The sequence below is a fragment of the Trifolium pratense genome, linkage group LG2 (genome assembly GCF_020283565.1).
Source record: "Trifolium pratense cultivar HEN17-A07 linkage group LG2, ARS_RC_1.1, whole genome shotgun sequence".
Taxonomy (NCBI): domain Eukaryota; kingdom Viridiplantae; phylum Streptophyta; class Magnoliopsida; order Fabales; family Fabaceae; genus Trifolium; species Trifolium pratense.
In genome coordinates, this window is record NC_060060.1 from 26036875 (window position 1) to 26158041 (window position 121167).

General features: G+C 31.9%; 8 protein-coding genes, 1 long non-coding RNA gene, 2 other non-coding genes and 1 pseudogene across 25 annotated transcripts; 8 read left to right on the forward strand and 4 right to left on the reverse strand.

The window, feature by feature from the left end:
• Window positions 1-1201: 1201 nt before the first annotated feature.
• Window positions 1202-5267, reverse strand: LOC123911592 (transcription factor bHLH49-like). 5 transcript variants are annotated; one of them, XM_045963046.1, is made up of 10 exons: window positions 5109-5228; window positions 4819-4921; window positions 3302-4231; window positions 2996-3208; window positions 2850-2915; window positions 2678-2746; window positions 2279-2350; window positions 1981-2181; window positions 1713-1800; window positions 1202-1628 (listed from the first exon to the last, which is right to left on the reverse strand). In XM_045963046.1, the coding sequence occupies exons 3-10, from the start codon at window positions 4223-4225 to the stop codon at window positions 1591-1593; spliced, it is 1671 nt and encodes a 556-aa protein (XP_045819002.1). In that variant the 5' UTR covers window positions 4226-4231; window positions 4819-4921; window positions 5109-5228; the 3' UTR covers window positions 1202-1590. The 5 variants fall into 5 exon arrangements, with proteins under 5 accessions (XP_045819002.1, XP_045819003.1, XP_045818999.1 ...); XM_045963047.1 differs by having other exon boundaries at window positions 3302-4236; XM_045963043.1 differs by lacking the exon at window positions 4819-4921 and having other exon boundaries at window positions 5109-5267.
• An 11936-nt stretch (window positions 5268-17203) lies between these two features.
• On the reverse strand, window positions 17204-18720 carry LOC123904465 (annotated as a pseudogene).
• A 4929-nt stretch (window positions 18721-23649) lies between these two features.
• Window positions 23650-29391, forward strand: LOC123911593 (WPP domain-interacting tail-anchored protein 2). Of its 3 annotated transcripts, XM_045963049.1 has the most exons (6): window positions 23688-24164; window positions 26089-26627; window positions 26745-27883; window positions 28361-28525; window positions 28994-29156; window positions 29218-29391. In XM_045963049.1, exons 2-6 carry the CDS (start codon window positions 26126-26128, stop codon window positions 29226-29228), a joined length of 1980 nt encoding a protein of 659 aa, XP_045819005.1. In that variant the 5' UTR covers window positions 23688-24164; window positions 26089-26125; the 3' UTR covers window positions 29229-29391. The 3 variants fall into 3 exon arrangements, with proteins under 3 accessions (XP_045819006.1, XP_045819005.1, XP_045819004.1); XM_045963050.1 differs by having other exon boundaries at window positions 23650-24164; window positions 28361-28529; window positions 28994-29391; XM_045963048.1 differs by having other exon boundaries at window positions 28994-29391.
• A 3650-nt stretch (window positions 29392-33041) lies between these two features.
• On the forward strand, window positions 33042-33117 carry LOC123912024. The gene has a single exon (XR_006810879.1). It is a non-coding gene; the product is annotated as a small nucleolar RNA R160 (small nucleolar RNA).
• Window positions 33118-33398: 281 nt separating this feature from the next.
• LOC123912023 lies at window positions 33399-33476 on the forward strand. Its single transcript, XR_006810878.1, has one exon. It is a non-coding gene; the product is annotated as a small nucleolar RNA R160 (small nucleolar RNA).
• A 22618-nt stretch (window positions 33477-56094) lies between these two features.
• Window positions 56095-59044, forward strand: LOC123911594 (probable indole-3-acetic acid-amido synthetase GH3.1). Its single transcript, XM_045963051.1, has 3 exons — window positions 56095-56592; window positions 56816-56917; window positions 57433-59044. Exons 1-3 carry the CDS (start codon window positions 56273-56275, stop codon window positions 58793-58795), a joined length of 1785 nt encoding a protein of 594 aa, XP_045819007.1. The 5' UTR covers window positions 56095-56272; the 3' UTR covers window positions 58796-59044.
• Window positions 59045-66089: 7045 nt separating this feature from the next.
• On the reverse strand, window positions 66090-70523 carry LOC123911595 (putative receptor protein kinase ZmPK1). 2 transcript variants are annotated; one of them, XM_045963053.1, is made up of 2 exons: window positions 69881-70297; window positions 66090-68793 (listed from the first exon to the last, which is right to left on the reverse strand). In XM_045963053.1, exons 1-2 carry the CDS (start codon window positions 70044-70046, stop codon window positions 66677-66679), a joined length of 2283 nt encoding a protein of 760 aa, XP_045819009.1. In that variant the 5' UTR covers window positions 70047-70297; the 3' UTR covers window positions 66090-66676. The 2 variants fall into 2 exon arrangements, with proteins under 2 accessions (XP_045819009.1, XP_045819008.1); XM_045963052.1 differs by having other exon boundaries at window positions 66330-68793; window positions 69885-70523.
• A 4808-nt stretch (window positions 70524-75331) lies between these two features.
• LOC123904466 (agamous-like MADS-box protein AGL80) lies at window positions 75332-75820 on the forward strand. The gene has a single exon (XM_045954129.1). It carries the CDS (start codon window positions 75332-75334, stop codon window positions 75818-75820), a length of 489 nt encoding a protein of 162 aa, XP_045810085.1.
• A 15840-nt stretch (window positions 75821-91660) lies between these two features.
• On the forward strand, window positions 91661-92516 carry LOC123911598 (basic leucine zipper 43-like). The gene has a single exon (XM_045963056.1). The coding sequence runs from the start codon at window positions 91767-91769 to the stop codon at window positions 92325-92327; it is 561 nt and encodes a 186-aa protein (XP_045819012.1). The 5' UTR covers window positions 91661-91766; the 3' UTR covers window positions 92328-92516.
• A 4396-nt stretch (window positions 92517-96912) lies between these two features.
• Window positions 96913-104271, reverse strand: LOC123911597 (probably inactive leucine-rich repeat receptor-like protein kinase At5g48380). 2 transcript variants are annotated; one of them, XM_045963055.1, is made up of 4 exons: window positions 104163-104258; window positions 103985-104074; window positions 98067-98135; window positions 96995-97955 (listed from the first exon to the last, which is right to left on the reverse strand). In XM_045963055.1, the coding sequence occupies exons 2-4, from the start codon at window positions 104030-104032 to the stop codon at window positions 97008-97010; spliced, it is 1065 nt and encodes a 354-aa protein (XP_045819011.1). In that variant the 5' UTR covers window positions 104033-104074; window positions 104163-104258; the 3' UTR covers window positions 96995-97007. The 2 variants fall into 2 exon arrangements, with proteins under 2 accessions (XP_045819010.1, XP_045819011.1); XM_045963054.1 differs by having other exon boundaries at window positions 96913-97955; window positions 103985-104271.
• A 3754-nt stretch (window positions 104272-108025) lies between these two features.
• On the forward strand, window positions 108026-113790 carry LOC123911599 (ruBisCO large subunit-binding protein subunit beta, chloroplastic). Of its 2 annotated transcripts, XM_045963058.1 has the most exons (14): window positions 108026-108295; window positions 108391-108516; window positions 109344-109481; window positions 109624-109719; window positions 110189-110431; window positions 110510-110744; window positions 111501-111670; window positions 111740-111817; window positions 111932-112003; window positions 112086-112190; window positions 112509-112601; window positions 112716-112808; window positions 112960-113170; window positions 113414-113790. In XM_045963058.1, exons 1-14 carry the CDS (start codon window positions 108134-108136, stop codon window positions 113434-113436), a joined length of 1845 nt encoding a protein of 614 aa, XP_045819014.1. In that variant the 5' UTR covers window positions 108026-108133; the 3' UTR covers window positions 113437-113790. The 2 variants fall into 2 exon arrangements, 1 of the variants encoding a protein (XP_045819014.1); XR_006810584.1 differs by lacking the exon at window positions 113414-113790 and having other exon boundaries at window positions 108044-108295; window positions 112509-112630; window positions 112960-113101.
• Window positions 113791-115580: 1790 nt separating this feature from the next.
• LOC123911600 lies at window positions 115581-118956 on the forward strand. 6 transcript variants are annotated; one of them, XR_006810587.1, is made up of 5 exons: window positions 115581-115932; window positions 116044-116095; window positions 117100-117281; window positions 117368-118500; window positions 118595-118956. It is a non-coding gene; the product is annotated as an uncharacterized LOC123911600 (long non-coding RNA). The 6 variants fall into 6 exon arrangements; XR_006810586.1 differs by having other exon boundaries at window positions 117207-117281; XR_006810590.1 differs by lacking the exon at window positions 115581-115932 and having other exon boundaries at window positions 115954-116095; window positions 117207-117281; window positions 117368-117871; window positions 118221-118500.
• Window positions 118957-121167: the final 2211 nt, after the last annotated feature.

The window sequence follows — 121167 nt, forward strand, 5'->3', positions numbered from 1 at the left end:
ATTTCCGACAAGCCATGTTTATATGAATTTCTTGTACTTAGAGTAGTTGTTTAAAATACTAACATGTTTCTAAATAATAACATTCGAGATTTGCATGGAAGAGAATGACAAATGATTGGTTATCCAAGTATGAAAAGTTGGGTTGGAACTTATTTTCATACTAACATGTTAAAATGATTTTGAATATCACGTGTTGTTTGGCTATTGATGCTTATAATTGAGCACAAATGGTTAATAAGATTCATTTAGAACGGATTATTCAGTAGAATCCGAATTCAATTCCTTTGAAAAACAATTTTTAACCAAGTTTTGTTTACCTTACAACCGAAACCAGATTACCAAGGACCCTTTTTCTAAATTAATTAAATTATTTTAGGCATCATTTCATATACTGTGGTGTCTCATAATAAACTGATAGACAATAACATTCTTGCACATTCCTCACACTAATTTTATTGAGATTTACTTTTGTCACCCTACCCATTTTTTCGCGCACCCTGCGAATTTACCAATATGCCCTTGTCCGCTACTTAAGTAGAGAGATGGTAAAAGAGAAAGACGTAGGACGCACGAGTAACCGGTAGGGTGGCAAAAGGATATCTGAATCTTATTAGAGATACATAATAATGTATTCATGTGGCAAAACCAATTTCATCTATTAGCTTCAGTTCACAATGTTGTTGAACAAACGAAATATCAGTAATTTGTGCTAATACTTTCTCTTTGAACAAAAGCCATTCTACTATATATCATTTACAAGAAATGCTAACATCACACTCTAATCTATTTTGTTTTCAAACAATTTGCCTATATATAGAGATTAATGAGTCTTACTAAAGTCAAGAGGGGCCCACAAAGTTTGGTAGATCTACATTCAAAAAGTGAAATGCACCTCACTAATTTGGTATCAAGGTGTCTATCTTAAAATCAAGATGGATCGCCGTGATTTTTCAAAAGCTACAATGTAGCTTCTGTGAAATCATGGTGGATCGCCGTGATTCTGGCATATCCACCGTAATACCAAACATAACTTACGGTTTCATGCTCTATTTCACTCCTCGCCAGTAGTTCTTTTCAGCTTTCCCTCAGGATACTACTTCGCTATGAGTCACCCAGGAGTAGGATAAGAGAGTAGTGTTGCTAGCGCTCCTCGTCACATAATATAAACTTTTTCGTAAAATAATGTAATGTAGCTAATTGAATCAAAACCGTAACTGCACACTATAAACTAAAATATAACCATCCCAACAAAAAATGCTATAGAATTTCACCTGATTGATCAAACTTAGTGAGATCCTGTCTTTACATTCTTTAATTATATTTAGTGAGCAAATCTATTTTAGTAAAATAGACTTCCACTTCTAAACATATGATACATAATATATATTCACGCTTCAAAAGAAAGGAACATTCATTAATACTTTCGCTAACCTAACATCTAGTCATCTGTAGGGTGCGACTTACACCCAAGGTCTGACCTTTGAATTTGGCGTGTCATATGTAAAACTCTGACCATAGTTATTTCCATTTGACTAAAACAAAAGCCAAAAACCGCGTTGTTTCGAAGATGAATGAAGTGTAGAGTTAACATCAAAGTTCAACTTTCATCTGATTTGCTGCCGCAGTACCTACAAGAAGAGCACGTATATGGTAAGTTTAGTGAGGAAATGTAGTTTACGAAAAGGGCTTATTTGTTTGGGGAAAATTTATACCATCTACATCTTGGCTAGTCGAGGGAGCAGTTGTTGCAAAGCTCATATGTACAACATTATGAAGCTCGTCCTCCCACACATCAGGCATCTGTAGCAAATTGTATCGAATTATGCACACATAATGTAAATATAGTTAGTGAGCTATATGGAGGATTTTCAACATTCTCATGTCATGGTCACATCACAAAAGTTACGAGTTTTTACTCATATGAACAATGATATGATGTGCAAAAGAATCACAGGGTTTGTAACTGCAATGTATCAATACCTGACTTGGCTCCTTGAATCCTCCAGTCAAGGGTGTTAACTGTGGATGAATAGTTCTTCGAAGGATATCGGACGGGTTTGTCATGTTTGCCATAACTGACTGAATCATCCCTGGTTGAGATGGATGTAAAGGTGGAAAATTCATAGACATCTCCAGAGGAAACCCTAGTGCGGATGAAGGACCAGGCCGTTGGTGAAGAATCTGATACAATTTCAGAATATACGAACGCAACATCAGACACAGTTACAGATCGTATGCTTTTTTTTCTAACCGGAATGCAAATTGGTTGACAACTTACATCTTTAGCAAGAAGGCCTTCAATATTAAAATCCAGCCGTGGATTTACTGTTGCAAGTTTCATAGACAAAAACTAGCGGAAGAAGAAAGAAGGGTGGAGTCAATTTGATATGAATTAAATACAAAAGGTTCATAGAATTAGAAAAACATCAATAGAAATGGCAATTGGAAAAATAGTGCGCTGTCACTATTATTCTTCATCCAAAATGCAACAAAGAAAACGGTGATCGTAAAAGATATCACAAGTAACATTCAAAACGAGTCATTTCAAGCACATAGAAGAGTGTTGGAGTTGTAAAACATGGTAATGAGGAAATCTGACAAGTTATAAATATTGATATTGTGCTGAAGTAGAACTAAAACATACAGGGAAAGACAATTATGTAGAGTTCGACTATACCTCAACCTGCCGTTGAAGTGACTGTACATAATTGATGATTTCATCCAGCATCACTGCCTTGCCGGTGACCTGCAAACATCAACCAATTTCAAAAGTTAAAAACAAAGCGACACCACGAAGGCAATTATAAAATGGCATAGTGAATTCGTCTGGTTTAAAATTTGGAAGCCACCTTGCTGCATCCAGGCACAAGTTCTTGAAGAAACTTCATTCTTTCACTTATCTTTTCTCTCCTCACCTGCAATGTATATATAATACTTCAAAATTCATCTTCGAAATCTTAATTTTAATCACAGATAATTTTTCACAATATCTTACCCTCTCTGCAAGGCTATGACTGTTTGTTGCTTGGCCCCGTCGAGCCCTAACATGTATGTATTCTTCCTTCGGTGGATCAGAAGTTTGAGAGCCCTGTTTGGCATTCTTACCAGAATCCTTGGTTTGGTCTCCTTTCTGTTGATTCTCCGCATTGTCCTTTGCACCTTCACTTTGTAATTCTCGAGCTCCATCGGCTTTATCATTATCAGGATCCTATGACAAAGAACAAATCAATCATATAAGGGAAAATAGTATCACAAACAGTCAAACACATAACAAAATAAGCTCATAAGTCACAAACCATACTTGTCCACTTCTTTTCCTTTTCTTCGAGTTTAGTCCTTTAATAGAAGGTTCTCCACTTGTAGTACCCTCCAACATAGGCGAACCTTCCTGTCCATCACCACGAACATCATCATCACCCGATTCACCTCTGTCAGAATCATTAACATTCCTAACAAGAGCTTTCTTCCCGTCATCTTGAGACACGGCACGACTCTCACTTTTATCATTCTTTAAAGGGCTTCCTCTAGCAGCCAATTGCTCAACAGACAGAGACACGCCTTTCGTACCTTCAACTACCTTAGGATCATCTCTTTCTTGAGACTGTCCTCCAATTCCAACTTTCAATCCAATGCCTGCATGACCATCTCTAGCTCCATGAATTGTGCCGGCATACATAGTCATAGATTGAGGAATCCCATAGGAGTTCACAACATCACCGAAATTCCCTCCACCAAAACACGAGAACCTCGCAGCCCTTTCAATAAATCCAGAATCAGTTGGAAACTGAGATAAACTCTGAGGAAAAACCCCCTGTACATTCTGTAAAAAACCATCCCCTTTCATCATCATAGAATTAGCTTGGTTCCATCCAACTTCAAGTGTTCCATGTTCATGTCCACCTCTTCCGAAACCAAACCCGTCTTTTCTAATTCCAATTGTGTTTGAAGAACTCCCATTAATATCACAAAACCCCAAATTTTGAGAATTTGCTGAATGGTCCCAAAAGTTAGGACTAAATGAGTCCACCATTGAAGCAGAAGAACATGAAGAAGAACCAATTAAATCCTCTCTATCGATATTCATAGAATTCCCAATAGAAACCAACCCAAGAGATGAATTTACAAGATTGCCACCGCCACCAAATCTCCAATCAGGAGGCATACCATCAGAATAACTCATAGGCTCCCCATTTCCATCAACCTCAAACTTTTCTTTGTCACTCATATCAAACTATCCTTAACAAAAAGGTACTTTCAACTTTCAATAAAACTATACCAATTACAAAACCAAATGGTAGAAAAATTTCACTAAAAAATGAAAAGCTTGAACTTCATAAAGTAAAAAAAAATGATACAAATATGAAGCAAAAAAGGAAAAATGGTTCAAACTAAGAAATAGAGAGACAAAGGTTGAAGAGGGAACAAGTTGAAATAAATGATGTTAGATAGTAAAATTGCTAAAGAGCTGAAACAAAATCCAAGTACCAAAAAGATGTACCAAATGTTCACACAAGTTTAGCAGCTACCATTTCCAAAGCTTGTAAGTACCAAATTTTCATAAATAAGGACCCCCCTTAAGAAAGAGAAAAAAAAAGACTAAAAAAGAGTGTCAAAAGAAAGAGATGAAAACAGTTTATACAAAAAACATTGATTTCAGCATAATAAATAACCTCATTCAAACCCTAGTCAGAATTATTGCAGAAACAAACCAAACCCATCAAAAAGTTTCCTTTTTTTCATTTTTTTATTTATTTAGAATTTGAATAAAAATAAGAAAAAGAACCTAACTTTAAATTAAAAGTGGGAATAGAAAGATACCCATTTTCTGATTCTGTGCTACTTTTAGCACCCTGCCTTCTATTCAAGCTTTTTCCCAAAAATCAAAAACACTTCATTTCTTTGATAACAAACTTGTTGTTCACTGTGATAGAAATTAGAAATTAGAAACTAGAAAGTGCTTTTTAGAGAGAGAAAAAATCTAAATTTGGATTTTTTTTTTTTTGGTAAATTTTGAAAGCTAAGAAAAACAAAGTAAAATGTGTAGATTAGAGTATTTGAAGGATAGTGGAAAGAAAAGGGTAATGGCAAAGGACCATTGATTTATATACCTCACGCTTACATAAAAAAGAGAGCTTTTGATGATTAACCACCGCCACTGCAATTGTGAAATTGTTTAAATAAGCTAAAGACCTGCCCTTTAAGCACTTCTTCCTCAACTTTGAGAAATTAATAATCATTGTTAATTGGTTTTCTTAATTGGGTTTATTGATTTGTGCTATGTACATGTAAACTTTTTCTTTTACATGTGTATTTTTTTGTCAGGTAGCATTTTAAAGTGGATAAGTGGGATATTAGAATTTGAATTTCAGACTCTATATATAAAAAGTAATGTTATTATCAACTAAACTAAATTTACGGGAATTTTTTATGTGTATATTTAATTATAATTGTTGAGATTAAAATTATGTTAAGTTGGTTTTTTTTTTTACAAAAGATATTTAAGTTAGTTAGTGACAATTTGATTATTGTCAATATGTAAAGAAACTATGGTTAAGGACTATTGTATGGGACAATCCAATCGGAGAGAGTCCGATTGTTGTATGGTTAAGGATTGTCGTATGGTCAAAATTTTAATGAAGAGAATCTTTTTCCAAAAAATATACACGTGAGAAAATGTTATCATTTTAAATTAGTCTTTATAATTTTTTACTAGTAAAAGGAAGGTTGAATTGTTCCTAGGTCTTCATTGTACATAAAGAGCATGATAATTTGTATGCTTTATTATGGACAATTTTATCTTTTAGGATTTAATAGAAGTTTGTATGTTTTATTGTTCAACACTTCAACGTTCATTTTGTTGGTGTAAGTCTTAGTTTCCATTGTAATTATCTTTTTTTTCTTTTTTATTAATAATATGAACTATAAATGAAGGACGGATTGGAGTGCTAACTACGTGATTATTTTTTGGGTGACGTATACTCTATCTCTTAATAATTTTTGGGTATACTTTTCCAACAATCAATGAGAATACGCTAGATAAGTAGATTTGCAAGAAGTTCTCACAACTAACTTGTAACCAACTTTTATTTTACATGTAATGACTTGTTCTAATTGATTGTTGGTTAAATATCCAATAAATTACAATGGATAGTTTAGAAAAATCCATTTTTTTAGTATTTTTCTTTTGATAAACTATAATACATTTTTATTGACAAGTTTATTAATAATAGTAATCAAATTAGCTAGTTAATTTTCTTCTTAACATCTGGTACTATCTTTTTATATAAAAGGACATGAAGGATGTACTAGTACTATTTTAATATCCTTTTTACTTTCTTTTTAGTTTTGAAGTTATTACCAAATGTTAAACTTTAAAATGATAATCATAACAGTTTGAGCTTGCAACTGACATTGCCAACTCTTACATGGGTTGTTTTTCTCTTTATCTTATTACATTGTCCTTTATTACACCTTGAAATAAGTGCATGAGATCTTTAATATGGGTTTCTGTTGTTTCTGGTCAAGGCCCCCAAATCTAGCTGGGTCATCTTCTACTCATTTCTTTATTTCCCTTGGAGCATATTAAATTAAATATATCATCATAAATTAAATAAACTAGTATAAACAAGCCATATGGGTCTTCCACTGTGGATTATTATTAACGTTAGGTGCATTGTCTAGGTTCTTAGGGTGAGAGATGAAAGAACATCAAAAGAAGATATGTTGTGGCATCTTATTGTGATAATTAAATTGTAGTATCTTATAATGAATCTTACTCTCTTGTTTGTTTGTACTTTCTATTGAAACAGAAAAAAAAGCATCAGTTTGTAGAATTAATGTCTAGCATAAATAATTTGTTTGGGTACAAGTCTAGCATAAATAATTGCACATATATAATATTTCATATTCAAGTAGTACTCTTGTTTTGTTTCAATGAGAAAAATAAAGAAATACCAATGCTAAAAAAGAAAAGTTGTTCATGAATGTAAATACAAGATAGTTACAACATTCGATGAACTAGTTAATGATTATGTTAAAATACATTGTTTGCGGTATAATGGATTTATCGTTTTTTTTTTCCTTCATAATAAATATCTCATTTTATAGTTCATTACTTCTTGACCTAATGGGTCTCTATTAGATTGACGTCCATCTTCAACAAGCTATGCTTTTGAAACATGCACAATTAACGTCAATCGTCTATGCAGGGCTCGTGAAGTTGGAGCATACGTTGCTTCATGTCACTTTGCATGTTTGTACAAGACATGTGGTAGGGCATGAAACATTTCTCAAGAGGACCGTAATTGGAACTAAAGGTGAGTTTATTGTAGTTGATCAAGGAGGAGTTCATTGTGACCGTAACAGTGAAGCCATGCCAGGCATGCTGAACGGTGGAGTTGAGATCTTGTTGAGATATATAGTGTGAAATTGCTCGATTTTAGCCCAAAGTTTCAATTATTCAATTTTGGCCTCTAAAGTTTACCTCATTTTGTATTTGCTAACTCTCTGTTGATTTTTTGACTAAAAGAATTTTATGTGCGTTTTATTTTGAAACATATTAATCGTCAAAGTTATGCATTGGCATGCATGAAACAATCAACTGAGTCAGTTATTGTGGGACGAAGGGAGTATTAAAAAAATGGTCATGTTAACATGTGCACAAAGGGCACATGTTAAGCTTTCTAAATATAGAAAATTGCATTTAATGTTTGAAAAAAATTTAATGTTTAAGAAGTTAAATGCACAAATTTCAATATATTATTTCTACTTTTGCTTCCTTAACATGTACCCTTAATGCACATGTTAACATTTTTCTTAAAAAAAAATCATGCCATTGATACTATCAGTTTTATCTACCAAAGAATTTTCCTTATTAAATATGTGTACATGATGAGACTTTTGCCTCGGAAAACTTTTAGGAGTAGGAAGTAACAAATAGAACCCACTCTAATCTGGTTTATGGGTCAGTTCTGGTATCAAACAGTTCCAGCTCACTCCGGATTACAGTTGTAGGGGTTCGAACCGTGGTTCTCCCTACGAAGTCCAGCGACAATCATCATTGAACTAACTAACGATTAACTCGCTCTAATTTTATATATGAAACAGTTTACTTTTTATTTAAATTCATTGTAAAATTTATGTATCTAGACTATATTGATGTACTTCCTCCGGTCATTTTTATAAGGAACACTTAGTGCAAAAAATTTGGTCCTTTTTATAAGAAACTTTGACCAATTTTCAAATGTTTTAAATGTTCAATTTCACTTATGCCCTTATTTATTATGAGAGAGAATTTAAAAATAAGTAAGTTAGTTGAATAAAGAGTAATTAAATAAGGGTATACATGAAATAAATTTAAATTTATAAGAGTATTAAATGAAAATAACTATGTTAAATGTGTTTCATTGGTCTGTGTGATTTTTTCAAAGTGTTCCTTATAAAAAGGACCGGAGGGAGTATTTAGCAAGATTATAATATAGCTTAGCTATATTAATTCTACAATAAATATAAAATGTAAATTTTTTCTTATATATATATAAGACCGGAAGAAATAGTATATTAAAATATCATGTTAAACGTGCCCTTAAATATTAGTTAAATATATTAAAAAAATAACAAAATTAACGATAAAAAAAAAAAATAACTTTTTATATCTTTATGGCACAAATTACAAAATAAAATTTGCATATCACTTATGCCCTTATTTATTATGAGAGAGAATTTAAAAATAAATAAGTTAGTTGAATAAAGAGTAATTAAATAAGGGTATACATGGAATAAATTAAAATTTATAAGAGTATTAAATGAAAATAACTATGTTAAATGTGCTTCATTGGTCTGTGTGATTTTTTCAAAGTGTTCCTTATAATAAGGACCGGAGGGAGTAATATCTTTAACTAGCAGTATCTCCCTATTTTAAATTTCCGGAAAGAGTCTAATAGTATGAACACATCAATTTTTAATGAACATGTCTATATTAACAAGAACTTTGACTGTCCCTTTTTATTCTCGTGTCATTATTAGTTAGCATTGGGAATTTCATTTTGCGAAGACCTAAATTTTAGAGAGGTGGAATCTCATGTAGCTAAATTCATAGAGGTGGAATTTATATTAATAAAAATTTCTCCCCTCAAATCTCAATAACTAAAATTCTAAGTGTGATTTAAAGATAATTGTTTGATCTCGACCAAGTGGCGATGATCTATTGTACACACTTGGTAAAGTGGGTTCAGGTTCTCTCCATTTATTATTCCTCCATTTATTCTCCATTTGGAGAAAGATAGACACATTAAGAATTAGTGAGACCCATTAAAAGTGGGTCCCACTAATTTGTGGACCCCACTAATTTTTCATGTGTCTATCTCTCTCTAAATGGAGAATAAATTGAGAGATAATAAATGGAGGGAACCTGAACTCTGCTAAAGTGTGTTGGTGGTGCCATATGTGTATATCCGTAAAAATAAGTGTATATAGATGCATATTATCTCAGTATCCATTTCGCTCCATACCCTACCGCCATCTTACATAAAACATTTATAACGATTTTAACATTGAAAATTAACATTGATAATGATAAGTGAATTAACATTGAAAATTGTAAAATGGAAAGATTAGTGGAAACCCTTTTTTTTTTTCTTTAAGAGCATTCACAATGGAGCACTCCAACTTTGAGTACTTAAATGGGTCCCACATGACACATCACTAATTTATTATTTTTTAATAATAGTACCTAATAGGTACTCAACCCCTCCAATTGAGAACTTCTTAAAAAGTTCTAAAATGGGTCCCATTAATAATTTCACATCATTACAATAACTTATTATTTAATTATATATTTTATAATATAAATTGATTGAACGATAAAATTACAAAATTAGTATGTACTATTTTTTTTATAATTCGAAAAATAATTAAAATTCAAAATTTAATTTAAAATAATATTGTCAAATTTTAAGAATTACATAATTAAAAAATAATTTAAAATAATATTACATAATTTTAAAAACAATTAATTTTGTTGATCATCATGCCCAAAACGTTGTCAAATAACTCGACAAGATCATGTTGAAGATGAACTCGTCTATCTTGAATTTGTGCTCTTCTTTGAAGGTATGGTGCGAGATTTGGATGAGGACCATTATGTATGTCACTTGTTGAAACATCATTGTTGGAGGGCTGATCTTAAGAATAGTTTTTTTTTAGAGGCATGTCAATTCAAAAATTATGCTTTTGTGATGTATAAAAAAAAATTGTGTTTTTGTACCATTAATTCAAATTGAATATATAAAATAAAGTGGACCCATGAAAAGAATATTTTAATGAAAAATAAGGTGGGTCCAAGAGGAGAGAGAGGGTTCTTATTTTAGAAGTAGTACCTAATAGGTACTCAAATGGGTGGTACTCCAATGATAGTACCTAATAAGTACCATAAGTACCTAATAGGTACTACACCATTGGAGATGGTCTAATAAAACTCTGAAAATCTTGTTTGTATCATACAAATGACTACGTGGTATGAGAAACTATAGACAAACGTGGTGAGGGATGTAGTCAAAGGGAGAAAAGATTATAAAAGACATCGGCCTTATAGAAAAGGGATAAGATTCCTTTAGTAATATAAATTTATTAATTTAATATATCTTTCATATATTATAAACTTTATATAATACTACCTCCGTCCCTAATTATAAGATTATGTTTGACAAAAATGTACTATTCTTTTACCTTGTTTTGACCGTATTTTTTTAATAATATAGAAATGTAGATATTAGCATATAGAAACTTGTTCAATTTGTTTTGATGAGTATTTTCAAAATACTAAATTTTTATAATTTTTTTAAAGATACAATTAAAGATATTAGTAATCAAAATTGTGTATTAGCGTAGGTGCAGTAGTCAAATAGGATCTTATAATTAAGGACGAAGTTAGTATGAATTAGTGAACAACCAAACATACTACTAACAATTAACTCATTTATAGGAAATGTTTTTTCAATTTTGAAGTTAGATAATGGTCTTATATTTTCTATCTTTATAAAAAAAATATTAAAGAAAAAATCATTGCAACGCGTAACGTAAAAAAGGATTATATATATATATATATATATATAGGGAGGGATCAAATTACACCGGTGTAACATTTGAGTAATGTTACACCGCTCAATAACGCTTTACCGAATACAAATTAAATTTTACAAAAATTTTCACCGTTTGATTGAAAGTTTATATCATATAGATCATCTATGTTAGAGTTTACAAAATTCACTGTTGGATTGAATGTTTATATCATTTAGATCATCCATATTAATTTTTACAAAAATCTAAAATCGTTTGGTATGTTATTGAGACCAATGAAGATTAATGGTTTATGCGTTTTTATTGAATACCGTTCATCTTGATCGATCTCAATAACATATCAAACGATTTTAGATTTTTATAAATTCTAACATAGATGATCTATATGATATAAACTTTCAATCAAACGGTGAAATTTTTTGTAAAATTTGTATTCGTTAAAGCGTTATTGAGCGGTGTAACATTACTCAAATGTTACACCGGTGTAATTTGATCCCTCCCCATATATATATATATATATATATATATATATATATATATATATATATATATTAGGAGAAATTTGTTGACTCCAGGAGTGTGAAAAAAATTTGATATATCCGTTGACATCTATACATTCATGTCATTAAAATTATACAATAAAATAACTAGAATATTTTATAAAAAAAATAAATAAATAAAAATGTTGAACACAGTGTGAAAAATAGAGATTACGCAATCCTTATTGTCCATCTTTATCCACCAACCCCCGACTGTCTCCTGTCCCCCCTGCTAGTGGGAAATCCGCTCTTGGGTCGTCGCTTGCGTCTTATGGCCTGTCCTCTAGGCACCTTTTGAAGGCAGGGAGTGTGACAACGTACACGCTTCCCTACTTCATAAGCCTTCTCATCAGTTGCAGGGTTTGGTGGCCCGAAATTGACTTAGTCGTTTTAATTTAAATTATATAATAAATAATAAAAGGGAAAAGTGGAGTTTAGATAAAACAATAAGAGTAAAAATGAAAGAAATAATGATAAACTATAAACTATAAGTTCATCAACTAATTGAAACAGCGTTTGAAAAATAAGTTACAAGTTCTTTTTAAAAAATTGTTATCAAACAGGTCTTTTAGCTTATGAGCTATAAGACTTAAGTTATAATAAGCTAGTTTATTAGTCTTACCAAACAGAGCCTAAAACTTTAACTAGTATAAAATTTAGTTCTTTAAACAAGTGATCAGAAATTTAACTTTTTGCTACGAAAAAATTCAATTGAGAGGAGAAAATTCGTATTATATGTCCTATAAATTTTGTAACAATTTTTTATTTTTATTTATAATAAGATGGAAATCGAAGCCAGGACCATTAGGGTACTATCCAAATCACACACTACTAGACCAAATTTAGTGGCATACTTTTCTAACTAATATTAGTCACTATTATTAAATGGATGAATGGTAACAATTAACCAAATAAAATTAAATAAAAACTTAAGTTTTTTTTTTGTTGACACTAACTTAAGTTAATTAAGAACTCAGAAATATAATATTAAGTTATAAATTAATACTATATTAGTGAGAGTTGGTTCATGGTTGGCATGGCTCTGCTTTTGAAAAAGTTAAATAGCAAGCAACCAAATCTCGTCCAAATCAACGTGGGATAGGAGTTGGGGATTTGAGATCTCTTAAGCAGAGCTTTTGCATTTTTTTATTTAACCTTAATTAATTAAAGGCAGTTAATTTGGTTATTACTTTCTCTCTATCTCCTCTCTCTCTTTTTTTTTTTCCCATACTAAGTAACAAATTAACATGGTCCAATGCATGATAAAACTATGTCCAAAAGTTATCATTTACTATTGTGCTAATAATCATTTTAAGAACGCATGTTTTGAACTATAAATTAATTATGTGGATTTGTATATATTCTTCATACTTGTACGTCATGCTTTGTTTCAATTATATAAACATTGCTTCAGCTGCAGTGGTTTTGTCTTCAACACTTATTTCAAAACAAAATCATTGATTTGGTGAATGAATATATACAATACAATATGTGATCATTTGATGGAATACAAATGAAGGTGACATTTGGTTTTAAATTAATTCACAATATTTACTCTTAGTGGGTTCTGGAAAGTTTAATTTCTTAATTCAGATAGTAGTAATTTTTTTTACTGAGTTTTGGTGATATCTTTTTTATTTTGGGTGATATCTTTTTAAATAGATAGCCTTAGGCCTACCTAACTATGCATCTTGTTTTGATACTTACAGTTATTCTTTTAAAATTAGAGATTATCAAATAGACCGCCGACTCTGATGAATTCCATGTATTTACTTTGTCTGGACGTCATTGGTCATTCGACCAATTTCTTCATTTTTATGGACTGTCAGATCAAGATCAGACACTGTCTGATCAAGACCATTGATATTGTCATAAATATGGGATAACTAACTATAAGGAATTTGAATCTTTGTCCAAGCGATATTTTGTTTTGTCCATTTTATCTTAGTGGTATGAATTTTACTTTGTAATGTCAAGAGCGAGAGTTCAAATTCTTTCGAAGATACTCGTAAATTAGTCATTAGTATCACTTTAAAAAATGAAAAATGCTGTTTATAGCGAATGGAAAACTCACGAATCCCATCGCGACGTGTATTCTATCCAGCAGCAATTTGTTGACTTCCATATTTTCCAATAACCGTCCATGAATTCTGCCACTCTCTTTGTTTTTCATTGGCTTGTTTTTGCTTCATGATGCTTTCGTGAATTATTTTTCGCAATTCTGTTAAAAAATTTCAGCATTCCCCAATTTTTATTACTTCCTTGTTAATTCTTGATCCTTTAAAGCTTTGGGCGCACATTAGGCACATATATTGAGCAAAAGTAAAAAGTGCATATAGTATTTTGTTTTTGTAAGGACATAAATGATAAAACAACATTAATTAATTTTATTTTGGTATTTTTTGAATTAATATTTTGGTTTTTTAAATGAACCCAGATTTTGACACAAATAAAAAATTTAAAAACCAAAGATTAATAGGAACGAAGAAGTATCAGTCTGAATGAGCGGAACTGCGGAACTAAATAGCCCCTCTGATGGATCTGGTAGCTGGTGATGGTGGTGATGAGCTCAGGCACAATGAGGAAGAGTACATGCAAAAAATGTAGCAGTTTAATGCTCAAGTCAGTTACAGATCAACATGAGTATGAATGAAATGAGTGAAATATGCGAATGGAATGAGGAATGAGGAGTGAATATCTTATGATAGTTGTCATTTATCAGCTATGGACAATGCAACATAAGAATACGGTATGCCTTGACATGAGTCATCTATCCGCTGTGAAGGATGTACCATGAGGACGAAGCACCTTAGCTTTGGATAATGAGAAGCAACGTTGGGATTAGGAGGTAAATAGACTGTCTGCGACTGCTTCATACACCTTGGTCCAGTCCGGAACAGTATCTATTACTACATTATTTGGGTCGAAACTAGGTATCTTCCACAAAGATGGTTAACTCTTGAGACATTGTTTTTATGTATTGCATTCATAAGACTCTACTTGTATTCAAGACAACACATATAAAACTGAAAAATATCCAAATCATCACATGTAAACATTGTTGGTTCATTACTATATATTACTATTTGATTTGGCATTTTTTTGTTGTTGTGTGTGGATGTTGCCAGAGCTAGAATTAACTGCATATTAATTACTACAGTATCATTTTATTTCTATGTGAACAAAACAAACCTTCATAAGTAGATTTGACCTTTTTTCTATTCCCTTCCTATTTTCCTTTCTGGCCTTTTGATGTGACTAGAGTTAAGTGCTAATGATTATTTTCTTTCTTGATGAAAAAATCTGACATCAGGGCCCTTGAATATGGTATATCAAACAAAAATACTTGTTGGTTTTATCTTCCTGCAAAATGGAATGATACATATTCCTTAAAAAGTTCTTATGAATTTCATGCACACATGCATGATTGCACAACATGATATAGAACATTGAAATTATTATTTTTAGACTTTTTCCACACACCCCTTTTTTTTGCTACAATTTATCACAAAAATTAAAATCCAACCTAAATTCATTTTTCAAAATTTTCAAGAAAAATAAAAATACAAGGTCCTTTTTCCTGTACTTTCTCTCTTGAATTTATCTCTCACTTTTCATGTGAAAGTAATGTATGAATGATATTTGGGAGGGGGGGGACCCCTTCACCCTCCTTGACCTGTTTCTTATAGCTTTAGCAATTTTGTGGCAAAAGAGTACCTACAATTCCAAACTCTTTGTCCCTTGGAAGCAAAAATGTGAGACTCAAAAGATATTAAAGAGCAGACAATAAGACATAGGTGAGAGTACCTTTAATACAAAATAGGTATATATGGTTCCTTTAAATTTGACATCTTGTTTGGTAAATGTCAATTTATAACTTACATAAGTCTTTTAGCTTAATTGTACATTCATGATTAATTGATTACTCAAAAAATATCATATATGTATGGTGGGTGGATTGTGTAGACTAAATGTAGCACTTATCTTTCCCCAAAAAATATGTTGCCTACCATGACCAACCCACTTGCATAGAACATCTCAAACAAGTGAAAGTTATGTAAGATATTAGACATATTTTCTACATCTGCTATTCATAATTGGAAACCTAATATTGTCGGTTTGTGTAGAATATGTAGTATTAGTGTCAATGTCATTGATGCTAAATTGGAACCAAATTGTACACATTTAATAAACAACATTAAAACTTATTTGATGACATATTAGTTCGGTCACAATCATGTATCTATTATTAGGGTTGGGAATAGGCAAGGCGGCTTACAGGCGCCTTCAGCCTGGCCTGTTTAAGTCTGGTCTGGCCTTGCCTGTTTATTAAAAATGCTAGGTTCATGCTTTGAAAAAAGCTTATTTTACATAAATAGGTCAGGCTCAAACTTTTAGAAAAGCCTATAAAGCCTGATAGGCATGCCTGTTTATATTTAATAATTATTATTTATGTAATATTATTATTTATATAATAATTTTATTATGGCATACTTAACTTTGTCGTAATCGTATTTGTTATTTTATTAGCTTTTAATTCTTGTGCTAATCATTTTATTAGCTTTTTCTTAATGTTGTAAAAATTATAAAAATTTAAATGTGAAATAGGTTTTAAGGCTTGTTTAACCTATTTAAAAAGACTATATATAGAGTGATTCAAAAAAAAAAAAGGGCTGTATAGAGACATTTATGTAACACAGACTTTTAAACAGGCTACAAGGTCAAACCAAGCTTTAAAAAGGCTCAGGCCAAGCCAAACAAATTGTATTTGATAGACCGTAGGTCATGCTTAGGCATGAAGAAAAATCGTAGGTCAGGCTCAGGCCTGTCAAAGCCTGGCCTGGCCTATTGTCAACCCTATCTATTATATGGTTGTTTATTTTTGGCCACATTACTTATCTATGATCTTTGTGAGCTTATCTCAGAAAGCTTATCGATCGATTCTAGTTTACGAGTTGAATTTACGGACTTTTTTATGAGTCAGAATTCTTGCTTTTGATTTTATTAATTAGAATATGATTAAAATGTTATTGGATCTTCATATATTCAGTATCTGCGGTGAAATTGGATTTCTGGTTACAATTTCTATGAATACATGCATTTTTGTATTAACTACCAAATTTACAATGTGTGTTGTTATCATTGTAAATTTTGTCTACTTGTATGTTACTTCCTACAACTTGCAAGTTGAAAAACCATATTGGGCTGGGTATTGTTTGGTAGATGTAGTTTCTGATGTTTCATTCATTAAGTGGACTCTTTGGAATCCTGTTGATTTTCTCTTATTTCATTAAATTTTCTCTAATAGCATTTAAATTTCACATTTTTTTGTCAAAAGTCACTAAAATTTGGATGCATTTGATTCTTTATATCTTTATTTATTTTTATTTTTATCATAGTGACATTACACCAAGACAACTAAATGGATGTTTTCAACAAATATCCCAGAAGTATACATTAATTTCAGTTATCCCATAAGTATTTCTCGTTGTCCATAAAGAATAATTTTATTTTCGATTATTCGTATTACATTATTTCCTAAATCAAGTAACTAAGCAAAAAAGTTGCCATGTTGAAGCAATAATTAATTATATAAAAAGTTGTATAAATTGTCTTGTTTTCTCAGACTCATCTTTTGAATGAACTTGAATTTTATGGGTGAAAGTATAATTCTTCTTGAGGGGATGACTAATTCCCACATCATAGTCGCCGTGAAAAAGAGAGGTCTCAAGAAAATCATTTTCGTCTGTCATCGTTGATACTGTTGTTTTCCCCCACTCTTTAAGCAGTTTGTCCACAACACATCACCTGTAGGCAGATTCTTGAAGTTGTTATCTGTCAAACACATCCTATAACAACCTCTCAGTTTCCATGTAGTCCACAATACAATGCCTCGAATCCCTGGGTGAGAATTTGCCTCTCTAAGTACCCTGCTCAAAGTACCCTGCTTACACAAATCATAAGTGGAAAATCTAAATTAGTTAATGCATAAATGTGTAAATAGTAAAAATAAAATCGTAGATGTTATTAATTTTACCTGATTAGGTTGGCTTGCGATGTCTAACTCAGTAATCCATATTTGAAAACCAGCAGAATGAAGGATAACAAGGGAAGCTCTCATGTATGGCAAGTTAGGAGACTACTAGGGAAATGAGACTCAAGTCCAATCGCAAGAGGCAATTGTCTATTCGAACTTTGGATTTGTCATATCTTCTGGATATACCTTGATGGGCTTGATAAACCATCTCTACTTTCCTCAATGGTATTATATTCATTCAAGAACAATGTAGTTCCTGGATCAATGTTGTGAACTTGATTATACATCCTTGTTGAAAAATCTTGTCCAAGTTTACTTTCAAAGAATGAGAAATGTAGATTTTCATTAACAACATCCCAACCAATAAGTTGACCCTTGTATCTTTGCACAATGGAATTCATTCTCCTTTGGACCGCAGCGTTAAGCTGGCTCGGTGAAAGTGAAGAAACCCAATTAGGTTGGTAACGAGGATCATCCCAAAATATGTTGTGGCCTCGAACAAAAATGCCGTGTTTCTTTGCATACCGTAGCATTTGGTCGGCTTCGAAGTAGTTCTCTGTAACATCCCAAATTTTCGGGACGTTAATTAACCAAATTTTAACCGAAACGATGAACCATTTTTTTTTTAAAGAATAAAGTAGACTCATAATGCTAAATATTAAGTATTATAATAATAGATCTCTCCAAATTAATAATTTAGAGTAATGTAAATTTCAAGGACTGAAGTTCTCTTTAACTCAAAAATAAATTTCTATACCAAGACTATTGGCCTTTTACTACCCAAACACTCAATCTATAGCTGGTCATAACTCCGGATGCTTGTGAGAATCTCTCTCGACAAGACTAGCACCGATGTCCACGAATTTCGGAGCCTCCTCAACTACATGTCACCATGTTTCCGCTGCGCAACTCTGATCTACTGGTTGAGTAACCTGACCAAATTTATACATGAGGGTCGCTCCAAAACATAGGAAAACATCAATTAAGCATGCATATAGAAATATGGAAAACTCATAAATTACCAACAATAAAATAAGTGGTTATCAACCACTTACCACACGACACCATAGTTACACCCTATGATGTTTCACCAAATCCTAAAGATTAGTCTATAAGATATTTTAATGCACCCTATATGATCCAGATATCACCGCTCCGCAGAGTAAATTGCCCCACCATTGGACAGTGTCCCACCATTGGACACAATACCCCACCGTTGGGTATTAAGGTTCGGTACCCCACCGTTGGGTATTATTCCAAACCACACCAAAAATGTATGAATGCCTTATCACCGCTAAGTTAGTCAACACCAGAAATTACTCACACCGAGTAACTAATCAAAACGATCTTATTCTAACTCCGGTTTAGAGATAAGATTTCCCCAATGATAACCCCAATCATAGACCCAAGACACCATTGCTAACCCCAATCATCGAATCCAACGGCATAATAAATCAACTGTTAACAAGGAAATAAAACTCAACAGTTAACAACAGAGAACTCATGCATCACAAGAATTCATATATCATTTACGCACACCATAAAGATCACAAAAACATATGTATAATTAAAATAAACATACAACGGAGGACCCTCTTACCTTAGCAGCGGCAACTCCTAATCAACACACAAACAAAAGTCTTTGTCCAATGTAAAGCTCACACCTTCACAAAGAAATAATTATTGATCTTTAGATTTCAAATTTTACTTACTCTTAATTCTTACTCCAAGGTTTGAGTTTGACTAAAGTATGACTCACAACCAGATCCTACTTAATCATTTTATTATAAAAATAAGACCTTATAAAACAACTCTACTATTATCGGTTTCAGTTCTTCAAAAGGAATAATTTATTTTACTAAATATGTTAGTTTAACATTTTAAAAGGGCAGATTTAATTAATTGAAGATTATTAAAAAGTAATAGACCAATTTGTCTCATTGTTAACCTTCTATAAAAATCAGACACATTAAGAAAATAGAAGTTCATAAGAAAGCTAGATAGATAAGCAATCCTAATCAAATTTTATTTGAAACTATGAATATACTTTTAGAAATAAACACTAGAACAAGGCGTAACACAACATTTTCCATCGATCAAAAGACCAAGAAAAGAAAGAACTCCAAGAACTAAAATTTCTTTTAAGATGATCAAATATTGATTCTAATTCTAGAATCATATCCTCGTTTTTCCTTAAGTTTCAATATCAATAGTCTAATTCAATTCTAGGCTAATGCTAGTTTCAAAAATTTGTTTACAATCACCCTCATTTTTTTCATTGACCAAAACTGATTTCTAATAACAAAATGGTGATTGGAAAAGAATGAATAGCAAAAAAATGATTTTGTATCAAAAAAATTATAAAGAAACTTTTTATAAAAGTTTCAAATGAAAAATGGTTTTATAAAATCTATTCTTAAAAATACAAAGAAAAAATCTATTTTTTAAAGCTGAAACAAACCGGCTTAAAATCTCGGTAAAAATGTGAGTTTAAGAGGTATGTTTCATTTTATCTATTGATGGGAAAGAGCTCACAAAAAAACAAAAAAACTTATAAAACATTGTCATATTATTTAATTGTGAGTTTAAGAGGTACTTTTCATTTAAATTCTTTGTAAATAAGTGGGATTTAATTGAGAAAATAAATAAAAAGTTCAAATCAATTTTTTTAAAAAGAATATGATTTTTTTAAAAAAATGGGGTTAAAATAATTTGTTAAAAAATTGTATATGTGCTTACTTATTGTGAAATGTATTGATTGTATACGATGAAAATATTTCAGTTGTGCAAGCCTTAGAAGTAGCCAACTTTTTTAGCTAATAGTAACTATTGATTTTACTAAAAAAAAAAAAACGGTTTTATTACTTTAAATTAAACAATTTTTTTTTTTTATAATCACTTTAAATTAAACAATTGAAAATGTTTTGCTCATATAAGAAAACAAGAATGTATGTATATATAATATATATACATAATAGAAATATATCATCTAAAAATACTTTTACATTTTAGGTGTAGATCGATAAATTACAACCCTAATGCTGAGTGGAGGGAGATTAGTGGTGACAACCCTGAGAGTATGACGATACATAGCAAAAAAACAAAATTCAATGTTTTTTATCAAATCTAAACCTGCGAGATTTTGGAGAGGAGTGTGGTGATTTAAAGCAAACATTCGTTTATATAGGGGACTTATATGCTCCAGTTTTATTTTAGCAATTAAAACATTCCTTTAATATTTTTCAATAATAAAATCTAGGAATAAATTAAAATAATACTATGTATTTTTTTTTTCTTTTTTTGACATATTGATTTATTATTATATTTTATGACAAAAATGAATATGCAGTCACAGTGTAAAATAATTATATGATGTCAATGTCACTCCATGATGGCAGAAATTTATATGATATTTTAGATACTTTTTAAGTTAGTTTTTGGTATTTTTAGTAGTCTTTTGTTGGTCAAAGCATGGAAAATATATACCGAAGGAAAGAAAATGAAAAATAGAAAAATAAGGGTAGAAAAAAAAAACATGGTGGAAAAAGAAAAATTCTTACCTAATCCTTTTTTTTTTCACGCATGACAAGGCTGTTTTTTTCTTTAATTTTCATGATTGAAATTTTCTCATCCCATCCCATCCCATCCCAATGTTTCTTTTCTACCTCTTTCCATTTTTGCCCTTGGATAAATATTTCAGAACGTGTTTTTAGAATTTTTTGCCTTGAAGAAACTTTGAAATGTGTTTTCTGAATTTAAACTAGAAAAACATTTGGAAAACGTGTTCCAAAATTTTTAACAAGGGAAAAAATAAAATCGCATGGATAGGGTGGGATGAGAAAATTTCTTCATGATTTTCTTTTCTCCTTTGGGCCAACATGTTGTAGCTTTCTTTTTACTATATTTTCTTCAATTCACCCTCTTTGATCTTATCGAAGTATCATTTGTAGTTCTTTCATCACTAAACAAGATATTAATAACTTCACAACTTGATTATAATATTTCACTCAAACGATCAACCTGGTTAGTAGAACAAATAAAACAAAACAAAAACTACACAATATGTATGGTTAATGAAGAGACTAGTAATAGACCCATGCTATTGCACGGATCGTAACGTTACGATATTTTTTTTTTAAGTTATAGTTTGGTAATTAAAATTGGTTGCAATTCTAAATATTTAAATCGAAAGAAATAATTACATAGAACATATTTATATATCAGTTAGAATTTATCCCGTGTAAAATAGTTTTTTAAAAATTTTTATTAGTAAGAACTTATCTTACATATGATAATTTTTTTGAATTTTTTACCAGTGATAATTTATCTCGTATATGATAGTTAAAATTTATATATCAGTTTGTACAAAAAAAAATTATATATCAGTTAGAATTTACCCCGTGTAAAATAGTTTTTTTTTTTAAAAAATTTTTTATTAGTAAGAACTTGTATCACATGTGATAATTATTTTAAATTTTTTATCGGCGATAATTTGTCCCGTATATGATAGTTAAAATTCATATCAGTTAGAATTTATCCCGTGTAAAATATAGATTTTATTTTTTACTTTTGAAATTTGAATATCATAGTTTGCCTCCAAAAGATAAATCATGACAACTTGCAAAATAAAGAACATTGTCATATGCATTTGTTTTCAAAAGTAACTAAGTGGTTTGTGGCTTGGTTAAACTGCAACTATGTCTTTCAATAAGGTAACATTTGCACTCACAAGATGAAATATGACTTAGATGACTTAGTTACTTGACAAATGGTGTGTACTTTTAGTCCAGTTATCAATTTTTTAGACATCAATTATCCTCATTTGGGACACATGACAACAAATTAAGTAAGGGTGTTTTAGACTTAACCAGAACAATCAACTTTCTTATATATATATTAGATTGAAAGCACAAGCACATAATTGAGTCAATAATTTTAAAATGATAAAACTTATCTAAAAAGACTCTAAAAGCTATATTTGACGAGAAGTCATCAAGAGTCCAAGAATCTGTTTCTCCAGAGTCCATAGTCTGTTTCTTTACCCGACTTTCTACACACTTAATAAAACGATTAGTGTACAAAATTGTTCTCAATGTTTTGTTATCATCAAAACTTTAGGCTATGTTTGGATTGATGGAATGAGATGGAATGAAATTAAAAGAGATGGAATAGAATAATGTTCAATTGTTTGAATTTAAAAAATAATAATTGAACGAAATATGATGGAATGTATTTCATCTCATACCACCACTTACCTTCAATTTTGTTACTCTCCTTTTTAAGATATTCAAACAATGGAATGGAAGATTTATTTCATTCCGCTTTATTTTATTTCACTCCATCCTATTCCGCTCTGCTCCATTCCATCATATTCCAACAATCCAAACAAAATTTTATAGTTGTAGAACCAAACTTGTTCCAACAGTTCTTCTCCATGTGATGTTGTTTTGGTCTGTTGTATCTCAGATCTACTTATTACTACTTATGATGGATGTCGTTGCTTTGAAGCCGCCGCCGCCGCTTCTATTGTCTTTATATTGCTGCTGATAAAAGTTTTAAATAACTACTATATATAAATAACAAGTTGTTGCTAATAAAAAATTTAAATTGTCAATTATAACATTACCTAAAACTTTTAGTCAAAAACAACTTTTACGGTCTTAATATTTACAATTCAAATCAATATGACGAAACACGCATCCCGTACGGAAGCACGGTCCCTAATTAGTTCATTTTGAAACTAAAAGTAATGAAATTTTTATTTTTTTATCAAATAATTCAGTAACCAAAATTACACTGTTCATGCGTCAAAAATTACACTGTTCAAAATTCGATCTTTAACTCGTACCTATAAAATGCTTTAACTCGTGCATATAAAATGCAATGCTATGTCTAACAATAATAAAAACTAACAATTGGTTGTTTGAATCCGGTGAGAGGGACCCACGACAACAAAGACACTTGAGCTTTACAGCCACGTAAACCATACGTTGAACTGATAGATCTATGTCCTATCTCCCAATTTGTTCATACTCTATTCTTTTCTGTTATGTCTTACTTCAACTTAAGCTCAAACTTAATTATTATTCAAAAAATTATTGTCATCATCTAAAACATTTCAAGATCAACGTGCACCCCATTCCAACTCTTAATTTTCTCTTTCATTTTTCTATTGCAATTTGATTCTCTATTTTGACCATTTTGTTGTTTGCATTTTAGTTCTTATCTCTTTCTCTTCCACCTCATTTATCCACAAAAATTAGAGACAGTGTCACCAGAAAAAAAGAAGAAAAAAAATATACCCTTTTGTTTATTTACCTTGGAGAATGTAAAAAGGTGATTTATTTATTTATATAACGGTAATTTGGAAATGAGTGGTAGTTAAAATACTTGGCTAGAACTAAAAGTTCTTACAGATAGATTTTCCGGGAAAATTTTCATGTGGGGTTTCTTGTTTGGAGGTCAACTTGCTACTGAGGAGTTAAGAAGATTCCAGAAGCATTTATAGAAAGGTGAGGCTTAATTTCTTTGTTCCAAATTGATAATTTGTTGTAAATTTTGGAACTTTCTTTTTCTTTAGGTTATAGGTTGAAATTAGAATGTTTATGTCATGGTTGTTGTTTCTAATAGAAGTGATCGTTTCCATGTTTTTTGAATAGTAAGTTTGGTGATTTTGTTAAGCATGTGTCGCTTGGTGAGAATCGCTCTTGGAAATTTTAAATTCTGATATGTTGTATGATGAATGTTCAGTATAATTGTGGTGTTATAATTGATGGTTTTTAGTGGTTATATTTGGAGGATTTCAAAGGGTGTTTTGGTATATTGTGTGTTGAATTTGTTAGAAAATTAGGATCTTATGTGGTTTCTGTTGTTAAGACTGGATTAGATGCTTCATTTCACTTGTGGCATTGGGCATATCGAAGTTCGACTGGGGTACCTGCTATCATGTCACTTGTGGTACGGTCCCAATGTTCAGTCCTAAATTGGATAGAATACGACCTGGAAATGTGTTTATAAGTTGTGGATAATTCTTAGTTGTCTCACCTTACAGGTTGGTTTTGTATGGGTTGAGATAGGTCCAATCCAAATTATAAGATTGTAAATTATTCATGTTTGATTAGAAGAGCGTGAAAAGGAAAGATTATGGCTTATTCAGGTATGAACACAGAAGTTTGATTCTGGTGTTTTATTTGGTGATTAGATGTTGATCAATTAGATTAAAGATGCCAATAGGGAATTACAGAAAAAGAAGCCAGGCATATGCATGAAATGTTCTTTATATTTCTTCTACTTACCGAATGTTTCTTGACTTCTGCGATGTCCAGAAAAGTGTGAAAGGGGAGTGAAGAAATTAATACTAGGATGAAATAAAACTTGTGCGTAGTTTTTAAATTTAATATGAAATGAAAAAATGAACTAGGTTAGTTCATCCTCAGAAAACTTTTCCATTATGCTATCAGAAGAAAACCTGCTACTATCTAGCATTTTTATTTCATTATAGCTTCGTTTCTTCAGTTAGCTACTCAACTTGTTTATGTTAGGTTTTTGTAGTGTTTGGTGTCTGTTAGTGATGGTTATAGAGAGTTAGTTGGTTAGTTAGTTAATAAATTAGATTGGTTAGTTTGACTGGGAATATTAGAACAAATACGGTAGGTTTCGTCTAAAGTGTGTAATTTCTTATAAGTTACCATGTGCCTATCACTCTATCAGTATACAACCACAACTTTTTGTCTTTGAATTGTGGAAATTATTGATGTTAAGTTTATAAAACATCTTATAAATTGTTGATATTATCTTAGAGTAAGTTAGATAATTTTAAGATTAATTTCTTGTGTTAGAATATCTTAGACAATCTCTTAAGATTAGTCTCCATATCTATTTGTTGTTAAAATGATTTTTTTTTCTCTATTTGATTTAATTTGGAATGTTTTATATTAGTACCATATGTATTTGATGTTATAGTGATTTGTTTCTCGCCAATGCGTCAAAACCGCATGCCACCTTGTTCTATTAAGATCTTTTCCAGCTTGAGTCTCTCATTTGAGTTTGGTTTCACTTTCACCGCCATTCTCAAGTTCATCGCACCTCTATCTTTTCATTTCATTATTATAGAGGGTACTCTCCCTCCTCAGCCGTCTATAATTAATTCTAGACGATCCATTTCGAGATAGAGAAATGAATAAAATAATCAATAGTAAGATAAAGCTAACGCCATGGTAATTACCAACTGCTAATTTGTGTTTTTCGTAATCGAGTAGTAACAGCCTAAAACAGAATTTGTTTCATTTAAATTTCATTTTCCTAGAATTTAGGATAAAGATAGAGTTAGTTATGATACTTAACAAATTCTGTTATGGGTTGTTACTACTCTATTAATATACAAAGTGATGTTATTTCTTTTCTTCCATCAAAATAACATTTCTATCTTACTTTCAGAACTAGCTGCAAATTTCTGAACCAAGAAATCCTAACAATGGATGAAGCTTTAGGAAAACTCTACTCACTCAAGGAGTTCTCGACTAAAGAAAACGACATGCAAGATCTTGAGATATCTCTGCAAGCATTAACGGAAATAGATCATCGGTTCACGTATTCTTCGGAGAAGCTAGTAAACTTGCATATTCTGTATATTTATCTGTTGGCACGCGAAAATGATCTTGAAGATATGGACTCAAAGAATATCTGCAACTTAGAAATATTATTTGAGAGTGCAATGATGTTTGATCTATTGTCAGGTATCTTGGATTCTGAGGTAAGAGAGCTCGACAGTTTCATGGAAACTCTACATGAAGAAATTGTTGATGCTCGTCATAAAATATTGTCATGCAGACATTTGACTGAGGTTTTCTTTATAATGGATGAAAAATTGCAAGATTCCGAAGAGTCTGCGAAGCAGTTTCAACAGCAGTTATTGGAGTTAAAGATTCAGTCGTCACAGTTACAGAAAAGTCTTGCAGCTTTTCAACACAAGAATTGTAAGTTGAAATATTTACTCAGATACTTCTTTTTGTTTGAAAAATTTATAATGAAATTGCAGTTGTTTTTCATGTTTTGGGTGACTATTTACCATTCTTAGTCATCTATGTAAATAGGGGAAACCGGGAAGATCCTGAGTTTATCAGAAAATGGTGAACTGTCGGATGTGAAAGTGAAATCCAATGATCAGACAGTAGAGCAACGGCGATATATTCTGCGAATGCTTGAGAAGTCTCTTGCAAGGGAGCTAGATCTAGAAAAGAAGTTAGCGGAGTCGAGAAATAACGAAGAATTAAAGTTGAAACTTCGCTACACTGAACAAGTGGCGTTTTATATGGAAGAAGCAGCAGAAGTAGTTTGGGGAAGATTTCTTGAGGCAGACAATGCTACTGAGGTGTTAATGGGGATTGCTAAAGGTATAATGGGACGTCTCCAAGTAACCGAGTTCAACCTCAACAGTTCAATGAAACGAGAAAATGAGCTAAAATCGAAAGTTCAAAATTTAATCGAACAACTCAAGGATAAAGATGTTGCTTTAGAGAAGCACAAGAAGTATAATGTTAATGTCAGCAATACTGAGGAAAACTCGGAGCTGTTGGCTTTGAGGGAAAAGGTGAAATTTCTTGAACAAGAACGGAAGGATTTTGAGGTTCAGATAAATTCTTTGACTGAAGAGAATGAAGCATGTAATGAACATCTTATTGAAATCGAAAATTTTGCCGAATCTCTGAAAGAAAGCATTGACATATCAGAAAATCGGGCTGAGAGTGCTGAAGCAAAGGTTACACAGTTAACTGAAACAAATATAGAACTTACCGAGGAGCTGAATTTTCTTAAAGGGAGTGCTAGTACAGTCGAGAAAAAAGTCGGTTCTCTTGAAAAGCAATTACGGGAATTTGATATCCAACTACAGAATGCAAAAGCATCTTCTGAAGCAAGTCAAGAACAGCAGAATATGTTATACTCTGCAATTTGGGATATGGAAATCTTAATTGAAGAGCTCAAATCTAAGGTTTCAATAGCTGAAAGTAATAAAGATAGTGCAGAAGAACAATGCATTGTGCTATCTGAAAAGAACGAAAAACTTCATAAAGAGTTGGATCTCTTGAAGTCCAGAATAGATATCCTGAAATCATTTTTGGATCAAGCTAGCAATACAAAATTATCAACTGCAAAAGAAATTGATACCAGAACCAAGTTTATCATGGATTTGGTAATGCAAGTAGCTTCTGAAAGGGAGCGCATCAATAATCTGGTATTTACTTCTACAGTTTTCTAACTAAACTTGAAGTCTATTAAGTTTAACTTTGTCAAATGTCAATAATCTTTGGTCCTTTTGTTCATATTAACTGTGTATGCTAAGTCGTAATTGAACTGAACTAATATATTCAAGGACTCGGTTTATAAATTTATACCTTGATGGACCAAATTGATGTATCATGTATGTTTCGAGGACAAATATGGTAGTTTCTCTTCCCTCTACATGACTTCGGATGTACACATTTGGAATAAAACGCATATTTTATGCCGTCTAGATGATCACAACCCCCAAGTGATCTGAGTTGTTCTGAAGGCTAACTAAAATCCGTTATAGTTATTAGGCTATGAGTTAGTAGAATCATGTCATCTTGAATAAATCTGTGTATTCTTTGCATTCATCGATAAAAACAGCTTGTTTTTATCACACACAAACAGGACGCTAGCATTCTTACGACTATGTTTCTTTCTGCAGCTAGATGCCTTAAAACTGGAAAATAAAAGATTGGTAAGAAAGCTTAAGGAGACTAAAATTGGTGCAGGCATCAATGGACTAAATAACAGAAATGAAGATCAAGCTTCCAACAATATGGACCCATTTGATGAAGAAGGAATTGAACACTTCAATAAAACTTTTCAGGCAGGTATCTTCTGTCAGCTATTCCTTTCTACTGCTTGATATGCATATATGATGTTGGTAGAAATTGCTTAATTCCATGCCAATCAACATGATCCATGTTTTGGCAGCATGAGATATTAGAATGCCAACAGATGAAAGTTTAGCAACACATGTTGAGCACGCCCCTTGAAGACTAGTTGGTCAGGGGTTCGATCTTTAACCGGTGGTAATGAAAAAAAAAACATATGTTGAGAGAGATGTCTACCCTTAAATGGATCTCATGCTCGATCAAAGAGATTAGTCTCTGCAGTTGCGTGAGGGGATACATTAGCTTACCAAAAAAAATTGTCACTATCGAAAATAGAAAAATTAGACATTACATTGATAGAAGAAAAAACTTTGTTTTACATTTTGTCATATTCATTAAACTTTGTTTTACGTTGTCTTAAATACTAATATGTTTTTCCCTTTCTTTGTTTCTGTTATTAGGTGGGTGAACAATCAGAAGTTGCAAACACCGAAACTCAACCAACATCGTCTGTTTCAGCAAATAGGCCGGCAAATTGGAGAAACGTTATATTTCTTTCTTTGACAATTTTTATCCCCCTGATTTCTGTGTTAGTCTTCTTCTTTTTGGATGAAAATACATTTTCTTTTCTGAAAGGTTTTGAGGGCTAAGTTATGACCTAGGAAATTTTGTTTGTGCAGTTGTGCTTCTCTCTAGTCCTTTAGCTTCTTCATTGTATATTCAATATTCATGTAATTTTTGTGATCTTAGAGTGAATGTAAACTAATATTACAATAAATTGTAGATTATTCATTCATGAGTGACAGAACAAGAGTTTGTGTTTAATAAGGCACAAATGATTGAGATTTCTGCTAGAAAAGTGCATTGGTCATAGAAAGATACTCTCTCTTTCTTATTATATTACTAGTCGCATTTATAGAAAGTTTTGTTTTTATTTACTTGTCGTTTTCAAAGTTCAATGCAAAATACAACCCGAAGCGAAGTTGGTGAAACCTGAGCGTAGTTAATGAAAGGGAATACCTATAATAAGAACAGAGCTGACTATAAGCCCTGAGAGCCGCCGGCAAGCAAAACCCCCAAACTCTCTCTCTCTAAAAAAAAGCTTTATTAGTAAACTCTTGTTTGTTTTATTTCTGATAGCTGCCGTTTTTCAGTTTTCAAGTCAAGCGAGAAAGCAAGTGGAATAATACGATAATAAACAATTAAAGATATTATAAGAAAAAGAGAATTTAGGGTCATGGGATGACATCATCCCAAATTCTATCTCCTAGAACAAATAGTCTTTTAGGAAGAAAAAGTGCACTATGTCAACTTTTATTGTTACAAAGGATTCTGATATGGTACTATTCATCACAACAATATAATCTTAATACTGCAAATAGAAAGTATGCATGACCACTAATTCCAAGTGTGCATAATAACCATACGTGGTAGCAGAAAGAAATTCAGGAATAGTACCTCTCATGCTTCAATTTTTTTTTCTTTTCAAATTATGATGTGTGTTGACCGCAAGAACAGTGTGGCAATATATGTTTGTTGATAAAGCGAGAATTGGAATTTAGAAGATCGTGTGTGAGAGGATGTTTGGATCGCAATTTGATTCATACCTAGTGGTATCCACAAAAAATATCCATAATGGGTAAGTAAAAACCTGTATTTTGTGAGTAAAAAGCCACAAAAATGAGCATACGTTATCAATCCAACAAGATCCACCTTTGTTCTTGTTGTATGTTGAAAGAGTCTATTGCTCCGTTTGGATTTGACTTATTTTTTAACTTATGAAAATAATTTATTAAAATAAATAAATTTTTATGTTAATTCATGAGTTTTCATTAATAAAAGTTGAATTTTTATAATTTGTTTTTATAAATTACCTTCAAAAATTTATAATAATATATAAAAATTTATTTATTTGTATAAGTTTCTTCAAATAAGTTTAAAAATAAACAAACCCAAACGGCCCAATGTGCTAATGTTTTAACTTCTATGCTAATAATTATTTTAAATTGAATTTTTTTGCCATATTATTCTATTATTTAAGCAAAAAAAATTATTTTCACACTTTTTTTTTACAAAAGTAAAATATTTTCACACTAATTAAAAAGAGCAAAATATGATAATTTAAAGTATTATTTTTTGTGTTTTTCTTGAAATAAATTTCATAGAAATGTATCAAAATAATTTTTTGTGCTTGTGATGAAATCTATGACCTCCGGGGTGATTGTTATTATAATCCCCAACAAAGTTTAGGAGCGGGGGTGGTATAGGGAGGTGGGGACGAGTGCGGCGGTGGTACAACCCGGGTTTGTCCTACCTCGTTGCCATGCGTACTGCAACATTTATGCATCACTTTCTTTCTTAAACAAATTATATTATCAACAACAAATATCATATGTTTTTGTATTGGGTACATAATACCATATGTTTCTATTTCATGGAATGAAATACATTTCTTTAGTCTCTAGGAGCTTAGCTCAAGTGGTGAAGGACATCACATTTTATATACAGAAGTTGGAGTTTGAATCTCGGACACCACACTTATCCACTTTAAGTGTGGAATTTCTAGGTCAATTAACATACATAAATGTATTATGTTCGATGTTCCGCTTAGGTGTGGGATTTTTTTTTTCTTACAATTGAGTTGATAATGGAAATTAATGACTCTAAGAGCATTTCCAAGAGTAATATCACTTTGGGTATCATATACTATTAATAAATGGTCCCTACAATGTCATGTAACACTTATGTAACTCATACTTCCTCCGTCCCTAATTATAAGAGAAAAAAACTCCATTTTTTTTGTCCCAAATTATAAGGAAAAAAACCATTTTCAAGATTGTTTTTCCTTAATCTCATAAAATTAAATGCAAATTGCATTTAATTTTTTTCTCTCTCTCATTTTCTCAATAAAGAACAACCAATAAAAATTGTTTTTACATCATCTTATACAACTTATTCCGAGAAAAACCCACAAAAACATAATTCAAAATATCATGTTTTATTTTTTCTTAACAAGTGTGATTTTTTTTATTTTCCCTTATAATTTGGGACGGAGAGAGTACATATTTTGCTCCAATGTTGATACCACTTTGGATGTCATACATTATTAACAAGTGGTCCATTTTATATTTATTTTTTTAACTGAAATTAATGATATTAAATTGATAATACAGTACCTTAATAAGTTACCATATCATAAATTTTGATAGCTTTTATGTCACGTCATAGAACTCCAATAATAAAAAATTAAGGTACGGATTATTAACCTATCATACTCTCTTTATACTCTAATTGAAATGCTTTAACATAGGATCATAACTCCTCACCCGTAGATAGTGCGTGGATTTCTAACCTTGAAGCCTCAATACTCCAAAAATGGCGAAGTATAGTGTCCGATACGTACTCGATACTGATACTCGTCCGATACTCTTCGATACACGTATCGGAAAAGTATCGAAAATTAATATTATTTTTTTAAAAAAAAAATATAACTGATACGTGTTGGATACTTCTCCGATACGCGTATACGTGTACCGGAAAAGTACCGGACAATTAATGCTCTTTGATGATGAAAGCGTAGGAAATGAGACTGATACAATTCGTGTTTTCTTTTAAGTATCGAATGTTAGAGTGTGATTTTACCAACTATGTCTTTGGGTAGTACGTATTTTTTTTATAAACAAATTGTTAGTATATTATATTGTTATGTTAGTTTTTCATTCTTGTTAGGACTTGAATCCTGGATCTCCAACTCCTTAACTCTTAGCTCAACTAGCTTAACGAGTTAAGTTATCAATCTCACTCCCCTTTTTGGGTAGTAATTAACTTAAAATAAGTAATTGTTACTTGTTTGTTCAATTTGAGTAATTTGAATGTTAATTTTTTATCATTATCGATTTTAGTTATGTTTGTATATTGTGGAATTTATATATATATAATTTTAAATTTAATTTTTAAATAACGTATGACGGCCGTAAGCCCGTAACGTATCTAGAATTTTGAAAATTTTCCGATATCACCATATTGGTATCGTATCGTATCACGTATCGGGGCTTCATAGATTTCTAACTATTGACATTTTATCGATCTACTAAAATTAATTTCATTTTTTTATCCGGGCTAGGAGGGAAAAAAAAACGTAACCCTAAATCGGAATTCTCTTATTTAAGATGCCGGCGATGCAAATAAAACCAATGAACTAGCATGTAGCCGCCGCTGTCTTCATTTTTCATCCTTTACATTTTTTCTCTCTTCTTTCTTTCACTATTTTTATCATAATGCACCACGTAGCCCCTTGCATCTTCAAGTTTAGTTGCAAGGAAATTACGAGAAGGTTTTAAATGTGCAAAATTTAATCATGGCAATTCAATTTCATGCTTTTTGGGGTGTAGATCTCAGTTTTTCATCACCCATTATGCATTTATTTTTTGAAATTGCCAAATTATCTTAATGAAGTAGTTAATATTACTATAATGTATTGATAAGTGATTATTGCTTTTCAATTAGCAAAGCAAAATGATGAAGTAATTTTGTCTGAAACTGATGTGGATTGTTTCATATATACCTTCAAAGTTCTCTGATTGCTTTGCTCTTTGGTTTTTATAATTTGATTGTTTAATTCAATATACCCTTTTATATGTTTTACCCCTTTTGTTAATTTAGGGTTTTATGTTCTGATTTTTCAATTAAATCTTAAGCTATTTTCATAGTTGTTTACATTTGGTTGATTCTATAAGCACTGGTGTATGTATGCTGCTTAGAAAGTTGGTTGATTCTATAACCTTTAATTTTATTTGTTAGCTTACTTTTTTATCTTATCTTGTTCCAAGATATTTGTTATTTGGGGCTGGTTTTTGTAGAAAGCATAGCAAAATGATGAGGTTTTAATATCTGAATATTATGTGGATTCCTAATTTAAATGGTCTTCAAAGTTCTCTGATTGCTTTGCTTGTTTTGCTATGAGAAGTTGTAATTTGCCCCTTTATAAAATGGCGAATTCTTCGGTACACATATGGATATGTACCGGTACTTTTGCAGTTAAACTGGTGTATGTTTGATGTGTATATCTAGTTTATGTTTAGAATACGTCATGTTAATTTGATATTGATGTGTTTTAAAAATGTATGCAAGCACCAAAATATCTGATCTGATGTGCATTAATCTGTCAGATTATACGAGCATGGTGCAACAAAAAAATTTCCTTAGTTTTTAGCTGATATTTGTCTTTATAAAGTGGCAAATGAAGTAAAACTGGGGCAGGACATTCTTGATTGTAATCCAACTTTTTAAACTGGTGTTGTACATTCTTTTTTGTTTATGTATGTAATGTCATCATTAGGAAGCTATGTTCTTGTTGATTTAACCTGTTAAGTTATTATTATTGCAAACAATTTGATAGCTATAGTTTCATTTCAGTCCTTCCATACAAGTTATACAAGTTTCTGCTGCATTTTTTTCAAGGAAGCAATAGGTTTGATTTGATTTTGACAAAGATATATTACCGAAGCAGTATACAGATTGCAGGTTCAGACAAACAATGGAATGTCCAAACAAGTATTTCCTCCTACCATTAGAGTTCGGTTTGGTAACCGAACTCTTTTGAGAACTATAACTGAACTGTAAAGCAAACTGTGTTTCCAAAAACTGTGTTACTCTTGAGAACTAGAATTAAACTCTACCCCTAACTGTTTTTACTTTGAAACCAAAATAATATCTTTCAAAACCCTCAAATTAGATTACGTAAGACCTAAAATCAATGAACTGAAAAACTGAGATGATCTCTAGCAATGCTTTGTTGCTACAAACCTTATTACAATAGCATTGTTGTCACCATCCGACACTGAGATGAACCACAATGCTGTTCTGACTACTAGAAGCTCTGTCCGGAGCTGTGCTATGCATAGCAGCACTGTTGGGAAAGATTCTTCTGTCATGCCATACTTGTTGCAACATTAACTTTGAATCCCTCTGCACTTTCACAATGCAGTATAATAGTACAATGAAAAAAAATCCTCTACTCTACTGGATTTGTTTGTTATAGGTGTTTCTGTTTTTTTTTTTTTTTTGAACAGCTTAATTTTATTAGAAAGCTCTGCATCTAAATACAAGGAATATTTGAGGAGGCAAGGAAACCAACCACTTGAAAAGTGGAGAACCAAAACAACCCCAACGAGAGGCTTAACAAACTGGCAACAAGGCAGCACAGGGCAGCAAAAACAAGACACAAATAGCGCCTCATCTCATAAAACAGTCCGTTGGACTCCACCTCCATTCGTATAAGAGACACGGAGTATTTGCCATGTTACCAATAAACCAACACCAAGATTGGAATTTAATATGGTCCACCAGCTCTTCAATAACCTAAGACTTTGTTATTAAAAACACACTCATTTCTAAATCTCCGAATAGACCACATGAAAGCATTCCATATGAGTGTCAAGCATTCTCTCATAAGATGATTACCAAACCCAGCCATCTCATAAGATCATACCAAGCTTTGGACACATACATTAACACAGTGGAGAAACAAATGAGCAGATGTTTCCATTGCCAAACCACAAAACACAATTTATTTGCTAATGTTGTAACACCCCTGGCTTTTGAAGATTGTCTGTGGTTGGAAGTCGATCCAACATCATTTGCCAAGAGAAAGCTCACACCTTTGACGGTGCCCCACACTTCCATAAATTATTAAATGCAAATTTATCGGCTGGATCCATAATGCGCTGCTCACTAAGAGCATTTTGCAGCAAAGCATAACAAGCTTTAACCGAAAAGCCTTCTTCCCTATTCTCACGCATACCCAGGTATCACCCTTATCTGATGGACGTTTTTCTGTTTTCCTATATATCTTTTGCCAGACTTTAAGATTGCAACAAATCAGTTTGATTCCCCCAAAAACTTCATAGAACATTTGCAAGTATACAAATTATCGTTAAGTAATACGAGTTACCGAACCTCGTGGATTGTGTTTAACCAACAACAAAGTTATTGAACATATATGTCCTAGGTGCAAAATAGTAACCATCTGGGGAAGTTTCATAGACACAAACAATTATAACAAAGTTATAAAAAATTGATTTCAAAGAACAAGTAACAAAGTGGATTGAACTTCATGGAATCCTCAAAATTCATAGTATTTGGTAGCAAGAATGAATCCTCGTGAATTACTCCTTTGTGCTAAGATAGATTTAACAAAATGATGAATTCCAATCTCTTGGATTTTCATCCTCTCTATTAATCATGACTTTCTGAAATCAAATAATACTTGGTGTAAGGTTTTTCCTTTGTTGTATTCCTATGTCATACATTGTTTTTTTCTTTTTCAAACGAGTATGCATTAATGTGTTTTCATTGTCGGATCTTAATGTTTTAACTTTTAAGATACTATCTTAGTTGTACTCGGTTTGTGATTCTGCTCTATGACTAGTGGCTAATTGCTTTTGGTTTGGTTTGTTTGATACTTGGATTAAAGTATTAAACCCACTTTAGTAGCAGTGGAAGATGTAATTGTGTGATGATATGTTGTCACTAGTGATTACGTCGACTCTCCACAGTGATGATGTAGAACAAGTTCTCAAAATCCAGATGTTACGTTAACTCCTTTTTTTACCGAGTGAAATCCAAACACTGAGTCAATCAGTAACTTAAATTTAATAATTTTATTTGTTTATAAATTTAAGTGTTATGAATATTAATTAATTAATTAAAAAAATCATAAATTAAAAATAAAATTTAAATATTAGATAATTCACATTTAATTGATTTTTTTTTTTCATTCTCATTAGTTAAATTAAATATGACTAGTCATGTATTTTAATGTCAAATAAATACCAATTATATGGCCATTAATATATCTTGTGAAAAAATAATATCTTTAATTTTTTTTATTTTTTTCATGTATTAAATATGACCTTTTTTTTTTGAAACATTAAATATGACATTTTGAATCATTCTTTGTTTAATACAGTAATGTGTCCTTAGACCGACCCTAGTTGATTTGTAATAGAACCACGATCAAGGACACATTTTTTGATAGATTTCCTAATTTGTCTGTGGGCATAAGAGTAAATTGATGATAAGATAGATGATTCAGACTTTTTTACCCTTAATTTATTTAGTAAAAGTAAAATACATTTTTTTAAAATTTTTAAATGGGTTAAAAAAAAATCATTAACAAAGTTTTTGGTAAAAAATTTAAGAATCAAATATTGGAGACAGCAGGGTAGAGAATTTTATCTAAAAATAAATTACTGTAGTGATTTTTGCAAGAAAATAAAACAAAATAGCCTATGATACATTATTTATAAAATACTAGCGTGTCAGGCAGGCGCGTTCCGCGCCTACCCGTGTCTAACTTATGTCAAAAAAAAAGATATGTCTTATGTTATGGTGAGTTTGATAATAAAAAAAATTTTGCTGCTGAAAGATGTATCTTATGTTGAGTTTGTTAATAAAAGATTTTTGTTGCTACTAAAAAAATCAAGGATATTGTTGGTATTATGAAAAGTCCACACAAAAACTCATGTATCCTCTTTATATATAGCATAGACATAGATAATAAACATATACTAATCGTTAGTTGATTCAGTGGTGATTGACGCTGAACTTGGTAGGAGGATCACGGTTCGATCCTCGCAATTGCGATCGAGAGGGGCTGAAATCACTTGATGCCAGAACTGACCCCCGAACCAGATTAAAATGGTGGTGTAAAGGCAAAAATATAATAAATATAAAAAAAAAAATTAAACATAGCCTCATTATACATTAGGTGTATATACTATATATCATGATAGAGGGGAGGGAGGGGCTGCAGCCCTTGGCTGCCCCCTTTAGATCTGTCCCTGCCCATGATTTTCATAACTGCTGTTTGTGTCCATAATGTTGTGCATGAATAGCCAATACTATGCTAGTATTTAAGTTTTGTTTTCTAGTTTCATTTTAAATTTTGCTGCCTAATTTTGCCGTTTGGTAATAGTGACTTTCATGACTTTTAGTGCCACAATTATGCAGATTGTTTGTCAACAGCGGTCGTGTGTTTAAGAATTCCAATTTTGTTATATATCTTAGCCTGTATTATTTTTTATGTTTAACCAAAATTGTTGATGTTGACTTGAAATATCTTTCATTTAGAAAAATGGTATGGTTCGGTTGATACATAAATAGTTCGGTTCTTTTCTGTTCAATACATATTGGAAATTGAAATCGTTTAGTTGGAATAAAACTAATCAATTTGAGGGTGGGATAGGTAGCTCAACTGGTTAAGCTAGTTGAGCTAAGGGTTAAGGAGTAAGAGATCTAGGGTTTAAGTCCTAGTAAAGGAGAAAAAACTAACACAACATTATAATACTAACAACTAACGTTGCTTAAAAAAAAAAAAACTAATCAACTTGGAACCGGTTTTGTTCTATGTATAGAACCCATTTCGCGGGTATAAAGAACTAGTTTATGACTGGTTTGGTTATGGAACCGAAAATTATTTTGGATTGGTTCACATTCATACTTTGAATGTATGATGTGTCAAAGTAGGATTATATTCCCAAATATGTATATGTAAAATGTGTCATTGTACAGACTTGTTGGATTAATTGTTATAATTGAAATGGATTTTAGATGCAAGAAATTAATATCCAATCTTATCGGATTAAGTCTAAAAGACAATCTTAGTAGGCTGTTTGCTGGTTAGGCTACTTTGTCAATTAGGATGCAAACAGAGCAAAACCTTCCAACTTTTAAGGTCATCCTCACTGCATGTTTGATATTACGATGGGTTTGCTGAAATTACAATGAGTTAATGTGATTTTATAAAAGTTACCCTATGTATAGCTTTTGAAAATTTTAGTGATTTGTCATATAATTTTGTCAAACTCACCACAACTCCGTAAAGAATATAGGATCCCTCATGGTCATCCATATTAAAGCTCAGCATCAGGCTAGCTCTCAGCTATAGCAGCAAATTATACAATATTTCTTAGAGTCAAAGTTTTTATTTGTTGGACGCCTCAACCTTTGGGGCGCGTTAAATTGAAAACGAATGGTGCTGAACTTGGTAGAGAAGACCAAGTTTTATTAGAAAAAGATTATGTTTGGTCTCCCTCGTTATATAGTCCTCCGATAACGGCAATACAAATGCTCTTCCCTAATAGAATTTTATAATAGCCTCAACATCTTGAACAATTTCATCTCGTTGGAGCATCCTCGGGCAAATAGTCAAGAGCGGTATCGAACAAGGTAATCCTTAATGGCATGAAGAAGAAACTTGATAGACCAAAGGTTTTTGAAACAATTTTTGGCTAAACTTTACTTATCTCAGGGCCAAACTATGGATTACCATGACCCCTTCCCCTAGGAACCAGAGTGTTAATAAAAAAGGTTGTTTGGCTGAAGTGTTGCACCAAGTGTTGTGGTCCCATACAACACCACATTCATCAATAGGTGAAGCTCCTTTTAGATTAGTATATGGTTCTGATGCAATGATTATGTGGAGATCAAAATTACCGATGAAGGGAATACACACACATATAAGAAGAATGAGCTCACTCTAAAAAACAACATAGACCTAATTGACAAAATTAGAGAAAAGACCCACATACAAGAGCATTATAAGGGTTATCTTTCTTCCCAACGTCTCCCGCACCCCCTAATTTTTCATAAATACCCGTCCAAGTTCTAGATCTTGAAGCTTGTTTATTAGTTGTCCGAGTTCTAGAGTTTGAACTAGGGGAATGATCAATGGTCATAGTCTTGGCCCTTAGCTGGTGGATTATTTTGATTGGTATTTGCAAAGTTGCTGCCTCTTATTCGGCGAATTGATTTCCTCGCTCGAGTCTATAAATATTGCCTTTCATTCTTATTTTTCATCATTCACCCTCCTCTTCTCTTTTCTCTCAACTATCTTCTTGTCAGTTTATTTCAAAAGTTCATGCCTAACCGACGATCATAATCAGTCGTTGACCAATCATAAGATTCTCATAATTAATTAGTCAAAAATTATCTGTTAAGCTGTGATGATTGAGAATGTTATGATTGGTTAAACGGAAACTCTTGAGTTCCTTTAGAATGTCAACGCAAATGAAACTTTTCATGTGTTGAGGGGTTATTCCACCTCTGTGGGCAGTGGCGGAACTAGAAAAAATATCGTGGGTGGGCCGAAAAATAGTCAATCTATTTTCAAATTAAATTTTTTGCTCTTCTATTTTCACATGTTACTATTTTGGTACCAACAAACTATATTTTTACTCTAAAAATTGTGATTTTTGGCTATAAAGGTGATTTATTGTCTCCAACATTGAATCTAAAGATGAAATATCAAATTTGAGACCAAAATTCACAATTTTTTCCCATTAAAATTCGTTAATTTTACAGCAAAAAAGTAATAAAAAAATATTTAGATAGGACTAAAATTGCAACAAATGTGAAAATATGGGACTTTAAAAATTTAATATTAATTAAACATATTTTTTATGTCATTTCATATTTATATACGCTAGTTCAACTGCTAATTTTATCTATTATTATAAATTTAATTAATTATGAACTAACATTTACACTAATACTTGAACTAATATGTGTACCGAATTACTTATAGTCATCAATAATATACTCTAAATTAATATTTATATTAATATTTGTACATATATATACCGGGTGACTTAAAATCATTAATAATATATTTAAATTAATACCCTACATATAAAAAAAATTATTTTTTGGGGGTGGGCCGCGGCCCACCTCAGCCCACCCCTAAGTCCGCTGCTGTCTGTGGGTGTTAACCATTACCTATTTACCAACTATAGAAGTATCGATGAAGGTGTATGGGAGCATTGCACCCTAGGAAAAGGTCACTTGATATTAGAATAAAGCTTCTCTAATTCTTGTTCACGTGTTCTTAAGTCAAGTGTGTTTGGAATTGCGTGGACCTTTGACGGCACAAGCAGTCAAACACATTTCTAGGATAGTATTATGGGGATATTGTTGTCTCCCGTGCATTCCTAAGTTTTCCCTTTCGTTCTCCCTTCCATGTCTCCACGTTTCATCCACTTATATCTATTTTTTTTTTTATCATTTTTTAATTCTTATATTTTAAAGATGATGCTAACAAGTGTTATAAATCTATTAGTTAAAAATAAGTTGTGTCAAACAAAAAAAAATTAGTTAAGAAAATTAAAACTAAATTTTTTGTATTGAACTTGAACTTGTTATTTTCAATGCAAAATTTGTGTATATGTAATCTTAATTAATGCTTTAAGGACATCATTTCTCTTATTTTAAAATTTAAATTTTTTTAATAATCAAATATATATAGAAAAGAATTGTGAAGAAACTGTGTACTAGTAGTATAATATAATGAAGCATGAAAAGATTAAACATGGTACTTGTTGTCTTGCAAGGTGTGTGGTCTGTGCTATTAAAGTCACTAGGTTTCAGGGCCGGCCCAAGCCCAAAGCCAACAAAAGTAGGGCTTTAGGCCCCAAAATTATTGGGCAATTTGGGTCTAGAAATTAGGCCTCATATTTTGTATATATATGTTACTCCGTCTCTAAATAATTGTCGCAATTTGACTTTGTGCACTATTCATGCAAGCTACTTTGACCATATTTTTTTACTAATGTATAAAGATAAATATTAGCATATGAGATCTTGTTAGATTTGTCTCGATGAGTACTATCAAAATATCAATTTTTCATAATTTTTAGTAATACACAACTAAAGATATTAATGATCAAAATTGTGCATCGACAAGTGTGCAGTTGTAAAATATGACAATTATTTTGGGACGGAGGGAGTACGTTATAAAGCATTGTAAACAATTGTAGTGCAGCCGAGCGGCAATATTTTCCCAATTGCATCAACATATCATGCGTTCAGTTCATACTCATGGCAATTTTTTACTACTTTATTATTATGAACTATTTTTGAAGGATTTGCTACTTTATCATTACCATTATAATATGCACCCAAATGTAATAAAATGTATCTCTCCTTAGCTTTTCTTCACGAGATTTATCAAAACAGTTCATAAAAGGTAAATAGGTTGATTTGAAATACCGTAGTTTTTTCCTGATGTTTCAACTTTATCTTCAAAAAATGGCATGAGACACTAGAATTATTGGAGGGCATGCATTTTTTATTTGATTAATTTAATCTCCTCTTTAAAATAACAAAAGAGAGTGCAGAAGCTTGCAGTTCGTCAAAAATGGTGAAAATGTTTTTCGAACTATTTACCAGCTCTCTTTTATAAAATATAATCATTAATTTATTTTTTTATAAAATATTATTATTAATTTAAAAAAAGGCCTCATATAATAATTTGCTTTAGGCATCAGAATATGTTGGGCCGGCCCTGCTAGGTTTGTTTGATATAGTGGTGAGAAATTTTGATAGTACGATATAGGTTCTGGGTTTGATCCCAACTCATTGTAAACAAAAAAAAAAAGTCTTGCAAGGTCATTTTAGAAAATTATGAAAAACTACATGATGTTAATTAATTAATTAAGACTACACATTAAAAGTTTTAATGTTAGATACAGTCATTGCCGGCCCTGTGGGTGTGCAAGGTGAGCCACCGCGCAGGGCCTCAAACATTTAGGGGTCTGTAATTGTTTATCTCGGCTTATTAAAAAATTTATATATGTAAAAAAATTAATGACTTGGTTACTATTAACAATATTTTATTACTCAAAAAAATAAAAATAATAGACACACTCTTAATTTTATAAGTAACCTTCAGTTGATTGTAAAAAAAAAAACAACATTACAAGAATTTTTTTTTTAAATAGAGAATGAATTTTTTTAAAAAAAATTATATTTTTATTAAAGATACATTTTTAATTTTCAAACAGGGCCTCCAAATACTTCGGACCGGCCATAGATACAGTGGTATTATTAATTGTAAAGAATACTTAATCAAGTGGATTTTTTTTTTGACGAATAAGTACTTTCTTTTTTTTATTAACTTTTGACGAAAAACTTAATCAAGTGGTTGTTGAATAAAAAATATACATCAAGTGAGTGGTATAATTGAAAATTATTAGACACTAATTAATAATTATGACTGGATTTTGTACAACTTTTGGTACGGTACGGAAATATCCAAGAGCTAACGTTTTGGAGCTTGCTTCTATTCTTCATAACTTCCAATAAGGAAAGGACATTGCTTGGATTCATATGAATATGATATATGATATGACTAACATTTTATAAAGAAAAAGGTACAAAAGATTGTGATTTAAAAGGTACATATTAAGTACGGTATTACAGATTATTACAGGTTTGTGTGTGTTTCCCACGTTCTTGTAGATACCTTCAAAGAAGCTTCATAATGGAAATAAATATGGACGACTTGTTTCAGAGTTTGTTATTTACTCTTTTGTTGGATTTGGTGAGAAAATTTAATATAGACACAAATACAAATAGGTCTTGTACCACTATGGGGTTATAGCAAGCTCTTGATGTGTGCAATGCAATCCCCTCTTCTGCAATGCTTGCTACAATAGTAAAGGCTGTTTTTTTAATTCAGATGGGCTGAGCATTTTGTTTTGAGCTTGGGAGTTAGACCATCTTTTGGTGGGTATTGATTTTTTTTAAGTAATAGTATCTAATAGATACTTTAATTGGAGCAAAACACAAAGAGTACAATATGTATTGATTCTACAATAAAAAGTGGTACCTATTTTGTTTTTGTGGGTTTCATTTATAATGATGTATAGTTATTGATGAAATGTGTTATTGGTGAAACTCATTTAGAACTTTTTAAGAGATTTGAGTTAGATGAGTTGAATACTTACTATTAATTAAAAAATTATAAAGAGTGATGTGTGCACGTGGGGTCCGGTTAAGTACTAAAAAAATGAGTATCTCCATTGTGAATGCTCTTAAAGTCTAGTGACTTTTTTTGGGTTGGGCTGATGGTCTTCTTTGGTGGTTTGAAGGCTGAGGATTGTTCTTCTAAGAATGAGATTAGAAGGGTTCCTCTATTAGGTGGTGTTTGATTTTGATTTTATTCATTGGTATTCCGCTTATATACGGCGCGTCTTTGTTTTGTATAGTTTCGTTTTTCCCAGCCTCTATTCATTTTGTACAGAGACCGATTATTAATAATAAAACATTTGCCGTTCAAAATAAAAAAAGAGTAAAGTCTAGATTAATGAGAGAACATGACTTTTCATATTTGTTTGACTTAATGAGAGAACTTGAAAGGGAAATTATGCTAAATTTCAATATTTTTTTATAAGGTGAAGAACATTTAGATATCATGGGACAAAGCAGGCTTCGCCCCAATCTGGGAGGACATATACCTAACCCAGTAAGTCTCATAGGACAATGAAACAAACCACTAACTTCTAGTAAGTCCTAAAAGACAAAAGATAAGTCCTTAAAAAGTTAGGGTGAATGAATCGACCGTCAATACGAAAACGATCCATGTACCCACTACTGCCTAGAACAAGAAGCAAGCGATTGATGTTTTTTCAAGCTAAGCGGTCTGAAATCAAAGAATAATACAAATATTGAGCGACACTAGCTAAAAGACCACTCTAACGGCCTCAAACGAAACAAGTACGTCTTGTGGACAATACAACCCAAACCAATCAAAGACCAGATCGAGGGATGGTCAATCAATTGAGCTGAGCACCACGAGCATGAAACCAGCGTTTCATTGACACGATGAGCAACTACTACCGTCAAGATGGAGTATCTACGTGCCTAGCCCTTTCGAGCAATAATAGGCTCAAATTAGGTCTTAATGCATTCAACACGTGGTAAGATTCCAACAAAACAACACTCAGAGATCCAACCATAAAAACATATTTTTCGGAACGAGAAATGGATCTGACCGCCAATATGGCCACAACAGAACCACAAATCAATCTGCACACGGCTACAATGAAACACAAAACCAACACACCACCACTAAATCAGCGGCAGTGATATCCCAGTCAGAACCACCACAACATCAGCGACGCTGATATCCAATCGGAACCATAGACTAGATCTAAGAGAAACAAAGATTTGAGCAGAGAAATAACCCTCTAAATACCGGCATGGATGAGAACGCCACGGTTCAAGCAACGACCTCGTCAGAAAAAGAAAGGGCAACACGTTAGTGCGGAGGTGGTGCGGAGAGTGAAACTCTTCGCACCACCATCCCTGGTGTTACATCTTGGTGGTGGCGATTTGGAAGTTGAACAGCTGGCGGCGAACTTAGGTGTAGAGAGAGGGAGAGCAATATTTTCAATCATTTTGGTGTAAAGACATTGGTAAGGTAATATTGAAGATTGAGTTTCAGAATTTATTTATAAATAAAAAATAGGCAGGAAAAGGTGCTTTGGTGCAACTTTGGCATGATACTTGGGTAGGGAACCACCCTCTAAAAGATTGCAATATCATCGTTCTTAACATATCTTTTTATTCATCAAATGGATTTGTGGATTAGGGATCGATTGTATTTTGTGTTAGGAGTTTTTTTTTCCCCTTCTTCTTGTATTTGTTCATTTTGTGTTTTTGGATGTATCCACCAAGATCCCCTTACTACCTCCGTTTTAAATATAAGATTTCGTTGACTAAATTGCAAGAAGTTGGTGGTAACAAATATTTTGACGGTGAATATTAATTTTATAAATTTATCCTTTTAGGAAATTTTTTTTTTAATAATATTATTTATTGTAAAGTGTAGAAAAGAAGTAAAATAGTTAGGGATATATAGGTAAAAAAGTAAATATGGTTGAAAATTGAAAATTGTCTTCTTCTTTTTCTTTTCCGAAAGAGTCTTATTGTAATCAGTTTTGGGACCCTTGTGCTCTAATCAACAAAACTTTCTACTATATAATAAAAATATATAATCATTAATTTCAATGTATGTAGGCAACAATAAAACCACTCATTCTGTTCAGAAACACTATAATTATTTTCTTCAATCATAATGAACTATTGTCGGTCAGCACTCAAGTTCAAAGGTTCAATATTCTTAAATTTTACTGGTAGAGAACATGTTTATCATCCTAACTGCTTTGAACACATATTGTGCATTGCACATGTTTAGGTTTTGAAGGGTTTGTACCAAAACCAACCAGACATGAACATGTCTCTACCACCTAACAAACTAGTAATTGTCAGTTACTCCTCCAAAGTTCAGTAGCTTTAATTCTATTTTTGATGATGAACAAAAGTTTTAATTCTCTTGTCTCTCATTATTATATTTATAATACATTGTGAACTTATTGTATAATACATTTTGTCTCTCAACTTTTTCAAATTCATGATGTTGATTCTTTTATTTTAACTTTTACGAAATTGTTTGCCTTAGTTTTACTAAATATTATATCATTTCACCCTTTTTATTATTTATGAAAAATCATTTTTAATGAAGTACTAAAAGTCTACCTTTAAATCTTTTTTGGAAAGTTCATATTAAATAATCTTATTTTAGAATCAAATTTTTGAAAAATAAAATAGAGGACTAATAAAACCACGATTTAAAATAAAATATAAAGACCAAATTTTATTTAAGATAAATTTTAGTAAACAAAAATAAAATAAAGTTGTAACATTAACAGAGTACCCTTGAAACAATTGTATGTTACCTTATAATATTATGTTAGTCCAATTGATTGTATACTCCCTCCGTCCCAATTTGATTGACATAGTTGACTGTTGTGCACTATTCACACATGTTGTTTTGATCTTATTTTTCTACTAATAAACAAAAATAAATATTAGCATATAAGATTTTGTTTGATTCGTCTCGTTGAGTATTTTCAAAATATCAAATTTTTATAATTTTTACTATTATACAATTAAAAATATTAATTGGTAAGTGTTATGGACAAAGTCAACTGTGTCAACTGTGTCAATCAAGTTGGGACGAAGAGAGTATTATGTTAGTCCAATTGATTGGTAAGTGTTATGGACAAGGTCAACGCTTAATACATCCAAGCGCTCTAAGATTCTGCCCAAAATTACTCCTTCATGGAGATTTTGCATGGAAGGCAATAGTAACAGACACAATAGCTACTGTATATCCACCGCAGCGGAGACATTCTCTTATATTCTAATAGAATCGTCAGTTTCATGTCAGCGGCCATCATTGCCTCTAATGATAGTTAATGCCAATTGACACATACGGTTATTATAAGTCTCCCCCTATATAAAGGCAAATTTTGGAGTCAAGGTTCACAAGAAAAAGATAAAGGACCAAAGTGTTACAAAAAATAAGATAAAGGACCTGCAGTGTAATTTTATCTTATATATATATATATATATATTAAAAGCAAAAAATATTTTGCCGTTAAAAAAAAATATTAAAAGCAAAAAATCTCAAACAGATTATACATGAGCCATGACCCGTAGTTTAAGAAACGCGGAAATATCCATGGAGGCGCCTGAAAGCATAATTTTGACAATTAATTAGAACACTCATTTATGACACTAATGAGATAAGAGCTCCCAAATTCCGTAGTTTAAGAATATTCAGTGTCATCGCTTTGTCATGTTTTTTTTTTTTTTTGAAATTAATAAACTTTGTCACATCATAAACATAACTTAAAAATATGATGAATTTAGAGAATTTTTTTTAAAAAAAGTCAAGTTGGAGATTAAAAAACCATTTAGCATTGGAATTTCATCGTTGACTGGTCAACTTGCACGTGAGGCAACCGTTTTTCAGGTTTACACCTTCCTTCTTCCTTCCTTGTCTCCATGTTTTCTCCACTTCCTGGTTTTCTTGTGTACGTTTGTGGATAATTGTTTTCTTGTGTACTTTTTTTTTTTGTTTTGGTATAGACTGTACTTTTTTACTATCACCAACAAAATTATGTAAAGTACTTTTCGATTAGTTATGCCACTGAAAATAAATTAATGGGTAAATAGTGTCATACCCCCTGCAAAATAGGCGAGTTTTGCGTTATCCCCCTACAAAATATATTTTTGAGATTACCCCCCTGCAATGTCAAGATTCCTTGCGTTATCCCCCTGGCTCAACAAGTGGGCATATGACATGGACGAATCTTGACGTGGCATGACACGTGGAAATTAATTTATTTTTTATTTATTTTTAATTGTCAACTCAGTAATTATTTATTTTTTAATTAAAAAAAAATGAAAAAAACTTTTTTTTTAAAGAAATCTTTTTTTTTTTAAAGAAACTTTTTTTTTAAAAAAAAAACTTTTTTTTAAAGAAACTTTTTTTTAAAGAAACTTTTTTTTTTAAAGAAATTTTTTTATTTAAAGAAACTTTTTTTTTTCGTTCCGTTCATATGCAGCGATTGTTCTTCGTTTTCAATTTCAATTTGGGGGTTAGGGCAAAGCGATTGTTCTTGCGTTACTATGTGATTGCAGTTTTTTTTTTGTTACTCTATTATTATTAGTTATTATTATTATTATTATTATTAGTTTTTTGGTTACTATTATTATTATTAGTTTTTTTTTCATCTTCGTTTTTTTTTTGGTTACTCTATTATTAGTTATTATATATATATATAAGAATTTTTTTATATATATATAATAACAACTTTTAGTAAAAAAAAAAAAAAACTTTCTTTTAAGTAAGTTCATAAAAATATAACAATTAAGTTTTTTTTTCATTTTTTTAATTAAAAACGCACATTAATTAATGAGTTGGCAATTAAAAATAAATAAAAAATAAATTAATTTCCATGTGTCATGCCACGTCAAGATTCTTCCATGTCATATGCCCACTTGTTGAGCCAGGGGGGTAACGCAAAGAATCTTGACATTGCAGGGGGGTAATCTCAAAAAAATATTTTACAGGGGGGTAACGCAAAACTCGCCTATTTTGCAGGGGGGTATAACACTATTTACCCTAAATTAATTTATAGTGTGGCCGTCACATTATTGCGTTTCATATACCTATAATGATCCTTACCAAAAAAATACTCCCTATAATGATATCATTGAGTACCAAATTATAATAAAATAAAACAATTAACTATAAAATTGTACCATATACTATTGAAAAATACACGTATAATACTAATATGGGAAACATTTATTGGTCCAGAATATGTAAGTTGTTGTCATTCAGGTCTCTGACTCAAGAAAAAATACAAAATAATCATTGATTCTACAATCCGTTAGTCATTTTGGTCTCTGACGTTAAAATTGACTGTTATCTTTAAAAAAATTGATGTGTCACTTTGTTTGGACATGTAGCGTGGAGAGTTGGCATATTTGCGGGACAAGTTGATGGATGACGTGGATAGGGACTAAAATGACAGTATTTTTTTCTTTCCTTTTTCATTTCTTCATCTTCTTCCTCTCATTCTTCATACATTCATCAATAAAACTTAATTTATTAACCATTTTACAAAACCCATAAATGCATCTTTTGTCCATTGTTGAAGGTGGTGAAAATTGTGATTTGTGATTTCAAAAGGAAGAAGATGAATTTGAATATTATGTGTCAATCAATTCTTTGCTTTATCAATTCTTATAAATTGATAAAGCAATTTTTTCTTTTTTTGGAGTTTTAGGGATTTTGTTTGAAGATTTGGTTGAAATTTTGTAAATGTTTGATTGATAAATTTTTAAGCATGGGTTTAAAATTATGGGTTTCATTGATAAATACATGAAGAAGATGAAGAAGAATGAGAGGAAGAAGATGAAGAAATGAAGAAAAAAAAAAGTCACTTTGGTCCCTGACCATGTCATCAGTCAAATTGTCCAACTAATATGGGTACAGAGCATGCCACATGTCTAAAAAAAGTGTCACATAATCTTTTTTGTAAACTTAAGGGACATTAACGTTAGAGACCAAAGTGACTAACATATTGTAGAGTCGGAGATTATTTTGTATTTTTCTTTGAGTCAGGGACCAGAATGACAGCGAGTTGCACATTCAGGGACCAAAATAACTATTTCCTCTTCCCTTACTAATATTGTTGATAAAGATCTTACACTTTTAGCAAAATAACTTTATCACTATTAAGTGGCAATGCTAGAACCCTGGCCTAAAGATGCAAATTACTAAAATTTACAATTATTATTAAATTTGAACCTTTTTCGATCTATGTCGAAAAAACAAAATCGAACCTCTTTTATTTGTCTGTACTTATTCGACATATCACATTTTATTTTTATCTCTTTTTCTATCATATTATACCACTCTATCTTTTATATATTTTTTTAAGGAGTGTATTCCAAGAATTTCTTGTATTACTGGCGGCCTTGAACCCACAGAAAAATTTCCAGAGGCTTTAGGTCATTTGTGGCCGAAAAATCCGCCGGAACAACATCCAAAAGAGAGAAAAAAATTGCGGCGGCTATAGTGGCAGTTTTAAGCCGCCACAAACTATAAGCAAGAAAAAATTTTCAAAGGGAGGAATTTGCGGTGGTTTCAAGGCCTCTGCAAATTTTAGGCACCAAATTTATTTTTTTGAAATTTGAAAAAAAACCGCCATAAAAGTTATAAAAAAAAACCACCGCAAATAATAGGTGGGAAAAATATTTCAAACGTATAGGAATTTGCAGCTGTCCAAAATCGCCGGTAATGTTTAGCACTAATTAATTTTTGTTTTTTTAAAAAAAATCAAACTATAATTTATCCACCATATTTCCTTATTTGATAATTTAATATGAGGTCTTAGGTTACATGTTTCATGATCCTTAATTTATACTCCGTTGAACTAATTCAGTGGGTTGTTACTTCATTTTTTATGGTTGCATAGTGGGTTGTTACTTGTTAACATTATATTTAGATAGTTATTTAGATCAATGAGTTTAAAGTTTAAACAATGATTGCTTTCAAGACTCCATTAATAAAGAAATGCACCGCCACTGGCAGTACACTTATATTTATTTAGTTTTATCTAAAATAAATCATAGTTTTGTACCAAAAAAAAAATCATAGTCAATACATTAAATTAAATAATGAATGAAGCATAAATAAGAGTCTTTTGGTTTGAGACCGGAACAAATCTTTAAGGTATTGAATAAATTTTGTCTTTTAAAATTATCTAATAAAAAAAAATTATTTTAGTATTTGATGGCAGGAATTTATATGATGTTTTTAATAGTATTTTAGGTTAGTTTTTAGTAATTTTAGTAGCAATTGAAACCAAATGCAAGCAAATACCTAGAGTTATGAAGTTACTTGGTCAAAAAGCAAGACAAAAAAAGCATAGAAAAGGGCAAAAAAGGAAGAAAAAGTGCACTATATCGTACCCACGATATGATCCCATCGTAGCACGATGATCTGTTTTTAATTTCGAGAAAATCTGAAGATTTGATATGCATTGTAGCACGATATCGTGCCTACGATGGATACGATGGAGTGTGAGAAAAAGCCCAAGCTTGATACGAAAACTATAAATAGAGTTCTCATCCTTCACAATTATTCATTCCAAAATATTCACAACTATTTTAAGTTTGTGAAAGCTTCAAGCTAGAGTTAGATGAACTCTAAGAGGAGGCAATGAAGCTCAAGAACTCTGAGGGAATAAGGTTAATTTCCTTTTTATTGTCTTTTGTAATTTAGTTTTCCTAGGTTAGGTCGAGTAGATGAACTCCCTTATGAATGCTTGAGACATGTAATTTGGTTCGAAAAAGATTATATTCAATTGTTATTCAGTTATTATCTATTATTGTCTTGTTTTAATGCTTTGTTCTTAATCTTGATCACGTTACAGAACAAACCCATAGGAATTAGCTGATCCTGTGACAACAAACTAATAGGCCCGAACCTAAAGACACTACAACCAAACTATATAAGAACATTAAATTCAGTATATGCGGTTTGGGGGTAGGATTAAAAATTACACATAGTTAAATTCTGCATGATTACGATTAGACAAACAAGGTAGGAGAACACGTGACAACTTGTTAAAGATAGAAAACGTGACAAACAAGGGGGATCCTACCAGCGGTTGGCTATACTTTCTTTGGTTCCAATAGGATAAGGAATGGTAGCAGTGAACTTATCTAATAGAAATTAATCCGTCAGATGAGTAATGAATAGTAAGGCAGGTATAACGCCAGTTACCAAGCAGGAATAAGAGAGATATTAAGAACACTTAACCACCTCGTGCTCATCTACTCGCACACCCTTTACTTTTATTGCTATTTATTTTACTTGTTATTTACTTTTAATAGTCAAACTCTTTCAAGCAAACAAAGCGAATGCAATGCGACTTTACTTTCTAAATTACTAAGCGAAACTAGTAGCTTTGCCACGATCTCTGTGGATACGAACTCATTCTAAACACTAGAGTGTGAATTATTACTCGATGATAGACTAGTCTACTTGCCAGACTGCGATCAATATTTTAGAGAACTTATACATATGATAAAAGATTATTTTGTGTTTTAGTAAAAGACAATAATTTAAGTTTGTGTCATGTCTTTTAACCAATGTTTTAAAAACCGGACCGGACCGGCCGGTCCGACCGGTTCGACCGTGAACCGGTGCCCTCGGCGGTCCGGACGACTAGCAAGAACCGCTAGTCAGTGGAACCGGTCAAAAACCGGTGTGAACCGGTATGAACCGGTGTGAACCGGTGTGAACCGGTGAACCGGTGAACCGGAAAAACCGGCCGGTTTTTCTCTCACTTAAAAAAAAAAAAAAAAAACTGATTTTTTAATTAAAAAAAATGATGGATTGAAATTGAAAGGTTAAAAAATCAAAAATCTTTCCTTTCCAACCATAGACTCAAACACGTGAAAAAATTATATGAACGGTTCAATATAAACGGTTCAATAACGGTTGAACCGATCCGACCGGTTGACCCTTGAACCAGTTGTCACAACGGTTCGACCTCCGGTCCGGTTCTTAAAACATTGCTTTTAACTCCCAATTTGTCGAGAACCCACAAAGTAAATAATCTATTAGTTCTTGAACCCATAGGTCATAGGGTAGGTAATTGAAAGTAGTTATGTCTTTTGAATTTTGTGTACATGCGTTTCAAGAGTCTATGTGTGTCACATTAACGGTTAGTTTATCTAATGAATTCATCTATCATTCTATCTAAATATTTTTATAATCTTTGATAAATTAATATGTCATAGATCTGTTTTATATACACGCTACTATGTTTATTAGAGTTCTGCACTAAAATTAAAATTATATGTTTAATGTTTGTTATTGAACATTATCTTATAGTATCTTATATGATTAATTATTAAATTAGTTCCAAGATATGAGAGTTTAACTCGCTATGCTAAACACAACCCATTAGCATTTCAAGTTTTTAGGCATTCTTGACATGAGTATATGACTATATGTTGCAAGTTGCAACATCCAAATGTGTGGTCCTACAACACGTTGGAATGAAATTGTCAAGAGCAATATCATCTGACTCACGTGCAAATTCTTTTTGCCAAAACAGCCAGCCAAGCCAGGCAAGTAACTAACTGGTAAGCCGACAAGCCATCACTTTCGTCGCCAGAATTCGGTTTCATGGTTGGGCTACGCGTATTTACGCCAAAACGAAAACCACCTCTATGTTTCCTTCGTTGACATGTTTGGTCCCTACTCACATTACCTTGCCTCTTATTAAGCCATTGTCTACGTTACATGGACCCTACTTTGTCCCTTCTTTTACCTACATCATCGTGTTCAATTCAACTCTTTAGATTTAGACCCATAGTTTTTGTTTTTGGGTGTATGTACTTTTCAAAAAACATAGGTTTCACTTTCACTACAACACAAGCCAAATGAAATAAAGAGTATTTTGTACTTGTACTAGTACTAGTAGTATTTTTGTTTCTTTTTCTTTCACTTGCGTGTGTAAAGTGTGCATTATAAATCGTTTTTGTTACTATCATCATATCATTTGTTCTAGTCAACTTTGTTTCTTTCAATGGTTAAGATTTCTAGAGAGAAGTTTAATGAAAAATTTAACTAAAAAAACATATGAAATTAGTTTTCAATTTTGTGTCTAACACTTACAAGTTGGATGGCAAAATATATAGTATGAATTAGATGAATTCAAATTTGGATAGTAATAGATGAAGCAAATTAATCTATTAAAATATTCAATCCATTAAAATTTGTCAAAAAAATAATAATCCAATCCATTCGCCAAGCATGAAAATCATGCATCTGATTCATCTATTATCATATTTTCAACAGATAGATATATGTTCAATCTAATTATAAATCATATTAATATTTTCTAATACCTTTTTTTTGTTAAGGCTAATCAAAACAAACAAAAGATAAGAGAAAAAAAAAAAAACAAAAACTATTCTCTAAGGATGAAAATTTCCAGAGCCGTGTTGCTTGTGAGAAACTATTTCTAATACCTTCTAATTAAATTATATTTTTAATGCAAATAAAAAAGAAGATATTATAGAAAGAGTGAAATATTACTTATTTTCTGTTATAACTGACCTCGAACCAGATTAGACGGTTCAATAAACCGGATACTAGTGGAGAAAAATATATTTATATCCATTTAGATAAATATATGAATCTATTATGATTTAGTATATTATATTAATAGATAATCTTTTCTTTGTTTTTTTTTCTTTTTTCTCATTGTACCAAAGAAAAAATTAGTATTTATACCAAATTACCACCCTACCCGTAAAAACCAAATTTTACACTGATTTGAATCCTCTTAAATTTTTATCTTTTTTTTCCTTAATTCAAGGGTTAATTTTATCTCCTTTTTATTCTTTGTAATTTATCAATCCTTAAATTAAAAAATGAGGAAAAATTGGAGAGGATCCAAATCTATTTTACACATATTGCAAAACAATGAATTGTAGTTCTAGAAGAAAGCTTATTACGATGTAAGACATTCTCTCAAATGACACTTTCATAATCGTTATCTATACCACACTTTTTAATAATTGGTGTATTTAAGGGGAACAATTACAACATATGCAAAAGGGATTGAGAATCCTTGTCCCTTTCTTTTTCTAATGTCTTTTTCAATATTTATTTAATTGAGCAATAATAATTTAATTATTTTTTTGACTAATTTAATTATATTTTTAACCGACCATATTTTCGTATAGTTGTTAGTTTTTAAATAACTTATCACCAATATATAACTATATAGGGAAAGATACATTAGATTAATGTTTATTAATGATTTACAAATCGATTAAAATGGTAAGAATTTTGGTCCGCTTAAACATGTGGTAATGAGCTCAATTCATAGCTCATGTGTGTCGGGAAAATTCGGTTGGGAGGAAAAACTCATCTTGTGTGTCCCACATGTTCTTCGACCGAGATTAATCATCGTTAACGATGGCGGAATCTTCGTACCAATATTATGGTAACCCAAAATAATAATATTATTAATGCTTTAAAAATGGAACACGATAACAAATCAGAAGACCTATCATCATGTTAAATGGATTGGGATGTTATGTTGTGTTGTGGTTTTTTTTTTTTTTTTTTTTGGCAAGTGTGAGGTTGTTAAGTCTCACATTGTTTTAAAAAGTGGAGATTGAATGCTTTATAAGTGATGAAACCTATAAAGTTAATGTCTTTAGATTTTGAGAAAAAGTTTGATGTCCAACTCACTTGTATCGTTGTTTTGAGTCCAATATGGATGATATCCTTGACTTTCCCCTCGTGAGTCAACAGTGATATCAGGGTCGATGGTTCGACAAATGGTTCGACTAACTACCTGACAAAGGTGGTCAGGCGGCGTATCCCATTGTAGCAGCAATGACAATGCAAGTGTATGGATGAAAAAAAAACGTCCGTTTGAGGGGGAGTTATGAATTAAGAGGAGGGATCCGTTGACTCTAGGAGTAAGTCTCCATTGACTCACTCCGTTTAATAACTCGATATCGGCATTATACTTCTCCAATCCAACCGTTGAATTCAAAGATCTCATTGAGTAGATCAACTCCACAAATGTTTATAAAAATTTGAAAATTGTTTGATACTTTTTCTGATAACTTCAATTGAACGTACAACAAACTTTTAAAAATACCGTTGAATTTCAATAGTCTGAATACATAACTACATTTTTTGAATTTTTATAAAAATTTGTGGAGTTGATCTACTCAATAAGATCTTTGAATTTAACGGTTGGATTGAAAATATATAATACCGATATCGAGTTATTAAGCCGAGTAAGTCAATGGAAACTTACTCCTGGAGTTAACGGATCTCTCCTCATGAATTAATGACTCATACTTGAGGGGGTGATTGTTGTGGTAAGTGTGAGGTGAGTTAAGTCTCACATTGTTTAGAAAAATTGAGGTTAAAAACTTTATAAGTGAGAAGAATAATACTCCATAATATACTGCGCCTTTATGTTGTAGTTCTGTTTTTCCCGACCTTTGTTCGTCTTGTGCAGAGACCAGTTATTATATTATAATATATATATTTGCAATTAAAAAAAATACAATAATACTAATAAAAAAGAAAAAGAAAAAAAGAACACCATAAAAGTTTCAAAATTGAAAACGTTGATGAATGTTAAAGGTTGATAGTCCACACAATACAAAGACTTTTACTAGTCTCCTTGTTACCACATGGGTCCTACTTAAGTGACATGGCATAGCCTACTTTCTTGACAATAGACTTTATAGGGGTCCCTACTTTTTTCTTCTATATAAACTACTCAACGTGCACTCGTTTTTCTCACTTCAATCTAAGATAACATAACAATCTTCTTACATTCTTCTCTTCAATTCTTCTATTTTATTTCTCCCTCTATTTCCTTTTGTTCCATAACTCATCTCTTCAATTTTTCATAAGCAACAATCAAAAAACCTTCAAAAATTCAAATTTGTTAAAATTTCTTTGAACTGAAACTAAGATGGCCGTGGACTCAAACCTTTCATCTCCATTAGGACCACCAGCGTGTGACAAAGATGCAAAGGCGCTTCGATTCATCGAAGAAATGACTCGAAACGCCGATGCTGTTCAAGAAAGAGTGTTGGCCGAGATTCTAAGCCGAAACGCAGAGACAGAGTACGTTAAACGCTTCAAACTCGACGGCGCAACTGACCGTGAAACATTCAAGACCAAGATTCCTGTCATCACGTACGATGATGTTCAGCCAGAGATTCAGCGAATTGCCAATGGTGATCGCTCTCCAATTCTCTCAGCTCATCCCATCTCTGAATTCCTAACAAGGTACCCAAATTAGCAATTTTCTTCTTCATCGACACTCTGAGTTAACAAAAGTTAATGTATCTAGTTCATAATATATATAATTCAGATATAAAACTTTTTGTCGACTCAATCGTGTCTTATAAAATTGACAACAAATTGTGCTGCTAATATTTTTAGACGGCAAAATCAATCATCTTAATTTATTTGAAAATTGGGAACTAAATTTGGTGATTTGAAACTGCAGTTCTGGGACTTCAGCTGGTGAAAGAAAATTGATGCCAACAATTAAGGAAGAGTTGGATCGTCGCCAACTTCTATACAGCCTTCTAATGCCAGTTATGAACCTGTAAGTTCTTCCTCCAAATAATTGAGCTTCTCACAAATAGTATATGTTTTCTTGTTGCTTTTTTATTCTTATCCATGTGCTTACTTAATGTTTTTTGTCTTATTTGAACAACCATCAAATGTTTTGTGGGAAAAATAAAAATAAATTATTTTCTTTGACAAATTTTGTAGAATCTCATACATACTCCTCAAAACCCCTCATCACTAGACTAAATCTAGTGGTTTTATATAAGTGAAATTTTGAAATTATTATTTTGTATCAAAAAATGAAGTTTTAAATACTCTTTTTTTTTTTAATTAAAATATATATTTTTTTCATAAAATATCAATTTTACTTTTGTCGGTCATTAATTAATAAAAGTGCTTCAACTTTTTTTATTATACAGTATTTCATTTGATATATCATTATCATTATTTTTATAATTTGTTGACTGTTTACCATAATTAAATTTTTCTTTTAATTTAATGAGCCGATGAATTATACTAATAATGCTCTTATATTTTTTAATGGAACAGTTATGTGCCAGGCTTAGACAAAGGAAAAGGCTTATACTTTTTGTTTGTGAAGTCAGAAACAAGGACACCAAGTGGGTTATTAGCCCGCCCGGTTCTCACAAGTTACTACAAAAGTGAACATTTCAAGACCCGACCCTACGACCCATACAATGTTTACACAAGTCCAAATGAAGCAATCCTCTGCCCTGATTCATTCCAAAGCATGTACACACAAATGCTATGTGGACTCATCGAACGCAACCAAGTCCTTCGCCTTGGCGCTGTCTTTGCCTCCGGTCTACTTCGTGCAATTCGGTTCCTTCAACTCAATTGGGTCGAACTAGCCCATGATATTCGAACCGGGACTTTAAACTCGAAAATTACTGACCCGAAGCTAAAAAATCACATGAAACATTTTATCAAACCCGACCCGGAATTGGCATCATTTGTGATTCAAGAATGCTCAAATGAAAATTGGGAAGGAATAATCACAAGGATTTGGCCTAACACCAAATACTTAGATGTCATTGTAACTGGTGCTATGGCTCAATACATTCCAACACTTAATTACTATAGTGGTGGGTTACCTCTTGCTTGTACTATGTATGCTTCCTCGGAATGCTACTTTGGACTTAACCTTAATCCTATGTGCAAACCCTCGGAGGTTTCTTACACCATCATGCCAAACATGGCCTACTTTGAATTCCTACCACACGAATCAGGGTCAACGAGAATTGTTGACCTTGCTGACGTGGAGGTAGGAAAGGAGTACGAGCTTGTGATCACAACTTATGCAGGTTTGTACCGTTACCGAGTTGGTGACATTCTCCGAGTCACCGGGTTTCATAATTCAGCACCACAGTTCCACTTTGTACGTCGTAAGAACGTGTTGTTAAGTATTGACTCGGATAAAACAGATGAGTCAGAGCTACAAAGAGCGGTGGAAAATGCTTCAAAGTTGTTGGTTGAGTTAAACACTAGTGTGGTGGAGTACACAAGTTATGCAGATACCGAGACGATACCAGGTCATTATGTGATATATTGGGAGTTGTTGACCAAAGCCGACTCTGCGAACTCCTCGAATTTGCCGAGTCATGACGTGTTGAATCAGTGTTGCTTGGAAATGGAAGGATCATTGAATTCAGTTTATAGGCAGTGTAGGGTTGCAGATCATTCAATTGGACCATTGGAAATAAGGGTTGTGAAGAGTGGAACTTTTGAGGAGCTTATGGATTATGCAATCTCAAGAGGTGCTTCAATTAATCAATATAAGGTTCCAAGGTGTGTGAATTTTACACCTATAATGGAGCTTTTGAACTCTAGGGTGGTTTCTGTTCACTTTAGTCAAGATTTGCCACATTGGACCCCTGAAAGAAGACGTTGATCAATAAGATTAATTTTGACATATGGGGTAATTGGGTAGATGTAGATTTTGCTATATGCAATTTGTAAGTTCATCTCTTGGTTAATTAAATGTGTAGGAAGGATTTGTGAAGAGTCTATGAGAGTATGGATTAGGAGGTCTCTCTTGGTTAGGTTAATTATTACTATGTATTTTGGTTTAATTAGTGAACTTGTGCAAAAGATGCGCAACTTTGTTTAGTAAATTTGTATGTATTGATTGTTTCAACTACCAGTGAAGGAAAATATTTTCTCTTGACAAAGTAAAGTGACTAAATTATATGTCAAAGAAACATTGTTAGTTGTTACTGTGAGAGAAAAATAATCATTATGATAGGGTCCTAATATCATCTTGCTTTATAAGAAGAAATTGATTCATTAATATAATAAAAAGAACCAAATTCATTTTCATAGGTGAAGATCCGTCTATCTTATTTTGGAGATATCTAATGTTTTAGAGGTCTGATTTGTGTGATTCTTGATACATTGAAAAGCTAAGAGACTCATCTACAACTCCTATTTCATTCTTTTAGTCCAAATTCAGTTTGAATCTTGGTCATAAATGTGGTTGAAATTAAAGACTAGTATTTATTAGACAAAATTGGTTTGTAATTCATTTTGTAACTTCAACCACATTAGTTTCTTGTGGTGATAGTGTAATTCATATTAGCTTTTACCATTCTTCTTTTTTTTTTTTTTTTTGGTTTACAGCTTTTACCATTCTTCTAAATCATAGCTGAGAGTAGAGCTGTCAAAACGGGCGGCCCGGACAATTTCGGGCCGGCCCGGTCGGGCTCCAGGCTTTGTCGGGCCGGGTTAAAAAGCCCGGATAAAAAACGGTCTACCAAAATTAGTGCCCGAGCCCGGCCCGGTACGGGTAGTCGGGCTTTCGGGCCGGCCCGGTTTATTTTTTATTTTTTATTTACCTTTAGTGCTCAAACTCAACCATGTAAATAACATTAATAATTCTCGCGCGTCCTATTTTTTACTCATCCGCTATATATATATATATATATATTCTCGCGCGCCGTATTTTTACTCATCCCCTATCTACGAGTTTCTCGCGCGCCATATTTTTACTCATCCACTACCTACGACTTTCTCGCGCGCCCTATTTTTACTCTTCCGCTACGTACGAGTTTCTCGCGCGCCATATTTTTACTCATCCACTACCTACGACTTTCTCGCGCGCCCTATTTTTACTCTTCCGCTACGTACGAGTTTCTCGCGCGCCCTATTTTTATTCATCCACTACGTACGAGTTTCTCACGCGCCCTATTTTTACTCATCCACTACCTACGAGTTTCTCGCGCCCTATTTTTACGCATCCGCTACTTACGAGTTTCTCGTGCGTCATATTTTTACTCATCCGCTACCTACGACTTTCTCGCGCGCCCTATTTTTACTCATCCGCTACGTACGAGTTTCTCGCGCGCCCTATTTTTTTTCATCCACTACGTAAGAGTTTATCGTGCGTCCTATTTTTACTCATCCGCTACCTACGAGTTTCTTGGGTGCCCTATTTTTACTCGTCTGCTACTTAAGTAACGGACGGTGTTTTATAATTTATATTACAAACTAATTTCAAATCATCCAAAACAAATTATTTATATTTATATTTTATTTTATTTTTTTATTTTTATTTTTAATTTTTTCGGGCTTGCGGGCCGCCCGCGGCCCATTCGGGCTAGCCCGTATTTTAATCGGGTTTTGTCGGGCCGGGCTAAAAAGCCCGAAAATAATTCGGGCTAGGATTTTCAATGCCCGAGCCCGAGAAAAAATCAGGCTTGGCGGGCCGGCCCATTCGGGCTAGCCCGTTTTGACAGCTCTAGCTGAGAGTGTGGCGAGTGTCCCCTCCATTCAATTCTCTCATCTCTTGATAATAAGCTATAATTAATTAATTATAATACAATTTTCGCTATAAGATTAATCTACTTAGTATGGTTAAAGATTCGTTCTTTATCTTTTTGTGTGTGAAAAAAATTAGTTTGGGAGAAAGAATTCACCTTATATTTAATAAGTTCTCCGACCAAGATTTGTTACTACTATAAGATCATGAAACCTTCATACCCAATACCTCACGGCACGAGCTGACGACAGCCATGCACCACATGAACCGGTCCTAATTCCCGTCTGAGGCGATCTAGGTCAGTGTGATATGAAAACTTACTAAGTGAGAACTTTCAAATTCAGAGAAACCATGGAATTAAAAAGGGGCAATCCTGAGGCAAATCCTTCTTTCTATTAACTCCATTTTTTTTATCTCTGTTCCATCAACCCATTCATACATTATCAAATCAAATTCGGTTCGTTTAAAGTGAATAGTTTAGGCAATAGAAAAAAGTTAGTAAAATAAATACATCAGGGTTGAGATTTTAACAATCTATAATTTATCACGCATGTGAATATAATATGAATAATGAATAAGAGATTATCACTTTTAGATGAGGTTTTATTACACATATAATATTCTCTTCCCACCTCCCATGTTTCTTTTCTACCCTCTGGTTTTTCATTTTTGCCTTTGTATAGATATTTTTTGGAATGCGTTTTCCGAATTTTGTCTCGAAAAAAACTTCAGAATGTGTTTTTCAAATTTTTCCGAATTTGAACTAGAAAAACATCGAAAAACACATTCCGAAGTTTTTATACAAAGGCAAAAAATGAAAAACCTGGGGGTAGAACAGAAACATGAGGTGTGGGAAGAGAAAAATTCCAACTGTGGTACATCAAAGCCTCCATTCGTAACTGACGGGCTGGATACACTAATATTAATTAGTTACTATTAGCACTCCCGGTTTTGTTAGTACACTTCTTGAGAGTACTTGTTTTCTAAAATCATTTTCGTCTATAACGTAACTTTCATTAGTAATATTTCTTTTTGTATGGGATCTAAGTGCAAGATTTGATAGGTTTGAAACATAAAAGAACTAACTAGCAGCATAACTTGAATGAATTATAAGGATCAACTTAAGATTCAAATTGTATAGAGTAAGAAATGATTTTCAATTTTTAGTTTGTAAATTTTATTTGAAAATTTCTTAAATTAAATTTTACAATATATTTCACAAAACATATTCATTTCGAAATTTCCCCAAGTTTTCACCGAAGCAATAGAGTTTACATATAATAATTTGAATTATTTTCTAAAATAATTTATCTAAAAAAAATTTCTCATCTCCAAACACGTCAATTGACATTCAATGAAATCTTTTTCTTTATCAAAATTTTATTGATTGTTGCGAGGAAAATAAATAAATTATTTTTGAAATTTAATGATATGAATTTACTAGTATTACAAATTTACTATTATTTTATAAATACTTAGTAGAAGTGATTGAGTCTTTATTAAATATAAGTATTTAAAATAATATATTTGCTAACAAGTGTCTTCAAACGTTATAAAATTTATTTATCCAAAAAATTAGATATTTCAAATTTTAATTTATTCATTTCACACATTTTCATTAAATAAATAATGTCATCAAGTCCATGCCCATCCTTCACACCCTCTTTCCTTGGACTTTCCACAGCATGTTTTCCATTAAAATCTATAGTCTTATACAGCTTCATTTCTTCGTGAACGGATTAGACACGGTCAATACATTGACGCGGTAATTGTTTCTAACCGTCCAATTACAAATAAATAGTTGAGATCAAATTCTATATAAAATTAAGGCTAAATTATATTTTTGGCCTCCTAAATTTCATAAACTTGTGATTTTGGTCTCCTAATTTTCAAAATAACACTTTTGACCCCCTATGTTTGCCCCCTTTTGCAAAAGGTCAATTTTGACCAAGTCAACACAAATGTGGTAAGTTATTTATGTGACTAGCTGCCACGTCAGCTTATTTTTGCCACCTAATGAAATAAAAAATAATTAAATAAAATTTTATTTTGTTTCAATGTGAACAAGTTGTTCCAATATATGAATGAATCAATATCAATCTTACTGTTTGGATGAATGACAAAGAAACTATTAGTGATATACATAAATTAAGTGATAAATATGAGTCGATATCCCCTTCTTCAATCTTACAGGCAACTAACAAAGATTGATTGTCTTTTAGAATTCTTACATATGTGCATCAATCAATACTTAAATGCGAGTAATGAAATAAAGTTTCTACGATTCCAATTTATGTTATACTTCCTTCCGTCAATCTCCATCTAATATAAGATTGAAATTGCGACGGAGTATAGCAACCAATTTGGTGGTCGAAAATTGAGACGGACTTAATGACCAAAATTTGGTCTGATTTAGCTATTATTTCAAAAATTTCTTAACAAATACCCACATATTGTGATTTGACTTGATGCATATCAAACTTACTTAGTGTATACAAAGGGTCTGTAAACTCGACTTCGATTTGTAGACCTGTATGAATCTATGGAACATTAAAATCTATTTTCAAAAACCTATAAATGACATATACATTTATTATAAACATCCAAAATCCTGATAAAGTCTTGTCTATCATCAAAATAACGACCATCAACAATATAATATTATCATCATCATCGTCGTCATCATCATCATCATCATCATCATCATCATCAAATTTTGCATAAAATAAAACACCTTTTTCATCATAATCAATATTGGATTGCTTGAACTTCTACCTAATTAAATATTGCCACAACCACCCTAAATTATACTTTCTACCTACTCTCATCCTAAAAAAACAAGATTGCTTTGGTTGTGTTTTCTGGTCACTACAAGAATTCCTTGTATTTGCAACCAACATTTCAGGCGGACTTAAAACTCCACACAAATTTTGATACATTTGCGGCGGAAAATACCCACGCAAATGAAAGGGTGAAAAATCTAAATTTCCGGAGCATTTGCGGCGGCTTTTTTACATTTGCGGCGGACTGTAATTTATGGCGGTAAAAGCAGTTTTTGCAGTGGCACAAATCCCATGCAAACCTAGAAAAGTGAAGCAACATTTGCGTCGGAAAACAGCCCACACAAATGACATCATCGTTTAAAAAAATAATCACTTTTCGGCTGACTTTGACCCACGCAAATTTCAGCCTGCGTTGTGATGTCTTCTGCGGTGGCCTTTAGGCCCACGCAAATGACAGGGCGGGAAAATTCATAATTCAATTTTTTCCTTCTATATAAACAATCTCCTCCTTTCATTCTTCTTACAACTTTCATATCTCAATTTTTTCTTCTCACTACAATCATCATATACCATTTTTCTCTACAACTTTCTTACTATAAATTTTACTAAACAATCTCATTCCATTCTTCATACAACTTTCACATCTCAATTTTTCTTCTCTCTAGAATCACCATATCTCCCTCCCCTCTACAAATTCTTTACTCAATTAAAATGCAAAAATTAATTGTCTCACTAATTTTAAAATAAACATTGAAAAGTTTAGCACAAATTCCTTACTAAATTAAAATGCAAAATAAATCGTCTCACTAATTTTAAAATAAAAAAATGAAAAGTTTAGAAAAAAAAAATATACTTTTTATTTTTTTAAAAGAAAATGCATTTTGCAGCGGCCTTTGGCCCACGCAAATGACAAGGTTTTTTTAAATGTGTCTTTGCCGGCGGAAAAGTTTGCCGCAAACATACTGGCTGTATCTTTTCCGGCGGAAAAAGTCCGCCGCAAACGTTTCCTACCACGTTTTTTCCGTGGGAACAGTTTCCGCCGCAAATTTGCCATTGCGGCTGCCTTTTGTGCATTTCCGTGGGCTTTTGGCCGCTGCAAACCCATGTGTTTCTTGTAATTAGTGCGTTGGTGTGTTGGGATTGGTGTGTTTTTGTTTTGTTTTCGTTGGTTTTATTATGGAGACAATTGTTCGATTCGAGTCCTTTAGAGAGGTTTTATTACTAGTGATTTTTGTTTGGCTTAGAGGCTGCCGTTTTGGTTGTTGTTGATGCGACATGGTTTAGTGTCCGAGTAGGATTGATCGTTATCGTCGTGATGAAGTTTGAGTTGGATGGGCGGGGATGATGATATTTGGTGTAAGGGCCTGCTAGGATTTAGGTGTTGTTTTAGTTTATTTTCTTACTTGTGATGTGATGATATGTGTTTGTTTTGCGCTCCAACCAAACCGAAGAAACGAGATCACAAATAGACAGGCTCTAGTTTCGCCCCACAAATTAAACACACAAGATGTATGTCTCTAATATAAGAAATTTTCATTAATTTATATTGGTCTAATATCATATTTTAAAATAACTTTATCAATACAAATCTTTGACGTGACATCTCTCTAAAAAAAAAAACTTTCCAATATAATCTCTTATCTCTCTATATTATATATTCAATTGAAGAAATAAAAAGTTTGAAAATATTTTAACAGTATTTTTAAAAACACAATATATCTAACAAAATTGTTATTACTGATAATTTTTTTTTAAAAACCATTCTAATCAAACCCGGGTTGAATATCTAGTTTAATGTAAAAAAGGAGTTGTTCAATGCATTTTCAATGCACATGGCCGTTGTGAAAATACAATGCATTTTTTATAAAAAAAAAAGAAAAACTATGGCAAAAAGCAAGTAAAAAGCTAAACATCCAAAGCACTCTAACATGTGGCTCTTGGCAAATGTGTAGACACGGTCTCAATTGACTGATAATGATGCTCTTATACACTACTTAAAAAATATAATTTAGTGATGGAAATTAGAGACGAAACAAAATCCCTCAATAAATGTGACGGAATTAGTGACGGAATATTATAATTTTTATATTGACAAACATCAGTGACGAAATTTATGATAGAAAAATCTATCACAAATTTGATGAGATTAAATGCAGTGAGGAATGTTGTGACAAAATTTATCCATCTCTAATTATTCAGTCACAAATTCTATCACAACCAGGCATAACATATTGATTTTGTGAGAAAAAGATTCCCTCTCAAATAATTTTAATAAATGATGAAATATCAATTTTTTTAAAAAAATCATAATTATTATTATTTATCTATTTTGATAAGATTACTTTTTCTTTTTTGAAAAATAAGAAACTTTTATTAACTGCTCAAAATGTGCCTCATATCATTTTGGATATGAATAGCAATGTGATCGGGTACAGTAGAAAACTAATGCTTGTTGGGCTCACAAGAGGTCCAACGGGCCAAATTATGAGCAACATGATGAAAACTTCTCAACACACCACAACATTTCTCCCCTACCCCCCACAAAATTCAGAAAACGTTTTCCGAATTTTTTATAGTGTAAATTTTACACTAGAAAAACACTTCAGAACGTATTTTCCGAATTTTTTTTACGTGCTAGCGGGGCAGGGGAGAAATGTTGTGGTGGGTTGAGAAGTTTTCGGACATGATTACCAGACCTCCTAACCCAACTAACAGAAACATAAGGGAGCTTTTGCAACATATTTCCCTTGTTTCTAGCAATGCGACCCCAACAAACTTTAGGATACTAATGTAATGCTTGTTATGGGAGAAGTTACTGGAGTGTTATGTTAGGTTTTCTATTGAATTCATTTCATGCAATGCTTGTTAATAAGCACTATTAACAAAAACAGAGTTAAATTTTCAAAATATAAAACAAAAGCAGAGTTAAATACTTAGTATTTGGATAGAATGTAGTAGTGTGATACATATATAAATTATAAACATCACACATTGAAACTTTAATAAATATTAAACTTGTGGGATACACGACGTCACAAGTTTTTCACCATGTATAATATATTGATTCACCGGCAAAAACAATCTTAAGCATGATGAAAGACTTGTCTCAATCCTCATCAAAGACTTGTGCGATTCACTTTCATCAAAGATAAACCGTAGAGATATTCATCAATCCTCATCTATTATGTCAAGATCAAGAAACCAATGGATAAATTTCAGCATTAAACATATATCACTCGAGTTCTCTATCACGACTTTGAAGCATCTCAACCACTTGACTCATAGTAGGTCTAATATCCCTATCTTCCTCAACACAGTCCAAAGCAACTCTAGCCAAAATTTCCATTTTACTCAAATCACAATTATTCACCATTGAAGGATCTATAATTTCTTCCACCCAACATGCACTCCTCTTTTTCTCTCTTACCCAAGTTATCAATCTTCTATTATTTGCCACTTCTCCATCATATCCTTCTATATTCATCATTGTTGAACTCTTTCCAGTTATCATCTCCAACACAACAATCCCATAACTATAAACATCTACTTTAGATGTTATTGGTAAATTCAAAATCCATTCAGGCGCCATATATCCTCTTGTTCCTCTTATCATTGAGAATTCTGAATTATTGTTGAGATTGTTTCTATTTTGGAGTTTAGACAATCCAAAATCTGCTAACTTGGGTTGAAAGTTAGAATCAAGAAGTATATTTTGTGGCTTTATATCACAATGCAAAATCCACTCCAAACATTCTTCATGTAGATAAGCTAAAACTCTAGCAATTCCTAAAGCAATATCATACCTTTTACTCCAATCAAGGGTATTAGTTTTAGATGAAAGATTTTCAGCTAAAGAACCATTTTCCATGTACTCATAGACCAAAATTCTATGCTTACCTTCAACACAATATCCCCACATTTCAATCAAGTTCATGTGGTTAAGTCTTCCTATGATGCTTACTTCGGCGAGAGACTCTCCTTCTCCTTGTTGAGCTTCATACAATCTCTTTATGGCTACATGTCTTTGATCCGGCAATGTACCTCTATATACATCCCCTCCTCCACCTCTTCCAATCTCATTACTGAAATTCTTTGTTGCTACCTTCAACTCGAAGTAACTATATCTTCTGAATCCCAATGCATGATGATAGTTATGTTTATCTACACTACTCTTTTTGTTGGCAAATAAAAAAACAAAAACCACAAAAAAACAAACACATTCTAAACCACCAACTGTAATTACAAGCCATTGAAAAAACTTTAACATGCTACTTATTGGTTTTCTATGAAAGTCTTTGTGAAGCTGCACCCAACAAAACTGATCTTTTACACTCATAGTTTCTTCTTTAGAGAAGTGATTACCTTTTGGAAGTCTTAAGTAAATTATTCCTCCTAGAATACTTGGTGAATGTCTCCCATTCAACAATTGTAGCTTTGTAAAGCAATTGAAGGTGCCTTTGTCCTCTTTGAATGTGTATTGAAATCCTCTACAGTAACAATCTTGTAAACATAAACTCTCACAATTTTTGTAGGTACTATTTTGAACATAATTACTGTCATAACCGAAGAGCTCATAACCTTGTAATTTTAAAAAGGTAGACTTACTTCTATTGCAAGTAAAATCAAACATAGGTTTGCAGCCATAAGACCAATCACTATCGTTCGTCACTTTATACCCCGGCAAACAAGAGCATTTCTTACCGTTTTTAGAATCATAGCTACAAGTGCTATTTTCACCACAAATTCCATGAATTGTGCAAGTATCAATTATGACTTGATATGAAATATACCAAATTTCTGACAAGTTTTTTCGACTATAAACTCGAATATTACCGTCAAAATCAATGGTTAATCTTCTTTGCATAACCATACCATAATCATAAGTTGAAAAAGAGTAATTATCAGAGGAAGCGAACTTCCCCAAAGAATCCAACAAAGCAATTCTACTACTATTGTAATGGAACCTTCCAGCATCTGAGCATAACAACCAATGTGGAGGCCAATATGTACTCAAAACATCAGGACCATTATAGGCGAGACGAATACCATTGTTATCATCAAAGAATAACTTATAGAAGCCAGAAGAATGATTACTCTGGCTTCTTGAAGAAACAAGATTTGTGTATCTAGTGAGAGGTTGATTAGGAAGCAGAGTATTTATTGGAAAATCATAGCTTTGCCATAAGATGTTAGTTCCTTGAAGCTCACGTAACACAAGATTACCATCTTGTTTGAGATACAACTCTAATGGAGCATTTGATGCTGTGTTTGAAGACCAAGTGTTGTTTTGACCCCCATCAAGCAAGAGGATGTTACCTGTGTTTAAGAGGAAAAGCTTTGAAAGCTTACCTTTTGGAAATTATAAGGAAAGGAAGAAATTAGAGGAAATAAAATTAGTTGGCTAGGCTTCTAGTATCTTTATTATTGATCACAGTATCACACAATAACAAGAACCAAGATTTGAAATTAAAAATTACTATTCTACGAAGTATTTAGCTAGAGTAATGAGAACACTTCATTTTTAAAGCTTTTAACACTTATTCTTACTCTAAGCCGCTACACTAGGTTTGGTCTGGTGAGAGATTTGGGTAGCATGTTTGAGATCTTGAGTTCGATCCTCAACTCCATTGTAAATAAAAAAAACACTTATTCTTACTCTATTATTGGGTTAAATTAAAGGTTTAACTATACATTTGGTCCCTTACGTTTATTTTAGGTTTCAATTTGGTCCCTTAAGTTTAAAAAGTATCAATTTGGTCCCTTACGTTTATTTTAGGTTTCAAGTTAGTCCTTTCCGTCAATTTTGTCACATGTGGTAGTCAATTTGCATATGTGGATTGACATGTGGCACTTGGACATGCTGACACGTGTACTATTCAAACGGTGTTAGTGACAAAACTAACGGAAAGGACTAACTTGAAACCTAAAATAAACGTAAGGGACCAAATTGATACTTTTTAAACATAAGGGACCAAATGTGTAGTTAAGCCTAAATTAAATCAATAATTGTAAAAATTGTAAAATACTACACGCTCTGCAATTATATTAAAATTAAGGTTTTTTCTAAACCACTCCTTCATTATTTGGGATATTTACCGATCAATCAATGATAACAAGTCATATACATGTGAAATAAAAGTTAGTTGTAAGTACCACATGCAAATCTAATTATGTGGCTTGTTCTTATTGGTTGATGGATAAATACCCTAAAATTATGAAGGGGTAATTAGAAATTCTACAATATAACATTTGGGTATATATTATGCAATTGTGAAATACTACTGCCTTTGTCTCATTTTAGGTGTTTTATTTGAATTTTGCATACTTTTTTGTCAAGAATTTGCATATTTATTCTACTTTAAATAATGTTGATTGTGTTCATTTCAAATATCAGGAAAAAAAAAAAAAATCAAATTTGCATAAATTTGAACATTACCTACCATTCGCAGGTTGTTCACGGTTTGCCATCCATACAATATTGGCTGGATCATGACTGTGATTATGCAGCTCTGTGAACCATATGGCGAAGGTAAATGCGTTTTCTCCGATTTGATAGAAGCCAGCAGAGAAGATTCCATTTGAAGAGACAATAACATCTTCATGTTTCTCTACTGATAGAGATGAACCCTTTTTCAATGATGTTAAATAACATGAACAGTATTGGAAAGGAAATAGAAAGATGGTTAGAAGGAAAATATGTGAAACTTTGAAAGCCATTGTTGACTGGTGATCATGTAATTGTGATGTGTGTGTATTTAAGTGAAACCCAGGTGCAATTAATCTTTCTAACTAGGACCACAAGTTGAAAATGGTAGCTTGATTAGACTTTTCAATGATGATATTTTTGTGTTTTTATCCTTCAATTTTCAACACGGTTCTTTGTGGTGGACTGGTGGGTCTTGGAAACCAAGGACTAAAGGTCCAAAAAGTAGTGTGAAATCACAAAATGTTATGTTAGTGTAACTTAGACATGTTATTTATTTTTGATGTTGTTGGCTGGCCTGGTACAACACATGATACACATATTCTTTTAACTACGATCGAAGAAATGAAAAATGTGTTTCCATCCTCCTGAAGGTAAGCATAATCTCATTTTTATAATAAAGTTATGTATTGTTTAAATTAAAGTTAATTTTTTATAAATATTAACAAAATTTATTTTGTTGTTATAGGAAAGTACTATCTAGTTGATGCTGGATATCCAGTATCTATCTCCACACAAGGGTGAAATATATCAAATTCCAGATTTTAGAGCTGGTAGTCGTCAAGCACAAGGAATGCAAGAAGTATTCAACCATGCACATTTTTCACTAAGAAATGTTATTGAAAGAACAATTGGGGTTTGGAAGAAAAGATTGTTGGAATTAATTTATTATTAATTATATATAAGACATGCTCTCAATAATAAAGATTAAACATATAATCTTATAACGGAAGTGCGGAAGCTAAACATATGAGCATGTATATAAACACATGATCTATGACATAATGATTTATCAAGGATTATAGGAATATATGAATAGATGAACCATTAGATAGAAGTTAAACAAACCGATCCTAAAACGCAAAGAGAAAAAGACGGACGACGAGTATCCGTTGGCTTGTGGTTCTTCCTCAACCAAGACTCCTTATGCCCTAAGCGCTCTTCAGATGGGGAGAAGAGGCGATATGCAGTGTGTCCGGTATATTGGGGACCATATCCTATATATAGTGTGATGGCCAATTAGGGTTCCCATTATTCTGAAATGGGTCATCCTGACATCCACTCATATTGAGCTCATATCAAATTAATTAATTAATTCTAAATAGAAATCTAATTAACCTTTTAACTTTATTTGATCACTTAATCAATTAAGGCTCCTAATTGATAAATAGCTAATATAATTATATAAAGATATTTGTCCAAATAATATTTTTGGAATATCATAAAATATTCCAACAATCTCCCACTTGGGCTACATATCGTAATAATTATATCATTATTCCTTAGGCGCATCCGAATGCTATTTATATTTAGATTTCAACCTTACAATCTGGTCCATCTCATACATCAATAATGAGACCACCGCGGTTGTCGTCACTGACGTATAACGTGACGGAACCCCAGAGACCACCACATCAATGTACTTGATGACATAGATCGATATGGATGAGTAGCATGAAAATTTCATGAAATGTGATATCTAAATCATGTCTATTTCCAATTGGTCCAACTGAAATCTTTAGTGAGATTAAACCGAAGTTTGCAAATTCAATATTTGCACAAAAGATACAGAACCGGTTATAACAATAATAACCTCAAACTTTATTTCTGCAGAAAACCTTAACAAAGTATCAAAACTAAAGTTAGAGCATAAATAATATGAAAGACCTTAGGTGTCAAGTCTTCGATTAGTGAGTAAGCTAGCATAAACTTTATCTCTATATGTTCTATCATTCAACAACAGCTAATAAGTCAACGAACTTTATAAAATAGTTGTTGAAACGTTATCCGACTAACTTATGTCACACTATAACTTGAGTTGTCTTTCAAAATCTTTTACTTTATGCAACCAAGTGACATAAATACTTACGGTCATTTCTTGAATTAAAATGTCAATTTTATATAGACATTTAAAAGGATCGGAGTCGAACATCTTGATGATCTCCAAATTGTTAGATCTTCGATATGTGAGCACAAATTCTTATAGACATTTAAAAGGATCGGCGTGAATTAATTACATCATATCCCATTTCTTGGAAGCTTGGTCGAAACTCTAAAAGACACACAAAGTACTACACCCTATTTTACTCTACATTTTTTCAAAACTTTCCACGGGTTTCCAAGAAACAACCCACAAGTTTCCACGAACTAATCACTGAAAGTTCAGAACAGAGTTTCATATTCTCCCCACAATATAAATTTCACAATATAATTTAAGTAATAACCTCAAACTCATTGCATAGTTTTTCATTTACTACAATGACTTTTGAAGAAAATACCTTAACTCAAACCCCTTTAGCCTTAATTCCACATTACACCATTCTAGAGTGTGTCTTAGGTCTCTGTTTCACAACATTCAACATTCTCCTTCTTGTTCCTTATGATTACATCGACAAAAACCCGGTTCCTGCGGTAATCTTCAAGGGTCGGACAACAACATTCCAAGCTTTCTTGGTTTGCATAATCTTTGCTTTCTCAGGTGCAACTAATGCCATTGTGGCAGCTAGTATTAATTCACGGTTTGGAAGATTTTGTGGGTATTATTCAATGGTTTCTATGGCTTCTGCTTTTGCAATTCTCTTATGGGCTATTTTTTGTACATGTATTCATTAGCTAGAATCCTTGATGTCAAACAATTTTTGCTTCATGATTTTGAAAGCAATTGTTCTATGTAAGGTGATTCAGCATATTGATAAAGAATTTTAATTGTGATGTCAAATAATTAAAAATGGATTATTTCACATGTCAGCAGATGGTTTATTCATTCTTGTAAGGATATATCAGTCGGTACTCGGTAGCTACGAACAACATTATTGGAGGACTAGGGACTAAAAATATATAAGAATCACAAAGATATATGAGAATATATAATAGTCATTAGTATCACTTAAGTGAGTCACGTGTCTATAGAAATTCAATCACGTGCATTCCTTTGCCCTCATGCGTTTCTCCGTTCCTGCGTTTTTTTTTTACTTCTTTCTTTCCAAAGAACTGCTATTAATCTATTATTACAAAGGGGAGTCACAACCAAGACAACAAAAAAAGAGCAGGCCCGAGTTTTCTCATAGAGAGTTTTCTACTTCTTGCTTGAAAGAGCGGGTGGCTTTGGGTCGTTCTCTAATCCGGAATCACTTATATGTATCTTTTTTCCTTATCTTTAATCTAAATACGTGGTTTTCACACAGATTAGGGTTTTCTTGTTTTATTTTGTGTTTTATTCGTCCAAGTGTGTCCCATCTTTGTGAGGTGTGCATTTGATTTTCCGTTTTAGTGCGGTGTTCGTTTTCTTTCCTTCTTTTAGTTCAGACTGACAGATCAACTTTGATTAACTACTGATTAAATCCATGACAAGTTCATCAACGATACAAATCCGGAAACATGAGTATTTATGTTACTTTTATTTTGTCACATTATTTGTAGACTTGAGTATATCATTTTATGCTATTAACTTGGATGCTGCGAGTTTGTTCGCATATTCATCCTTTCAGTTTATAGCGATATTGAATTTGTGCTTGTATCTGATGTACTCTTTCGATTTGAATGAGTGAATATTTTGTTTTAGTAAAAAAAATATTGGAATAAAAATGTAAATTAATAATAAAACTTCTTCCCTCCACTTGTGAACCAAACATATATTTAATTAAAATCTCTTATCTCCCCGAGACATTCTTGCATAGGCATAAGACATTTAGGCACACAAACATCAATCAAAAAAATTAAAAGAGAAATAAAATAGTCACATCAATTAATATAATTTTAATCATATCTTTTTAAAATTTTTTTCACTTATGTGAGTGTGCCTAAGAATAATTCATTTGTGCTTGTGCCCATGTTAGCATTTTCTATCTCCCCTCCCCTCTCCTCTTTTGAACCAAACATACATCTAATTAAAAAAAATTCCCTCCCCATACCCTCCCTCCTCTCCTTTCCATCGAACCAAACAAACTATAAGGCACCTTAAAGTGCATACATAGATGTTATTTTTTTATTTTTTTTATGTGTAATTCTTTTTATTTTTCTATTTTATGTGTAATGTTTTACCTATGATGGACCAATGCACGTAAATTACAATTTTTATTTTGATGAAAACTAAAAATACACAAATTAGTTTAAATAAAAATCAAATTTATAATAAACCACTGTTTACAATTTATATACGTTAACAAAATAGAAACTGTGGATCACACACGGGCACGTTCAACGTGCCCGTTTGGCCACTAGTGGGTATTATGGGAATTACAAAAAAATGCTACACCAAAATTTGAGTATTCCCTTTATTATTATTTTTTTTGGTATACATATTCCCTTTATTATTAGTATAGATATATGATATTCAAAAATGTTGGTTAGGTGAGTTCATTTTTTTAAAAATTCAAATTATATATATATATATATATATATATATATATATATATATATATAAATTAATTACAAATAAATAAAAGATAGACGTCTAACAAACTGCGCCGCTAAATTTTTTGTATAGCTTCAATTAATATGATAATTCACTGTGAGATTGGTTCATGGAACAATATAAGTTCTATACAGTCTTTGAACCGCAAATCGTCCATTTTTTGTGATGTCTAAAATATTTAAAGAAACAAAAACAAAATATAGAAGATTTACCTAAGAGGAAACGTAAAAGAAGATTTGCATAAATGCAACTATGTTCCAGCAATGAGAGCAACTATGTTGTATCCAGGCTATGTTTAAGTGGTTCCAGCAACATGCATGAGAGCAAAATAATATTCCAACTTTATACGGTTTCCATATACATTAATAAATTTAACAATTAAGACATAATTATACTATAATCTAAACTAGGCAAATATATCTATATGGTATAATAATATAAATTAGGTAAATTGCTTCTTAAAAAAATAAATATAGACTAGGTAAATTACTATTGATGCATGCACCTTCATAATAAAGCTTTCCAAATAAAACAAATAATAACTTTTAATAATTTATTACTTTCCAAACAATCCTTCATAACATATTACAATAATTCTACAGCTCGTATATTCCCAATTACGGTATCAAATTTCTATATCTTTTGATGTGTGATTACATATATTCTCCCCAAAAGGAAATTTGAACATCTCAAACTACGCTATATATATAAATGACATAGTGTTTGTTCTAAGGGAAAAAAACACATAGCAAAAAAATTTCACGTGCACCATGAGAAACAAGTTGAAACTTGCATTCGTGGCCAGTGATTCTCAAAGGAAGATAACCTACAACAAGAGAAAAAAGAGTCTAACGAAAAAGATCGATGAACTCACTACCCTCTGTGGGGTTGATGCTTGTGTTATCATTTTTAGCAATTTTCATTTAGACCCGGAGATCTGGCCTTCCCAATCGTCGGAGGTCCAAAGGATTTTAACGAAATTCAAAACTTATTCTGAATTTGAGCAGGGTAAGAAGAAGCTGAGCCACGAGAGCTATTTGATGAAGAGGATAACCAAGTCCAGAGAGCAATTGGCGAAATTGGAGAAGAACAATGGAGAATTGCAGAAGTCGTTGATCTTGTATCAATGTCTTGCCAATGAAATTCCAGTCGACACTCTGAACTTAGATGTTTTGAATGATGTTGATTGTGAAATTAATCGGAAGTTAGCGGAAATTGCTTCAAAAGAAAATGAAGTAGACCCAAATGCAACCTCTTAGAGATTTCAATTAAAAAGTTTATTGTTTTTCTTTGTTTTGTGTGTGTTCTATGGATTCCCTATTGTTATTTTGTGTTTGGTCTCAATCATCCGTTGTAATAATAAATCTTCATGATTTAGTATGCACTTTTTGAATGCTTTTATAAAAATATGTGATTTTCAAAGTTGTTGGTTATAGTTTAGTTCAATTAATATGACAATTCATTATGAGATTACTTCATACAATAATATATAAAACTCTACACGGTAATTTGAACCTACAATCGTCGATTATGCTCAGTATTGTGGTGTATAAAAAACTTAAAGAAATTGTAAAAAAAAAATTGTAAAAAAACCAAAAATAAATAATAATCTTCAATTTTTTATATTGACGAGATTCAATGAGTTAAAAGTGTAGGTATCAATAGTTTCATATCACGATTGAATTGCCTAGAAATGAATTGATTCTAAAACTTTGTTTACCATATTCACTAAACCAATCAAACCTAATTCTAAGGGTGATCTTATTAATGAGTGTCATTAATCTCGGTGAGGCCTAACCTACGGGAACCTTTTATAATTTCGGGGTAATTAACCATCATTCAATGAGAAAAAAAAAACCATATTATTTGACGGTATCGACATGTATATGACTTATTCTAATTGGTTGATAGGTAAATACACATAAATTATGAAATAGTAGCTTAGAAAAAAACCTTATAACAATGCATAAGAAGAAACATAAAAGAAAATTTGCCTTAATGCAAGTTAAAACTAGGCAAAATGCATTCAGAGCTCCTTTAAGTGTCGCTGCATTCAGAGCTCCTTTAATTTAAATTTCGCATTTGTAACAGTTAAGTGCTTTAAGTTTTTTAGGTATCTGTTATGTCCTTTAAATTTTTTACGAAACAAATAGGTTCTTTAAGTTTCTATCTTGTTGCACCGTTATCCTTCTAGTTATTCTCAGCACAAATTAAAACTTTTCCTCACTCATGGAGGTGTCACTATGTCGATCTCGCAACCTCTCCACTTCAGTCCCAGTTCCCCCCAATGATAATAGGAGGGGGAGTATATGGAACTTTGAGAGACCCACAATGGCAAATAGTCTGAAATCGAGGAAGAACCATGTTGGGTTCGATACTAGATGGCTCACCAGGACCACGAAGAAAAGGCATGTTACGCTTACGCTTGGGAACAAAACCATTTTTCCTTAACCTTCCTCTTGAAATCTTCCTCAGACACTTCAACCATAGCAGTCAGAGATGGTTCCTCAATGCGCACTTTGGGAAAACCTCATTTTATGGTTTCCTTCCCAAAGTTGCCTACGTCAGCAAGAGATCGGCGAATAGCATACTTGGGTGCTTTGAAGATTCAAGAGTTTCAACTACAAATTTCAACATCTACACTTGTCTTTTTCGACCAAGTCATTAAACTCTTCAACTCTCACTCCAGCTCTCTAACATCACATACTTGGATCAGTATATCATTGAATGAACTGAGTGTATTCTTCTATTAGCTTCTCAACTTGATTTTCTCTTCATTTGAAAGCTTGTGATCCGAACAATTCATTGTAAAAGATTGGCTCAAGTCAATACGTAACTATTGATTGAGTGACACCTTAGTTTGTAGGACTGAGGTAGATATTATGCTTGTAGGGCTTAAGGTTATTGATCTTGGTTTAGATCAAGGAGGTTTGTAATTTGAGATTACTAGTATCTCAAGATTATAGTGGATACTCACGGAGTGTGAGGGACTGGACGTAACCCATACTATTATGGGGTGAACCAGTATAATTGTTGTGTGTTGATTCTCTCTTCCCTTATCTTTTATTTTCTGCAAACACTAAGCACACAATTCACTTTGAATTTGTTTTACTGCTAACCAGATCGTTCTGAGATCATTCTAACGCTTTCTGTTGAGTTATATTTTTAAAAGGTAAATTTTAATAGGTTCACAATTCAATCCCCCCTTTCTTGTGAAAAACTTTGCTACTTCAGATCTATGTTTTTTTTGACAAAAGACATGATCTATGTTATAATATATTTAACGGTCAAATTTATAAGACGATTATCCGATAAAAAAAGTTATTGGAAGTGTCATATTGTGAATTTGACACTTAAATTATTTTCATCAATTTCAATAAAATGCAAACATGAGACATAGCATATTAACGGGTGGATTGCCTGCAGTTAAATTTTAACGAGAAAGTTGAGGTATTCTTCTATGAACACAAAATTACATTTTTCTTCATATTCAAAAAAAAGGTAAAATATTCTAATTAACTTTATTGAAAGATTATTTTATTTAATTAAAATACTACTAAAAACTATACATTGTACCAAAAAAAAAAAACTATACATATTTACGGGTGCATTTGATTTACTAAAAAATATAGGACATGACAGAATAAAAATAATTGTCCAACGTTTGATAATAAAAAACACAGAAAGATAGCACAAAATAAATATTGATGGACAGGACAAGTAGACACTTTTTTGTATCCCGGTAAACTGTAGGACAAATATTTGTCCAGCGGACAAACAATTAAAAAATACAGTTTTACCTTTGTTTTCTCGCGTCCTCTTTCTTTCTCCTAATTCTCCACAACACTGTTACACCGGCATGTGCTGCAATTCCCAAACGTTGCATCATCATCACATTTTTTCAATTTTTTTTCTTCTATTTCCATGCTATGCAATTTATCTATCCATTTCCAATAGTTTTGTAATTTTTATTGTTTATCTTGTTTACTTTGTTTTGTCTTCATATGCATGTTACTATCACACAAATTCGTGTTAATCTTTGCTTCATTCACCGTATGATTATTTTTTATAGTACTTTTACTTGTTGGTTTCTTTAATTGTTTTTTCTTATGCAGTTGTAATGGATGATGAACACATTTTTTATTGCCTTCTTGTTTGGAGGATGTATAAAAAAGGGTATTATGGTAAATTTTATATTAGTGGTCCAGTACTTAATATATCAAATAAGGAATGGTACAAAACTACTTGTCCTGTGCAGTGATCATCAAATAGAGTGGATTACATGCAGTACAAAAAGTTGTCCGGTAACTCAATTACTTGTCCAGTACTGTTCTGTCTAGTAACTATCATTTAACAGATCAAATGCACCCTCCATATCATCTGATGACTAATTTAGTAAGTATATTAAATCGTGGTCAAGTAAAAAATAAAGTTCGTAACCACATCCGAGGATTATTCTAATTTCAACTAAACAATATTATTGTACTCAAGATGTAAGAGCAGAGAGTAGGCTGAGCATATATTTGACTTATCAAGACAATAAAGTAAAATTGGCTAATTTCAAAGATTAAAGAGGATTAGGTCATTCAAATCACTTCCTTATCTTTATTAGGAAAATTGCTTTCAAAGACACAATTGCTTCGCTAATGAATAATGATGAATATAATACTTCCTCCGTCCCATTTTAAATGATTTATTTGACCATTTCACACATTTTAAGAAAAATGAATAAATAAATAGAGAGTTGTACAATTACTAAACTGCCCTTACATTTTTCATCACTAGTAGTAACGATTAAATTGGTTGAGTATGCCACACATAAACATGGGCCCACATAAAGAGTAAAATTGAAAAAAATAGCTTTGAAAATTGTATAAGTCATTTATTTTGGGACAAATTAAAGTCAAAAAAAGATCATGGGGCGGAGGGAGTAACAAAAGATGTAGAAAAGCCAAACGAAAATCTAAAAAAATTCTACTTTTAGAGGCAATTTCAGACACCTATAAATGGACAAACTTGTGTGCAATTACATCGAACCTTTGAGATATAATACCAATAACATTGAGAGTCTTACTATATTTTTTCTCCTTAAGTTAACTACTAATATGTTTTTCGTTTTATTAAATGTTCCCATACAAGTTCCTTTTTTATGCCTTTTTTGAAAGGAAGCAAAATGTATAAATTTAGATACTATAGTGACAATATTATCTCTAAAATTCGATGACCAAAATAATTATTTTATTCTTCATATGGAATGTAAGTGTAAAAGGAAGATTTCTTCCCCATCTCTGTCACCTTCCGTTTTTTCATTTTTGTCTTTGAATAAATATTTCGGAACACGTTTTTCAAATTTTTTTTGTCTTGAAAAAAATCTTCAGATTGTATTTTTTTGAATTTTTTTCAAATTTAAATTAGAAAAACTTCGAAAAACATGTTTCAAATTTTTTATACATAAACAAAAATGGAAAAACGAATGGCAGAAAAGAAACACGAGAGTGGGAAGTGAAAAATTCGTGTAAAAGAAGAGAGAAACTTTGAAAATAAATAAAAAGTTTGAGAATAATGAAATAGAAAAACGAATGGTAGAAAAGAAACACGAGGATGGGAAGAGAAAAATTCGTGTAAACGAAGAGAGAAACTTCGAGAATAATGAAATGGTGTGGGTGGGTTGAGTTGACGGGCTTAGCAATTGGATGCTTGCTGGGGCGGTGTGCTGGTGCACTAGCCATACAAGTAGCACCCACGCTTACTTACTTTGGTTTGTTTGTGAAAATTAGGACCCACATAAAAACATTATATCATGTTTCATTGATTATTGCTATCCATTGAAATTAGCTAGGGTGTGTTTGTTATATATGGTGTTTTTAATTGGACAATTTAAGGGATATATGGTTGGCACAGAAATGTGCTTCAGTTAAATCGAGTCCCCCTCCGTACCCAACACTATCCGTCACTTTTGTTTAGTGTCCCTCTTTCTTTTTAGAGAGATATATCCATAGCATTCATAAGTTAATTAAATTAAAAAAGATATAGCATCATAGGCCACCAATGAATTAATAATGTTATTGGACTCAAATGGGTAATTAATTATAAACTCTCTTTAGGATTTAGGATGAATCATTCGATAAAAAAAAAAAAATTCGATTGCAGACTCAAATAAAAGTTCAGAGCTCTAATGTCACCTGATGAAGGTTAAAAAACATGAGAATTAAGAGGTTTGAATTATGTATAATGTAAAAAACATTTTATTTTTGTAAAAACAATTAGTGCTCGATCACGAATAACAAAAAAGATAGAGTTTCTTAAGGGTTAGAGAAACATACAAATATATTTATATGATAAATATATTGATAGATTTTCACTTTAATTCAACTGATTACCTTCACTAAGATACCCCGATTCGAACTCATGAAAACAGAAAGCGCAACGGAGCCGGTAATGATACCCCGATTAGCTATGCTGCTGGCTTCGACAATTTTGCTAAAAGCAACCTCCAACCAAATGTGCATGTCTTAGTTGGTACATCATTCAACCTCATCCTTTGCAATACCGAAAATAATTATTTATTTATTATTTCAAAAATAAAGTATCGATACATTTGTGTTTTCAAATGTATTATAGAAACTCCCAATTTTACATATAATATACTTAGACATGCAAATAAAACAAAATTAAGAGAAAAATAATTTAGTCACATATATCTTTTAACATTGTTTTTGTTTTAATTTTTTGATTTGTTACACAACTAAATATTTTTCAATTCTAATAGCGAGAGATTTATACAGTATGTTAGAGATTTTAGATTCGATTCACAACTTCCAATATTTTTCATTTGAAGATATGATCGCATAAATTAATATTCCTTATCCGGTTTAGTGTTGGAAGGAAGGGGGCCCCGATATTTCCGTACCTAAACTTTACAGAAATTGGACGCAACCACATATATTGGCCAAAGGTGAAGAAAGATAAACAGTGCCGTCTTGTTTATTTCAACTTTTCATTTTCATCATTCATTCCCAATCCCATATGTAGTACAGATGAATTATTTCTCACTACCCTAGTCGTGTAGGTCATCAATTTCACCAACATGGTCTCAACTGTTTGCATCTAAACCTTAACATCCTCCATGCTACAAATATAGGACCTATATACAAAGACAAAAGAACTTCTTTTCTGATTATTACTAATACTAATATGTACACAAAATCCTTTTCTAAAAGAATTATTGTCCTCAAAATTATGAGATACTGTATAGGATTATTCAAGGAGCACCAAGAGAACTTACGAGCTAATATATGTGAGCCGATAGAACCTTTGAGGATCAACAATAAATATATGGCAGCCGATAAAACAAAATAAAAGAACAAAATAACATCGGAATTTTAACGTGGAAAATCCTCAATGTGAGAGTAAAAAAACATGGGTCGTCCAGACCAAAGAAATAGCTGTACTATAATCAAATAAGGGTACAAAAGAGTCTCCAAGTGAGATACAAACAAGTGCTAACAACCAATTAGACAACAAAACACTAAAGCTTACAAAACAAGAACAAGATGAAAAATTCCCAAAAACCTGAAGCACTGCAAATCCTATTTCTCCCAAACCAGACCTGATTTCGACGATCCGAATGGTGAAACTGTAGGCCCTGAAGCTGCGAATCTGCCCTCCAAATGTGAGCCAAATCCAACAGTTAATGAATCGGGACTCGATGTTTTAGTGAGGCTGCTGTGTCAAAAACGGGAATTGGTTTCTCTCTATTTTTCTCTCTTTGTTGGTTGTTCTTTCTCACAAAATTTACTCTCTTATGACCTGTTTGGTTCGAGGTAGATGGATGGAAGGGGGGGGGGGAGGTGAGGGGGTAATCTTGACTAAAAAATGTTTCTTTTTATTATTTTTTTTTTAAAAAAAAACGTTTTTTATTCTTGAAAAAAAATTTAAAACAAAATTTTTAAATTGGTAAAGGGAATATTTGTTTTTGTTTTTAATTATTTTTTCAAGAATAAAAAATGTTTTTTTTTAAAATGATTTAATAAAAAAAAATAATTGTCAAGATTACCTCTTCACCTTCCATCCCCTCCCCTTCATCTATCTCGAACCAAACATGCCCTTAATTACCCTTAGTATGACCACCATCCACTTATATAAGTGAGACAAAATGGGCCAACAAAATTGGACTTTTCTCCACATAGGAAGGGAGCCCAAAACCCAACAAACATATCATGTGGTTTCGATTTGTTTAATTTTGAGCTTATAAAAAATAGTTTATGTTAATTTATTATAAGTTTTCATTAGAGAAAATTGTATCTTTATACGATGTGTTTTTATAAACTACTTGATAAACTTATAAATAATACGTAAAAGTTTATTTATTTACATAATTTTTTTTTGTATAAGCTCAAAAATATGTCAATTAAAATAGGCTTGCACAACAAGAAAAGTGAACTATACCCACAACAACTTTTCAGAGAGGTAATACTTGTACCTACGAACGGCTAATAACTCATAATTGTTGCTGTAAGTTTGTAACTAGTGTTTTTATTAAGGGTAAATAGTTGTTTAGTCCCTCCAAAATTAGCGAAATTTGATTTATTCCTTGTTTATTTTTTTTTTTAAATCTACCTTTGCAATATGAAGATTCTCTCATTTTGCCCTATGGTTGGACAACTGAGCATCTGATTGTGCATTTTATATGACATGTCACATATGCGTAGAAATAATTTAATTTATATTTATTTTTTAATTCCACATCATTTATTAATTTATGTACAGTCAGATGAGATGGAATTAAAAATTAAATATAAATTAAATTATTTCCACGTGTATGTGCCAAGTTATAAAAAATGCATAGTCAGATGTCCAGTTATCCAACTAGAGGGCAAAAAGAAGGAATCTTCATATTGCAAGTGTGAATTTCAAGAAAAAAATTAAAAACGGGGGTAAAATAGACAAGAGAATAAAAACATATGTTATTTTTTATACTGATTTTGCAAAACTATGTTTGGTGGGTTGAGATTCCTCATGTAATTGGGAAGACTATACTAGGAATAGGTTAGGTCTTCCTTGTTTCAGATTTTGCTAGCTTGAGGGTTTGGTTTATGCCCCCCTCTTGGTACTTTGACTTCTTTCTTTTTTATCTATCCTTTGATGGTGCCTCAGCTTGCTAGGCTCATCTTGCTTTTAAAAAAAAAAAGTCAAAATGGCTCATTGATTTTGGGACGGAGGGAGCAGTTCCTTGGAATCTCATTAATTATCAGGTGGCAGAATCGTTTACATGTTTTCAGAGAGAGTGATTAATGTGCTGATAAGATTGCCTCCCTTGACCATAATAGCTCTAGATTCACTTGGTTGGAACATTTGATGCAATAATTGACTTTGAACTAGATTAGACGGTCAAATAAGCTAGATATTAGTTGTGAAAACTAAAAAAAATAAAAATAAAGTGCTTTGCAAATTTCAAACATCAAACAATTAGGTCTGTTTGTTTTAGATTTTTAAAATTGATTTTTTCTTTGTATATTTGAAAATAGATTTTCTAAAATCATTTTAAAATATTACAAGTTTTTTCAATTTAGTTTTTTCTAAATTGAAACATTAATTTTTGACATTATATAACATAAACGCACATTATTGAAGATCAGAACATAGTCAAAATCACAATTTTTTCAAAACATTGTATTTCAAAAATGATTTTTATGAAAGTCTATTTGAAATAGCTTCAAAATTAAATGTTTTTTTGAAATTTTGATATCCAAAAAAGTTTCAATAAAATGATCAAATACCTAAAATAAAATTTTAAGAATAACTATTCAAACCAAATTTTCATTTGAAATTTTTATTAAAAAAAATTTGTAAATTTTTAACATGAAATTATTTAACACTAAAAATCTATTTTAAAAAATCTATAACAAGCCCAATATCGGTATGTCTTGTTTAATGTAGATTTTCTTTATTCATATATTTATAAACAACTTAATCTAACCATATATATATTATTGTTAATGGTGCATTCCCCATTTAGATAAGATATATATATATATTTACAATAACTGCTAGATTGCCACCTTACGGTTTCTCGAAAGAAAATGCTGGCTAGTTGTCGTTCAATTAACTGTTCGTTGGAAGCTTTGGCAATGTAGAAAAAGTAACATGGAAATTCATACCTAACACTTTGGATTATTCAATGTATTCTCTTTATTTTATAATTCTTATCCTTTATGTCTTTTTTACAACTATTAAATTAATCTTAATATAAAAAAACTATATTAAATTAATGTTTTGTGCAATCATTGATGAATATAGGATTCGACTACCAGCATAGTATATCCGTACAAGTACAATTTGCATACAATAAACTTTGTTTGTTAAAGCCTTGAAAAATTATTTAACTAGTTTTCTTTCACTACAATTTGTGTTAGAAATCTTGGTAAAAGTCATATATATAGATAGAAAATGCTCAAACAACTGAATTTTGTATTGAAAAAAAAAATTAAAAAATATCATAATTACATAGTTAAAGTTTCATATTAGATGGAAGGTAATCAAAATATGTTTATAAGTACGTAATACTCATTGATTTTGTAGAGTTAAGTTAACTCTACTCAAATACTATATATTTATTAAGCTAAATGCAGTTTTGCCGCCTCAAATTTTATTTTATTTTTTTAATTTTTTTATAAGCAAAGATATATTATAAGGGAGTACAAGGTGTTGAGATATGCCTTAAAATCTTGGTTTCGGAGAAGTCATATTTAGTTTTGTTGATTTTTTGAAAAAGAAAATATTTTTTGTAGAACACTCTGGCTTGGATTTATTTTATTTTAAAATAGATTTGTTACTAATTTTTAAGTATATATTTTTTATAAATAGGGAGTATTTTATTCATAGAAAAATAAGAGAGTAGAGATGTAGGGAATCAATTAGGATTTACCGCCGACACAAAACTAGGGTTTTAGAGAAACAAAAGAGGGGTTGTCTCGGGATTTGGGTAGAATTAGGATTAATTCTTGTAACTCAATTGGAACTCTTGTAAGGTGACCTTGTGATTATAGTGGAACAGAGAACTGCTCTCTCCCCCAAAGTAGATCATTTTTGAACCGAATTAGGTAAACAAATTATCATGTTCTTTCTTCTCCTTTATCATTTTATCGGTTGTTATTATTATTGCTTATTCCGCTTGTTATTGGTTGCAGTTCTATTGCTCCACACATCAAGTTTCATATTGGTGTGATTTTATTGACGAATTCACATCACAAGGGATACTCAATCCATTACAATACAAGCAAATTATTATATACTAAGAGAGAAAGGACATACGACCGACACGACCACTAAACCAAAACCAAGAGAAAACTTTAATATCATCTACTAGTTGAGAAGCATTCGATAAATTCCCGTTGAAAATTAAATAACATCATTTATGAGCTTCCAAGTACAATTACTTGATTTTAACCCTCAAATTTTAATTGCTTGATTTTAAACCCTACGTTTTCACAATTGCTTGATTTTGGTTTTCAAGTTTTCAATTCGGGTGTGAAAACTGCTTTTATTTTTTTTATAATAGAAAAATGCTTTTATGAACTAATAACTAGAGCATGTATATGCATTGAGGTGCTTGTTATGAAGTCTCACATTGAATGTGAGTTGGTTCGGACAATAATTTATAAAGAGGCGGTAATTCTCACTTTACAAGTCGATTTTATAAGGTTGATTAGACCCAGCTTCCAATTTTAAGAGTGTTAAATTGGAATTTTTACTCTAATCTTTACATAATTGCAAAGCACTATGATTCGTGTCCTAGGAATTCCTACAAGTACAATGGATTTACAAAGGGATCTTCCAGATATATTCCAACACATAACTGACCTCTTAGAGATGGTTTATCAATCTTCTTTAATTGTACTTCACCAATATCTATAACTTTTTTCCTTTTTCTTTTACCAACCATCTTGTACTTCGATTCACCCTTATCAGATTAGTTTAAAATTTAAGCAATGTTCTATAGTGGGAAATCACCTGACAATTTTATATTGTTATGACTTATGATGCTGTAATTAATATAACAACTCCCATCAAAGAAAATTAAAGAACCATAAAACAATTATAAGATTTTCCAAAACTATTTTGATCAAACTTTTGTGCTATATATATACATAATATATATCTTTTTATTATCATGTGTCATGCAAGTGGGCCATAAGAAGAGACAAATTAGCAAAATAACAAAGCTAGCTATCATCAATAACATTATTCAAATCATGCATATTGAAAAGATACTGCTACTTTTTGTATCCTTGAATGAGATAGGATTAATAAGGTATTATAGGCAACATGAATGGGAAGCATAAAAAAGTTAAAGTACTATTTTAAAGAAGAAAACAGATTTGGCAGCTCCTAATATGTTGTGAACACAAACACTTTGTTTGAGTAAACCTGAAGCGATGATGACCCTCATGAATTGTGATAGTTACTGCAGAGTTCTTGAGACATGTGTAATACCATAAACTTGTTCTAATAAGTGCTACTAGCCTCATGCACATAGTGCTATTCAGTTCTAATCCAATGAATTTGGAGATAGCCTAACGTAAAGCATTCAAATTCAAAAGTGAGATAGAAAGGAAAAGCACAACTCATGAACACAAGTAAATTGCGGCACGCATCCGCAATTGTAACTGCAGTATTGCTGAAGTGGTAGTCTTCGTAATCGTATTGTCCCGTAATTGTGATGTGATTTTCATTCATGTGTACGGCCGTATCACAACCACATCAGACAATTTCGGTTATGTTCGTTTAAGTTTCATCACCAAAAAATAAAATTTATGAACCTCAAATCTTAATTTGCGTCAAACCTAATGAAAAATCTAATTTTTAACAATCTCGCAACCGTGTATTTTAGGCACATTCTAATAAGTATTTATGCAATAAACTAAGACACTGCAATGATAGGTAAATAGTGTAATGGTATAGTAGTGTCATTTTGTATAGTTTGTGAAATTTCAAAATGAGTTCAACCACAACAACTACATTGCGCGTTGGAATAATCACAATGATCGCAATCGCAACAACCGCATCACAATTTAAAACCATGATAGGACCATGCACACCAATATTGTTTACCAGTTCGGTTGAAATTGACATACGTCTGGACTATCAATAAGTCTTTACATCAAATACAAGAGTTACAAGAAAGTAGCTTAAAGAATTCTTTAGAACAAACCATATTTTATTACCATTTTGTCTCAATCTCTTAAAAACAAGAGAGTTATAAAAGTGACAAAAAAAACTATTCCCAATTTTTCACCAAGAGCAAGAAGAGCAATCCTCAATTTCAGTTAAGAACCCATTAGAGAAAGCAATGATCCTTCTTCAATTACTCATTGTTACCTATGGTGTTTATAAATAATGTGTTTTATAATTCTAGAATTTCTTCCAAAAAATATCTCAACCCTTAGACTTTGATTCCCTAAGAATTACTTGGATCTCACCAAAACTTCCAAATCTACATAAAAACACTGGTTTTTATACATGGACTATTTGACCTGCATCGCAAATGAGGCAGAGCAAAAACATCCTGAATCTTCAAAATCCACCCACCTCATGGATTAGACAGTCCCAAAATATGTTATGTGCATTTTAATACGATTTCTAGGCAGACACATCAATTCTTGAACCTTAAGCACCAACTTTCACTTGCATCCATCCATCCTTGGTAGTCCCACGATCATCACTTCGACCTCTTCAATAATCAAAATATCTTCCGCTTTTTTGAAGATCTTGCATCTGATCTAACTACCTTAGAATTTTAGGTAGTTTCGCAAGTTGCAACCTTATTCAATCCTGGAATGCCTTCCTTGCACTTGAAGAACTCGCATTCAATTACAAACCTGCAAAATTTAACTCTCCTTCCCCCAACACAATCCGCTGATCGAATTTAATGTTATCCTATTACACACAATGTTTGAATGACAATAAAGAATTCAACTCCACATCTAGAGTCCATAGGAATTTCATGTCGAATGGTGATATACACCACTGTTATTGTGAGAATAAATTTTGAAACTTACATAATAATGGAGATTTGATATTTCATATCCATGAACTATGTGATATGATCATCAATTTACTCACATAATAATGTATATTTTACTATTATCCCACTTCACAATAAAGTTTTGATTAAAAATACTTTAAGAATAATGTCTTTATATTTAATAGGGTCTCACGATTAAGTCTCATTAGGGTGCGTTTAATTTGCTAAAAAACAGGAGACTGGACTGGACAACTTTTGTTGTATCCTGTTTGCTTTGAAACTAGTTAGGGCCCGTTTGGTGCGCAGGATAACATAGTGACATGATAGGATATAAAACAGGATAAAGATAGGATATGATAACAATTATACTCAGTTATCATATCCTATGTTTGGTGCACACAGGATAACAAACATGATAACTATTATATTTTGTTTTTAAAATATTATAAGATATATAACATATTTAATTGACAAAATTACTCTTGTAAAAAAACTGTTATTTTTTTAAAATTATTTTGTAATACTTTGAATTTTATAAATAAAAAATATAAATAAGTAATCAAATAACTTTATATAATTTAAAATAAAAATCATGAGAAAATAATCAAGTTTAATTTTTTATATGAATCATGATCAAATAAATAACTCAATAATATATACATGTTAGATAAGCCAAATAAATATATGATATATCTCATACGTAAATAATAAAACTACTATTGCAAAAGAATTATATTTAATTTTTTTATAAAATTTAAATTAATATCCCTATTTGTCAATTTTTTTAATAATCATTTTACTTTAAAATATTGTAATTTTAGTAAAATTTTGATTTTTTAGAATATATAAATTACAAAATTACCCCTGTGAGAAAATCATATATATATTTAAAAATTAATTATTTTACTATTTATACTTTATTAATTTTATTTTTTGTATTTTAAAATATATTTTATAAAATAAATCAGTCATTTTTTTTCTTCTTTTTATCTTATCCTGCTGGTAACCCAACTCAAATTCAGGATAATAATTATAACTAGAGAGACAGGATAGGATAAGCTTTAGGATTAACTTATCGTATCCTACTATATCACCAAACACTGGATTGCGGCAGGATATGATACAGTTATCCTATCCTGTCTCTTATCCTGTGCATCAAACGGGCCCTTATGAGATTAGACAAATTAGGTAGCAAAGTACACAACAAAAACAAGATTTTTTGTCCCTCACTAAATCATATGACAACTTTTTGTCCACAATACAACTATAAAAAATACGAAAATATCAATTTTATTTTCAAATATAAAAATAATATTATCGCCCTATATATCTCTCCGATACAGTTTTATCATACCATGTATTATCTTTTTATGTCATGTAATATTCTGTCGAATCCTTGATTTAATGTTTAATTAAATCGAGAAACTATTATAGGAACTTTATTACTTTGAAAAACAAACATAATAAAGAAATATCTTATTATTGTTAATAAATGACCGAGTTGTAATAAAACCATTGGTCTCTAGTATTTACACCAACAATTTACTCTATTACAGCTTCACACAAGAAACTCTTTTTGATTTAACCCTAACCTCCAAAGGATCTCACCAAAGCTTCTAAACCTCCAGAAAAACGCAAGTTTAATTTGTATACAATATTATATAGACCTCATTTTAAATTTTCTTTTATTGCATGGTAAGGGATTATGTACATGTAGCTATCAATATTTTGATGGAACATGTAACTATCATCAAAATTGTTTAAAGTTGTCATTTTAATTAGAATTACTCTAATAAGGTAACACTAGACGAACATAATTTAATAGCTTAGTAGTTTTCCCACAATCATGACAAAGTACTTTGTTAACCACCGAAAACTTTAAAAACAGAGAATGCTAGTGTTTTATCAAAGATTCAAAGTTCACTTTGTTTGATTGTTTTTGTGGTTAATACAAGGGTTTAGTTAATTATATTTGATGGAGTGACTAGAATTTAGGTACAAGATTACTTCCTTAAAATAAAAACCAAATGCTCCAATATAGGTCCCTTCAATTGATTTATGTGAGTGACACATGAGTCATCCAATTTATAATACTAATGACCCTAAAATATCAATTCTAACCCCTTTTAAACTGGTCTTCTTTGCGTCATCTATCATAAGGAATTATTGGCTCTAAGAGTTTTTAATTTTCAAAATTGATTATGAAATTGGGTAGGGACCCCAAAAATAACAACTTTCCTATAGGATTGACATTACTATTAACAGTGCTAAAAATGGTTTTAAATTTCTTATACAACATATCTAGTTCCCTACTCCTACCTACCAAGCTTTGATTATAGATCACATTATTGACACGCAATAACTCATTAGAGATACTTAATCATGGCCACAAAAATTAAACCTTGTTTTTTACCTTTTAAAATTTGAGTCGAGTCTAACTCAATTTCTACAAAATCGAGTTATCAGATGAAGACTACTCTCACTTATAAGTTATAATACACACCCTAGCTCACTCTCAGAACTAGACATATGGAGTCTGACACAAGTGGTCTGAAACCTGATAGCAAGTAGCCCACTAAATTTAGATTAAACTTCGATACTTTCTTAAAATTTGTACTGACCCTAACTCAACTTCTAATAAATTTATAAGGATGATCGATGAATATCTCCACTTATAAACACATTTTCGGACTTTATATTATCTAATGTGCGACTTTTACCTATAGCTTAAAAAAGTTTAATCTGCCATATCAAACCATGAATCTGTATTGGCAATGACTAATTTGAACAGTCATAAATAACAAATTACATCTAGTAATAGTAAAAAAATCCATAGCCATTCACATAAGATAAATAACCAAAAACTTTATGACATGGACTCTACACAGCCACTTATATGGTCTTTTTCTTGATGTATATCTCATACCAAACATACATACACTAGCACCACTTCCCAATTATTGTTGAAATTTTGCTCATGTAAGCCCTAGGCACTATGTCTCTTTCCTCAATTTGGTCCCACTTTTCATGCCATCACCTTCCTATAAATTCAATCCATTTCTCACACAACATTCTTCAGTTTTCTTATCATATCAAAGTCTCTTAGCTAGCATATTATTTAATTTTCAACAATACCCACTTTTAAAAAAGCCTAATAAAATTTCTTGAAATTTCTAGCCATGGTTCCAAGTGAGATCAGAGGAATCAATTATCTACCAGCTCCTCCTGAAAATTCATTCCAAATTCCACAAAACTTTGTCTTACCACAAAATGAAATTCCAAACTTCCATCTAAATAATCTCTTAAACAGCTTACCAACAAATTATCATTATCCATCAGCAGGCCATGAATTTGCACCTCCTTCATGTCTTAGTAGCAACTCAACTACTTCTGATGAAGCAGATGAACTTCAATTCAATATCATCGACGAAAGGAAGCACCGACGAATGATATCAAACCGAGAATCTGCTAGGAGATCAAGGATGAGGAAACAAAAACACTTAGATGAACTTTGGTCACAAGTTGTAAGACTTAGAACTGAAAATAACAACCTTGTTGATAAACTTAACCATGTTTCTGAGTCACATGACAAAGTTGTTCAAGAAAATGCACGTCTCAAGGAAGAAACTTTCGATCTTCGTCAAATGGTAGCCGATATGCAAATCGGTAACTCTTTTCCTTGTAACATGGAAGATTTTGGTGAAATTCCATGCAGCAGTTCACCACACAAAGATGATTAAAATCAATAAAACGATTTTCATGTTTTCATTATAAAGACATAAATTACTCTCTATGTTCTTTTTTTTTTTTACTCTTTTATGATCCATCCATGGATGGTTTTATATTGTACTTGTCCATTCATTGGACATGTATGAATTTTAGAAGCATATATACGAAATAAAAGCTTTAGATGTTGATGTTCATTATTACTTAAGAGTTATTATAGTATCATGAAATTTTATGCTTACGTTGTCCATTGTACAGAACAAATAAACAGTTGTTGTTTGTGTCACATATCGCCGCGTACTTATCCTATATTAGTGAATGTTGTGATTAATCAATCAGTGTACCTAACCTGAATATCATAATATCATTAGTAGTACTATTATGAAATTATTAACAATGATGGAAATAATGGTGTCTTTTCCATTTTGCCCACTAAATATATAAATTCTGGTTTTAAATTGCAGTTGCAGTTACACTCTGAATCATTATATTACGACAAAATAGAAATGAAGCGGTGATGATGAGAGATATACAAATAAAAAAGCAGTATGAAGGGCCAAAGGCGATAGATGATCTAGATTCGAGTACAATGTTGTCAATACAGATAAAATATTGTTAAAGACCTCAAACTCATTTATTGCAATCGCAGGTCGTAATTTAAAATCATTATATAAACCTCATAATTAAAATGGAAATCTTATAACTAAGACATTGGACTCAAGTAATTAATGAACTTTTCTAGAACAGATTGTTCAGAAGAACTCGAGTTCAATTTCTAGGAGGAACAATTCCTTACCAAGCTTTCTTAACCTTGCTGCAGAACTCTGAATTACGAGAGTCCTCAAAGGGTTAATAAAAGAAATGGAAATCTTATAATAGAAACATATGGAAATGCTCAAAAAATGAAGTAGCCACATATAGACACTTTTGTCTTTAGTAGGGCCAAGAGAGGTAAGAAGAAGTGAGGAATGAGGTATGCACGTGCAATAGTAAAACAATGTTAATGTATCATATTTTTGAAAGAACATCCAAAAGTGTGTCCATTGTTGAACAGAGTAACTATAGGGTCAATACGAGACAAATGATGGTGGAGGTTCTGGTGATAGTGGATCATAATACATATTACTACCTCAAGTAGCAAAACATATAATCAAAAGGGTATCCACTAAAAACATAAAACACTGTTGATGATGTTTTTTATGAGGGCATCAAGGTCTTTTCCACATACCCCCATCTTCCATATGTCACTAATGTGGATAATGTCATCAAGTGGTGTCTATGGTTCAGGTGTGCTTGAAAATTAACATAGCCATTTATAATGTTTTAAATAAAGGTCTGCGACTGCGATCTAGATCGTAGTATAAGTATTCGTATTTGACTGTAATTTTTTTTCACAATATCAAACATTGTAAAATAAGTGTGACCGTTGCTACGGCCGTCGACAAAGTTACTAAGTAGTGCAACAGCAATACCTTAGCATACTTTTCAATTTGCTTTTGGGCATGTTGTTAGTTATTTTATACTTTGCTAGGACTTGAACTCTGGATTTCTAATTCCTTTATCTGTTAGTTAAACTAGTTCAACCAGTTGAACTATCGATCCCACCTAATGATATAAACATTCACTAAACCACATGAAGACATTTTTAGCATAAAGTTGGAGATTTGGTTATCTTAAAGTTTGGTAAAATAAACAAAACAAAGACAGAGGCGTGTGGCATGACCATGATTGTTTTTTTGACAAGGGAATCATGATAGCATTATATGCACAAATCGTGCATCATTTGATAAAATTGTCAAACCGGCCGGGTCATGTTGGTGCTGGAATGCTTCCCAATTTTCATAAAAAAGTCAAAAACCCAAAACCTACAAGAAAGTTATCATTCTGATTGCTCTATACGGTATATCTATGAAGTAGAAGTTGTTAGTTAATTTATACATATACATGCATGCGTATCCATAAGCATAAGAGATTATGGTGTCAAAAAAAAAAACATAAGAGATTATATATATCATATGCAACTAATAAAAAATACCAAAATTGTTAAGTCTGACCATGTATGTGAATGGATTTTAAATCGCGGCTCTTTCACTAGTGCCTGTTTTCAATAACTATTGTTATTTCGTTTATGTAAAAAAAACAAAAAAATTAATTAAATGTATTTTTGTTGCAATCATGTGATTAGAGAGATGAAAATTCAAGTCATAGAGAGATTAGAGCATAATAGCAAGAAAAATTTTGTTCTATATATAGAGAATCAACAAATTAAACTAAGATACCAATCAATAAACTAACAAATTCTAACTAATCTTTGTAAATTCAATATTTGAAAAACGTTGACTTCCGAAACAAACTCAAAGCAATAAATACAGAACAAATCTTGAGCGAAGAAAATGAAAACTAGAAAAACTGCAAGTAAATTCAATACAGGGTGCCTCCAACTCAAGCAAATGCTTCGGCCAAGTGCCTCCAACATCATTGTCGAATCATCGTCGGTCCTGTTCATCACGGAAGAGAGGATATTAAAATCCAGTTAAGCTCATGCTCTCAAAAAGAGCTCCTTCGCATGGATCAAGCGTTACTGACATCATCGATGGTTCAGAGTAGCACTCTAATATCATAATCAAACGTCGTCATCTACAACACTGACTCGGCACCGACAATGTTAGTTCAAGTTCTTACTATTTTTATTATTTGATATTAAACACATTAGTGAATATCGTTAAGAGTCCTACGTCGGTTGTGAGATGACCTGAATATATGTTTATAATTAGTGAGGGTAATCCTAACCTTAATTACAAACCCGTTTTGTAGGGATAAATTAGACCTAACTCACAATTCTAAGATGGTGTCAAAGCCTCGTCCACGAATTGTTGGGCCACCTGGCCGCTATAAAATTTATGATCCGGTCATCCACTATTTATATCCGCGTACCAAGTCCAATAATGCTGAGGTAAGGGGGTGTGTTAAGAGACCCCATCATTTGCGAGATGACCTAAATACTACTGTGGAGAAACTACACCAAAGCAATACACTCATTGATTGATCGCAACATATATGATATGAAAAACATATTTATTATTTTTAAGTCTATTTACTACATCTTTGCATATGTAATCTATCATGATTGTTCTTTGCAATGGTCATTCAGTCCAGGCTTAAACTCATGTGGTAAAGCCATGTGGATATAATTTCTCTTGATTGTTGGGAAAAAGAGGCATAGAGAAAATAAAAGAATAGAATCAACAATACAAGAATATAATATGGAAACTCTAAAATAGAAGAAAAAACCACGACTGTTGTCAAAACCGACAACAAAAGAATATCATTATGCGAAAGATTGTTACAACACATAGACTACTATCAACCTTATACTCACACTCTCCAAAGCAAATAGTTAACTACATCTCACAACCCTCTAATACAAGAGTATAACAGAAACAAAAAGAGTCAGATATATAAACTTAAAGTGTTTCCAACTTGTGGATCTAAAACCAAAGAACTTAGGTTTAATATATATATAGCCTTGATTTCCCCTTCTTCATCACTCTAAGCGATGTGGGACTTCTCCGATAGCTATTTTTTAACATCCTTCTTTATTTAACAAACTAGGTGATGTGGGATTTGACAATCAACCCCAACATTGATTTCATCACTGAGATAAATTGGCCAGCTACAATCACATGGTCTCGTGACTATCTGACCTTCTTAGATCTTGACATACAAAGATGGAGTCAAAAGGCAGTGGTGGCGGACAATGTCGTAGATTTTATAATCCGCATCGGCTTACGATCACGACAAGTGCTTCGTTTCTCCGACCACATCGTCTGTCCGGTTAAATTTGAGTTCATCTTACTAAGTAAACTTTTCAAAAGAAGGCACATGTCGGATGCAAAAGGTAAGTAGCCAAGTATCCACAATCTTATAATGCAAATCCAGCTAGCCTTGGCTACTAACATAACATGAGTCAGAAAGGCTAAAAGTCAGAAGTAATATCAAATGGCCAATGAATGTAAAAAGCATGAAAATTCCAAGCTTCATCCCTTATGCATTAGAAACACATGATCCGTTGGCCAATAACAACATATGCTCTCAATGTTTGATTCAAATCACAGAAAGAATTACCTTACAAGTCTGCATCAAATGCAAATTGGTCCTTATTGGACACGATGCAACTCTTCATATGACGCCATTACAAACTGGTCATGCGCCATTACAAACTGGTCATGCATCAACTTGTTATATGGGTTGTACAACTTGTAACCCTTTCAGGTTTGATCATAACCGACGAAGATGAACTTCTCGCTCTTGTCATCAAGTTTGACTCTTTTCTCGTCTGCAATGTGAACCAAGCTATATGGTTGTAGTATGTTTTCACAATTTTAGATTGTGCTACCTAAACATCTTGAAAAGAGCGATTTAATATCTTGGTCTCAAATATTTGTTCAAAACAATTTTATTTCGGACATAACATATACTAACATACAGTAATACAGTTTGTGTGTGTGCACACACACACAAAAGTTCAACAAAATCAATTCTTAATAGTATGTTAATTCAGAGCTAATTCATATCTTTGAAATGAATACGACTTCTCTAAAATGAACAATTCACTTTATCATTTAAATTAAGCAATATTAGTCCTTAGTTAACAAATCAAAGGTACATATTGTAGGTAACAAATCGCAACCTTATTAAAATAACAATCCTTGATTGTCTAACTTTACACCTTTAATCCTTGATTGCAAGATATCTGGCTGGCTAGATATTAGGCTAACAGTAGGAGTAACAGAATCTATAAATGAGAAGTCAGAATTTTCACAAATTTTATCTTTCTCCCATATGTTGCATATCTTGTTGTACACCTTAAACATAGTAGGCCTTTGTTCAAATAAAGGATGAACACATTCACGTGCTACTCTAAGAAGAGTATATACCTCATCTTCAAATTCTATCTTGTTTATATATTCATCCACTGCATCACAGAATCTAGAAGGGTCATCCTCCAACATTTTTACTTGATTATATTCACATATTTGGCCAAATTTCTTCCCATTAATCAGCTCAAAAAGCAGACAACCAAAGTCAAAAACATCCTTCTTGTCAAGTCCTATGTTTTTGTTCAAATCATTATTCATAAACATGGCTCCTCCAAAATTGGATATTTTTGGCTCAAAATTTTTCCCTAGCAAGATACAATCAGAATTTATATTGAGATGAACCATATGCAGGCTATGATGGAGGCAACATAAACCTCTTGCAACTCCAAGTGCAATTTTGATAACTATTTGCCATCCTAATTTTGTAGTTTCATTCAACTTATCAGAAAGCTTTCCATTTGACATGTATTTATACACCAAAAAAATTTCTGTTTTTCCTTCTTCTATACAAAAACCAATCAAAGGAACTATGTTTCTATGATTGTATTGTCCCAAAATCATTATTTCTAACTCAAACGTTTTGATAGACAATTGAGAATCATGTAGTTTCTTAACTGCCAAGAAACAACCATTTGGAAGAGTTGCCTTGTACATTATACCAGTTACTCCCAACCCAATGACATTGTTCATGCTAAAGTTTTCTGTTGCATGACAGAGTTTTGTGAAGTGCATTCTATAAGTCAATCTTCCAACTTTATTGATCTGGTGAAATCATTCATCCAAAAAACAATAAAGACAATAACATTATGTTATTTTTATGTATAAATGTCATTTTTTTATAATAAGATTAATGTCTGGAAAAATCACAGTTACCTGTATTCTTTTCTCTAGCAACTCCTCCATAGGCAAGATTTTGGCTTTTTGTCTATTTTTCTTTAGTTTCTGTACATGATAGGCCCCAATAAAAAGATGATTAATAGCAATAAAAAAAAACCTTTCAATTATAATATAGTTACATCAAAATCTTTTTAATGAAATCCTATAGCTTAAATTAAAACATGAGTGATTGATCTAAATGCAAACATCTATAATGCTATAATCAAAATTGCATTGTCTCTCCATTATCACCATTATTTAAATCACTCTATTTGACAATTTCTATTTTTACAAGAACATATTTTCATTGGTCCGTTAATTACTACTACTACTACTATTTCAAGTGTAATTTGGTCTGTTGGATTAATATAAATAAAGTCTATCCATTTATGTATTTACTTCCAAGATTGAAGTAAACTTGAGTGTTCTTTTTAAGATATTGTGAGTGAATTCTATCTAGGCTTCCGAGAAAACCATTTTAGCATCAGAGAAAGATTCCAAATTGTTGGATTTAAATGTGAGTGGTTCCTCCTACATCGATAATGAATGTGAAAAATGATGCACATATAAGAGATGTGACTCAATTGCCTAATACCTTAAAGTATTAGGTGGTGATTTGGCATTTCCCTCTAATGAAGTCCTGGAGTATTAGTTTGTTGTTGCTCCTAATACTCTCTTAGACTCTCCAACAAGTGGTGTTAGAGTTATGATTTGACTTGCTGGGAGAGCGATAGCAAATCCTGAAGTTTGGTGTAAATTCCTGAAGTTTGGAGTAAATATAGGATGTTGAGATTCACACTTGAAGGAGAGATTGTTAAATTCAAATTTGAGTGGTTAGTCTCACATAGACTATGAATGGATAAAATGTTGGAATATAATTTGACTCATTCTAAAGGTTAGAACCGTACGTCTCTAGCTTTGAATCTGATTCCCAACTGATTAAATTAGCTTTTCAATCCTCTTCCATGGCCCATTATAGTTACGTAATCGCTGATTCAATTGTTTGGAGTTGGTTAAATCCATGCATTTTAGAGTGGCACGCATTTATCATGAAGGAAACTGTTGTGTAAATAGAATGACTATTTGGATAACACAAATTTTTACTAGTAGAAAAATGTTCCTCCTTCAAAGAGACTACATTTGTGATTTAATGGTCTTGCTTATTTTAGATTTCATTAGTTTTTTGTTGTTTATTGTTGTTTACTGCTGCATTATTTTATCCTTGGTTTTATCCTTTGTGGTTTTTTAGGAATGGTTTTTAACGAGCAGTTGCAGACTCCAACGTAATTAGGTGCTCAAAATGGTATATGGTGGTTATGGGATGCCAACATATTTGGAATGTCATAGCTGTCATATATGATCATGCCAATGCACTCTAATGTTTTATGACAAAAAAAAGGTGACTCATATATCAAATGTCTTAAGGTTTTCAGTGGAGATGTGGTGTATTTCTCTCGTGTATGTGGAGTATCGACCCGTTGTTGCTTCCAACTTCATCGAACTCCCCCACCTAGTGGTAATAGAGCCTGGATTCGACTTGGTGGGGGAGCGAGAGTGGATCCTAGTGTGGGAGACTCACACTTGAGGTTCCTTATATACCTAATTTCTTAAGGTTTTGGCTGGAGTCGTGGCATTGGCCTCTATGGGCATTGCTATATGGTGCGAATAATTTTTCGCGTAAAGGACACGAACAGTGCAATTTGGTACGTTTGACTTTCAAACTATCTGCTTGTTGATGAAATACAAAAGCAAGTATTTTCTTTATATCGTATCCACAGGGACTAGTGCGATATTAATTGTAAATATACAAATTCCATGATTTTAAGTGCGGGTTTGTTTCGATTTGGTTTTGTAACGTAAAATCGTGATATGAAAGTGCGTAATAAACTTTGGATATAAAAACTTGTTGGGATCGGATTTATCAAATCATTCACATGTATCCGTTAACTATCGATATATATATTTCATTTACCAATCTATATCGTCACGTATTACTCGTCGATCATATCCGTGTCCGGAATATGTCTTGAAATCTATTGAATCTATTAATTTTCCGATATCTCGAATCATTAATCGATAAAATAGTATTAAGCTTTAATACTTTAGGTGACTATTAAATCCCAAAATCTATGTCTAAACTTTGAAATCTAACAAGTGATTATCCTAAATCTTTGATTCAAATAACATATGTCTATATCATTTAAATCCTTTGAGATAAGCATAAAAACAAAGATATCACTAATATTGATTGATAAATAAAACTCATATAGCAAAGTTAAACTAGATTCATGATCATAATTTAATTACATCCAACCCCAACAAAAGAGATTTAGCTATGAATAGCCATAATAAACTTACAAAAGAGTGAAGATGAGAAGGATTGAAAGACCATAGGGCTTGATTTCTCAAGTTGTGTGGAATCCACCTTCAAAACCTTACTAAACAGGATCTATCTATAAAAATCGTATTTTTCTATCTGATATTAGCTAGCTATATATTCATTACAAAATGATCTAAAATGCTATTTATAGACTTCTGAAATGGGCCTGTTCGCTAAGCGAATCCTTGTTCGCTAAGCGAAGAAGTTGCTTAGTTGAAGAGGTTTGCTGACACGTGTATTTAGCTGTGACTCATCCTTTGCTCGCTAGGTGTTCGCTGCAGCGAGCTTATTCGCTGCATGCTCGCTGGGTGTTCGCCAAGTACCCTGGACTCCCTGCCTTTGTTCGCTGAGGCCTCGCTGTAGCGAGTTTGTTCGCTGCAGGTTCGCTGGGTGTTCGCCAAGTACCCTGAACTCCCTGCCTTTGTTCGCTGCATGCTCGCTGATGCTTCGCTGCAGCGAATGCTTCAGAATTTTGTTTCTTTTCTTAGTATCAGCATGAACCTAACAAAATGGTTGGATTTGATAATTCTTGCACAAATTCTTAGTACACACTATATTTACATCAAAAGTGATTTATATTCCAAGGATTTGTTATCAAAATTCATTCAATAAGTGCCTTTTAAACATGTATTTTAACCAATATTTAGCACTTATCACTTGTGTTCTACTTTTTTTACAAAAAAAAAAATGACACAGTCAAAGTATACACCCATCTGCTACTTTTCACCTCTTGCTTGACCGTCTCATGTACAACAAAGTTTTTTGGATAGCGTATTCAGATTGAACTCATTTTAGTGACAATTCATGGTCTTCGAGCTCGACGTTCTTTTATGCAACTCATATGGCTTGCTTGTGTGTGGGTTGTGTGGACCGAAAGAAACCATCGATTGTTTAAAGGCTCGGCGAATTCTTTACTTTATATGTTGGACAAGATCAAGACTTTTTCATTTAGGTGGTTGAAAGCAACGAGTAGTACTTTAGCTTTAAACTGCCATAGTTGGTGGTCTAGTCCTATGCTTTGTTTGGGCCTTGTATAATTTCTTTTGGTTTTCTTTTGATTTTGGTTGTAACTTACTTTAGTCTCTCTTGGTACGTCTTGTGCTGAGAAGACTTTTTGGTATATATATATATATATATATCTCATTTTGGTTTTTTCAAAAAAAAAAAATATTTTTATATTCATATTGCCTTTATTTTAGTATTTTTATATTCATATTATGTTGGGACAGATTGAGGTAGCAGAGGCGGATTGCTCTTTTGGATGATAAAATGCAAACAACAGAGCCTACCTAATAGTGCATTCGTGTGGAGTAGTTGTATTCTACATTAACTAGGAGATACCCGTGCGTCCGCACGAGAGTAGCCGCGTTGCCGTCCTTGATAACATGAAATAGTAAAAAATAAAAAATTTTAGGTTTTCGTATTAATATATGTATATAAATATAGATAACGTGTAAAATAGACTACCTTATTAATATATTAATAAAAATATAGGTCGTGTAAAAATCATCAAAAAACTTAGGTCCGTGTATTAAATATTTGAGTATAAATAGTCCCGTAAAAATTATTAAAAAATAGACAATCATATTAATATGTTAGTGAAAATATAGGTCTCACAAAAATCATCAAAATAATTAGGTCACCGTATTAAATATGAGTATAACCCATAAAATTATAAAAAAATAAAACAAAATAGGCAACTTAATTAATATATAAATAAAAATCTAAGTTCTGTAGAAATCACAAAAAAAAAAATTAATATGTAAATATTTTTTAATTAAAAAAATTAAAAAATAATAATATTTTCTTTTATAAAAATGTATTAAAATTTTATTTTTTTTAATAAAAGGTTTAATAATTATTTTTTATTTAAAAAAAAGTTTACAAAGTTTTTAAAAAGTAGTTCATAATTTTTTTTTTACTTTTTTATATAACAAAATTATTTTATAAACTACATATAATAAAAAAAATTATAATTTAGTTTTTAAAAAAACAATTTTTATTTTTTAAAAAATTAAAAACATTTTATTTATTTTTAAATACTTATTTAATTTTAAAATGCCACATAACCAATTTTTAATCAAAAAAATTCAACGGGGGGCTACCAAATGCAAAAGGGAGTAAACTTTAGGGGCCAAAATCGAACAATTGAAACTTGGAGAGCTAAAATAAAATTAGGAAACTTAGGGGGTTAAAATCAAACAATTGAAACGTGGGGGGCCAAAATCAAGCAATTGTGAAACTTGAGGGATCAAAACTGCATTTAAAGACAACATAATATATGTAAAAACACAAGTTCCGTGAGTATCACAAAAAATAGTAGATTTTTTGTATTATAAGTATAAATATTAGAGCTGGGTATATGGGTCATGGTCCGCAGGTCGACCTGTTTAACTCGGGACGAACTTAAGACCATTTTATTCTGGTTCGTTTATATTTTTGCCCGTGTGGGACGGACGGTTAAAACCGCAGGTTTGCGGGTTGGCCTGTGACCCATCTTATTATTATTATTATTATTATTATTATTATTATTTTATCACTTATAACATTGGTCCATGTCCAAATCCAACACTTTCTAAAAAAAAACTTAGTCTAAACCCTAATTATAAAAAATAACAACAACACACTATTATTTTTACTCACGTAGACAACACAAAAATTTCACAAACTTTATTTATTTTTATTTGTTACTTACAATTTATATGTTATAACATAAAATTGTTAACAATATAGTTTTTTAGCTTTTATTCTATCAATATTTTAGTTTATTTTTTCAAAAATATGATTTTTTAATTTTTTGGGAAGTTAAAATAACTGGAAGTTAAAATATGAGTAACTATTACATAATGAGAAGTTTTTTGTACTAACTTTTGAATAAAAACACAAAATAACCCTGAATTCAATGACCTGTCAAAAAATAAAATAGGGGCAAATTGGAGATTTCATAAATATCTTCTATTCTTATATAGATAGACAATTACTCCTATTATTTATGGAGAAACATTTTATAATATTTTAAATATATATCTACAAAGTTGATAAAATTTATACGAACGATAAATGGATGATGATTGTCTGCTGTAAATTATTTACACGGTTTCAAACTATATTAAATACAGATCATTCGTTTGAGATCGGATGACTCTAGTGTTAAACATAGTTTTATGATTAAAACAATCTCTTCCACCAATTATAAATCGGAAATCCTATCCGAACTACAAACAAAATTTTGAAATTTTATAAGATTAAAAAAATATTTTAACCAATTAACCCTATAAAAATGTTCAGAAAGAGGAATTGAGGTTGAGTGTAGTCAAAAAATATTGTTTGTAGTACGGTCGGTCATATGTAGACCGTCTGATTAAGATCAGACAGTTCAAATCTTAAAATTAAATTTTATAATTAAAATAGATTTTAAAATATAGACCGTCTAATCTTTATCAAACTTTTCATATTTGTTGACCGCATGTTGTCAAATTAACTGCACATAATCCAAATTCCAGAAAGAGAGATGCACAAGGGATGGAATACATACCTCTTTTATCTTTTCCAGTCTGAAGTCCTGAATAAGCAATTTGCTCATCTCAACTGTTTTCTTATGTCCAATGATCTTAATTTTCCAAATCTTGATAAGTTGTATGGGTAGAAAATAGGACAAATAAAAAACAATGACAAAAGTTGCAGCGAAACAATACCCAGCAATAACACCATACCTAAATGATTCTTTGAACTGGTTAGAGAATTCCATGATTCCACCAAACTTCTTTTATAGGTTTTTAATGGAGAGCCTCAAAATTTCCTTTTTTTTTCTTTTCTAGTTCACTGCAATATTTAAATGTTATTTTAACAACAAAACAATCAAATTTTGTGAAGTACATAAATATAGGAGTTTAAAAAAAATTTACCACAACTAATTACGATAAAAGTTAAATATTTTTAATGATCAAACATTATTTGTGATAGTCTAAAAACATTTTCAATTAATTTATATATGAATTAAATGATAAATATTACATCTTATAAAAAAAAAAAGATAAATATTACAAATATTAGAAGATGGAAATATGAATTGAAATCTCACCAGAGAAGTCTCTAGCTACTTGAAAGATCATGATGCTTGAATGCATATTAAAAGAGCCACTTTGCACATCTACTTCTTGACTTCTTTTTTATATATTCAAAAAAAACTTAACCCGGGCCCTTTATCACGTGTAGGAAAATTATCGTTGCAATTTTTTAAGGAATATTATGAATTTTCTGATGACATTAGTAGTAAGTTTCTTAGAATTAGCTCTACTTGTGACCGAGTAAGCTTAAGTAATATATACTTCTCTAAATATTATTTTGTAATCTATGAGGCATAGGATTTTTTTATTTTATCCTTTTATGTATATGTATATGTATATATGAGCAATGGGGCATAGGATTATTAGTGTTAATAAGGGTTACTTGACATCTTAGCACTCTAATCTAATGTCTTAATGCTCTTAAGTCCCCTAAAATTAAATACAAAGACTATTAAAAAACACGCATATTTATATGACATAATATAACCTTCAGTTAAGGTCCTTCACTGAAGGTTATATTATGTCATACAAATATGCGTGAACCTTAACCTTCAGTGAACCCTACCTGAACCCACTTTATGAGATGGTTTTCAACCACCCATTGAAGAAGAAAAAAAAAGATTTGACCAGGGTTTTAAATTTTAGGGATTTTGGAGAAGTTTGTAATTTTTTAGGAACTTGTAGAATGAGGGGAAAGTGGTCGAGCTCGTGTATATGTGGATATAGTTCACATTCTATAATACAAACTGATTGTAAGTGTTCGAATTCTTGAGCTCCATCGTGTGTTATGTCAAGATAATTTTATATCGGGGTAAGTTGGATTTAAACATGCCTTTCTTTTTCAATGTTCACCTTCTACGGGAAAAATATGTTTGAATTAAGAGTTCAAGCAAAGTATTTTCGAATTTTCGCAAAACAAGTGAGAAGAAATGAGAAGCACGAAAACAAAAACTCTTCTTTTTAATGTTGGACTAACGTCATCAAAACCAAAAGTCGATCGTCTCTGACATTTTAAAGATGAAAATTAAACAAAAAATACTTTTAAGAAAAGTACTAAAATGAAAAATAACTATATTTAAAAGCACAAAAGTATATTTAAAACTATCTTATAAATTTTTATTTTAAAATATTTTTCATAAGTGATCCATACTATGCTGTATATATCTAAAACATTTACGCACGAAAATATATATGAAAAACAAATAAAAAATATTATAGATTGTAAAGTACAAATTATTACATCATTAAAAGCTAATTCTAATCACCCATAATTCTGAAAAGAATTATTTAACTTTGCTTACTCAAAAAATTTGTTTAATTTTTTATATTATAAACATTTTGCTTAAAATTTAAAAGGTTTAAAGACAAATCAATGTTCATATTATTGAAGAGGTTTATATTTTTTTTTAAAAAAAAATTTAAGAGCATTTAGACTACGAGGTAGAGACGGACATTACTATCCTTCCTTGTCCTCCATCACTATCCTTCGAGGTAGAGGTTTCTACTTTAGACATTGTATGCATAGTGAAATTATTAGTATTTTGCAAAGAAAAAAAAAATAGAAATTCTCAATAAATGGCAAAATATTAGTAATAAAAAAAGTAAGGTGCTAATCTAGTTGAAATATTTTTCTAATGATAATTTTAAATACCATTAAAATATTTCAAAGAAATTACAAAAAAAAAAAAAAAAAAAACCTAAATTGCACTTTTGATCCTCTAAATTTTAAAAATTGCAATTTTGGAACTCTAATAATTAAAATCGCACTTTTACCATCTATGTTTGCCTCCTTTATGAAGCAGAACTAATGTTATGTTGGTTGCTAGTGGTTAGGGGTGTACATGGGTCGGGCAAATCCGGTTGACCCGGTCAAACCCACTCAATCCAACCCAAAAAAGTGGGTTGGGTCGGGCAAGTGGGTGGGTATGGATTTCAAAAATGAAAAACCCATAAAAAAAGTTGGGTTACGGGTAAAACCGGACCCAACCCAAAAAACCCACTTACCCACTAGTGCTATGTTTTTTGAAATATTTTTTATGAAAATACTAAAGATTTTTCCATTTGATCATTAAATATTTTTTATATTGAAAATAAGTTATACTATTTTTTAAGAAAATAGAAAGATTGAATAATTTTTATAAACAAATATGATAATTTATCGCACTATTTAAAAAATAAAAAGAAAAACTTGAATAATTTTCATGAATATATATTATAATTCATCATTTAGTCATTTGATATTAAAAAAGCAGGGGCGTCTCCGAATTTTATGAGACTCTGTGCAAAATATAAAAATGACCCCTTAATAAAAAAAAAATAAAAAAAAGTTGTTGATTTAAATTGCATATAATATAAAAAAAAATCAATCTTATAAACATATAAATTATCAATATTAAATCAATTTCATTAAATTAAATGGAACAAGAAATACAAAATAATTATCTTTGTATATAAGTCAAAAAGGAACATCCTAATCTAAGATCAAATTGTATGCAAAGATTAAAATGGACTAGAACTATATTAACGATTATAGATAACTAATCTATTGATACATATGATATTTTATGAACATTAACAATATATAACTATTATTTTAGAGCCTAAAATTTAATCTATTAATATACATTTGATATTTTATAGGTATAAATAATATATAAGTAATATTATAGGACCTCAAAATTTTGAGTTGAGGCCCTCAAAATTTTGAGACCCGATGCCATCGCACACCTCGCACATGTGTGCGAGACGCCTCTGAAAAAAAGCAAAAAAAATTATTTGGGTAGCAAACTATCTAACCCGTAAATTAGTGGGTTTACACGAAAAATATGTGATTATTTTTCATAGTTGAAAAGTTACACTATTTTTCAAGAAAATAATATGGTTCAGTTATTTTTATGAAAAAATAGGATGATTCGACATTTAAATATTTAATATAAAAAAATAGAAAAATAATTTGGGTAACCCACTACCCAACCCAATCCAACCCGGAAATTAGTGGATTTACCCAACCCGGCCCAATGTTATAACGGGTGGTTATTTTCCTCGACCCAATCCGGAGTATCCTATGTGGTTCGGGTTTTGGTCAAACCCAACCCAATCCGGCCCACGTACACCCCTACTAGTGGTGATTATGGAGGTGGGGAGTGGCTTGGGGCTGTCGGAGAAAACAGAGGAGTTTTGAGTGAAAGCATGGTGGGCGAGGGAAATGAAAATGGAAGGTTGAGAATCGATTTTGAGTGACTTCCTTCCATTTATTTTTAATTTTTTTTATTTATTAGGTGGCAAAAAAAGCTGACGTGACGGCTGAGTCACTTAAGTGACTTGTCACATCAACGCTAATTTTGTCAAAATTGGTCTTTTGCAAACTGGGACAAATATAGGGGCTAAAAATACTATTTTAAATATTAGGGGGCCAAAATTACAAGTTTTCTAAACTTAGAGGTCAAAAGTACAATTTAGGTTAAAGAAAAAGAAAATATAAAAGCAAAAAGAAATAAAAATGTAGAGCTGTTTTACATAGCGCCAAAATTAGTTGAAAGATATTTTTCCTTTACCTTTTCTTTAACAAATACTGTAAGAGATATCTCTTCTCTTTACAGTTTACACTCTTATCCACCATGGCATCTTCTTCTCCATCCCCTTTCTCTGCTACACTCTCCTTTGCAAATCCATCGTCAGTGCCTAGACCCCGAGCTTCAACTTTTTCTGTGCTAAACACAAGAGCTATGTCCAAAGATCTTTATTTCAACCATGATGGTTCAACCACAAAGAAACTTCTTGTATAATTGATTCTAAACTTGTTTTTATTTTAACAAATTTAGTTTATTCATTTATTTTCACAAAGTGACTGAGTGAATTTTTTATTGTGGTGTAGGCAGGGGTGGACTTAGTGGCAGAGCTGCTTGGTGTTACATTGGGTCCTAAGGGGAGAAATGTTGTGTTGCATAACAAGTATGGACCACCCAAGATTGTAAATGATGGAGAGACTGTTCTCAAAGAGGTTTTTTTCTTTCTTTCTTTTTAGTTATTCACTCATCACCCATTTGCTTCTTCCTTCTAATTAGCACTGACACGTCGACACCGATAATAATTTGAAAAAATGACATAATTCAGTGCAATTAAAAGTGTCGGTGTCATGTTGGTGTCCGACATTGACGCATGTCCGACACTGGGACCATGCTTCATACTTCATAGCTAATTATGGTAATTGTTCTATGAAAATTCACTATTTACCTTGTCTATTTGAGTTCAACTTTATATTTTGATATGTTATTTGGGTTTAAGTGATACATTGTCCGTTTAAATTTTTACACTTTCACCAAAGCACAACGATTGCCTAACCCACATTTGTTGGCCTGATTGTGAAGGCTTAGTATCTTAGAGCGTGCTTCTTTCAAGGTCTTACGTTTGAATCCTTCTCATGTCAATTTTGGTGATGGGTCAGTCTAAACAGAACGAAATCTTATTTTAAATGGGACCTCTGTTAGTGCAAGGTGGGATTAATGTCCCTCAGATTAGTCTGTTCTTGGGCCGGATACCGAGTCTTCAAAAAAATAGAAGTTTTGTAGTACAACAATTTTAATGATCTAACGATCATAATTGATTCACAATGCAAACAAATATTGATTGGATAGAGAAATGTATTTTATGTTAGTGGTTATGTTAATTTCAACCAATTGAACCATGGAACTTCTGCTTAGAAATCCTTTTTACTTTTATGTTGGTTCTTATTTTGTTCAAAATTGGGAGGTTACTTTTATTGTTGATTGTGTTGTTTAATAACTTCAATTAGGTCTAATAACATGTTTTGTGCTGATGTTGTTTCAGATTGAATTGGAAGATCCATTGGAAAATGTTGGAGTTAAATTGGTAAGACAAGCAGGTGCAAAAACCAATATCTTAGCTGGTGATGGCTCAACTACTTCTGTTATTCTTGCTCATGGCTTAATCAAAGAGGGAACAAAGGTACATATAACATGCCATACATTATAGATGTTACCATATTTTAAGGTTTTAATGGAAATATAACATATATGTAACAATACTAAAATTTCCCAAGATAATAAAGGGTCTTCTTGAATTTTGTGGCCTTTTCGTTCTCTTGTAGGTTATTGCAGCTGGAATGAATCCTATCCAAATTGCTCGCGGGATTGAGAAGACAGCAAAAGCACTTGTTTCTGAACTTAGTTTGATGTCTAGAGAAGTAAGCTCTACTATCTAGTACTTTTCTATTGATTTTTGTTATATGAAACTTCTGGAAGATTTTTGTTGTATGAAACTTCTGGATGAATAAATGGACGATTTTAGAATCGTAATCAAAATTATCTGGTTTCATTTTTTAAAGAAACAATGGAAGAAAAGAGAAATTAATATTTTTTATATTGGCGTAATGCCTATTTTATAACCTTCATCGAGGGAATTTGAAGTTCGTCCCTTGAGAGATTAAAATGTCAAACTCTTAGTATGGACATCAGATGGTGATTTTAGTTATGGATTTTGCTGCCTTTCATTTTCGGCTTGTAGTTGGGAAGTCTCGCTGAATTCGGCAACATTGGTTAGATTTGCAGTTACAATGTCAAACTCTTAGTACTGAGCTAACACCACATGAACATATCATCTGACATCCGATGATGATTTAGTTATGAATTCAGCAAGATTGGTTACATTTGTAGGTTGAGGATCATGAACTTAAAGATGTTGCAGCAGTAAGCGCAGGGAACGATTATATAGTGGGAAACATGATTTCCGAGGCTTTGCATAAAGTAGGAAGAAAAGGAGTAGTGACAATTGAAAAAGGAAAGAGCATTGACAATAGTCTAGAGATAGTAGAAGGAATGCAATTTGATCGTGGATATATGTCTCCATACTTCGTCACAGATCGAAGAAAGATGACAGTTGAACTTCAAGACTGCAAGGTATAACAATTTAGTATATAAAAAGCCTAACATGAATTCTATAAAATAATCAGATTGTGCATGAATTTCTTATTGCAGTTGCTATTAGTTGACAAAAAGATCACAAATCCAAAGGAGCTACTTAACATATTGAATAGCGCGGTGAAAGAGAAGTATTCAATTTTGATAGTTGCAGAGGGAATTGAGCAGGATGCACTTGCTCCAATTATTAAAAATAAACTTAGGGGTGTACTTAAAGTTGCTGCTATTAAAGCTCCTGCGTTTGGTGAACGCAAGACTCACTATTTAGAAGATATTGCCATCTTGACTGGAGGTATAAGATCAATTATTCAAATTAATTTTGAAGCTTACATTATTTTTGGTGATATTTAGTTGTATATGTCTGTATTTGGTTAAGAATATGGTACACTGGAAGTGTTTTGAGTCAAATTCTTAGATACATGCTGTTAAGAAGTCTCGCATCAATTGCAAGATGGTCTGAATATATGTTTATAAAGTAGGGGCAATTCTTACCATATAAGCCAGGTTGAGTAGGCCTAACTCCAAATTCTAAGACTTATATTTGCATAAGCCAAAATTCTTAGACGTTGAATTGCACGGATAAGATAAGAGTAAGGAAGTGAATTCATAGACGACGGCATTGAAAACTAACAAAGAATCACATTTTAACCATAGATGCTTTCAGCTTGTACTGAGATCTACTTCAATCGCAGTCATGACAGCACAAATTTCAGCAATGAGAGAACCAGTTATGCATAAATCAATTGCAAAACAGCCAAGAACCGATTCCATTTGATCTCGGAAAATAGCACCACCTCTAGCTGGACCAAGGGACCCTATTGCAGCTCCGTTCGTATTAACCTTTATCCAATAATAGAGGAAATACAAACATGTTTGTTCAACTTCTTAACAACATGAATAGGAAAGATAAAAAAATGAAGTACTAATTCTCATTTTCATCAATATGGTAAAATACATTGTGGAAGAAAGCATCATTAGCTTCTAATCATAGTCTTTATTATTCATTCTCTATTTATATTTACTCTCTTGCGTTCTTCAAACATTTCAGGTACCGTAATAAGAGAAGATATGAATTTCACCTTAGAAAAGGCTAGTATGAATGTGCTTGGTTCAGCTACCAAGATTGTCATAACAAGAGATTCTACCTTAGTAGTCACTGATGGCAGTACTAAAGAAGCTGTTGAAAAGAGGGTGTCTCAACTAAAGACCCTTATTGAGGTTCGGAGAGAACTTTCCGATTTGAAAATTATCACTTGATCATTGTATAATAAGTAACATATTTTGCAGAATACTGAAGAAAATTTCCAAAAGAATATAATAAATGAAAGGATAGCAAGATTATCAGGGGGCATTGCCATTCTTCAGGTAATATGAATTTCATTCATTTTATTTTAATATGCTGTACTATAATTTAAAAAATTATTTTCCATTTTAAGATATAGTTCATTTAAATTTCAGAACCTGAAATGTAAATTATAGGTAGGAGCACAAACACAAGTAGAGTTGAAGGATAAACAACTAAGAATGGAGGATGCCTTAAATGCAACAAAGGTATCTCCTTTTCTTGACTTTAATGAGGTTAGTTGAAATCATTGATAGTTAACTTTCTATGGTCAAATTTGGATCTTCGCAGTCGGCAATTGACGAAGGTGTAGTAGTTGGTGGTGGCTGTAGCCTTTTAAGGCTATCTCAAAAGGTGGATAGCATAAAAGATCTCCTTGACAATGAAGAGCAAAAGGTATTTTATCTGTTTCATACAATTAAGTTCTCCATCATCATGTTGTTTTTTTGTGTCAATGAAGCAAAGTTCTCCATCACGACACTGATGATCTATGTTTCATACACAGAAACTAGATATACGACACTGACACATCGACACCAGTAATAATTTGAAAAAATGGAATGTTGAATGTAAGCACGTGTTTGTGTTGTATCAGTGTCGGATACCAGAAACGCCTTCAATATGAAGTGACCATCTTCTGCAAGCATTCTTTTTGATTTGTTCCCTTTTGTTGATTTTAAAAGATGGAAATCTTATTCGTAATGTTATCTGTAGATTGGTGCTGAAATCTTCAAAAGAGCTTTGAGCTATCCTACTAGAAAGATAGCAAAAAATGCTGGTGTAAATGGCAATGTTGTCATAAATAAGGTCCTGAGGATGTTGAGAAACTGTTTTCTGTAAGAGATTGATTATGAATTATACTTTTGGATCTTCTGTAAGGTTTAATTAATTCAACTCAACATCATATCTTATGTCATGCAGGTTTTATCAGATGATAATATGAATTTTGGTTACAATGCTGCTACAGACTGTTATGAGGATCTCATGAAGGCTAGAATCATAGATCCAACAAAGGTATTATAAGGAAAAATAATTAGTATATTTGTCATAAACTCGTTTACTTATGTTCTCTCGTACGATCCTCTTGTCTTAGAGGTCCTATATTTAGTCAGGAAGATAGTATAATATTGCATTTATGTATTATATATTTTGAAAATTGGTGCAGGTAGTTAGATGTTGTATAGAGCATGCAGCTTCTGTGGCCAAGACATTTCTAACAGCAAATGCTGTTGTGATCGACCGCATGGAGCTACAACGACCATTACCACGTAGAAAGCCCATGGCTATGCCTAGCAATCCCATGGCTATGCCTAGAAATCCCATGGCTATGCCTAGCAATCCCATGGCTATGCCTAGAAATCCCATGACTAGTTCAGGTACTGTAAAGGCCACTCATTTCAAATTATCAAGTTTAGATTGATGGTGAATTTAACAGAATCACATTGTTCAATCAGAATTGTGCAGAAACTACATTCTAAAGTTTCAAAAGAATTACCTTGCACATCCGTTGCAAAGCTATAACTGATGATACATCGTCAATCCAAATATCGACTAATTAAATGCTCTACTATAATATCTTTTTCTGTTATGGATGACAGTGTTGATGTTTGATAATTCAGGTTTAGGACCACTTGGATTTTAAAACGAAAAGTTGTACAGTTTAGAATTCGGCTTGACACCTTCGAGTTACCATCCAAGTATTCATTCAGAAAGACCAATGAAGAAGCATCCAAGTATTCGGCTTTGCAGTTTGCACAAATGGGAGCATTGATCGACAAGGGACGCTCAGTTAGCTTCAAAAACCACAAGCTGTTCAATTAGTAAGGGAAATGCTTAAACTTGAATGACTCCACAACCTAGCAGAAGGAAAATGCTTGCCTCAATTAGTATTAAAATCATTTTTGAATATTTATCAAAGTCACCAATCTTTATATCAGACTGAAAAATAACATTTTAAAGTCATTGATCTGTATATCAACCTCCAATCTTCGACAAATGAATATATCAAACTCAATATCGCTCAAGTACAAGGCGTGCTACTAAATGTCAATACAAAACAGCGAGATTTCTTCGCTTTCAACCACCTCCAAGCAATGATCTTGACATTGTTTATTCTGTTTTCCCTCCGGTGAAATGGATTTAGGAAAGCACGTGCCATGATCTCCTACGGATGTGGAGAACTCTCAACTTTCTCTCCTTCCATATTACTCATGCAAAATCAGACCTTTTTTTTTTCCAGGGGTGCTGGTGTCCAATTGATTGGAGAATTTAAATTTCGTTAGACAACATATGTGAAGTATAAACATACACGCGGACATGTTATCACGAATAAATTTTTTAAAAAATGACAATTCAAAATTTCAAATTACATGTGTCTATGTTGTGTCAAAGTCGAATACACCTTTGATGAGAAGTGTCAATTCTATAGAATAATTAAACATTAAATAACATAACATTAAATGGGTAACCAAACCAAACTATATTATTCACATTAATTATCGTTATATTTACCGAAATACTTATACATAATTTAAATTCAACAATTTAACCAAGATATTGGGCTTAAATGGTTAAGTACACTAAAAAAATTAACATTTTTTTTTTATTTCATTGTAATAAGAATTGTTAATTCAAGAGTCCCCGTGACCATGACACAGTTGATAGGTATAGCGCATTGTATATGTAGAGTCATAGTTCAAACTACACACACTCCAGTTATTCATATTAAGAGTGTAAAGGGCATTGTTGTTGAATTAGTCTTATTATTTTCTTTTGATTTAAAATTAAAACTTTTTATTTTAAAGTTAAACTTGGTGACCAAGCTAAATTGAAATTTAAACATCATTGATATGTTTTTGGGCGACCATGATAAATATGAGGATATGTTTTCTACCTACGGATTTTGGTCATTTAGTTACTGTTTTTATCTATCATTATAAGTCAAATTTCTTGTCGTAAATATAAGTGTAATTTCTATTTATTTTTTTTAGTTCAAGAACTATTCATGAATTTTATACTTTTAAATATTATTTAATCGATCTTAGTATGACATCGATATTTCAAAAGCTCAATAAGGATGACAAAAATATTTGTAACGACACATAAAATATGCTACGAATATGCGACAATATTTTATCTATTTTCAACCTATAAATACTTTGGCACCTCTAAAATATGCATGATTTTAGTAGTAGTTTTACTCAATGAATCTTGCTTATTCTCATCAAAAACATAAATATTGCTTATTTTTATTTTATTTTTTAGACAAAACAAATATCATTAAATGAGAAATTAATTAGGTTACATCTCCCATATCGTTTTGGATATGAGTTAAGATACAAAGGAGAAAATTTGTGGACCAGACCCTATTTGGATCAGTTTTGGCCCATCGAGCTAAGGCATGAGAAGCCTGATTTCCCATTCTGCTAACCCAAAATAGCGCAATCCCTAGAACAAGCGCGAACAATTTGACCCCAATTGGTTATGGGGAAGCTTTCGCGATTGAAGGCATTGACGATATTAGCAGCGTCAAGCTCGATTATGATGTTGCTGAGGAGGTTCTCTTCCACAATGAATTGCTTCTCTGAGACCCGTTGCTTCCGTCATAGCCACATTCACTACAAGAAAATATCAGATTAGCTACGCCAATTTCGCTACAAACTGTATTTGTGGTTAATTTCAAGTTACAAAAGCCACTTTTCGCTACAAATAGAACTTTTGAACAGTTATTACTATTTATTTATACTATTACTAATTGATCAGAAACATTTTTTTTTCCAACAAAAAATATTAAAGAAAAGAAAGAAATAAAAACAAAAGCACTCTCTCGAGAAACTCTCCAACCTAACGGTTTTAGAATCTCTCTCACTTCACTTCACACAATTTTTACTACTCGATCCAAATCCCTTCCTCCATGAACAAAGAGAGAAATTCCACCGCCGCAGATCGGAAATGTCTCCGCCGGAATCACAACTCGATCCAAATCCCTTCCTCCATGAACAATCCTGACACCACTTATCACTACTCCATTTCGTCGCGATTCTCCTCTCTCCGTTAACAGTAACAGACTCCTAACTCCTTCCGCTACAGCAGTTTTCGCCATTGCTAGGTTTTTCGTCGATTTTGTCAATTACTGAAGGTACACGAATTTTCTGTTTAATTTAACTGTTTAATTATTTATTTATCTATTTTGATTTTGTGTGTGTTTTGCCGGTTGTTGATTTGAGATTTTTGTGATAACATGTGGAAGAGATTCGAAAAGACTTGCAATTGGTGAAAATGTTCTGGAAAATTTCGTCAAGGTATTTGTATTTATTAACTGTTTCTAGGTTAATCATTTTGTATTGAATCACACTGTTTTGGTGTTAAATTGAATGTTTATGAACTTGATTCTGTTCTAGGTTTTTTTTCTTCCAAGTTTTATATTGTGTTTAGTTGAATATTTTGTGTATTATTATGTCATTATGTGCATAGAATCATAGGAATTTGTTGCTGATTTTGAATGTTAATGAACTTGATTGATATATGACACTAATAGTGACCGTGTGTTATACACTGCAGAATTACACTGTTATGGTGTTAATTTGAACGTTTATGAACTTGATTTTGCTTTTTTATAATTTTTATAATGTGTTTAGTCGCCCGGCACGCAGGCTCAGTGTTTCGTTGAATATTTTGTGCATTATGCACATAGGATCATATGAATTTGGTGTTGATTTTGATATGTAAGACTGACAGTGACAATAAAGTTCACTTGATTTAGTGTGATTATCATTTGCATGAGTTGCAAAACAGGTTAATAAACTTGATTGGCTTGTGTATGTGGTACTACATTTGGATATGTAAGACCGACAGTGACACTAACGTTCTTTGTCTCTGATCGATTTTGACTTAGAGTTAGTTAATATATGAACTTTTAGTTTTGTCCCAAAATCTACGCTACAACAGAGTAGTATATTACATTGATGATATGGTTATATGGTATAAGGCATTGTTTATCCAATATATAAGCTCAAATTTGTTGAACTATGCTTTAAGAGTCGGGGCAGTGTGGCCTCTTCCACATTTGGTTGGCGTTCTTATTTATGTTTCATGTTAGTATTAATTTGTTTCCATACTTTTAGTTTGCCCTTATGTGACTAGTGGCAGTGTGGCCTCTAGGCTCTATTAGGCAAGGTCATCAGGCAATGGTATTTGTTTGTTCACGAAAAGACACTGCAAAGACTGCTTAGAAACTGGTTTGTCATTTAAGAAGTTTTATATAGTCACGTTATTTGATCTGAAATTTTTTCTCCTTATATTGCAGGTTTGCTGAAACCATTATTTTGTATTATACACTTGGTCTATATGAACAGATAGTTTCTGCCCCATGCCTTGCTTTCAGCATCATTATTTTTATGTCATGTTCAACAGGCTGAACTTGCACGAATGGAAGAAAACTTGGAACTCTTCAATAATGACACAAATCCACATTATTTCTTTATGAAGGTTGTTAGAATAAACATTTTTTCCCGATTTTTATTGTGATATCTGTTATACTTACGAGTTATAGATTTTCTTTTTATGCATTCCAGAAAGAAGTCATTAAATCAAGAAACAAGGATCTCGTTCAACTTTTTGAATTTGGCATGGGTATTCATCATGCTATGATGTTACGTTCAGATAGAGGACTGACTGAGAGGCTTTTCTCTCATGGACTTTTGAAGGCAGAGCTTATCTCACTAGTTTTCAATCTAGACTTTCGGAATTTGCCTCTTGTTTCATTAAGTATGCATTGTGGTGCTTTTAGGTACTTGTCTGCACAACAACTCTGGCATGGGATGTCAATCTAGCTGCTCACACAGTTGTAATTAAGTATGCACTATGGTATTTAATGATGTAACTTTTTAGTTTAACACTTCTACATGCTAGATACTATGATGTGTAGATGCTGTTACTGTCAATTCTTAGACAAGAAAACAGGTACGTTGCTACATGCCTGCACGGTGTGTCGAAATGGAACTCCACATATTCCTCAATGGTGATGGCCCATCTAAAGAATTCAATGATTTTTGCACAAAACTTGCTGGGTTGACTTGGTAAGTGTTATTACTTACTTATTACTGTTTCATTATGAATTAGCATTTTTTGTTTATTAACGATTTTTTGTTCTGACTAGAGTTTCACTTTAAATTTGATACATTTTCCTCGAGTTTCCCGAAAAGAGACATACTTTGTACTTGCTTTGAATTAGATATGGTAAATCTTCTATCACGTCTCAAGTTACAATATCTGGTATCGAAAATAGAGGGGATGAGTGATTACAGAGGAGATCTTGTCATTTGAGAGAATTGGTATTTAAGGTTTTCTTGACTTGTACAATGACATTGTGTTTGGAAAGACTTAACTAGTATAGCTTAACTCAGGTATTTTTTTGTTTGTGTGTAGGATCAATGGTTCATATATTAAGCACTGGTTGACATAAAAAAGAGTTTGATTGATCCCATGGACAAACTGATGAGGAACTAGAATTAGGGTGGATCAATGTGCAGCAAACTAGAATTAGTTTTCTATTTTGAACCAAAGTATATGTATCAGAAGGATAAATGGTAATGTTATACCATGCTAATATATCTTCATTGTTTTTTGCTTGAAGGGATTTCATGTGGAACAATCTGACAAGCGCAATACCAAAAGAGATTGGCAATATTACATCATTGAAACTCTTGTAAGATCGTGACCAAAGAAGTCGAATTATTAGTTTTGATTCTCATCAAGTTTTTGTATTAAGGTGGTGTCTACTTGTTGACTTGACGTTACAGGCTTTTGGACAATAATAACTTATCCGGATATCTTCCACCAGAATTCTCGGAGTTATACAGTTCGGCAATATTGTATGTTATGCTCTATATTGTCTAGATTAGTAGCATATAATAGCTTCTTCATTGTATATGTTGCATGCTTTTGTTTGATTTGTGGATGAGGATCTGTAAACTATGATGATACATGACCTGAATGTAGTTAGAATCAGAGATGCTCAATCAATGTCTGGTACCCATCATACAATCTTGTTAATTTTCAATTTTGTTTATTGAAATAGCTGAAACCTTCATTTATAGGGATGTTGCAGAATTTGCACTTATGTTATTTTAGTTTGACATAACCTTGATTTACGTCACTTTGTTGAATGAAATGGGGTTTTACTAGATTTATTATTGGCTTAAATATGTAATAAGTCCCTGCAGTTTCACCTAGTTTTGGTATTAGTCCCTGCAGTTTTTTTTGTTGGTTTTTCATCCCTGTAGTTTGAAACAATTTTGGTATTAGTCCCTCTGTTACTTCCGGCCGTTACAAAAAAGGAATACTTAACGGAGTGCCACGTGGCCCAATCCTTATAAGCCACGTGGAGGAGTTATATAAATCTAATTTTATTTTAAGTAATTTCATTTTGATTTAAACATAGACAATAAAGGATAATGAATAAACTGAAGCTTTAAATTGAAGCTTAAAAAATGACAGAGTTAAGCGTGGTGGTGGTGGTTGTGGTTGTGGTGGTGGTGTTCGTAGTGGTGGTGGTGGTGTGGTTGATGAAGAAGATGAAGTTGGATGGTGGTGTGGAAGAAGAAGAAGAAGAAGTTGGTTGTTGTTGAAGAAAATGAAGGTCACAAAATCTCTCTCCCATGGCCATGGCTGCTACTCACGAAGTAGAAGGAGACACTAAGCCAAACCCCTCTTTTATGCAATCATTTATCTTTCTTTACATTAAAAAAATTTTAAAGTTGTATTTTTTAATGTGCCACGTGGCTTATATTGATTGGGCCACGTGGCACTCCGTTAAGTGCTCTTTTTTGTAACGGCTGGAAGTAACAGAGGGACTAATACCAAAATTGTTTCAAACTGCAGGGATGAAAAACCAACAAAAAAAACTGCAGGGACTAATACCAAAACTAGGTGAAACTGCAGGGACTTATCACATATTTAAGCCTTTATTATTTTGTTGCTAATGATTAAATATGTGAAGAAGTTAGTTCAATTATATGTGGAGAAATCAATCACATAGGGTTTTCCTAGCTTTATGAATTTGGAGTTTTTTGTATTATGCAGTATTAGCATCAATATAGGAATGATGAATGATTTAAGCTTTATGAATCTAGCCTAATCAGTTTTAAAAATAAAGGCATTTTATAATTATATAATAAATTTAAAAAGCTTGGATTTAGTTGCGAAATAGCTAGGAATATGTTGCTAGAGATTTATTGCGAAATCGTTGTGACAATATCCTAGCGATTTAGTTAGGAAAGACAAACTTTTGAATATTATTTAACTAGGTATTAATTGGGAACTAGCTAGGATTTATTGTATATTAGTTGCAAATTAGCTAGGAAATTTTTTGGTAGATGATTTGCCGCCCAATCCATGCTACGCCCTATACGATAGCTAATTCACAACAAATCTGTAGCTGACTCTGTTTTACTAGAGATTAGCTACGAATTAGCTAAAAACGCCGTCGTAGCTAATCCCGTATTTTCTTGTAGTGATTGTTATATTCGAACTAGTTATTGAAACTATTTCACTTCATTTCCTATGTTTTAAAATGTGTAGGTCCAAACACTTGAACAAGTGGAAATGTGCACTTTCTAGGCCCATTTTGGTTGATATTTGATTAAGTCATCATATGAGCTTTAAAGGAGAGCTTTCTTAATGAAGGATAAGTGGAAATTGAAGGCCAAAGACTTAATTTTGAGAAAAATAAAGATCCAAGAGTCGGAAGACCTATGACGGACGTGTCAAAGCTCCACACGGTCGTGACAAACACAACATTTGGGAGAAACGCTTCTGGAAACATCCCCACAGCCGTGCCAATGAGCCACTTGGTCGTGGCAAGCTATGCAGTTGGCAAAAGTCAGTATTAGCTTTTGATTTTCCCATTTTATTATTAGTTATGGTGCAGTTATCCCTTCCCCACGAATTCTTTAGTTTCTAAGGCCTATATAAAGGGTATCTTTCGCTTGTAATATCATCAAGCAAACATTGTAACATTTCTATATTGTCAATAAAGTTATCTTAGTTTATTTTTTGTTTTGTTCTTGTTCTTGTTTAGTTTTTAGGTTAATTATCATGTCTAGGTGTGAGTAGTTCACCCACACCTAGAGGTTATGGAGATCATTTCATTGCATAACCTCTTGTCTTGATTCTTTCCTTGTGTGTATGTTGCTGATGATTGCTAGCAAGAATCATCACATGTTGCAGTTATTTTCTATTGCATATCTTGGGTATTTGGTGATGGATCGAGAGATGAAGTCGGTATCTTGACATTCTGCAACTCATGACCTGTTGGGTTTTAATGGTGAGTGGTTAAGTCTCACATCGACTATGTATGGAAAGAATGTTGGAT

Coding starts and splice junctions, on each gene's coding strand:
- LOC123911592 (XM_045963043.1), bottom strand. CDS start 5,237: ATGATTATTAATTTCTCAAAGTTGAGGAAGAAGTGCTTAAAGGGCAGG. Junction 2,747..2,849: donor TTGTGCCTGGATGCAGCAAG/GTGGCTTCCAAA, acceptor TGATGTTTGCAG/GTCACCGGCAAGGCAGTGAT. Junction 2,182..2,278: donor AAGGCCTTCTTGCTAAAGAT/GTAAGTTGTCAA, acceptor AAATTGTATCAG/ATTCTTCACCAACGGCCTGG.
- LOC123911593 (XM_045963048.1), top strand. CDS start 26,126: ATGGATGAAGCTTTAGGAAAACTCTACTCACTCAAGGAGTTCTCGACT. Junction 26,628..26,744: donor AGCTTTTCAACACAAGAATT/GTAAGTTGAAAT, acceptor CTATGTAAATAG/GGGAAACCGGGAAGATCCTG. Junction 28,526..28,993: donor ACTTCAATAAAACTTTTCAG/GCAGGTATCTTC, acceptor TTCTGTTATTAG/GTGGGTGAACAATCAGAAGT.
- LOC123911594 (XM_045963051.1), top strand. CDS start 56,273: ATGGCCGTGGACTCAAACCTTTCATCTCCATTAGGACCACCAGCGTGT. Junction 56,593..56,815: donor ATCTCTGAATTCCTAACAAG/GTACCCAAATTA, acceptor TTGAAACTGCAG/TTCTGGGACTTCAGCTGGTG. Junction 56,918..57,432: donor CTAATGCCAGTTATGAACCT/GTAAGTTCTTCC, acceptor TTAATGGAACAG/TTATGTGCCAGGCTTAGACA.
- LOC123911595 (XM_045963052.1), bottom strand. CDS start 70,161: ATGGCTTTCAAAGTTTCACATATTTTCCTTCTAACCATCTTTCTATTT. Junction 68,794..69,884: donor CCGTGAACAACCTGCGAATG/GTAGGTAATGTT, acceptor AATTTCCAAAAG/GTAAGCTTTCAAAGCTTTTC.
- LOC123904466 (XM_045954129.1), top strand. CDS start 75,332: ATGAGAAACAAGTTGAAACTTGCATTCGTGGCCAGTGATTCTCAAAGG.
- LOC123911598 (XM_045963056.1), top strand. CDS start 91,767: ATGGTTCCAAGTGAGATCAGAGGAATCAATTATCTACCAGCTCCTCCT.
- LOC123911597 (XM_045963054.1), bottom strand. CDS start 104,197: ATGGAATTCTCTAACCAGTTCAAAGAATCATTTAGGTATGGTGTTATT. Junction 98,136..103,984: donor GACTGGAAAAGATAAAAGAG/GTATGTATTCCA, acceptor TATCATGTACAG/AAACTAAAGAAAAATAGACA. Junction 97,956..98,066: donor TGCTAGAGAAAAGAATACAG/GTAACTGTGATT, acceptor TGATTTCACCAG/ATCAATAAAGTTGGAAGATT.
- LOC123911599 (XM_045963058.1), top strand. CDS start 108,134: ATGGCATCTTCTTCTCCATCCCCTTTCTCTGCTACACTCTCCTTTGCA. Junction 110,432..110,509: donor TTGAACTTCAAGACTGCAAG/GTATAACAATTT, acceptor TTCTTATTGCAG/TTGCTATTAGTTGACAAAAA. Junction 113,171..113,413: donor AAATCCCATGACTAGTTCAG/GTACTGTAAAGG, acceptor TTGATAATTCAG/GTTTAGGACCACTTGGATTT.